This window comes from Saccostrea echinata, unplaced genomic scaffold, assembly GCF_033153115.1.
Source record: "Saccostrea echinata isolate AGI-Se365-2 ecotype Australia unplaced genomic scaffold, CSIRO_AGI_Sech_v1 ptg000029l, whole genome shotgun sequence".
NCBI classification, from domain to species: domain Eukaryota; kingdom Metazoa; phylum Mollusca; class Bivalvia; order Ostreida; family Ostreidae; genus Saccostrea; species Saccostrea echinata.
In genome coordinates, this window is record NW_026889778.1 from 19,310,666 (window position 1) to 19,454,844 (window position 144,179).

At 32.8% G+C, this 144,179-nt stretch overlaps 3 protein-coding genes across 8 annotated transcripts; 1 reads left to right on the top strand and 2 right to left on the bottom strand.

The window, feature by feature from the left end:
* Nucleotides 1-22,786: 22,786 nt before the first annotated feature.
* LOC133195691 (plasma membrane calcium-transporting ATPase 2-like) lies at nt 22,787-88,856 on the bottom strand. 6 transcript variants are annotated; one of them, XR_009722232.1, is made up of 26 exons: nt 77,757-77,889; nt 76,572-76,643; nt 71,125-71,146; nt 62,711-62,924; nt 60,048-60,227; nt 56,357-56,602; nt 53,621-53,746; nt 51,299-51,469; nt 46,151-46,186; nt 42,771-42,800; nt 42,049-42,240; nt 40,583-40,797; nt 39,942-40,077; nt 39,645-39,751; nt 39,119-39,354; nt 37,734-37,882; nt 37,129-37,253; nt 36,184-36,363; nt 35,798-35,992; nt 34,379-34,570; nt 33,977-34,190; nt 32,959-33,170; nt 32,555-32,662; nt 31,447-31,617; nt 27,981-28,795; nt 25,591-25,614 (listed from the first exon to the last, which is right to left on the bottom strand). XR_009722232.1 is itself a non-coding variant. In XM_061331609.1 (25 exons), exons 4-25 carry the CDS (start codon nt 62,892-62,894, stop codon nt 25,387-25,389), a joined length of 3,633 nt encoding a protein of 1,210 aa, XP_061187593.1. In that variant the 5' UTR covers nt 62,895-62,924; nt 71,125-71,146; nt 76,572-76,643; nt 88,719-88,856; the 3' UTR covers nt 22,787-25,386. The 6 variants fall into 6 exon arrangements, 5 of the variants coding, with proteins under 5 accessions (XP_061187593.1, XP_061187592.1, XP_061187594.1 ...); XM_061331609.1 differs by lacking the exons at nt 27,981-28,795; nt 77,757-77,889 and adding an exon at nt 88,719-88,856 and having other exon boundaries at nt 22,787-25,614; XM_061331608.1 differs by lacking the exon at nt 27,981-28,795 and having other exon boundaries at nt 22,787-25,614.
* Nucleotides 88,857-98,962: 10,106 nt separating this feature from the next.
* LOC133195693 (uncharacterized) lies at nt 98,963-123,824 on the top strand. The gene is made up of 16 exons (XM_061331613.1): nt 98,963-99,046; nt 100,806-100,983; nt 103,643-103,821; nt 111,295-111,401; nt 113,317-113,419; nt 114,481-114,651; nt 114,857-115,072; nt 115,156-115,305; nt 116,419-116,476; nt 116,695-116,833; nt 118,646-118,755; nt 119,029-119,210; nt 119,476-119,606; nt 121,210-121,354; nt 122,441-122,559; nt 123,110-123,824. The coding sequence occupies exons 1-16, from the start codon at nt 98,965-98,967 to the stop codon at nt 123,800-123,802; spliced, it is 2,763 nt and encodes a 920-aa protein (XP_061187597.1). The 5' UTR covers nt 98,963-98,964; the 3' UTR covers nt 123,803-123,824.
* A 5,528-nt stretch (nt 123,825-129,352) lies between these two features.
* Nucleotides 129,353-131,447, bottom strand: LOC133195065 (uncharacterized). The gene is made up of 5 exons (XM_061330945.1): nt 131,351-131,447; nt 130,615-130,745; nt 130,354-130,519; nt 129,618-129,748; nt 129,353-129,523 (listed from the first exon to the last, which is right to left on the bottom strand). The coding sequence occupies exons 1-5, from the start codon at nt 131,445-131,447 to the stop codon at nt 129,353-129,355; spliced, it is 696 nt and encodes a 231-aa protein (XP_061186929.1).
* Between the last annotated feature and the right edge of the window lie 12,732 nt (nt 131,448-144,179).

Consider the following 144,179-nt stretch of genomic DNA (forward strand, 5'->3'; position numbering starts at 1 on the left):
ATACTGATGTGATACAAACATAATCACTGTGGCAATGTCACGTTTCGTCGTTTTGATAATCTGTTCACAAAAGAGTGTTCATCCTACAGCAATTCAAGAATTTCACTCTGTAAGCAGGCGAGGGACCCATTGCACATATATGGTAGGAACCTGGTAAAGTTTAGCAGAAGTGGGCTATAATAATGGTACTCACAATATCCTACTACCGTTAGTCATTCTAGAAAACAATTTTTAGAGGGTTAAAGTTGATAGTATCTATCGATACTGTCAATAGCATTTTCTTCGTGTGTATATATCTATCAAGGAACTCAATGCAAAACTTCCTTAGGTTTTAAAAGTACCTTATAGCATTTATAGTGCTTATTATGATACAATGTATCTTTGTAATCATTTACTAACGATATATCAATATATATAAATTTATTCAAAAAACGTCTGAATGAGAAGAAGAAGAAAACTGTTGTTGTGGTCTTCAACTCAACAATCATATATATATATATATATATATATATATATATATATATATATATATATATATATATATATATATATATATATATATATATATATATATATATATATATATATATACGACGACGCGTTATCAATTAACACTTGTTACTTTCATTCATATGTCGACTCGATATATCCCAGTTAGGTTGAAATAAAAGGCACCACAGAGTCTGGCACATCAGTTTCATATTTAGATGTTTTACTCACTATGGACGATAAGAGTCAACTATCTACTAATTTGTATGACGAACGAGACGACTTCAACTTTTCCATCGTAAAATTTCCTTATATGTAGTAATATTTCGCTGTCATCTGCATACGGTGTTTACGTATCCCAACTTATTCGATACTCAAGCGAATGCTCTGAGTACGGTCAATTTTTATACCAAGGCAGGCTACTGACAGAGAAGTTAATGTTACAGGGATGTCAACAACTTCGATTTAAGTCAGCATTTCCAAAATTCGAAGATCGTTTACCTTGTTAACAAATATAAACTATCATTGGGTCGTATTTTGGCCTTTGTTTTATACTATATTTGTCTACGGAATATTCCGTTTACCTGATCAATACATAGGGCTCACGGCAGGTAAGACCGATCAATAGGGAAAATTTTCTCCTAAAAGGCACTTGATCCAATCTCTAGAATTTTAGGGATCCGTGTTTTATGTACTTTTCACAGATTTGTATCAGATGCCTAAAAAAACCTTCGGTCGTTGGTCGATTTTTGAAATGTGACTGGGGTTTTAGTAACGTAGTGGAGAGTGTTTATTGCTTCACTTTTGCAGACCTCAATTGTGGAAGCAGAGTAACGTGTTAAAAACATTAAAGCGCTCTTGAACCTATTTGTGTTGCAGTACTCGCAAAGTTATTCTTTACATGATACAAATAAGGATACGATAGGATAGGATAGGAATTTCGCAATAAAAGCAGAACCTGATGCACACAATACCTGATAAACGCAGAATACGATAAACGCATGACCTTATAGGATACACGACTGGTAATTTTAATGACAGACAATTATCTAAAAAAAAAAAAACGATATATTAGTAACATTAAGTTATTTTTTGATTCGTTATGAATATATCTTCTTTTTTTTTTTTTTTTTTTTTAAATGCAACTTATAGTAAGTGATTAATTAACTGAATGTATTTTGCAATTTAATAGTATAGAAACAGCTGATTATGGATTCTAACAATGCCATCAAATAATTTGTTTATAACAACAGCCTTTAATTTTTTCTGCAATATATTTCTCTAAACGTGCAGAACATTTTTATAGGCTATATAACTTCAAATAAAACGGCGGGGAGGGGAGGGAGACTTTTCCATGTCATAAGTTCTATTTTCTAAACAGTACTGCATTACCAATGCATGTGTACATATACGATTGCAACCATTCACAAGACATGAGAATCGAGCAATATGTATATTTTCTCAAAATAAAGGACATTGTTTGGATTGCATAATCTATTTCCCCTGGACTCTCGCTGTCTTGTGTGTATGATTAACCAGGGATAATAACTGCTGTAGTGCTGTCCTAAGTGGATCAAGTGCATTTCAATTTACATCTCGCTGTGTTATGTTTTTTTTTAATACCTAGACATAAATCTATTGATAGATTACGGGATGTCATTTAATTTGAAGTATGTTATCTCTTCCAATCTGCGCAATCTACAGAAGCAAGTGGTCTCAGAAATATTAAGAGAATAGTGTTAAAAAAAGTTTTAAAACAACATGAAGTTTTCATGATTCTTATAGAAATACTTTTATTCTTTTTTAAACATTATATCACTCGCTTGCTTGCACCCTCTAATGCCGAGGTTTTCCGATTGAAAAGAGTGAACGTGCGGGTACATTTATGCAAATGAAATTGTCTAGGATTCGAAATAATTGCGAGATGATTTAATTTTTATGCATATTCGAATTCGTAAAAAATTACAAGTAAAAAATCATATATATATATATATATATATATATATATATATATATATATATATATATATATATATATATATATATATATATATATACATGTATATAAGTGAAGGCATAAACAAAAGTGTATGAAAATATCATGCTTTTAGTGGAACTAGATTCATGAAATTCCTTTTCGGGGAAAAAATCCTTGCGTTTTCTGTGATGAAACCCCGAGTTTTGATTGTGCGCCGTAGCACCAGCATTTGAACATTTAATTACTAAATCCCTATTTTTTTATATAAAAGAAAAAAGAAATTAAATCTATGCTCAATCATGAAAACTTGCTTAAACCCTGAGCAAATTGTGCTCATTATTTTCACTAAAATGCCTTGTCAACGATTTTACCGTTCAGCCCTCTTGTATTCTTATTTACCACATTTAGATATGCACTAAATCAAACCTCGGCTAATATATCATACACGCTAAATATGATACATTTACAGTTAGTGACATACCTTTTGGAATAACTTCCTATGAGCATTCATTGTTTTATTTACCTCACACTTTAATGAAGTTCTTGCTTTATAGTACAATAATGTTTCAGATGAGTGAATAATTAAGGGCAAGGGCTGGCGTAACAAATATTTTACATATCTTTGAGCTTTGCTCGAAAACATTAAAGTCAAAATAATTGGATACGTCAATCTTATTTTTAAAGGCTGGTTATTATATTGAAATGAAATTCATGAGGAAATCAAATTTTTTTTAAAAATTAAAACATCTGTGTCCTTTATATGATACATTTTGTAATCCATGCTGAGACTCGTAAACATACGCTGTTCAGTTAGATTTTATACTAATAACTGTTGATATAATGCTAGCAAAAACGAACATTCATATGCAGTTTCAGTTTACATTTTTTTTATTATTAATTAAATAAATATGTTACACAAGGTTTAAACTTAACACATTTGCTAATATTGTGTTTTTCAGCTCATCAGGTCAATAGATAATTTCTTATCATATCATTTTATCATAGCAAAGGGAAAATTCATTCAAATTATAAAATCTAAATATATTTAAGACTTTTAGTATTGAAGAATTGATACAATTATTATTTGTCATACAAGAAAATTTAGTTTGAATTCAACATAGATTGAATGAACTGAAAGAAAAAAAGCACATCATTTCATTTCACTATAAATAAAGTCATTACATTATTTTGAATAAATAATTTTCCACTACGAATAATTTCTAAGACGAAGCGAGCTATTGATTGTCATCTCCCTCGGGAGATGACACATTAAGTTTGAATCACCGGAAGTAAAGTCCTAGTGTAAGCTGCCATTGATAAGCTGGTGGTCTGGCAAAGGAACTGACGATGACACGATTTCTAAATATAGAGATGTAAACAAAATTGACCAAAGTCTGTCTTATTATCTTAAAGTTAAAGTAAAACTACACCAGGGTTCATTAAGAGTAATAGACATAGAATCACTTGGGTGGTGGTGAGTCTTCATTAACGGCTTATATATTTACATAAACATTGTATTTAGGCTATTGCGTAAAACGATGGTCAGCGCGCGGGGATCAAAATACAGAAAACATGGCTTATTGAATGTATAAGCCAAGGCGTGGATCCAAGATTTACTGACGAAAGAAAACAGTGAAAACATTTAAATAACAACTCACATTAAATGTATATATACAATGGCAAAAACATTACTTTTATGTGCACTTTAGTCAATCGATAATTAATGCTGTATAGATGAAAAATAAAACAGAACTTATTCAAAAAAAAAAAAATAAATTTCGAAGAAAAGAAATTTTACCTAAAAGCACAATTTAGGCAGAAACATAAATGTCTCTAATTTGAGTAACTCAGTGCTGCAGGTATTGGAATAAAGATAATAAAGAATCATTATGAGTATTTTCTCGGATGTGTGCATGCACTATATATTCTTTTTTATTTAAATTTACCTCTGTAGAAAAGTTTTAGGAAAAGATACAGTTTTCTTTACCTGGCTCAGATTTTAAGAATTAATAAACAAAGCAACTGTTATCATTTTCTTTATGCAATTCTAATTTGCGTTTTTTGTCAATGAGAAAAGAAAAAAAAATCACTCTTCGTATTCTTGAAATAAAGCCAAAATTATAAAATGTGTGTCTCATGGAACAGCCTATAAAATCGATGTTAGTAGACTGGGGTTCTTTTCGATGTGTAAATACTTAATTTTAAATGGTAACGTTTCAATTTTATTACCTTTTTATACATGAATTTTTCCCCAGGAGCGTATACATGTACATGTACCTATTTTATACATAATATAGCGTTAGAATATGAATCTGCATGGGCAGCAGAAGGGCATGATGCAGGAGTGTCTCAATTTTTCCCTTGATATTCCCAGTGGCTCAATAATCAGTCAAATCCCAGTGGTTCAATGGCCAAGTCACTTCAGAGGATACGATTAAGGAATTAATTCAGGTTCAGATTAATTTAAGTTGGCGCTTTAAAACTTCTTTGCTGCCGTAGTAGGCGGCTAAGAACTAAAGTCAAAAGGAACGCTAAGTTTTTATCCATCTTCTTTCGGAATAATTGTTAAAGCTATATACCGTATGGCGTATCTGAGCTATAAAATAAAAATACGAGATTGGGTGTAGCTAAACATGATACATGTTATTTACGTTGAAATTAATTTTTCACCGATTTTGAACTTGAATAACCTCGTGTTCCCATAGTTCGACTTATTAAAAAAAAAATAAACTGTGTCTGTTAATTAAAATCTGAATCGGTAAATAAATCGGTTATTGTTTTAAATTTCTAATATCTTTGAAACGTGATTGATTTAAATTGTGTAATTTACAGGAAAGTCCTATTTTTATATAAAGTAATAAAACAAATAGAAAGATCTTTTTAATTTAGGTAGTCTGAACTTATAAAAAAAAATACGCAATATATGACTTTAAATAATTCTTACGAATAATTCTCAGTGGTTAGAATTTTTTTTACAGACATTATACAAAATATATTAAAACTGAATAAAGCATATATACAACAGGTTAAATAATACAGGCACATAGCACCAGGAGGGCCGTCCCCTTCCACTTTTCCCCCAAACATTGAAAGGCGCACCCTTGACCCCTCTTCCACCTTTTGTTTCAGTATGGTACGTCAAATCATCCCATGAGAATGTATCATAATATAAAATATGTTTGTCGGAAAAGTTGTAATCCCTCCTTCCAAGAAATGAAAATGTTGAGATTGGATAGCCCCTTTTTCCCCTTGTCAAAGATTGTTCAGATAAATCGTAGATTTTTTTTCTGTCCTCCACCCCCCATTTTTTTTCAAAAGCGATACTACTGTCTATAATAGCTGAGAAAATAATATAACATTCCACTGTTTATTCTGTGACATTAATGAAGTCAAAGAGATGACATTTCAGGCTTTCTGGAAAGCCAAACTTGTAAATAAATTAAGAATTAAGAATATCGACAGTCAACATTAAAGTCAACATTCCACGAATGTTATGTCGATATAATGACCTTATCGGCAAATAGAATTTATCATTTAGTCGAATGTTAACTGACGTTTTTCATACAATTGTTATACCATAATTTTCACAATGAATTGTCTACTGATTTTTCCGTTTCTCGGATCATGAGGAGGAGCACGAAGCGATTGTGTCCGGTAGACAGGGGATGCTTACTCCTCCATGGCACCTGATCCAACCTCTGATGTTTTAAAGGTCTTTTTTTTTTTTACTCTGATTCCAATTTATATTGTTTAAATGTACTTTTGACATTGCTTTCTGTTCGTTATCTTCATATTTCAATAAAAGGTTGTGAAATATCTAATAGGTTCGAAATTCATAACTATAAGATAAAAGATTATATGAATAATACAGTCAATCAGGATAAGTTCACTTCCCTTAAAATTGGAAATTTATTTTGTATGAAAGAATTTCATCAGGTCATTATACATATCGCCTCAACGGATAAAAACGCTTCATATCAGTTTCTGACATCAATGTTAGGTCATGTTAAAAAAAAGGGGGGGGGGAATTCACAAGCCAAGAAAATATTTACAACTCCAATTATATTTATCTATTACTTTTATTTTATATTTAATTCGAAGGTTGGTCGAAAAATTATGTGACAAATGCTATAAAATTTTAGATAATAAGAAGTCAACAGAAAAATTAGACAAATTAATTCTTCTATATATTTTTACTGTTTTTTTTTTTCTCTGTTTTCTAAAACTTGGATTGATATTGTCGGAATCAATGTCGATTTTGTAGTTTTGTATGAAGTTACATGTGCATTTAATTATATTTTATGAGTACTATCCTGTGTTGACCTCATTAGTATTATAGTGTTTATCCTGCTATACTTTTTAAAATAGTACGGATAGTAGCTACACGTGTTTAAAAACTAAGAATTTATAGTGAAGCGGATATCTTTGAACTTTTGACATTTCCGAGGAGCTAAACCTATCATTCTAGCATGTTACTGTACAACTGTGCCCACTACGGCTTTAAAGTCTATTTTTTTTTTTTTTTTATTATTTTCATTTTGTATATTGTTCACATTTCTTCAATATAAAAGTTTTAATTGAAAAAAATGTAGTTATCACTCATAAGCCAAAAGGGTATCGTGACAGATATATACATGTATACATTATAATATTATTTAAAATATTTAAAAAACACACACAGACACACAAACCTATCATGTCTATTACTGCATTACCAGTTTGCCCATGTCTAATTCGGTACGTTTCGGTTCATACACAAATCTTTTAATTTTTCTTCAAGGTTTTATCTAATTAACACTGCCAACTTTTGCTAGAATGTTTTTAATAATTTTTTGTAGTTGTTTTAATAAATCTATTTTAACTATTACACGTTTTATCTCCATACTCATGGTTATATACAAATAATTTAATTTTGTTTGTATTCTAGCCTCTGATTGGTTAATATCCAAAAAGGAACACAAATTATTTCTGTATAACCTGGTTTGGTATGGGGACACACCCCCTTGACAACCAGCTGAATCATCTGTATCCATACAATCCTCTCATTTCCAGTCCTCGGGACTCATGGAAAATTCCAGATTTAATAAATGTACCTTTAATTTCAAACGATAATTCGATCTTACCACATGTAACCAAACAACATGGCTGCTAGGCCTATGTATCAGTTTTTACCTCCCCTCGATTCCCATCACTTCCGTTACTTCCGTTACTACGGTTGTATTATTGAGCGGCAAATTTGAACTAATAAAAAGTAACGAAATTATACACCCATAGTAATTTAATGATTTTAAAATTAAATTATAAGGAATGACTCTAATTCTTGGCCAAATTATTCGAGTATAACCTGGTTTGGGTCAGTTTACGCTTTTATAATCCGCTTCCAGTTACAAAAGTGAAAAATGAAGGGGAAAAACAGTAAATTAAGCTCAAAAGTCCATTGAAACAATACAAAATGGGAGCAGAGCAATATGGATCTCTAAAAACATTAGTGGTGGGAACAGTTGCCATGGAGGAGTAAGCAATACCTGTCAACCGGTCACACCCACCGTGAAATCCCCGTGATGATCTGCCAAAGGGAAAAATCCATACAAAATTCAATGTGAAATCAATGGCGTAGCAAATTGAACCATTGTATCGACGATATTTGCAAAATGTTGACATTAAAAGAGACTGTTGATATCCTTGTATTATCAATTTATTTGTCTATTTATTTATAGCTTTCTCGATTTAGAAATGTTCGTACGTAGAGACTTTTCTTGCGTATCAAATCAAGAAAATTAATGTAAAATTAATTAAAGTAACTTTTGTTATCTCTATGACATTTATTTGTCCTTTATAAGTAGAAAAATGGCATAAAATAATACTTGATTAATCAGCTTTTTAAACATTCCAACAGGAAAAAAGAAGAACGTGGGTAGACGATCAGCCTAACATTAAGCCATTTAGCTTTGAATGCGACGATAAACGATCTGCGAGGTTTATACACAACGTAATTCATATATAAATAAACTTTGTACAATAATTTTGAACAAAGAACAAAAAGGGATGCTTTACCAAGATGGTAGAGAAAGTATTGAGTTGTGTACAATTAAAACGAGATGATATATTACATATGTATAAAAGTATATGAACCAAAAAATGTGTGCTGAAGAGTACTGTCATAAAGAGACCAATAACGTTGTTGCTATACGGTGATATACAAAGCCCTAATCTGTATTAATCGTTATATTTCAAAAGTATAATTGAATACGTGTATATTTGAATGCGTTTGTTTAGGAAACAGTCAAAAAGATCAAGGTTTTATTATATCGCGTTTTATCAATGACTTCCTATTATTGAGGATGTGTTTATGCTTTGAAAATGAATGCTGGAAGGTATTATGTCATGAAGGCGCCGCATAAAAAAATGGATGAACAATTTTATAGCACCAGTGGCATAACTTATGGATTGCCCCTCGTATAAACTTTAAAAAATAATAAAAATAACATTATATCTAATAATTACTAATGATTGTTTGTTTGTTTGTTTGTTTAACGTCCTTTCAAGAATTATATTTCACTCATATTGAGACACCACCATTTGCTGGTGGAGAGCTGTAAATTTAGACCTGTACTCGGCTTTTATATTCTTTGAGGAATGAGAGATGTTTTTTGTGCCAGCTACAGCGACACGGAACCTCGATTAATAAGTTCTCACCCAAAGAACAGGTCTCCATGTCCCGCAGTGGGATTCGAACCCACAACGCTAGGATCAGCTCCTTACTCAGTGACTCTAGAGCAAATGCTCTAAACACTGAATTATTAATGATATTTCCCTAAAGTGCGTGTTTTCATCAAGCATTACAAAAAAAAAGGAAAACATGTAATAAACAAGAGGTCCAAGGGCCTTAACGGTCACCTGAGTACAATGCAACAATTTAGAGGATCCATAAACTGAAAAATGAAGCTTTGTTGCCCAAAAGCAAGAAAAATAGTATGATTAGCATCAACAAAATAATTGGTCTAGTATCTATCTGCCTATCTGACTTTCCAAGTCATTAAATCTATGAAAGTACATTTTCATTATACAATAAATTATCTTGCATAATTCTCTTATTCTATTAAGCTTTCAAATACGTTATTTACATTGATTAATTATCAAAGGTGAATGGCAAAGGGGAATAACTTTGCTCAGTAGAATACAAGTTAATAGAGCCCTGGCCAGGACTAGAACACTTGACTAAATGGTCCAGGTGTTCAAAAATCTGGTAAAAATACCCTTGCATATTAAAACTTTTACTCTGTTTGCCTTGAACATCCCCAGAAGCATAGAAGATTTTCAAAGAAATGCATTTTCACCATAAAATTAAATAAATAAAGCCCCATCCTTACCCAGAACATCTGACCCATTGGCCACGAACTCACAATTCTGGAAGAAGCACCCTTTCTCATTATAACTATACACTTGTTTCTTTACTTTATAACCAGTAGTAGAAAAAATATTTTGAAAGAAATTATGCATTTTCACTATATATAATCAATAGAGCTCTTTCCCCCTCACCAGAACCCCTGACCCAAAGTCCATGAGGCATTCTTCCTTATCATAACCATGCACTTCCTTTGTTTGAAAAATACCCAGGCGCACACAAGATTTTGAAAGAATTCATGCCAATTCCCTATCTAATCAATATAGCCCCGCCCTAACACCAGAACCCCTTACCCAGAGGCCATTAAATTCATAATTTCTGAGGCAGCCATGCTCATCATAACTATGTACTTAGTTTATTTAATATCCAGGAGCAGAGAAGATTTTCAAAGAATTAATGCAATTTTACTATATACTGTGGAATCATTTGAATTCGTGGGGGTCAATGTTCGTGGGCAAGCAGAATTGCACTTATTCGTTGGGACGTAATTTCGTGGGTTACCCGTTTAGAAGGTCGATTCAATGAATCAATGTGTTTACAAAATAAACATTCGTGGGGATGTAAATTCGTGGGTAGGGATGACCCACGAAATCCACGAACATTGGTCCCCCACGAACAATGATGATTCCACAGTAATCAATGGAGCCCATCCCTAACACCAGAACCCCTGACCCAAGGGCCATGAAACAATTTCTGAAAAGGCAGTCATGCTCACCATAACTATGTTCTTAGTTAGTTTATTTAATACCCAGGAGCAGAGAAAAAGATTTTCAAAGAATTAATGCAATTCTACTATATAATCAATAGAGCCCTGCCCTAACACCAGAACCCCTGACCCAAGGGCCATGAAATTCAAAATTTTGGAAGAGGCACTCTTGCTCATCATAACTATGTACTAAGTTACTTTATTTAATGCCCAGGAGCAGAGAAGATTTTCAAAGAATTAATGCATTTTAACTATATAATCAATGGAGCCCCACCCTAACACCAGAACCTCTGACCCTGGGGCCATGAAATTCACAATTTTGAAAGAGGCACTCTTGTTCTTCATAACTATGTACTTAATACCCAGGAGCAGAGAAAATTATTGCAATTCTACTATATAATCAATAGAGCCCTGCCCTAACACCAGAACCCCTGATCCTGGAGCCATGAAATTCAAAATTTTGAAAGAGGCACTCTAGCTCATCATAACTATATACTAAGTTAGTTTATCTAATACCCAGGAGCAGAGAAGAAGATTTTCAAAGAATTAATGCCTTTTCACTATATAATCAATAGAGCCCCACCCTAACACCAGAATCCCTGACCCTGGGGCCATGAAATTCATAATTTCAGAAGAGGCACTCTTGCTCATCATAAATATGTACTAACTTAGTTCATTTAATATCCAGGAGCAGATAAGAAGATTTTCAAAGAATTAATGCATCTTCACTATATAATCAATAGAGCCCCGCCCTAACACCAGAATCCCTGACCCTGGGGCCATGAAATTCACAATTTTGGAAGAGGCACTCTTGCTCATCATAACTAAGTACTAAATTAGTTCATTTAATAACCAGGAGCAGATAAGAAGATTTTCAAAGAATTAATGCATTTTAACAATATAATCAATAGAGACCCGCCCTAACACCAGAACCCCTGACCCTGGGGCCATGAAATTCATAATTTTGGAAGAGGCACTCTTGCTCATCATAACTATGTACTAAATTAGTTCATTTAATACCCAGGAGCAGATAAGAAGATTTTCAAAGAATTAATGCATTTTAACTAATGTATATAATCAATAAAGCCCCGCCCTAACACCAGAACCCCTGACCCTGGGGCCATGAAATTCACAATTTTGGAAGAGGCACTCTTGCTCATCATAAATATGTACTAAGTTACTTTATTTAATACCCAGGAGCAGAGAAGAAGATTTTCAAAGAATTAATACATTTTCACTATATACTCAATAGAGCCCTGCCCTAACACCAGAACCCCTGACCCAGGGGCCATGAAATTCACAATTTTGAAAGAGGCACTCTTGCTCATCATAACTATATACTTAGTAAATTTATTTAATACCCAGGAGCAGAGAAGAAGATTTTCAAAGAATTAATGCATTTTCTCTATATAATCAATAGAGCCCCGCCCTAACACCAGAACCCCTGATCCTGGGGCCATGAATTTCACAATTTTGAAAGAGGCACTCTTGTTCTTCATAACTATGTACTTAGTTACTTTATTTAATACCCAGGAGCAGAGAAGAAGATTTTCAAAGAAATAATGCACTTTCCCTATATGATCTATATAGCCCCACCCTAGCACCAGAACCCCTGACCCTGGGGCCATGAATTTCACAATTTTGGTAGAGGACTCAATGCTTATTACAATGATGCCAACAGTTTGACTGCTTGATGTCCAGGAGTAAAGAAGAAGATTTTTAAAGATTGCATTATTTTTGGTGGTTTTAGCCCCACTCCTCAGGCCCCAGGGGGGCAGGGACCATGGAATTCACAATTTTTGTTCCCCTTCACCCATAGGTGCTATATGCCAAATTTGGTTGAAATTGGTCAAGCGGTTTCAGAGAAGAAGCTAAAAATGTTCAAATGTTAACACACGACGCACACCGCACGACGCACGACGCACGCCGACGGACGAGAACGGATAGCAATAGGTCACCTGAGTGACTCAGGTGACCTAAAAATATAATCTACACCTATGAATATAAGAATGAGATTCGAGTGAAATAAGAATGTGGACAATTGAAATGAATCTTCAACCATTGTGCAAGTTCTGGTCAAAAAGTTATGTCATAACAGCATTACAATCGTAAGTAACTGTAAGTTATGATATAATTTTATAGACGTAAACCTCCTTTATGATTTGCCAAAAACTTTTATTCAGGTAAAGATAACACTTTTTTTTAAATATCTAGATAGACATGACGCTATGTTTCCTTCAATCATCGAGCGACAAGATTTTTACAGGCGTCTTTTTATGTTACATTTCATCAATCATTTTTTCGTTCATTCATAACTCTGAAAATTTCTCACACACATGGTGTATTTAATGAGCACTGTCAACCTGTGCTAGAACTTTTGCTTTGGGTTGTTTTATTAAGATAATTTGAATTATTCCATAGTTATTTTTCATATTTCCGCTGTTCGAATTCTCTTTCATAAAGCGTCGGTTTCAAAGGTACACTACCTAAATGAATTTTTAAGCCGCATAAGAATATCAATTCTTTTAAATTTTAGTGAAATGCAAGATTTTTCAAACGACATTAAATTAAAAAAAAATATATCCTACATGTAATGTTACTCCAGTGATACAACTGTATGTAAACTAAAACATTGCGTTGCAGAGCAACATAGAAAAGAAAAGGTAAAAATATTTACAAAGATCGCAAAAAAATACGCTTTGAAAGGGTGCTAGAAGACCGAAAAAATTAGCCATACAGTCTTCCTTACTCCGAACAGAAAGCTTACAATTATGTGATAAATAAATAAGAAATGTTCAAATGAAAAATATCAAGTAGTGCAAGAACAAACCAAATGGGTTTGTGAAACACATATGCCCCCGTATGGCAGCTCACGGCCAAGGTTTAAGTTTCTCAAATGCAAGTCCAACTCCAAGGTCAAGAGATTATAAATGTGGGTACCCAAGGAAAGGTATTGTCACAGGAAAAAACATGTATGATTTGAAAGCCCTAGCTCCAACCGGTGAAAATTTATGGTCAGGGTTATTTTTTTAATTGGGTCAAACGTCAAGGTCAAGGTTAAAAGGTAAAAAATATTTTAACAAAGGAAAAGGTTAATCACACAAAATACACATGTAAAGTATGAAAGCTCTAACTTTAACCGTTCAGAAATTATGACCAAGGTTAAAGTTTGGTAAAATTTTTCAAAAAAATGTTTTCAAACTCCAAGGTCAAGGTCAAGAGGTCAAATACGTCGGTACCCAAAGAAAGGTCTTGTCACAAGACATACACTTGTGAAATCAAAGCCATCAAACGTTGTGGGCGAGGTAAAAGTTTTGAGGACAAACAGACAGACAAACATATAAGCAGACAGACGGACAGACAGAGCAAAAACTATATGCACCCGAATCTTCTATTAAAGGGGCATAAAAAGAAAAAGAAAAAAGGGGACACAAACCACTTATACTTTAATCCGATGATCCAAAGCATCTACGCAGAACCTATGGCAATTAAATGCAAACGAACCTTGGACAATTCAATAGTTTTAAATTTAAAAAGCTCAAATGGAGATACTTTCTAGCAAGATGGCATTGTAGATTATTTAAAAAGCTGAAAATTAAAATGAGTGCGAGAGATCGACACTCTAGTATAATAAATTTGTGTACCAACTGAAGATGAGTGCTGAAAGGTAACGTCATAAAACGTATGGTTCGGTCGTAGTATAGATTTTAATGAATGAAATGGATGACATATGACCCCCAAAAATGTTAATTAGATTTCGTATTTCAGCAAATAATACGAGGGTCGACCGAAAAGGAATGTCACAACAACTATAAAACCCTAGTTAGTACATATGTATTGGGAAATCAGCAGCAAAATATACAAATACCAATATTTAAAATCATTTAGATAGATACATTGTACTTTTAGAAATTAATGAACACAAAGACACCTTACGTATATAACCACATGATACAGTCCCTGAAACGTTCTACTTTCCCACTTGAACGGTGAGCGAACGCTGAACGAACGGTGAACGAACGCTGAACGAACGCAGAGCGAACGGTGAGTGAACGATGTGTGAACGCTGAACGCAACTTGGTGAACGATGTGTGAACGGTGAACGGTGAGCGAACGCAGAACGCGAACGGAGCGCAAACGCGAACGCAAAGTGAACGGTGAACGAACGGTGAACGCAAGATGAACGATATATTCGGAATGCCTCTGATCTTTTCCTTGCATTGAAACTATTTTATTGTATTATAATGTCAGGTGCCAAAAAAAATAATAAATAAGTAAACCAATAAATGAATGAATAAATAAGTAAATAAAATAAATTCTCCAAAATTGTCCTAAGAAAGACGATTCATGCACATTAAGTTTTTAATCACACGATTTTTAACGCAATAAAACATTGCAATTGTTGCCGAACGCTGAAGTATAAAAGATATTTTTTTAGTTGGAAAATAAAAATGTTTATTCTTATTTGATAACAAATCAGAGAAAACTTCTGACTTATAGAATGAATTAAAGCGATTGTAACATCCATTCATATATGTATCTCCGTGTCAAGGCGATTTCATGTAAAGTAATAGAAAAAAATTAATTACAAAGGTCAGTGGACGTTTTGCATTTATACGCTCGTATTTTAAATGTTTAATACAATAATATATTATGTGTCATTTCTATTTTTCATGATGATTTATTGAGCAGACTATTTATGTAATATGCTGTTATAATTTTTATCAGACAAATGAGAGAGAGAGAGAGAGAGAGAGAGAGAGAGAGAGAGATATTCCGTTTCAGCCCCCCCCCCTTCCTTTCAGGCTTCACTAAATGTTTGCACCTATATCAAACAATAACTCTGATATTTTTTTTCTAAATATATTAGACAGTGAAAGTAACTTTTTTTTTATCAACAAATCATATCCATCTGTTTGACAGTTTTACTCGTTTTTATTTTCCTGCTTCAAGTTCACACGAAGTCCACGTGCTTGTCCTGTCAATCAAACTTGAATCATTCGACACTGTGCAGGTGTGAAAGTTTCGTCACATCGAAGACGAAGTGCGAGTATTTCCAACAAGTTATAACATTTATTTTTATCATTTGTAGATTTGATACCAACATTTGAATAATTAGTGAATAAAATATATTTAAGAAATAAACAACAATGTTAAAAAGTTTTCTGGGAAATGAACTTGGTTGGTCACGTGATCAAATCCTGTGAAGCCCGAAGGGCTTCTCAGAAGATTTGATCACGTACCAACCAAGTTCATTTCCCAGTGAACTTTTTAACATTGTGGTTTATTACTTTTATTTACATTTGAGACGAATATTCTGAAAAGAACTGCATTTATTACGCGAACGGGCCGCCGTATTGCTATGTTGTGACGCGCAATGACCTAGAAGCTGTTTGGTCTTGAGAGTTCGCCTCGCTCCAACATTTGAATATTTACATTGATGTTCAGCAGTCCAGTTTAGGAAATATCTGTTCATAGTGAAAAACAATGATCGCTACTGGGAATAATCTTACTATTATTGTATGAGTTCTTTATATATGAAATCAAATGCGGTGCTATCGTCTTCAGTTTACATGTAACTTCAAAGGAATTTCGGGTTAAAAAGGTAAGCGTGATTTTAGGCTAATTAGAAACATTCTTCACACCGAAGAAAGATCTAATGATCATTTGTTGAACGAAAAAAAATATAGGTTTCAATAATTTTATCTTTTTCATCGCTTTAACGGCTTCGAAGTTCTGAAACCAGTGTCACTGTGACAGAAATATGTAGACAAGATATCGTCTCACTGTGTGATTCGGTCACGCCATGACCTCTGACCCCCAAATAAAGTTCATACAGAATTGAACATATTTTCTCTTCAATAGGTTCATCTAAGAAAAAATATTTGCAAATGTAAATAATGGGCATTAACACTTGAATTTGAAACATACTCTCTGCCAATTTCAAATACCACCGCCGACACGTGTACATTTTGAACTACTATTGTTTTGTGACTTTTTGTTTTGAGACTGAAATTTTTGTTCTAAAAAAGACCTTAACTTTTTTTTAACAGGTTAATTAAAACTTTCTGGAAATACAGTACTGACTAAGTAACCGATTTAGGGGAAAAGGGGGGGGGGTATTAATTATATCGAATAGCAAACATATAAAGTTACGGTGAAGAAAGATTTTTTCTCTATAACTATAGACTTTACATACATGTATTATAGTAGCGAATATTCTGTAGTGCATTACATTTTAAATAAATATTTCCTTTAAACACACTATCAATTTAATTCGCTCCAAAGATAATAAATTAACAGGATATCCGCAGTACTATGTATAACTCTCAGAACTAGTTCTATCATATTTTCTGTAGTAATTGAATAAAAAAAACGCGTTAGAAATAAATATTTTCGTAATTTTGCTGCGTAATTATTTGACTTGGATAATTATATCTCCATTAACGATTTGTCGTCTTTAACAAAACATCAAAATGTTGCAGTGCTTGAAGTATTTGCACATTGGCCTTAGTTAAATTTAATATTTCAGCATCGTTCTACATAGGTACAGGATGTGCTTATAACATTTTTTTTTCCAGAGTAATTTAATAAATAACCTAATAGCTAAGTTAGAATAATAAAAATATATATCTTAGATTTTTCCCCCATGAAATAATGATTCTTCAAACACGATATGTTAGTATTAAATTAAAAAATCTGTAACTCCTTACCTACAAAAAGATAAGTCCTTTCACTTGGGAGTTCCGAATGGCAATGACAACTGAACGATAGGTGAACGCTGAACGCAAGGTGAACGCAAAGTGAACGGAACGAAGAGCGAACGCTGAACACTTTGTGAACGGTGAACGCGAGCGCACGGTGAACGGTGAACGCAAAACTGTGAACGGAGAGCGAACGGTGAACGCACGGTGAACGAACGGTGAACGCACGCTGAACGAACGGTGAGCGAACGGAAAAATGGGAAAGTAGAACGTTTCAGGGACTGTAACATCGTAACTCAATACTACATTATGTTCCTTTTCGGTGTTCATTTTCAGTTCATACAAAAAACTTACATATTCTTCGTAAAGATTCTATTTTATTTACACTGCCAACTTCTGCTAGAGTGCCTTGCTTTAATGCTCCTTTTTTTCCATTTCGATGTACCGGTACGGTAGCCTAGTGGTAGGGCGTTTCGCTTCGTGATCGGGAGGATTCTCGTTCGCCGCGCCGCGTCAAACTTAAAAATTTTAAGGTCCTGTGTCAAGGCAGGCGTTGGCACGATAAAGATCCCTCACTACTCAATGGCCTTAAGTGGCGAATATAGGTCTAAATTCAAAGTCCTTCACCGGTATATGATTACGTCTTTAAATGAGTGAAACATTCTCGAATGGACGTTAAACAACATACAACGAATGAATCAATTGATCATTCCAATGTACGTAGATCTTGTGTATCGTCATTCAGGAGTAACTGAAGTTAAAGATTGCTGATTCTCCACGCACCTTTTTCTTTTTTAAATGTCTATCTTATGTCTTTCATTTACAAAATAAAATTAATGTATCTTTTTTTTTTATCCCTATAACATTTATTTTTCTCTTATTTGTATCGGACACGGTAGTCTAGTGGTAGGACACTCGCTTTGTGATTGGGAAATCTCGTATTCATATCTCATTCCAGGCGCTGCGTCAAACCTAAGATGTAATTAAACATCAGTAGTGACTGTTCCTTTGCAAACGCCCGGCAATAGATTAAAAGTCACTGGTCTTTTGGATAAGACCTTAAAAACTGAGGTCCCGTTTTACGGTAGGTGTTGGCTCGGTAGAGTAACTTGATTTAGGTCAGATCCAGGGTAGTGCCCATCCCTAGATGTATCATCCATACAAGTTTAGTCCAGGTAGATCTTATTGTTACTTGGGAAAGGACCTGCTCCAAAAAACTTTAACCTGGTCACTCATCTGGAAAATGCAGGTTAGATCCAGCAACCGAAGCAAGTGTGGTAGTGTCCATCCCTAGATGCATCATCCTTGCAAGTTTGGTCCAGGTAGGGCTTATAGTTACTTGGGACTTCGTCGAGGTGAGCTAAAAACCTGAACATTACGAACAGTGATTGATATCTAAATTTATCTACAAACAAAACAAATCTGTGAAACGAGGAGGAAAATCGAACACCTGGAAAGTAAGAGGTGGAATCAGGTGCCTAGGAGGGGGTAAGCATCCGCTGTTGACAGGTCACACCTGCCGTGAGCCTTATGTTTGTTTTGTTTTCTTTTTTGTTTAACATCCCTTCGAGAATTTTTCACTCATTTTGAGATGCCACCAGTTACCGGTGGAGTGTTACAAATTTAAACTTGTATTCAACAATTATGGCCTTTGAGCAGTGAGGGATCATTTTCCTGCCAGCAGCTACTGCGACAAGGGACCTCGGTTTAGACGTTCTCATCCAAAAGACCGATCTCCACGTCCCACAAAAGGGGATGTGAGCGTTATGTGAGCCCTATCAGATAGACGGAATATTCCGTAGTGTAAATGAACTAATATTCAATAGTTTTAACAAAACTCAAAAAACGAGATGCTTAATACCAAGATGGTGGTAAAGCTTATTAAAATTGAAGGCGATAGCTATGATATGTTTATGAAAAGTAGTCACGAAGACGCCGATAACGTTGTTTTGTTATACGCTAATTACATAACCCTAATTAGTATTAATCTTCAAATTTATGGAACGCCAAATTAACAGATATTCAAATATTTGAACCTATCTTCAAACAATTGTACTTATCTTCAAACAATTGAACCTATCTCCAAATGAATTGAAGATAGGTACAATTGAATTAAAGATGGTAGAATTGAAATAAAGATACGTCCACATGAATTAAGGATATGTGTATGTAAATAATTATACCTATCTAGCTCTAAATAATGAAACCTACATTTGTAGGTTCAAATAAATTACACCTTTCTTTAATGGAATTACACCCATCTTAATTCAATTGAAGATAAGTTCAATTGAATTATACCTATCTTTAATTCATTTGAAGATAGGTGCAGATGATTTAAAGATAAGTACAACTGATTTGAAGATAGGTACAATTGGATCATATCCACAAAGGATTTTTACCCATCTTCAAATAAACTGTACCTATCTTCAAATCGTTTGTACCTATCTTCAAATGAATTAAAGATAGGTATAATTGAATTAAACCTATCTTTAATTCATTTAGAGATAAGTATAATTGATTTGAAGATAGGTAACTGATTGAAGATAGGTACAATTAACTGAAGTTGGATATTTCAAAGTATTAAAGAAGTATATACATGTATCTGAATGATTTTGTTTAGGAAACGGTCAAAATAGATCAAGGTTTTGTTATACCACGTTTTGTTGATTACTTCCTATTATAAATTATTTATTATTTGAAAATGAATGCTGAAAGGTATTGGATCATGAAGGCGCCGCATAAAAAAAGGAAAATTTTATAGCACTAGTAACATTTCTTATGGATTGACCCTCGTAAATGCTTTTAAAAGCAATATAGATGACTTTTTGATCCAGTTCATTATTAAATTTTAGATTTTTTCACAGGGCGTACTTTTCCCAAGCATGCAGTATTTATCAAATTTAAAAAAAAATATTTATACAAATGAAAATTAATAATTATTGATAACTTTTTCTGCGAATTCGTTGTAAATGAGCCTGGTACGGAACACATAGTTACATATTCTCATTACTTTCTCATGGATAGAAATTTCAATTTCTGCACAGTGGGAGACGACTCTTTTTCTTATTTCTGTCAGGAAAGTTTCACTATTTCAAGGCGGGTTTGACTTAATATGCATTATTAAAGTAAGGATTAAGTTTACAAATGTGGACAATTTAAAGAGAACATCAAACATTGTACAAAGTCTGATACAAAAGTAATGTATCAACCGCGATAAATGAAAGTAAATAATTGGACGTAATCAACGTAATTTTATAGACGTAAACCTTTATTTATTTTAAGTGTTGCCGAAGAATTTCATTCATATATATACCTTTTAAAAAAATATTCTGATAACATATAACGAACATATATAACGACTAACATTTGCTTTGTTTAATCAAAATTATTTAATTTTTTCATATTCCTTCTGCTTTTCAAATTCCTTCTCATTTAGCGTCTTATGCTATACACGTACGATACGATTTCCAATAGCTAGGCAAGCAACAAATATTGAAACTCACATAAAAAAAATCTCATTAATCTAAGGGGGTCTCTTTTTTAAATAACTAGTCTTTTCCAGGGTTTTCCATCAGAGCAGTGAATGTCAAAGATAATTTCCCAGTCATTTTGGGGTTTTCGTCTGTTCGTTAATCATACGATTTTTAAACAAGAGGCCCATGGGCCACAACGCTCACCTGAGTCAATATGGCCCTGCTGTTCTTCGTCAGCAGATTTCTTCTCCTATATTTCTCCTATATATTCATATATAAAGCTTTAATCGCCTGTTCTAGGCATACCCTACCCCAAGGTGCCATGTTCTGAATGAAACTGAATATAAACCTTCTGAGGATGCTTCTATCTTCATATAACTAATCATGATTTTGCTATTCTTTAAAACAGAATTTTAGATATGTCTAACACCCTACCCTGCTTTGGGGGGGGGGGGGGGGGGGTTCATGATTGCATGATTTGAACAAACTTGAATGTACACTACCTGAGGATGCTTCCATATCAATATGACTGATCATGGCTTTGTTGTTCTTGAGAATGAAGAAGATTTTTAAAGATATTTCCTGTATATGATCTTTTGTTAAACTTTGATCCCCCATTATGGCCCCACCCTACTGCTGGAGGATGCCTTGAACAAGCTTGAATCTACAATATTTGGGGATGATTCCATATCAATATGACTAATTGTGGCTTTGTTGTTCTTGAGAAGAAGATTTTTAAAGAATTCCCCTATATGTTCCTATGTAAAAATTTGATCCCCCCATTGTAGCCCCACCCTACCCCCAGGGGTCATGATTTGAACAAACTTGAATCTACACAACCTGAGAATGATTCCATATCAATATGACTAATTGTGACTCTGTGGTTCTTGAGAAGAAGATTTTTTTTTCTATATATTCCTATATGAAACTCTGATCCCTCATTGTGGCCCCACCCTACCCCCAGGGGTCATGATTTGAACAAATTTGAATCTACACTACCTGAGGATGATTCCATATCAATATGACTAATTGTGGCTTTGTTGTTCTTGAGAAGAAGATTTTTAAAGAATTTTCCTATATATTCCTATGTAAAAGTTTGATCCCCCATTGTAGCCCCACCCTACCCCCGGGGGTCATGATTTGAACAAATTTGAATCTACACTACCTGAGGATGATTCCATATCAATATGACTAATTGTGGCTTTGATGTTCTTGAAAAGAAGATTTTTAAAGATTTTCTCTATATATTCCTATGTAAAACTTTGATCCCCCATTGTGGCCCCAACCTACCCCTGGGGGTCATGATCTGAACAAACTTGAATCTACACTACCTGAGGATGATTCCATATCAATATGACTAATTGTGGCTTTGTTGTTCTTGAGAAGAAGATTTTTAAAGATTTTCCCTATATATTCCTATGTAAAACTCTGATCCCCCATTGTAGCCCAACCCTACCCCGGGGGTCATGATTTGAACAAACTTGAATCTACACTATGTAATGAAGGTTTCACATAAGTATAAACTTTTCTGGCTTAATGGTTCTTGAGAAGAAGATTTTTAAAAGATGACACCAAATTTTCACCAATTCTTAATTATCTCCCCTTGGAAGAGGGCGTGGCCCTTCATTTGAACAAACTTGAACCCCCTTCACCCAAGGATGCTTTGTGGCAAGTTTGGTTGAAATTGGCCCAGTGGTTCTGGAGAAGAAGTCGAAAATGTGAAAAGTTTACAGACGGACGGACAGACGGACAGACAGACAGACAGACAGACGGACTACAGACAAAATGTGATCAGAAAAGCTCACTTGAGCTTTCAGCTCAGGTGAGCTAAAAAGAAATGTGTTACATGTTTCTGAGAGGAGTAATGTTTAGTCACTCGATTAACGCCTCACCTCCCCCCTTTTCCTTTTTTTCAAATCACTGCTTCGAACTTAGAGCAATGCAGCTACCATATCAGAAAACAAAATAGAAATGAAAATTATATTAAACTTTTTTTTAAACAAAACGGAAAAGCAAATTAACTAGAACAACTTATTTTAGTTTTGTATAAAGGTTATTTCTTTATTTCAACATGTTTCTAATACAACACACTTTTTGGATTAAAAACACAATAAATTATATAAACCATGTTTTCTTGCATCACAAAACCTTGTACAAAACTTTTATATATGTACTCTTCAAATCGCATTCCACTCTTACAAACATTTTAACAAGCATTATGGCGTCACCTGTTAACATAATATCGTCTTGTGAAGACGTGACGCAAAAAAAGCAGAGATAAATTTTAACAATTCTTTGGGGGGAAATCATCTATCTTCACTCTTGTTTAGAGAACTATAAAATTCTGTTGTCATCATAGGAATTTATTTTAGTTATTTAAGTGCAACCACTGTAATCCTGATTTACTGTAATGATCTATAAAACGTCATCAAAATAAAACGCATTACATGTGTTTGAATTTCAGTTAATTTGCATTTGTGGTAGACTGTGGTTTTTCGAAATGAATTTCACTTAACATGTAGGTGTCTAGGCGGATTGTTCAATAATCTAGGTAGGATCAAAAATTTTAATTGATCAGGTTAGGATTCTCTTGTAAAAGCAGCAGGACAGCAGCCTCGTTTTCAACATGAACCAGCGTCACACACGTTAGCAACATGCTTAATCTACACACAAAATCAAACTTAATGGAACAGGATATGATACACATGTACAAGACTGAAAACCTCAACAGACAGAAAAGGTGAAATTCCTAACATTCCATTTAGACAAGTATATATACATGTATATATATATATATACAATCTACTACCATACCATTCTATGAAATGGTATAACTTTGGACACATTTCCGGTATATAAGTACAGATGCAGTAACTTTGAGGCTATTTTTCTTCATGTGTGTATCACAGTGTGTTTGACTAGTTGTATTTTTTTTTTTTTCGTTTTTGGTATTTCTGGTGATTTCAGACAAAAATAATTTAAGTGCAGGGTTCAAACAACTCAGTTAACAAACGGAGAAGATTTTTTTTTTCATGGTAACATTTACAAATACAGAACAACAACGATAGAGTGTAGGAAGTTATCCTTCTAACTTGTGAAGAAATAGAGGTCACAACGTTTTTGCAATGAACATAAAAAAGCCTCCACTAAATTTGCACTTCAATAATTTTTTTTCTTTCTAGCAGTTTTAACACATTTTCGTGATCATGAAAATAGAACAGAATAAATAGCACATAAATTATACATCAAGACCTTTTCATTTCTTGACAACATGAACAGCATTTAGTATGCAATATGCATAACTTATAACAACGAAGATACGTGATATTTGTGTCAAAAAATAAAACAGATGCAACATAACCCAATAAATATGTGGTGTTCACAATGAGGACTATCTAAACAAATCACTGCAAGATTAAATTGACAATTTACATGCATGCCAGTGTCTGATATTGAATATATATATAAAATCAAACACATCAGCCAAATCCCATTACTTTTCGCCGGTAAGGAATAATGTTAGGTGATTGTAACATATACACCAATATACATAGGTTAGTGAAGAGAGCCTTCATGCCTTCAAGGTGACATGCCACACATGACACTATGCTACAAGTGGCTTATGGGATATATATCAATATGGCGCGCAAATTCTGTCCTTCTGTAAAAGTCGCCGAAATGCCAAATGTTAAACCCATGTAAAGCAGACATTTTAATAGTCTCGTTATGACGTACTTCCGCTTCCGGTTGATACTGGAACTTCTTTCCTGAAAGGTCTGGACTTTTTACGAAGTCTACAACAAACGTGAGATAATTCAAGATTACGGAAGATCATCAGAAGAAATTAGGTCGTCAATATCACTCTTGGTGTATTATAGTGTAGGAACTCAACAAGTACTCTTATCAGAAACATAACACTCTACATACCGTAGCTGCCTCACAAACTTATCCTTGTAAAATACTATATTATCCATATCATATTGTATTATAATATCTGTGTTATAGTCCTCTATTTTTTTAAATATAAAGTATCGAACAATTAAATTAAACATCATAAAATTAGGGGAAAGAATAAAATTTTAGAGTTGGCTTGACCCATTTATTGTTGCTGTTTCCTGAATATAAACCGACACAGGGAGATATACTGATTTCAGTATAAGCAACTTAATATATGTTCCATATGTTATAGCATGCTATTATATCGCAATGTCATTATGCATACACGTTCAAATGAGATGAATATGTCTCAGAGCATCCAATTCTCATGCAAAACATCTCACTGCTTTTTTTTTCTTTACATGTAAATGAGCAATCATCTTAATAAATTGTTAACAATTGGAACAAATGTTGTTGTTTTTTTATCATTTTAGCTTTTACTCCTGCAAGTCCGTGACAAAATATATTCCGTTTAGCATAACTTTTTAAAGAAATATAATTATAATTGAGAAAAACATCAGAAGAGTAATATACATGTGTATGTGAGAGCAAGTTGCGAATGTTGGTCTGCATGAACAAATGGGTTATATAAAATATAGAAACGTGTGATTTTTTTTTAAGAATGACTCGAGTCTATGGAATATTCCAAAAGAGTAAATTACATAAAACCTAAATTCATAGTATTTTCTATGAGCTTATTCATCAGCATAGGGGATACTGTCTTGTCTTCCAAATAGAGGGGATCGATTGTTTCCCTCGTCTATTTCCGGCGAACTTGCCAGATTGGGTTTTTTAGAGATGGCCGACCTGTGTTGTGCTGATTGTAATGATTGAAGACTAATTACTGAAGGTCGACTCCTCTTATCGTAGCTGTCTAGTTGGGAAGTGTCAAAGTCCATTTGGAAAGCATTTACAACACGGATCTGAAAGAGAAAGTAGAAAAAAGGCCTTACATCAATGCATGGGTATATTCATTCACTGAATTTGTGAAATATGAATTTCCATTACTTTATTAGAAAAATAAAATTGCTTACGATATTTTTTACGTCTTGCACGATTTAATTTAAAAAAAAAATGTATAATTTTCAAATGGTAAAATCAGGCTTCATATTAGGCAACTGTAAACGAAAGTAGGATAGACATGCACCTTAAATAACATGCAAACTGAAAGTACACATGCTACAAGTTGAAAAACTGCAGTGTGGTCATGCTCATGTTGACAAACATTCAAATACATTCTGCAAGACAACTACGTCACTTCCGGTCAATGGTTTGAAGCTTTTTTCATTCATAATTACAAACTCTCAGAAAATACAACACATTGCATTTTCTTTAAGTTTCAATCAAACTGTGTGCCCATCAACATCAATTTCAAACTAATTACATTATGTAAGTGTAAAGTGACCAGCTTTGTTCTAAAAATTCATAAAATGCATCTATATGAAAACGTGCAATTGTGATAAGGGATGAAATATTATTATACAGTGACAAAAGTACTTACAGATTCTTAGGGCAATATTTCATGTAGAATTAAGGATATTATCTATTTGTTCAAAAAGGTGGGGTAACTCTCACAATTCAACATAAAAGAAAATACAGACAAATTATCAGACATTTAAATTTTTATTTCTCTATTGTAATAAAACCCATAAACAAATATTTTAAATTATCTATGTTAAGGAATGTATACACAGCTATTTAAACACAGCAAGGAGTACAAAGAAATATACATTATACATGTGGTTGTTTTATAAACAAACACAATATTAACTTTTACATACGAATAGCATAGGTCTATGGACATATGCAATTCAAGTTAGGAAATTAACAATATTCTGATACATCCAAAAAATGGCCTTATACAGTACAGAGCCAACATCTGCAAATCTCACACTCTCTCTCTTACACATGTATGAAAATATCAAATGGTGCACCCTTCTAAATAAATTCCTGTGTTGTTTGTGTGGACATTTAACTAGAACTTTTCATCATGAATGTAATAATTGAAACAAGAGAAAAAAAAATTAAAACTTTTATTTGTAAAGCAAAAGAAATTTCTTATATGCATGATAATATTAATATAAAAATAATATTATATATTTATAGATATGTCAATTTATTTAATTACTGTCAAGTGAATACATTCAATTTCTAAGAAAAAAATCACTCATTCGTTACTTTTTTCACTGTCTTTTTAATTTTTCCCTAGATATTTGTTACTTTAATATCATTCTATATTATATTTTATATTTTAATATGTAAAAGAATTAAATGTACCAGAACCAAATTTTGTAAGACATCAAATGAGGAAAAACTTCAAATGGAAAGTAAATGAATATAAAAATTGGAATGTGAAATGTGTTTTTTCAACAAATTCCTCTCTCCAGAAAACATTTAAACAAAAATTAGAGAAACTATAGGTAAGCTGTAAACATTGTTAATTCCTAAGCTACATCAGCAAAAATACACATTCATGATATGGATAAATGACAATCAAATCATATAACTAGAACATACAATTTAAAACAATGGATAAATCATCCCACACAAATTGCTGTCCTGCACATGTCTGTACAATCATAAATAAACAGAAACTGATTTTTCTCATCACAGTCTTATGACTACAAGTTCACAAATCTATTTCCATGCAAACTTTTTTTCACACAGTTTGCAATGGAGTGATTCAATACAAATGAAAGATGGACTGGTCCCTTATATCTGTTTGATCAACATTTAAGGACAATGTTAGTCTACTGCAATATCACCGAATATGTCAAGATGCAATCCGAAAAACAGATAAAATTTACATTTTTTTTTAAAAAATCCCTCAATAAAATGGTAAAACCTGTGGTATAGCGAAGAATGTCTCTCTTTATTCAAAACATGAAGTCTTAGAAATTATCATTTGATCTAAATATATATGAAACTTGATACATATGCTATATTTAAGTGGGAATGCTATCTGGAGTATCCGCTAGTAATTCCAAAGACAATGGTGTTCATGGGACATTAAGTATCCTATTCAATAACTGTTACGCACTTAGATGAATAAACCAGGGAATATGCAACATTATAAACCCTCTACATAAGGTATTGATCATCTTTGTTGATGTCAATATTGAAGACAGTTCTGTCTACAATTATCTTTTCTTCTAAAATGAGGTATTTATATACATGTTGGGATGGAAGGAGGATGGGTTATTATGGAAGGTGGTGTTTGGGGGTCCTGTGATCTGGATGTTGAACAATCAAAAAGGTTTTGACAGGAACCAAAGAAAAATAAAATCACCTGACAATAATGGAAAAGGAGGATTGGTCAATTTCCAGCTATGTCTTCAGCTATCTATACATATCAAACATATAAATCATAAGTAGTAAAATGAATGAAAGGAAATGACTACAAGTCACAAGAACTAAAGCATGATCAAGTCATAACATTCAGATCAATGAATCAAAAGCTGATCTAGTCATAACATTCAAACTGACCAATCAAAGCTGATCTAGTCAGTACATTCAAACCGACCAATCAAAGCTGATTTAGTCATAACATTCAAACTGACCAATCAAAGCTTGGGGGGAAATACATGCAATACTATAAAGTGATCACTGCACAGAGACCCAGGTAATAAAAAATATGATGGATTCCCACTTTTCACTCTCCCTTCACACAGAAACAATGGAATATTTGCTGCTTTACATTATGATACAATAACTTGTTCAATTTACATAAGAGCGCTTCATACACTGAACAGTACTTAAAGCTAAAAATATCTTTTCCAAGTTCAAAATAATGGGAAAAATATATCTTTTTTTAGCTTCATAGTTTTAGCATACACCAAAAATATAGAGAATGTTCCCGTGAGTTTAATGTAAATTGTCTTAATTCGGCACTGAAACCATTTGCCCCTTGAGTAACAGCATTGCTTAGAACGGTGTTTCAGCCGCCCCTCCCTCATCACCTGACGTCGCTAGCGGACTTGATGCGGTGGTCACAGGTTTTCTAAGCTTTTGATTTTGTAGAGAATGGTAACTGTGCATTGATGTGATACTAGAACTGTCAAATCGTGCATCTACGCCCATACGGAATGCATTAATTACACGAATCTGAAAAAAGAAATTGAACACAACAAATCAGGTTGGGTTTAAAAGAAGTTGGGATAAACTACAATCTGTGCAGTATGTCTCAACAACATCAACTCATGGTTAGTTCAGTCCATTACATATAAAGATTTATATGAATATTTTGACTTTTTCTTATTTCTATATGTCAGTGTAAACCTTCTATCAATGAGTCTTATTGTTGAAGCATACTGCTGTGTTTTGTAAAAGAACTTAAAATTTCTAGCACAAACTGATGTGTATGGACTAAAAGCTACAGCGCAAGACATTATACAACACAACAGTGTTCGTATATACCTGATTCTGGGGCAACAATACAAGGCCAGGACTCTTGGACAATTGCACACAATATTTGCAATATGCGACATCAAATTATACTATATACTTTGTGACTTTTCAAAAACATGTCACAAAGACTAAGTGAGGACAAGGGTTTTTTTTTCTTGGAACTGGAGTTATTAGTATGTTTGGTTTTAAGAATCAGAGTCCAGTTCCCAAATTCCTAGAATTCTAAGTAAAATAGAAATTTTCTTCATCCTCGAGGTAAAAAAAACCTGTGATATGTATTTATTTCTACTCACTTACACCTCACTTGCAAAACCTTAGTGGAGGTTTTTTTTCATGAAAAAAGAAATCCTTTGCCACATATAGTCATTCCTCTTATAAATACCCTTAAACACACATAACTTGGTTAAAAAGGGACTTCCTGCAACAGGCAAGTTTCAGACAATGTACTAACTACTACAAATTCTAGGAAGCATATTTCAATATGTCTCTTCTGAATATATATTTTTACAATTATAAAAACTGTCTCTTTCCATGAAAGCACATCTCAACTACTATCATTAAAAAACATACACAATCAGTATCAAAAAATCACTGATTTATAAGCAAAACATCACAGCATACCCAGAAACAAGCAGACTGGAGACCATCAGTTGTCTAAAATGTCTAAGGAACAGTTTATTTCCTTCAGATCGTAAAGGAAACTTTCCTCATATAGAAGTTTCCGTAATACTATTAACGTCAGCATAACTCAAAGTCTTAGGGGAAGATTCCCGGTGGTTAGGGTTTATTGGGGCCATCAGAGGAGATGGCTGTTTAGAGACAAGGGGAACATTTTCATATGACTGGCTCTTAAGTCTAAATCCAGGCTCGGGTGGGGAGACGGGCATTTTGGGAAATGGTTTTTCAAACGCCGTAGTTAATCGGCGGCAAATTCGTTCATGGTGGTTTGCAATGGTCACCGACTCGCTCATGGGTCGGGGCCCCTGGTGAGAGCGAGAACTTCGCAAGCTATGAAAACTGTGATAACTGTTGACACTACGTTTTTCCTCCAAGTCCTCCAGTGTGCTTTTAAACGCTCGGACTACCCGTAACTGCCAATGAAAAGAGATTCACATTTAATCTGCAAAACAGTTTTGTCATGGTCTTTCCAAATTTAATAAATTGCTACTGAATGGAAAGCCACAACAATGAAAGGGACCACATTCACTATACACCTTGCTAAAACTACAAGAAACCAAATTTGGTTCTGCTGCTTTAGGCTTCTTAGTTGATACAAGGTCAACATGGTGGAATGGGATTTGTTGCACAATGAATAAATAAGAAACCTGAATGCTCCTCACGGCGGGAGGATAGTAACAGAGACTGATGAGCATGCTCGAGCTGTTGAAAATGAAGACCAAACAAAAGAAAAAACCAGGGTCGGGCCATGACTATGATACAGGATATAACAAAAACTGGAAAAACACTGAGGACTGTACAACACCAAAAACAATGTTCTCTTTCTCACTGGGTAACTTTCTCCCAAAAACAGGAAAAAAAAAACACCCTAACCACTATCCAAACAAAAATGATTGGGACTAACGCAAATGAATGAAGAGGTGACACTAATCATGTTCTCAAGATGTCTGTAAATGCATGGATAAACTAAAAACATCTCTAGCATATATTCACAAAATGTCTAAAATCATGATCATACTAATTTAGCTCCAGGCAACAAGTCTAAATTGTGATGACAGATATCCTAATAACATAAATTCAAAAAACCTTTTGGAAGTTTAATATAGATGTTCATGGAGAGAAACTAATAATCTGGATTTCCATTTTAAAAGAAATGGTAATGTGTATAAGAAATTACATGTACCTATAAGATAAACTTGTTGCCATGTGCTACTAACAATCGGCTTTTTATTTAAGCATTAAAATCTGCCTAGGTTAATTAAAAACTGAATACTGTGGTGATATAATCTATCTATATATCTATCAAAAATGCTTTCAATGCACTTGCAAAATTGATTTCTTCCAATTGCTACTTCAATATATGCTGCAGCTACTTTAAAGAAGAATAATCAAATTGACATAATTAAACAGTAGGACAGTGGAAGAAATTCAATTTTCAGCTTGATCGATGCTCAAGATTTAATCATAACCAAAAAACTTAAGAAAACTGAAAAAAAAAATATCAACTGCAACCCTGTAAAAATCTCAATCATATTAAACAAAATTCCTGAAATTCTACAGTTAGTAACCTGCATGGAAATAGTCAGTTTCTCTCTAGGTAATAGTTGCACAACAATGGAATATATGTTTAGTCGACAACAGCATACACTCACACAGCAGCATGCCCTTACCTGAGTCTGCAGACGAGCCAGGCCTCGGATCCACAAGATCTGTCCGCGGCGTCCCGGCATTCCGTCCACCTCTTCTACCTCCTCCTCTTCTTCATCTTCCACCTCCAGGGATTTCTTACCCTTCTTGCAGATGTTCTTTGGTATGACAGATGTTGGAATAGTTGTAATTATCTGTCAAAACAACACAAAGCACATTAAAGCTTCATTGTTCTAAGAAACAAGAAGCAATAAGTATGTGAAAAAGGACAAATCAGAATAAAATTAACCCTCCTAGATTATAACATTTTTGAAATTGCTTACTAGCCTGGCAAAAGTGAAAGTACACTGGGTGAGCATAATGGCCTTTAATGCAATGAAAAGTGTTTTGTTTTTCTACATAATAATATAACTCCACTTAAATTATTGGTATTTTGGAAGAAAATATACCAGGCAATTTCTTGCCTAGATTATACAACTTCCTGTCACTCATACAATTGGAGAAGAAAAAAAATCAAACTTATTGCAGGATTTTTGGTGCAATCTGAGATTGTTAAATTGAGCTGTATGGAGTAAAATGAATTTCTAGTCTTCTGATAAAAAAAAATTTTCTCAAATCTACACCAAGAAAATCCTCTTCAAATTTACTTTAAGAAGTTTTGTTTCTCTACAAGGATTGATTGTATGTTGTCTTACATCTCATTCAAAGAATTTTTTACTCATGTAGAGATTTCACCTGCTTGAGATGAAGTGCCATAAAGTTTTAACCTATGCATGGCCCTTAGGACTGTATTTTATCAGAGCCAAGATAATGGAAATTAACATGGATTGCTGCCTGTACTTCAGTTCTATTAGACAGTATTTTGATTTATACTGTACATTTTAATTTCATACTTAAATGTTAATATTAGGGATCGCTATCTAGTTTGTTGGGTATGTCAGGGCAATAACAAGTTGGAAACATATGGGATAATTTATATGTAACAAGCCCATCTCCGACTGTTGTTAATGCCCTCACATACCCAACAAACTTGATAGTGATCCCTTTCATATCATAACCAAACATTGCTGAAACATTACTTAGTACAAGAGGAAAATACAGATATAAGAATATTTTGCATAACAGACTTACCTGTCCCCATAATAATGTGCTTACTCCTAAAAACACACACCAGAACCACTGGTCTAATGTTAGTGCCTTTGTAGAAAATACAGTGCCACCAAACTGTACTAAGATTATCTGTAAATTTAAGTCACATTACATTATTCTCCAGATTTCATATAACATGTTAAAAATACACACAAGTGACATTTTCTTTCATTTAAAAAGAGAACTTTTTTCCCCATTTTGTTGTTGTTTCCCGTTTTTCTTTTTCAACATATCTTTATACGTCATATTTTCAAATATTTTTGTTATTTGCCATCAAGGTCTTTGATTAAATCACAGTTTTTCTTTAAACTGATACCAAATTTTGAAGAAGTGATAATTGCTAGCTAGAGAATCAGATATACATGTATATGGTTTAGAATCCTCACCTGTGCTACAAATGTACCAATCCATATTCCTATAAATACAGGATTTCTTCTTAATCCTTCAAAAATATTACGCTGCCCATGAATTTTTCGAGCATTAATTTCATTAAATAATGTCATCATAACAAATGTATTAAATATAATAGTGAAGTGCTGTGATGGAGGGGCATGGATTTTCGCATATTTTCCATCATCAATTTCAAACAAATTATTTCCTGTAAAAGAAAAAAAAAAATTTTAATGCCTGCAACAATAATTGTTTAATCTTTTTTCACCTATTCTACAGATAATTGTTTTTTATATAGCATTCATTGTGACATAATATTATACTATTATCCATCCTAAATATTTGTGAGGAAAAAATTTGCATTATAGTCATTTTTTTAAACTACTAAAAATTGTCTGTAAAACTTATTGAAGGGGTACATAAATATTAGACCCATCATCTATAAAGTAAAAAAATTTTTTTTTTGTAAAATGGTCAACCACCCTCCCTACAGAAAAATAAAATCTACAATTGTCTTCGAATGTCAGTGAATAAAATAACTTATTCCTTCAAATGTATGTTTTTGTTAGTTATCATTTTTCAGGTCCCATAAAACAATATGTCCTTTTCAACTATTGTATGGCCAAATATTTCAACAGTTTTTTTGTGTTTCACTATATATGTGTGAACATTTTAGCCTAACATAAAAACGATTTACTAATCTACATCAAAATTTGATAAACATCTTGATGCAATGCCTATGACATAGCAAGTACCTTTATACAAACATTAAGATTACAAAAAATTTAAATGTTTTCTAAATGGAAAGTTTAAAATACTTATTAGAGTATTCTTTCTCATCTCTTGATTCTAAAGCTAAATTAATGGTAGTGAATTTTTATGTGCTACCCCTAAGATAAGTTTTACTGGAATAGCCCTTAACAATATAAAATGCAAAATAATGGTCATAAAAATGTGCTTTTTGAAAAGGAACAACTATCATATCAAATAACAAACATAGTGAGCGATACTGACCTGCAAATAACAGAACAAATACAACAATAAGCTGATAAATAGAATGTCCCAAAATATTTTTTGTCATGGTTCGGGAGATAAGAGCTTTGGTTCTGCCGTAAGGTTTTCTCTTTAGAAGTTCTGGGCTGGGCAGCTCAGTGGCCAAAGCTAGAGATGCTAGGGTGTCCATAATCAGATTAACCCATAACATCTGGATAGCTTTCAATGGACTGTCCTGTAAATGGACCAAAAAAAAAAAAATTTCACTGATAGCAAATGAATTTTTTGTGTCAAGAAAATCAATATGACAAAAACAAGAAATCTGGATGTCCAAACTTTTTAATTTCCGATAGCTGAAGTTAAATTTCAAGATAGCACTGATATGTAGACCTGTCAACATCATGAAATGTACCCCTAACTTACATTGATAATACATGCTCCAAAGAAAGCCACCATCACAGCAACACAATTGACAGTGAGCTGGAATTGTAAAAATTTAGCGATGCTGTCGTAGACATTTCTGCCCCACATTACAGCTTTGACAATGCTGGTAAAATTGTCATCTGTCAGAATAATATCCGACGCCTCCTTTGCTACATCTGTTCCTGAGATACCCTGAAAAATAAGAACCACAATTTACTTTTTGCCTGAAGAGGTTGTCAGTTTGGCTATATGCTATAAATTATCCAAACTTGTCGTTTTAACAAACATAAGATTTTTTCTACACACGTTTATTTTTCCTGCATATTTTGTAAAGGATCTCTCAAACAATTTTTCTTATTCCGTTTTATTATTTATCAAAATATTTTGATGAAAACGTTAAACAAGAGGCCCAAGTGCCTAGAATCACTCTTCTGATGAATTGTATTACCCTGTCACTTCTAAACTAAAAGCTCTTAGTATCCAATTACTTAGATAAAGCCTTGAAATTCCAAAAGTAGGTCAGTGTGACTTACTTTTTGGTTTAATCACTCTGAAAACTCAAGATGTTTAAACTGACAAAGTTTGATGATTCTTAGCCTCTTCTTATCGGAAATATTCAGATATAGCCTTGAAACTCTAAAAGTAGGTCATGCTGATCTACTTTTTGGGTGACACAATGCAAGGACCCAAGCGAGTCAAGTAACAAAGTTTGATGATTCTAAGCCTCTTAGTATCCTAAATATTACAACTATGAAATTCCAAAATACTGTAGGTCACACAACTTTTGGATTGAAACACTCTGAGGTCCTCACAGACTTTGATGATTCAAAATCTCTTGTTATTGGAAATATTTAGATAAAACCAAGAAATTCCAAAAGTAGGACACCAAGAACCACTTTTTGGTTATCACACTCAGAGAACCCAAGATGTATCAATTGAAAAAGTTTGACGATTCAATGTCTCTTATTATCCCAAATATTTATATATAATGGTGTAAAATTCCAAAAGGTCATCACAGTGACACTTCTTTGACAAAATCCAAGAACCTAAACAAGTCAACTAACAAAGTTTGATGGTTCTAGACCCTTTATTATCCTAAATATCAAGAAGCAACTATGAAATTCCAAAAATAGTGACCTACTTTTTGGTTGAAACACGCAAGAGGACCTATCAACAAAGTTTGATGATTCTAAGCCTCTTATTATCCTAAAATATCAGATACAGCCATGATTTTTTAAAAGTAGGTCACAGTGACCCACTTTTTGGTTAACATACTCCCAGAACTCAACATGCATCAACTGACAAGGTTTGATGATCATAGGCTTCAAAGTGTCTAAGATATGCATCATTATCAATTTGAGAACCAAATTTTTTACACCCCCTTTCCCTCCCACTTTTATCACATACATAAAACCCTACCATAGCAAATCCAACATCAGCTTTCTTGAGGGCTGGGCCATCATTGGTTCCATCCCCAGTAACTGCCACCACTTCTCGGCTGCTTGATCTCTTGCTGTCTATAATGCCTTTTACTAAAGTGTACTTGTCTTGGGGCGATGACCTGGCCAAAACTCTCAGGTCTGGCCAAACTTTATCTAGAAGTTCCTGGCTAACCTAAAAAAGTGTTATTGAAATGATGTATGATAAATACATTCAACATTAAACATTATCTAAAAGCTTCTATCCTAAAATATATGGAAAAATTCACTTCGATTTATCAATATATCATACTGTCAAATGATTTCATGTTACCAATTTTGATTTTTGTGAGGAAAGCATGGAATTTTAATGACAAGACAATTTACCTCTCCATTAGCATCTCTGATACGTTTGTTGAACTCCTTTCCATCTAGAACAAGAAAATGGTCATGTGGAGTCAGAATACCACACTTGGTGGCAATGGATCGTGCTGTGTTAACGTTGTCTCCTGTGACCATCCTTACTGTTATTCCAGCACTCTGACATTGTTTTATGCTTGCAGGGACCTGAAAATTAAAATAAAAGCCATATATTAATTCCATCATGAATCTTAAAAATAGACAAATTATAGTCTCCAACATAATCTAAATTTTCCATGATCATAAACCAGTTCACCAGTGCCAACAACATGTCTCTGTGCATAGTAACAACAATTCTTCTTTCTATGTCAAAGTCAGTGTTTTTCACTCATTCTAAAAATAGCCCTATTCATCCATTCTGGGAAGAAATTTACATTAAAATCAAAGATACTAGCTTTGTATTGTAATTTTTTTAATTTAGATGAGCATTGTTGCAACAATTCTCAAATCAATAGTTTTGATCCAATATCAATGAAACTTTACACAAACATTAAGATATATAATATTTTCTCTACTGGTTCTAAATTGATGAGCAATGTTCCCTTGATTATCAGTAAAAGATTAATGTGTGGACAATTCTTCGAAATGCTATGTCTCCTACAGCTTTTGTTTGTTTTCATTAAAGTTGGTAAAAATTTAAAAGGGATTAGGGACCTCACTTGACTGGACAAAAAAAGCAGTGTCTCCCTAGCTCTATCTAACTGACAAATTTTTAACTGTTTTTCTAATTTTATTGCCATCCAACAAATCAATATTGGAAAATATAAACAATTTGGGGAATTTCTAGGGAAAACTACATGTGCCTCTATTCTGCTGTGATTTTTGGTCATGAGAAAACACCCATGACAATATACCAAAAAGTCTCCAATTTGACCAAAGTACTAATGATCACTGAATGTAGGAGACACCTACCTCATCTCGGACGGGGTCCTGGATACCGACAACCAGAATACAGGTCAGATTTCGTACGACGGAATCCTCATCTTCCCAATCATGGTCTGGCTTCAAAATCACCTCATTTTCCTCAGTTTTGGTACCTGATTGTAACAGTGAACTCTCTAATACAATGAACTATTTAATACACAGAATACGGTGGTAAAATGTACCTCTTTATTGTTCATGAAAATTATTTTATATGCATATATACAAGATCAAATTAAGGTTCAGTGTCCCTCTGTTCACTCGTGTAATATTCTGCTTTAACAATAATGATCTCCACAAGAAATCTAACTTATAATTAAAATGCAAACATTTTCAGCATAGCTTGACATTTTGGCAAAAATAGCACGTAAATTTGATATATATATATTATATAAAAGGAAATAGTTGACATTTCAGGGAGAGCATCTCTCTTATCAAAGGGTTGATGAACTTAAAATATCTAGATTTTAAGCAGAATCCTAAAGGTTTTTCTAATGACTGCTATAGAGAATTACAACTCTCTTTGTCAGTTGCTCTGATAACTTAATTTAGGCATAGTTTCTATGCATCACAAATTTTCATTGTGAGACACTAACTTGAATCAGTGTGGTAATCTTTGTAGGCGACACAGATTGTCCTGAGTCCGTCTCCAGCCATGGGTTCAATCACATTCTTTACAATCTTCTCCTGGTCTTCCATTGTGAAGGGCTTTGGCTTACCATCGCAATCCAAAATGTAATTACATCTTTAAAAAAATATCAATTATCATGAAAACAGACTAACTACTTCCTTAAAGGACTTATCGCATGATCTTTCAAAAATCGTAATTTTATGAAAAATATTATCTATAACCTTATTTATCAAAATGCTGAATACAATAATCGTTGTTGAAAGCATACTTTAAGAGATATTAAGAGTTGAAATTCAAATACGGCAATATGCATATTTCAGTCGGATTTCCGCGAAATACTGCTCTGACGTCATAGGCGACAATTCGGTGATAGAGAGATGAGAATATGCACACTATTAACGGGGTTATCAATGACAAATGCAGCTAAATTACGAAAAATGTTGAAAAAAATTAATTCCTTATATGATTTTCAATTATTATAGAAACATAAATTAGTTCTAAGGTATAAGGCTTTTAAGATATTTTCGTTTTTTATTCAAAACATTTAGAACCTGTAGCTCTAATTACGGCAATGTTTCGTGATCAGGAAATTATTTTTCAAGATCGCTATCCTTTAAAAAACATATGAAGACTTGCATAAATTAATATTATATACAAAACGAAGAATAACAAAGTTTTATAATGTTTAATTTGTGAATCAAATAAGTTAATACATGTGATAAGATGACAAATCAAATTGCATTGTTATGGCGAGTTTCTTCGTCTTCGCTGCGTCTCCCTCGCTATCGTCGCTGCTATTTTTACAATGTTAACAGATTTTTCAGATTTTTTCTTGCTTACAATTCTAACATATAAGGTTGAATATTCAATTTTATATCGACAAAATAAGTGATTTGGTCGTCCACAACGCAGAAAATTCAGGTTGTATCGCGTATATTTTAGTAAGATTAATGAAGAGCTGATCAGCCATTGTCGCCTTTGACGTCACGGGGTCACGTGATCGCTATCTAATTAACTTAGATTTTTAATTCAGGGGTTTTCATTTGAGTCAATAATTTGCTAATTACCGCGATTCATGCACAGTAAAAACACAGAATTTATAAATTGTGGTCATAAGGAACGTAATACGCTTTTAATTTCAAATAATTTAGAAACATGCGATAAGTCCTTTAAGCATGTGTAAGTAAACATCTTATGAATATATGAAACAAGATATTTGTTTTCACAAAAGCTCTTTCATAAAATTTACAATTAAATTATCTTGTGCCCTTGAGTTATCATATACATGAAATATCAGATTTACAACTTTGCTTTCAATACATCATGATCAGTTTCCTCCATTCTTCTTACTTTTTCAAGACAATTTCAGATGCCCCTTTGGTGAACAGCCTGTACCCAAACTTCATGTTGATGACTGTGCTCATGGACTTGCGGACAGAGTTGAATGTGTAGACTTTAAAGAGGGCTTCTTCTGGAACCTCATCTCTGATTGGATAGTATTGCTGACCAAGGTCAAGGATAAATCCCAGCAGGGCACACTCTGTCTTGTTACCAAGCTGTTGTGGGAGTCCTCCATCTTTGTCAGGCTAGAACAAAGTATTAGAACTCAACATATAATCCTTCACAATATTACTTCATTAGAAACTGCATATTTCAATTAAAACATGTTCACATATAAAGAAAACATAGATTCTTTTCTTTTTTTAAACTTTCTTTAAATTGCAGAATAAGGTTCACCAATACAAATTAAAGATCTTTACTTATAATCACAGGTTGCACAAAACCTTGAATCAAGAACATTGAAATTTGAATCCTGCAAAACTATACATCCTTCAAAATAAAAGGAATTTCAATATTTAATCAAGTTTGTACTTACAATGACCCTTGAGGTGTAACCACTGTTAATAGCTATACTCCTAACAATAAGATCCTGTAGAGTTGGGGCCAGGGCACTGAAGTTGGGGGTACTCTTATAGTGGGCTCCTACAATGGCATTTGAAACATTAATAACAATACTCCTCTAAAGACACACACATATATAATCACTCCAATAACTGTGATCAAAATAATTCTACTTTAGACTTTCTCATGAGTTTAAATTTCACTTTACTTTCATCTCATCAGAAAAATCTTGAATCAACACGAGATGAAACATGCATTAATTTTTCTTTACCTCCAATGTAAGACTGGACAACAGTCATTCTGTTTGTGGTCAGAGTTCCTGTCTTGTCCGAGCAGATGGCAGTGGCATTACCCATTGTCTCACAAGCGTCTAAATGTCGCACCAAGTTGTTGTCGTCCATCATTTTCTGCGATCGAAAAAATACATTTCATCAAATTTCATGAAACCCATCTCCTCCACCCCAACCATGGTTTTTTTTTTTTTTGGACTGAAAGATGAGTTTTCTATTTTAAAAAAAAGTGTCTCTAGCACAGTCAAATTTTGATATCTGAACATGATGGGATCATCAAAAAACCTTTCAGATACTGTAAATGTATTTTTTTTTTTTTAGCAGGGTTATAATTCTGTGGGATCCCAATTTCTCTTCAATCCACCATTAAAAATAATGCTGATTTCTTTAATTGCCATTTTATGTCTTAAATGCACTTTTAAGTATGCTGTGAAAAATTTCCAAAGAAAATTTATGACTGTGTACATAGCGTAAATTAATCCCATGCGGAAAAAAACTACATCTACAGTATCTGATGCTTTAGGGTAATAGAAAGATAAAAATTCTTTCCCGACCTCATACTCACATACACAAACCTCTTGCATTGAACGTATCAATGTCTGAGACACATAACTTGACTTACCCTGACAGAGTAGGCGAGAGCCAAGGTGACGGCCAGCGGCAGGCCCTCTGGGACAGCTACCACTAGCACAGTCACTCCTATGATGAAGTAGAAGACGAATGTCTCTATATAGATAGCGGTATCATCAGCCCCCCAACTCTTGCCTTCAATTCCAAACTCTATCACACAGAACTTCACAATCAGAATCAGCACCACCAATACAGCTACTGCCGTTCCTAAAATCCACAGAAACAAAACTTTTAACATTGCTTTAAAGTATTAAAATACCAAAAAAGAGAGGACTTTTAAGTGATAATTCAATTTGTTTGACATCTTAACCCTAGTAGTGCTGAACCCGGAATATTCCGGTAAACAAAGCCATGTGCTGTGAGCTGACCCCGGAATATTCCGGGTGACAGCAACGATATTTTTAAACCGCTATTTTAGGCGGCCAATGGAAATTTTGTCTAATAAAAGCACTTTCCTTATTTGGTAATAGGTTTGAATGAATAAAAAAATCCATTACTTAGATGAAATGTGATTGGTTGTGTAAATTTAGACAGGTGAAAAGGTCATGTTTATTCCGCGTGATTCAAAATGGCGGCGTATTCAAGAAAACATTTTTCAATGTGCTAGTAAACTTGTTTAGAGACTAAAATCGCGGTTAAAAACTTGATAGATATTTACTACAAGATGTTTTCGACATTTTCTAAGAGGAAGATTATGCTAAACATGTTTTAAATGTGAAATTTGCTAGACGGCGATCGGCCCATGCCAAGGTTGGATTCACGGGTTTAGACTTCGATATGTCCGAGTTAAAAAACGATCCTAAGTATTTTATTTCATATAAACTCAACAGAAATAAAGACAATCATATCATGACTAATGAAAACAATAGTTTAAAGAAGCCAGATTAAGAGAGAAATACAGCAAATGTTGAGATTCCACATCAAGGTAAAATCAACAATGGCGGACTCCAACTTTTGACGAAGGTATTTCTTACGATGTGACTACACAAACATTGAAAAGTTGTACCAAACTATGTCCCTGTATTAAAAATTATCTGTATTACCGTCAGTAAGCATCTTAGTGAATAAATATGAATAAAAGTTTAGTTGCATGAAGAAAAAGTTGTGTTATTTATAATATATTCGCTTTACCTGTAAATTACCTATTTATTTATCCAAAGAATGAAAACTGGCTATCAAAATATTGAAGTCCTATCTCTGCTGAAGATTTTGATGTATAATATGTCTATGTTTTTTCAATAAAATCTGAATTAAATTGCTTAAACAAATGCACCCCAACGCAGGCAAAAATATTCAGCTCAGAGCACTAACACTGTGTATTTTATATAGCGCTACTAGGGTTAAACCCTTAAAAAAAATTTAAACCAATTAATTCAAATGAATATTTTAATTATTTTCTACATACATGTAGGAAAAAACTGAATTTTCAAAATCATGTTGCATTGAAATCGTGTGTACCTCCATATCCAATCTGAATGGCGAGCTTGGTCAATTTCCCCTGTAAGACGGACTTTTCTTTGCGGGCGGTCTCGATTTTGGCTTTCTGGTCTTTCCCCTCCTCATCTCCCTGATTGCCTGTCTTACTGTTTGCATTTGTTGCATTATTGTGGGAGTTGTTACCCGTAATAACAGGATTAATCGAATCAATATCTACAAATAATACACAGCTTTCACAAAATATGATCTGTGAAACATAATTTTTCTTTTCCTTTTTGATAATTTTCAAATGATTTTTCTTATGATGTGATGATTTGAAGATACAATGTTTATATAATTGACATTAAGCAAGCAATAGTTTAACACTGTGTCCATGATTGCAAAGTGGTGTATTTTCTTTCAAATTAGTAATTACCTGCACTGCTCAGGCTAAATCATAATTACCGGTATGTCAAAACTCATAAATCCTAAAGTCTCCCTTTTACCCTCACAAACTCTCTTTTCAATTTCTTTGTTCTCCAATATTTTTTTTTTCAAATTGGGAATGAAAAGAAATTTATTTAGTCACTTAAATTCTAAAAATTTTCAAGCTACATGCATCTCATTTCCAACTGACTTTTTTTCTTAAATTAAACTCACATTGATGTCAACTCCAGACAATTATTTTTTTTTTTTGACCACCGACCTCTGCCTCATAGACAAGTATTAAAGAAAAACCAAGAAAAAAAGTAACATTCACATACCCACTTTCGTTTCAGCATCACTAGAAAGCACTAAGTAAAGAAAAAGAAGAATAACAGAAATGAATATGTTATCAAATCAATGACATACATATATATAAATACATAAATATATATAATTTTACAAGATATAAAATATGGCAAGGCTTTTTTCTCAAAGAATTGTACCTCCACTTGGCAATATCTCAATAAAAGATACTGTTAAATAAAATGTATATATAATCATGTTACAGTAAGTTTTAAGCGAAATGTTAACAAGACAAGAAAATTTGAACACATTTATAACTTAACCTGCAGGTGCTAGATAAATTACAACTATTTTCACTCTTTAGTGCAGTGTATTGTGCTTATTAGATACACAAACTGTTAAAGACCTACCACCCAATATAAATACCCTAGGAAGTTGGGCAGGAGCTATGTTTATAGCCCACATATTACCTGAAGCAGTGCATTTTATGAAAATCATAAATCACTTGATAAAAAAAAAATGTTGTTGACAATTCTTTGAAAATAATTCCTTAGGAGGGAATTAAACCAACAAAAAAATTGCTATCTTCATGCCAATGAAGCAAATATTTCCTGATTTACACAAATTTAGAAAAATCTTTTTTGAAACATATTTCTTTTCTCTAAATTTTCATGAACATAATTACTGACATGCAGTCTAATTTCAACGCAAAGTTTTCATGGCGATGCAGATGCATCAACATGCACCATCAATGCGCAATTTGCACCAAATTAGCACAACATTCCTGCCTCTCCAGAAACATGCTGCGTGTATATATGCTTAATATGAACATCTTTCAGGCTACAATGGAATGTATATTTCCATGCAGTATATTCAATGATGTGATTATATACATATACGTTACTCTTTATACCTTTCAGGTCAGTATTGAGTGAGGACTTAATACTAAATAACAATATGGATGAACTTATAAAACAACCCTAAAGCACCTGCAACTGATACTTTTGATAAATACAGTCTTGAGTAAAGTACTGAATGTTGTCTTTATATGAAAGCAATATCTGTAAAAACCATATAAATTATTGTTCAATAAATGTTCTTCCAGACAGAAAGCTTGTTGAGAAGATAGATGAAGCTTTCTTGAATTCATTTTTATGGACTTTTCACAGAATTTAAGTCCTAGCTGTATATTATCTGCAAAGACTGTTTGGAAGAACACAGTACTTTAAGCTTACTTAGTAATTAATTATGTTAATTAATTAAATATAATTGTTAAATATTAAAAGTATCTTTTCCACTTCATCTTACAACTGAAGTTTTTTTTATATAGCAACAAGTCCATGCCCAATCAGAAAGAAAATATTTAAATCTAAATTAAGAGACATTTCAAGGAGGCTTCAAGGTCTTTAGTTCAAATGTTAAGTTTTTTTATCCTTACTTATTAAATTATGAAAGGTAATTGATCTTTTCTGTGCTATTGATTTTTTTAAAATTCTTTTGCGCATTATATAAAAGAATAAATTTGGATATAAGTATCAAATTCCCTCTTCTTTCCAAATTACGTCATTCATTTGCTTATGAATAACCAAGCTGTCAAACAAATGCAGAAGTTACCTTAGGCGGTAATCTAATCCCTCTTCCTTTCTAAATATACTCTTTGTTATTCTTGGTCCTCAACATATTGCAAACACTTTATTTCAAATAAAATAATTCCTACATTACAGACACCTGTCTCTGTTATAGTGAAACAAGAATTCAAAGATCTTTACAGCTGGTTTGTTTGCTAAACAAATTCCAGTGAATTGATCTTATCCTATATATACTTAGTGTATTATGCTGCAGAGACAATGCTCAAGTTGCTTTCTGAAGTTAACATGAGTTTCTGAAAATTATTATATTAGCTAGTGCTCATATGTACTTATCTGAACTCTTACAAAACCAGTATGTCTAAACTCTGCCGAATATGCATGTGTATGCTTTAAATGCTGTCTATGCTGCCAGTCCCAACTTTGCTTGCTAAAAGACTAATTATGCTTGCTAATTATATGCTTACTCCTTTAGTGCTGCAGACACTAGTGTCTTTTTAAATACTGCCCTTTTTTCAACATATCAGAAAAAAGCTCTCCTCACATTGTAGGATTAAATAAAATAACTTTCTGGTGTGACTCTTCTTCAAGTGAAAGCTTGAAAGTTTTCTGTAATGCAAAACGCAGTGCTGACCTGCAAGCCTCCTCACAGTGATGGCTTAAAAGACTTCTAAACTTTCTCAAAACAGAAAAGCTTAGGCACAGATTAAGCCATGCCTGCATGTGTTTTTTTTCCTGTTAGTGATTGGGCAGGACTCAGACTTAAACATTAATCTTTGTTCATTTTTTTTTATTATTATAAGCCTGTTAGTGGTTGAGACTTGCCATTTTCATAATTTCTGTATGCTACAAGATTCACACAATTATATAATAAAATCAATGCTGTTATAGATAAAAATATATGAAATCAAATAAGCTTTGATTAAAATAAGTTTTATTTAACTTTAATTAAAATGTTTAGATATTTTAATTAGGCAAAAAATTAAAATTTAACACACATAATTTTTTTTAATAGTAGGCAAATTATATACCGGTAGATTATTAAAATTTAACACAGTTAAAGATATACACACACACACAATCCAAACACTGAAAATTTAAGCTTTTTTTTTTTTTTAATTTAAAGCAAATTAACTGGACTAAATACCAAATACATACAAGCCAAAATGCTTAAAATTATGTGCGATTTAGTGGTAAATATAAATACATGAAAAGCACTGATCCTTTGGATACATGAATTTCCTGTATGATAATGGCTACTTGACAAATTCGATTGAAATAAAATCATTCTTTGAAATTAACCTATTCAACCCTGGCCTGTGTTTCCTAGGCATTTAAGCACAAGTTTACTGAGCATGTGAAGACAAAGTCATAAAACATTTTGTGACTCTTCTTGATAGTGGTTTTGAGGTGTCGTCTGATACTTACACTTTACAACAGTGAAAGGTGAAATTTCCATATAAAACAGTTTTTGCATGGATTTAACCTATTAAGTTTCTTTTCTTTTTAACTTCCTAACTTAGATTTCAAATTTCCACCTCTTCCCCCCAATTTAAAATTTTATATGAAATTTGTTCTTTGACCCCATTTACTTTCAAAAATGATTTATAGATTATCAGCAATATAAAAAGCTTACTTAAGTTTAAATACTCACAACATATACCCTATCATCTTGACATTTATAGTGCATAAAATCACCATGACAAAAAACAAGTTAAAAAAAAACCCATAGAAACTCAAACCCAAAACTGAACTGCAGCAATCCAATAATAAATATTGCAATGTAATGTATGAGGAATGAAGCGTAATGATAAATGATGTAGACTTACATGGAGTGTTCTGGCCGGCCGTATTCGTACGTGTGCCTGCAAGCCAAGGCAGGAAGCATTGAATTATTTAACATTTCATAACCAAAATGGGCACAGACAGTGCTCCCTCCAAAATCCCTTCAACCCTCCTTCCAAATGGCTAAAATACCATCTGTTAAAGGGGACATAAAGATTTACCCCCCCCCCCCAATATATCCATATATCTATTCCAACTTATTTTTTTACTATGAAAACTCATAAAGGGAGTAATAAATATAACATGGGTAAGATTGGGAAAAGCACAAATTATAAATGGAAGATGTGGATTTTGAAAATATTTGTGCAGCATTCATCAATCAGAATATGACACTCACATTGAGAGGTATATGCCAAAACGTGAAACCTACTGAAAAATTGTACAGAATGAGAATGGTGTTTTTCTTGTCAAAGACTTCGTATATGATGAAACTAGATCATTATGAAATAAAGGACAATGATTCATTCAAATTGAAGGAAAAAGCTTTAATCCTAACTTAGATGGGAAACAACTTGTGAACAAGAGGCCCATGGGCCAAATCGCTCACCTGAGCACATTGGCTAGGCAAAAGCACAAATCAGTTCAGTATTGAAAAGAAGAAGAAGATATTTCCCTATATATTTCTACTTAAGACTTTGATCCTCCATTGTGGCCCCATCCTACCCAAGGGGGTCATGACTTGAACAAAATAGAATCTACACTACCTGAGGATGCTTCCATATAAATATGATCAATCAGGGCTTTGCTATTCCTGAGAAGAAGATTTTTAAAATTTTTCCTATACATTTCTATGTAAAACTTTGATCCTCCATTGTGGCCCCGCCCTACCCCCGCGGGTCATGATTTGAATAAATTTGAATCTACACTACCTGTGGATGTTTCCATATAAATATGAACAATCTGGGCTTTGCTGTTCCTGAGAAGAAGATTTTTCCTATATATTTCTATGTACAACTTTGATAGTCCATTGCAGCCCTGCCCTACCCCCGGTTATCATGATTTGAACAAACTTGAATCTACACTACCTGAGGACACTTCCTTATAAATATGACTCATCATGGCTTTGCTGTTCTTGAGAAGAAGATTTTTAAAGATTTTTCCTATATATTATTTCTATATAAAACTTTGATCCTCCATTGTGGCCCCGCCCTACCCCCTGGGGTCATGATTTTAACAAACTTGAATCTACACTACCCGAAGATGCTTCCATATAAATATGACTCATCATGACTTTGCTGTTCTTGAAAAGAAGATTTTTAAAGATTTTTCCTATATATTTCTATGTAAAACTTTGATCCTCCATTGTGGCCCCGCCCTACCCCCGGGGGTCATGGTTTGAACAAACTTGAATCTACACTACCTGAGGATGCTCCCATATAAATATGACTCATCATGACTTTGCTGTTCTTAAGAAGAAGATTTTTAAAGATTTTTCCTATATATTTCTATGTAAAACTTTGATCCTACATTGTGGCCCCGCCCTACCCCCGGGGGTCATGGTTTGAACAAACTTGAATCTACACTACCTGAGGATGCTTCCATATAAATATGACTCATCATGGCTTTGCTGTTCTTGAGAAGAAGATTTTTTAAAGCAATATGAGCTGCAACTTTGATGTCAGAAATTTTTGTTGCAAAATTGTAATTAACTGTTTCAATGACACAAAAAAGAACGTATATAAACTTCTGTTGTTCATATTGGCGATAGAAGAACTATTTATAAGCTTTGATTGAAGCAAAATTACATTATTGTCGTCCTGTACAATATTAATTTCTTATAAAATACTATATATTTGATTGTACAGAATCCTTTATTCTGAAACAATTTGATACTTTATTTTTGTTTAATTGATCAAAAAAGTTTAAATTACATACAAATTTATCACAATAACACATTTTAACAGCAAAATAAAATTCTCAAAAATGCAGCTCATATTGCTTTAAAGATTTTTCCTATATATTTCTATGTAAAACTTTGATCCTCCATTGTGGCCCCGCCCTACCCCCGGGGGTCATGATTTGAACAAACTTGAATGTACACTACTTAAGGATGCTTCCACATGAGTTTCATCTTTCCTGGACCTATGGTTCTTGAGAAGAAGATTTTTAAATGTTGCCATTATTTTTTCACTAATTCCTAATTATCTCCCCTTGAAAGAGGGCGTGGCCCTTCATTTGAAAACTTGAATCCCCTTTACCCAAGGATACTTTGTGGCAAATTTGGTTGAAATTGGCCCAGTGGTTCTTGAGAAGAAGTCGAAAATGTGAAAAGTTTACAGACAGACAGACAGACAGACGGACGGACAGACAGACAGACGGACAGACAGACGGACGCCGGACAAAATGTGATCAGAAAAGCTCACTTGAGCTTTCAGCTCAGGTGAGCTAAAAACACTGCAACAAAGTCAGCCATGGATTGAATACGAAAAAAAAAAATTGCAACGGTAGTGGGTAGAGTGGGTTGGGGTGGGTTAAGCTCTCAGATAATATTATACCCTTGTCCCAGCTAAATGTTACAACAATCAATAGTTGGTCTGGGATTAGTTTGCTTTCAATGGAAAGGACACTTGGAAGGACCATGTCTGTACCACATACTAGTATTAAATATACATGGGTGGTCATTAAAGGAGTTAAAAAGTACAAAAACTTTGGAACAATCAAATCACATGGTAAGACTTAACTGTCTAGAATATTGCAAAAATGCTAGAAATAAAGCAGGGATGATTTGAATACATTTTTGCCTAGTCTAACCATGTGACTGCATGTATTTCTCTTTTCCATGTCATTTCAACAAAGGAAAAATTATTCAGTTTGCAAGATTCATTGTTAAAACTAAAAACAGAATGCTGTTTTCCTTTTCAACCAAAAGCACTACAGATACATGACCTTAACCATTTTTTGTTAAAAGCTCTTAAAAGAAACTGCTCCCTTTTTTTTCAATTTAAAAATACTTTTTTAATGAATAAGGTCATGTGACATTGTTACTATGGTTACTAAACAACACAACACCTGAAGAGCAGCAGACAATGTGCAGGCTGTAGAGAGAGAAAGAGAGACCAAAAATCAAGAAAAATTTGGGAGGGTGCTTGGTTGGAGCTACTTTACCTCTATAAGATACAGCTGCCACTGCTTTTAGAATAAAACAAATAATTCACAGTAAAACAGGACTTTGGCTCACCTCCATTTATAGCCTAAATGGCTTCCTCATCTAATCCCAATTTGATTCATCCAACTGAAGCCATATAGTTTAAATTCTGTTTGTTTCCAATTGCTACTCACCATTTTGATATAGATGGCTATTCAGGCATGATAATTTTTTTTTATTTCTACATCCAAGTAATTTTCAAACAAAAGTTGTATTTCTTCCTTTACTTGCAGACATAAAAAAAATTCTCTGGGTAGCAAGAATAAAATTTCTTTGCAAATGAAAACAAACAAAATTCTAATTTGACTATTTCACATAAATCAATGTAAAGTTTTGATTTCCAGGGTAAGAAGTTATTCATAATAATTGTATCAGCTTTAAACATGTTTTACAGTTGTGATCCTCAATGAACAATGAATTTAGAAATCTTTTCCAAAAAGATATAAATGCACCCACTTCATGTTTAGAAACTCTCAAGATACAATATACTTTAAAACTAAGACTCTAATTATAAAGAGAAATAAAAAATTTGAAGAAAACAAAAATGTGTTTCAAACATTTCTGCTGCTTTTTCATTACTTTCACAATTGGGCAGCAAGTTGAAACTATTTGTGTGATAAAAATGGTGAGTGCCTAGAGCCTAAGGGGGTATCTACTTTGAAAAGTTTTTTTTTTTTTAAACATTTGATAAAACCTACATGTATTTCCTGTCTAAAACTAGTTTACAATATGACGCACACACTAAATATATTTTCAATCTACATAGCGATATGTTATTTTTTCAATCCAGCAAAAATGTTAGAATTCTAAAATGCAAATCATGCACAATGTAAGTAAAACTACTGTACTTTCTATATGACATCTACCAACATCCTGCACATCAAACTTGAGAAATATCATCTCTCATGCCAGATGCATCAAGTTGTGTTTGACCAAGCACATTAAAAAACAATACACGAGGCACAAAATACACATGGTTCATGCTTGAATATATAAAAACACGGTGCAAAAGAGTTGCAATCTTTCTCTTTCTGTATTTGTTTCATTCCCTATAAACTTCTAATCACATATTTCCTAGAATTTAAGGTGACATGACATCATTTTGACATAACATTAGGTTTCTGAGCAGTTCATGTTTGTTGTTCTGCTGAAACACTCATTCATTTTTATCTAAACTGACAAGCATGTACCAACAGTAGTATCTACACTTCCCTGTGTTCCAATTTGTTTTTTCTTATTATATTTATTAACTTGAAAGAAAAAAAATTGCAATGTCATTTCACTCAATCTACAAAATCATTTGATAAGAAATTCAATTTCTGCATAAAAATAATTCTATCATACTGTCTTAATATGAGGGATTGTACATGTCTTCCTCCAACTTTTAAGATTTTGTCAATAATGAAATGAAAATAACCAAGAATAACAAGACGTATATATGATTTATATTGGTGTTGCCAAAGAAAATGTGACAAATTACAAAATATACACATTCCTACTACCTAATATATGTTAATAATTTTATAAAAACACATGAGGTCAGCCACCTTAAATGCTAGTTGAACACCCTTAAAGCAAACTTGGAAATGCACATGTATACAAACAAATTAGACACTAACATTGACAGTTACTTTCAGACAAACACAAGAAATCACATACACACAAAAACTACTGGAGGTTCATAATGCTACCACTATAAATATAGGTGAATAGCATGGAAGGAAATCTTGCAAAATAAATGAATACTGTATACAGGGAAATTTTCGCACCCGTTTTATTTTTGCCCCCTTCACCCTCGTCACAATAGGGTGAATTTAAAATCTGGGCAAATTCAAAACGGGGCAAAAGTGTTTGCAGGTGTGAAAGGGCAAAAATAAGATGGGGCGAAAATAACCCTGTATACAGTATAAATGATTCCACACGGAACAATATTCATTATAAAATGCAAACCCATGTGTTTCAAAAAATGCATTGATGAGGTACATACCTCCGTTTCCTTCCTCGCCTTTTAACCTGTTTTTGTCTTTTTTCTCCTTCTTTTTGTCCTTCTCTCCTTCTTCACTTGAGGCACCAAGAAGGGCAAAAATGATTCCTGTCTGTGAGTTGACGCCAACCGCTGTCACCAACATCTTTCCACTTCCTTCCATCACATGAGTACCTTTAACATTGAGGACAATGTGCATAAACATGTCTCCAACAATGTTTCAATTAAAACTTCCAGAGAGCATTAATATCTTTGTTTTCCTATACAGTTAAACTTTGGTATCTCAAACACCAATATCTCAATGTCCCAGCATCTTTTTCATCAAGTATTTTAACTACTTAATAGTGGTTAACCTTAATCATATTAATACATTTAACACTTGGATATTGTTTTTTTTCCCTTCATCCCATCTAGTTCAAGAAGGTTTAACTGTATGAATATATTTTTGTGACAAAGTTTGCCATAGAGGTTTTTAATCTCAACAGTTTAATGATCTTACTCTTTCAGTGTCACAAAGAACCACTTTAAGGTCATACTATACACACTGTTGCTACTTACATACATGTATTTGAAAAACTAATCATTATAATTTATGGCTTTTTAGTCAAATTAAGGCAAAAACACACATATATACAAGAATTTATATATGTTTATAGGTGTTATATATGTACATGTATATTACTGTTGTATATTGTGTATATTACAAGTAAATTAAATACAAGAAAAAACAAATCTGGAGGGGGGGGGGGGGTATGTGAAATACACAAAATTTAAACTGGAACATGTGATAACTTCAACATCAGAGGCTTTAATGTAGTTTTTGGTTTTTACTTTCTTATTCAATATATAAAGAACCTCCTGTGCCAAAAATAGAAAATAGAATTTTCACATATGTATGTGATGTATATTGCAATATTTTTTTGTCGCTGCTAACATCAATGACATAAAAATCTTTTCTTGACTTGAACATTTTGAACAATGGATTTATATACTGTGGACATACTTTTTTTTCCAGGGGTCATAGTTCCGCAGAATCACTATTTCTGTTCAATCCACTGATAGAAAATTACAAGAATTTCTTGGACTGCCTTTATATGTCATAAATGTACTTTTAAGTACACTTTAACAAATTTGCGCAGAAAATTTGTGACCATGTACATAGCGTAAATTACTCCCAGGACCCACACAGGAAAAGTATGTCTACAGAATATATATATTGCCAATTTTTATTCTGAGATTACTATTATTATACAAATATAGCCCTTTTATGAGGTCGGTCCATCTACAGGTATATCGACTTCACAGATAAGCATATCGATGAGCACGAAGTGCGAAGTCAATATGCTTTTCTGTGAAGTCGATATACCTATGGATTGACCGAATCAAAGGGAAACATTTGTTATATTATTTTCTTTTGAAAAGAAAGAGACAAACAAATTCATTACGTAGGAATTTGTAAGTTTTAAAGGACTTTTCACCATTATAAAACATTCTTGGATTTTCCCTAAGTTATTTTTAGTAACTCAAGTCAATATTGTAAAATATAATTTTGCACGTGATAGCAAGCAAACCATCAAATTTATTGAATTACACAGTAAAAATAATATTCAATATTTTATTGATTTAATGAATAGTTCAGAAACATTCCTCAGTTTTATTTCCCCTAGATCCTGTTTATGTCTGTGTGTGTTGTGTGTGAAGTTCGTATATATACATATGCAGATTTTTATTTGATCATTTTTCTTGTGGAGTAATTTAAATTAACCAGCCATATGTAATACATGTTATACATAGCCATATGAACAATACAATTGACAAGAGGCCCATGGGTCACAATGCTCACCTGAGTCCCCTTGGTCCTTAGGGGACATGTTTTGAATCTACACTATGTCACTAAGCTTTCACTTTCTGGCTTGATAGTTCTTTGAGAATAAGATTTTTAAAGACATGCACCCTATTTTAGCACTTTCTTGATTATCTCCCCTTTCAACAGGGCACTGCACTTCATTTGAACAAACTTGAATCTCCTTTACTTAAGGATGCTTTGTGCTAATTTGGTTAAAATTGGTCTAGTGGCTCTGGAGAAAAAGTCAAAAATGTAAAAAGTTAACATAAGGACAGACGACAAACTTTGATCAGAAAAGCTTGAGCGTTTGTCTTAATAATGAGAGCTAGAAAAAATGTTCCACAGAATCGATGAACTTCTAACAGATACTGATATTTTCAACCTATAAATTTTTAGTTAATGACTCTGTTTTTCAACAGATATAACATTTAACATTTCATCTTTGATGTTATTCACAATTCTCTTTTGATTAAATTCACCTGAGAACATCATGGGGTCCGTTTTAACCCCTTTCTTTACATGGTCGGACTCTCCCGTTAATGAACTCTCATCGACCTTCAAATCGTTACTCTGAATTAATAATCCATCAGCTGGTAACAAATCACCTGAAGAGACAGAAACAAAAAAAAAATAACATAACAGTAGTAATGAAAAAATATCAAATGAGATTGTAACACAACAATGGTATTAACAATAAAGACTACAATGAACATTCAAAAAAGGCCGATGTCTGCCCACGTTCAGAATTAAAACCCGTCATTTTGCAACTTTTGTAATAAAATAAGGCAATTTCTAGACACATCACATGGGACTTGGAAGGGCTTCGCTTACTGACAAATAAATGGCATTACAAATATGGATTTTCTCACACAACATAATGCATCCATTTTCCAAGCATCTTGTCAGTTTCTAGGATGCATTTTGGTGTAAAATAAATTTCAGGTTTTCATAATATGTCACCTCTGGAAAACCATTCATTTCTGTTTAGAATGGATAAAAGAAGGAATTTCATTTTGACAATGAAAATCACTGCTGGGAAATCTTTTAATTACTCAGCATCATTTCTAAACTCCATGAAAGGGGGTTAAATGTTTTGCAAATTTTAAGGCTTATCTTTCATATATATATATATATATATGTTGTAAAATGTGCTTTATAAATAAAAATTAATTTCATTACAACGTGTATTGGTAACGATCCTCTAATAAAACTAATGTCCAAATAACTGTATCTCACTTCCATTCTCAATGACCAAGTAGTGTAGAGCAGCGCCGCGAGAATTCCATCGGCATCGAAAGCAAGTTTTTTGACTTGCCTAGATAGCCGAGCGGTCTAGCGCGCTGTTCCTGTACTGCTAGGAGACAGATTCCGTATGTCGAGAGTTCAACCCCAGGCTGGGGCGGAAGTGCGTATCCTTATAAAAGTGAATTTCTTTGTGCTTTCTATATATATATATATATATATATATATATATATATTTCCATTGCATACATATACAATGCATTATAAAAAATGACAACATGGGGTCTTTTTCTTAGTGGCCATGTATCTAGTAATAAGGTCCAGACTTTATACTATAATCTGTCTTTAAAAACATATTTTTTTTCTGATTGTCCTTATCTTTTGCTATTGTGTGATCATCAGCATTTAATCCGAGTGTTCAGTAAAACATGTAATACCTACAAGTCAGAAATACAACATTCTCAGATTCGAATCTTATCAAATAAGCTGCCTTAATATCGATATATACTGCTACACATCCCCACACAGAGATCTGCAATGACAATAAAAAGAGGCTTTCTTTAAGAATCACTCGACTCATATAATAAGTATGTAAAACAAGGCAGATTCATTAAAATCAATTCTCAGCCTTCTTCTTTGGTAGATAAACCCTACATAAAAGTGACAGAAGCCATCTTTTCTATTTATTAGTCTGTTGAAGTTTTCAAGAGTTAATCCCATGGGACGGAAAATCAAATCCTGATTGAGCGGGATTTCGATAAATTCCAATTCAGCCTGTTAGTAATGCCCCATGTTATACCTAGAACGAACTTCCGACTAATGCCTTTGTTTATATTGGCAGTCAATGATTTAAATGCGTTCCATTACTTCAGAATGAAGAGCACTGCCTTGGAAAGCTTGCAGAGCTTTCTTGATATGACAGCAACACTCTGAATATTACCAATTTTGATAAAATCATAATTCCATCTCATTATCCTCTGAAATTAGGACACAAGCATGTCCTGAATATGTCTGCATAACAGAACTTCCATTAAAGCCAATGAATAAGTATGAGCCAATGTGATTCTGCATATATATGCATAAATTCAAAAATCTTGTTTCATAAATTGCACTTCTATAGTTCAAGATTATGTTTGACTATGATTATTTTTAAACCATTTTGAATTGATCAGTTTTTCTGCAACTTTAAACAAATAAAAAAAAAATACTCGAGTTAAAAACATTTCTTCATCTCTTAACTCCTTTTCGTAAAAAATTGCCCGCATCTCAAAACTAAGTCTGGTTTAACACCTTCCTCTTCATTTCATCTAATTCTGACACAACAATTCTTCACTGCATTGAGTGCAGCAATAATTAGTCTCAGCTCATTCCTTTGGTTAACCTGTGCAGTTCTAAACCTATTGGTATTGACATCCATATTTTATTTATTTATTTTTTTTTTTTTTTGAAAATTCAGGTTCATGGAAAATCCACTAGACTAAGTATGCACCATAAAGAAGTGTTTCTTCAAATTGATTCAAATTTAATCTTCAGACAAAATATGAGGGCACATGAGATGAAATATTATGATCCCAGTCCATTAACTTCAACAAAACAAATTATCATTTAATGATGCGCCACCCAAAAACTTGTTTCTGAGAGTTAAGAATCTCCAACAACTCCACAAAAAATCCTGAAAGATTTCTTAATCTTAATTTCTTTCATTTTTTTCCCACTCCTCTTGAGTTAGGAGGTCAAAAATGCCAATCTATGAATAGGACAAACAACTTTATATTTCAATCTGTACATTAACTAAACCTGATGTTTTCTGTATAAGCACTACAATAATCAACATGGAATTAGTTGCCCTAAAATAATATGTCTACGTCGGAACATAAAATCTTCTGAATGCAATACAAAACATTGCCTACTTTCTTTAAAATCATGTATAAAAAGTACTTGGAAGAAATCCATCCATTCCCATGATAACTTACCATATTTAACTTGAGCTATATCTCCCACAACTATTTCTCCTACTGGAATATTTTTGTCCTGTCCCCCTCGGATGACAGAAAATTGATGTTCGTGCTCTATTTTACTCTGTAGTCCACGGAATTGTTTTTCTTTTTGATAATCGTTAAAAGCTGTCACTAAGACCACCACTACAACAGCTCCTAGAATGGCCACACCCTCGATCCAACCGGCCTCTGATTCCGAGGAATCACCACCTTCCTGCTCCGCTAAAAAATAGGGATTAAAATAAGATTTACGTATGGAGCTTTGCTCATATGTCATTTGATTAAGTCCTCAGAATACCTAAGAACTGAACTTCAATTAATAAATAAACACACATATATATGGATGTTTTCAAGATTTACTAGCAAATAACAAATATTTCTAATGCATTGTAGTCTTTTTTTTTTGGCAAACCAGTTACCTAGAACAAGATTCAAGCCAATTCTGAATCTCTTAATGGTAGGAGATTTGAAATTAAATCATCTAATCTTTCTAAATATGTACTGTCAAACATGCATTAATTGACCTATTATGGAAAATTCAGAGTATACTACTTTACAGTAAGATCTGCGACAATCCTAATACAATTTAGTATCAATACAGAAATATGAGTCGCAGTAAATATGGGGCTGAATAATCACATTTCCAAGTAAAGTAACAAAAAACAACATTTTATGACTATATATCACAGAGAAGTGCATTGTTAGGGTTATATGATATGCCCATCTGGAATTACGTACAAGATGCATATCTATTCATGTACACTCATAGTCACAAGCTGTGATCCTGTCATCTGCAACTACGTTGGAATAAAGTTACAGCCTAACAAAGTAACAGATGAATGGATAGGAAGGCCCATACCATATGGACAGGAAAAAAAAGTTGAGGAATTTAATCTCTCTATGTCTATGTTATATATTTAGATTTTATGCCATCAAGGAAATTAAGTGACAAGATCTCCTATCAGACATGTGGGTGCTTAATACAGGTATATATATCTGTATGGGAAATCAGGAAGTTTTTGTTTTAGATAAGATATATCACACCTTAAAATATATATTTCTTAGAGAGCAATAAATAATACGAGATTTGAGAATTCTAACAGCAATATATCCTACATGAGTAACTGTCGATAAATCAATTTCAGTAAATCGTAAAGTATAGGAATCTTATTGGACTTGGAGTTCAGTGTTTTCTGTGTTGCGTGTTAATAGAAAAAACTTCCTCTGCTCCCTGACTTAATAAAGTCCTAGTTGCTGTAGTATCCGCAGGTTCAGTTTATTTGACGAGATTGTTATGTAGAATCAATAAACAGAAAAAACAAATGCTATACATCTTCAATGCTATAATGTTGTCTGTTTAGTAATATATTAGTTTAGTTATTCAATTCTCTTTCCCTACTTAAGTACAAGAGAAGAAGCAGTAATTGGACTTAATATGGAATATATAACTTCGTTTCTCATACTTCAGTAACTAGTTTTAGACTATGATTAGTGATGAGGGATTTCAGTTTTCCAGTAGCTTTTCATGGACTAAAACTGTACCTTAAATCTATAACTGGTTACATATAAAAATAATCATACAGATATTTATCAACACAAAACTGTTGACTTTAAAGTCAAGACCAATAAATAACACACTGACATATTGAAAAGATAAGTAGGTGTAGTAGCTATTATGAATTTGTCTACTTTATAGCCTATAATCCAAGATAAGGCCAAATAAAAAAAATATGTGTGGTTCCGGTTACCAGACCGTCCCTATTTTATACCCCCGACCCTAAACTTTTTTCCGTCAATTTTCATATTTTTTCCGGAATTTTCCCAGATTTCTATCAATGGCTCCAGTTTAAGTTTTAGTTTCAGCAATGACGGCCTCCTTGCAAAACATAGTGCAAGTGTTTAATAGTGTTAAATCCAAAGCAAGCTAGCATGTAGGTGTCACCTACCAATATTGACTAGTATATTATCACACCACATCTAAATGCCACTTGCAAAGGAGTGATAGGTATTATTTAGAACAAGATGTGTTTGTGAAACATTGATGCCCCCGTATGGCAGCTTATGGCGAAAGTTAAAGTTTCTCAAATGCAAGTCAAAATCCAGGCCAAAAGATAAAAAATGTTAAATTTGAAAGCCCTAGGTGCAACTGTTCAAAAGTTATGGCGAAGGTTAAAGTTTTTTAAAAGTAAGTAAAAAGTAAAAAAGTAAAAAATTTAAAGCTAAATTCTGATTGGTCAATCAAACTGTAGAAAATTAAAATCAAAAGTAAAACATCGTCCAAAGAAAATTTATCGACTTCTAAAACCAGTAGGAGATGGCTCAATTGACAAATTTTCCATATTGCATTTTTGTATTTGAAGAATTATTTTTCACATATATGAAGTCCAATCAAAATTAAGCTTTAAATTCGCCTATGATTGTAACCAGAAGTAGAGCAGTCTAGCAAAATTCTTAGGCACTTGGAGGTGTAAAAACGTTTATTTCTTCAAGTAAAATGCATTGGAGCAGAACGAAGCAAGATATATATTGTAAGTAAAGTATATAGAGAGGATTTATCGCGTCAGGCTGTTTAAAAAACTATCCAAATACCCCAAACCCGAATTTGCCTCAAAAAGAGTGTCCTACCCTTCCTTTTTTTATACATGCACATACTCAATATTTACATTAACTTCCAGTGCCCGTGTAACCGTTCAAAAGTTATAGCCAAGGTTAAAGTTTTTAAAAAGTAGGTCAAACTCCTAGGTCAAGGTCAAAAGGTCAAAGTGGTTGGTATCCAAAGGAAGGTCTTGTCACAAGGATTACATATGTGAAGTATGAAAGCCCTAGCTCTAACCGTTCAAAAGTTATGGCCAAGGTTAAAGTTTTTCAAAAGTAGGTCAAACTCCAAGGTCAAAAGGTTAAAGTTGTTGGTATCCAAAGGAAGGCCTTGTCACAAAGAATACACATGTGAAGTTTGAAACCCCAAGCACCACCTGTTCAGAAGTTATGGCCAAGGTTAAAGTCTCATAAAATTTTGCAAAAGTGGGTCAAACTCCAAGGTCAAGGTCAAAAGGTCAAATATGATGGTACCCAAAGAAAGGTCTTGTCACAGGGAATACACATGTGAAATATGAAAGTCATAGCTCCAACCAATCAAAAGTTATGGGCAAGGTTAAAGTTGACGACAGACAAACAGACAAACAGATAAACAGACAAACAGACAGACAGGACAAAAACAATATACCCCCGGGATCTTTCGATCTGGGGGCATAAAAATTAAGAAAATCATTTTGCTAAAAAAAAAAAAGACCTACCTACTCTAATTTTTTGGGAGGTGTAACTGGAACCACACATATTTTTTTTTGTTTGGCCTAATTGAAAACATAACTTTTTGTAGAAGGCTAGCAAAGAGAAGGTCGGACCAACAGATTTCTTTGGGACTAGTTTCAAGTTATGAAATTATATCTGAACCCTGAGATAAATCAAACTTGTTGAAAGAAAAAAGAAAAAGAAAATTTTTAAAAATTCACTTCTTGCTGGACCAAACCTTTCATTTTTTTAGTGATTATGGCTGAAATACCTCTGAACTGGCTAAAACTCCAGACAATCAATCAATCAAAGATTCAATCAATTAATCAATCAATCAATAAATCAATCAATCAATCACAGAGTTTGATTATGCACTCACATCTGGGGTAAAATGATAATCCTAGAGAGATAAGAGCAGCTACTATAAGAACTATAAGGGTGACATCTTGAATGGCTTCCCACACCAGTTGGAGGAAGGTTTTGGGGGGTTTGGGAGGAATCACATTGGACCCAAAAGTCTTCCGCCGATCCTCAAGGTCTACTGGTGATCCAGAAATACCTACAAGCAAAAACAAACAAATTACATATTTAAATTTCAAAATTTAGCCCCCCAAAAAATCATTTTGGAAAAAAACTTTTTTAAACTTTTCCTTTTCTTGCAACATTCAGTTGCTTTCTAATAAGACCACTGATTTTAAACTAACTCATTTGTTAAATACAAATTTGACAACATTTATTCAACAAACTGCTTTGAGTTTATAAATTCATGCTCTTTTAAATATAAAATGTACAAAATCAAACTGAAAAAACAGGAACAATATATTATATAGATACAAAAGTTTTTATCTTTTGCTTCTCAAAGACATTGTCTCAAATCATAAAATGCTGTTCTAAGCATGTTGTAATCAATCTGTTATACATATTAGAATTTCACCACTTTTTCTCTAGTAAGCTTAACAAGTTCTCTGGTTGTGACCAGCATACTAATTCTCACTGGTAAGAACTTTAATTATAGGCCTGACAGATTGACAGATTCTTCCACATACAGAAGATGCAATCAAATTTGAAAGCACTGGACTTTTGTATGCCTTTTCCTGACTGCTGAATTAGGGAAGTAAATGAGCGGACATTCTTTTCAACCTGTATGGATCTCCCGCTGCTCCTGATTTTAATTGCCCTTCTACATAACCTTTCCCCATCTCACCTTCCAATAAATGAACTAGGGGTGTATATTAAAAGTATATTAAGTAATGATAAAAAAAAAGAACCCATTGATCCAAACCAAAAAATTTTCATTAAAAATAATCAATGTGTGCTTAGCTTGTAGGGAAGTTTCATTAATGCACCGACTGTGACAAGCTTTAGCAGGAACAATTGGGTTTGCAAGGAGTCGATGGCTAATAACGAACCTTGAGCAATCATTAGGACAATAGCCCCAAACATTTCCTGGCCAGATCACCACTCATATCCCCAGAAAAACTCCTCAACTCACTATACATCACAAGCCACTGGGGCTTTATATTTTGATGGAGAGCATTTCTCCTTTTTTCTCGGTGTGAACATCGAATCATTAGAGTGACAAATTGATAGTTAGGTTTTTTTGCCTGGTTGCATCATTTTAATAGCTAGATTCTTTACGACTAAACTCCCATAAAAGAAATTGGATAATGAAAAAGAAGATCAATATTTTATATCGGAAGATATTTCTTCGTATGTCAAATATTTAATGAAATGTTTAACTCGTGCATCTTTTTTTTCTGAAAGAAAGCAATCAATTTCAATTGCACCAAATCGAAAGCCAAATTTCATATTACATGCTTTACTCATTTTTAATTGATTTTTACCACAGAACTTTTACAATTTACACATACAATGAAGATCATAACAAATGGAAACAAAAGAATGAAAAACTCACTTGAGCCAGTTTAAGGCTATTGTTTAAAAATTGATGTGGTGTTAAACTACAAAATATTTTGTAAAATTGATTTACTAAAGCTATTACAATGGTGCCTTAAATGTTTTCTTTTTCTTTTCCAATCCTCTCTCTCTCTCTCATGGGTTTATTTTTAGCTCAAGAATTTGTAGATGGAAAAAAATTGTGATATGAATAGCCTATGGCAATAGATACCCCTTTTCTGTATATTAATTTTGCTGAAGACAATGCAAAAAATTGAAAAACATCCTGCTTCCAGAATTCCAATCCATCATGTTTCTGACAGCAAGTTTATCATTCAATAGGTGCCTGAGCAATTTTGTTTTACTTAGTGTTTGGTGAGAAAATATTCATATATTTTATTTCTCCATCCTTGATATATACTAAACCCCTCCGAGCAGTGCCAGATAAGTGCATAGTTTTGAACACTTTTCATTCAAAATGCCATATGTCTTAACATGCTGAAGGTCAATCAATGTCATCAAAGCATGGAAAAGACTTCAGGGATCCAATCAATTTAACCACCATTTCAATTTACATATATTTTTTCAAACAACTTTCTGTCCTAAGGTGAGCTTCCAAATATCATAGCACTTTTGAGAAAATTCCGATTTTGAGCTTCTGTCCTGTATTTTTTCCACAACAAGTATCAAAGTCACCAACACACTAAGGAAAGTTCACCACTGGTTGCTGAAACACCTCCACAGAACTTATTTGTCCATCCTGGCAGGTAGATAAATATCTTATATTCTTAGAACATTTCTACCAATAGTTTGTACTATCAGCTGTTCCTAACAAAGAATGAGATGACATAAGCTTAACCCTTTGATCTAAGAAAACAACATTTACACCAACTAAACTCGGTGATACCTCTGCTTGTTCCGGTTTGAAATATATATAGTCTGGGCACCACTGAACAGTTTGATGTGACGTAAATATAAGCATGTCACTGCCTAATGAAAGTTCAAACTATGGATAGATTTGGTAATAGGTGTAGGTTATTCTCCCTACACTGTGATTTTTGGGTCTTCTGATTTGCTTAGTGTTCTACTTCATCAAGTGAGACTCGTGGTAATTGTGTAATGATAGACATTCATTAATTTTTTTACCTTCATTGGGTGAGGTGTATAGTTGTTTACATAGCTCCAACACTCCGCCATATTTCTCCTGCACATACTCGTAGCCTTCGTGCTTGTGGTGCTCCATGATCTTGCGGAGATCCATCACGTCCAGCCCATAGTTGGCGTCCCTGGGCCGGGACATCCCCAGTCCATCTACCTGGTCCTCCGCCATGATTGTCAATTATCCCACTGTGCCCAGGTCCTGAAAAACAAATGGATACATTGTTAAATCTATTAGTTTTCAGACATATATGCTTTTCCTTAATTGAACAATACACTCAATCAATGCTCTTGTTACATCATAAGCTGTATATTTCCTATCCATATTTAATAACCTTAAAGTAATAATGCATTGTAAAAATATCACTCACAACAGAAAAAGCAATTAATCTACCACTGGTGTCAGGTACTGAACTAAATGAAATGGAACAAATGCAAGAGCAACCATTAGAGTACAATGTACATAATCTTTCTTTTTGTAAATCTCTAAGTTCCTGAGTACTGAATAGAATCAGTAATTCTTACAAACTTCCATCCATTTATAGATACAGAGATTCAATCTTGGATGTATGTGACCCCCCCCCCCCCCCCCCCCGAAAAAAAAAAACACACACACACACATTTGTGTAAATAAAATATAAAAGTTTCCATCAAAAACTGAAAATACCTTCCCCTGCACTATAGCTATTCAATGAAACAGAAGTTTTAGTTCATTAATTCATTTCCACCCACAGTTTAGACCACAAACAACTAAATGACGCCAGCCAAAAAGAAAAAAAAAAATGCACTGAATATACCAATTAAACTTTTGACATTAAACACTTTTCCCGTGTTACATCTTGCTCTTATGCATTCATCACTGTTATACAGTTGATGCGGAGCAAGTATCAGCATGCCACAGCCTTTTAAGACTCTACACTTTACTGATGAATTTGTAACGATTTATATCCATTTCAACTTGACTAATCAGGGCACTCACACCACTTTTTGGGACAGGGGCCGTTCAAATTGGGAAGTTACCATCATTTTGGGAAAATTGGGAAATCAAACATTCATAAAAAAACACTCAAATTTTGCTTTTCTAGCACTTTGTCATTTGAAGATCGAAACTGTTAAACAGAACAAATATGGATCCGATATATTTATGGAAGTACATTGGCTTTGCTCATTACTAACTTTGAGTGTTGAAATTGTGAATATTTGTCTTTCTGAGAGACAGTCGCTAGTCACATCCTCTCGAATTTCCTCGATCTCATGGTCATTGTGGTTTTCAGATTAAGCCTGAAACTGACTGGTGCACATGGTGCTAGGCACAGCCTACTGTTGTTTAAATAAAATTTCTATTTTATGGCACCTAGATGATGTTTTCTTGTCAATTTTATTGAGTCAGTCATAATACTTCACATTATAGCTCACTGTTACCTAAGTCTATAATAACAATAACCTGGTTCCCCGAACCAGCTAGTTTACGAATATATGTGATGTGAACTAATTAATACAGTCGTACATAGAACCTATTTGCTTCACTTTCACTTGTAAGTGTTTGGGTTTTTTTTTTTTTTGGTGATTAATTTTCATTGAATTTGATTCTTTTTAAAAATATTTTGCTACAGAAAATTGGGAATTTTACACCTTTCTTTGGGGAAAAAGGATACCTTTTTTTGCATTGGAAACGGGGCCGTTCAACAGCCCCAATTATAGAAAATCAAGAGCCCTGCTAATAACACATTAGCTGACAGAGGTTCTGTTGTCAGCTATAACTTGGTCATTTGAAGTCACTCTCAACTTATGCACTTAGTATTGTGGCTGATTAAAGCCCCCCCCCCCTTTTTAAATACCCAAATTTTTGATAAATCATAGTTCACCCTTTGAAAAGAAATGATTCCTCAGACAAAGAAGTCTAAATAAAGAGATTCATTTCTGATTTATATATTCTTGCAAGGCAGGAGTTCCTGGGAGGAGGGGGGTTCAATTTACTGTGTAAGTTTCAATTGCAAAGACTTTTAAAAATTTGTAGTTTCATTCATTCTCCTCAGTAAAAATGAAAACAGCAGATCATAAAATTGCCTTCTTTGAATACTTCAAGTCTGCCCTACAAAATCTCTTGAGCCTAATCAGTTGATGCCCCTCCAATAGGAGTGAAACGGTTCATCGCGGTATCGATTTTTTCTCGGTTCGGTACACGGTACAAAATCTCTATTTTCGGTTCGGTTCGTTTTTCGGTCGGGATCGTCATTCAGTCGGGTTTGGCATAAGGTATAAACATGCTTCTCAGTATAATTAGTTAAAAAACGTAAATTTTTGTGAACTTACAGTTTGTAAAATAATTTTTAACAGTCAAATCAATTAAATTGATTTCTTCTATCCATTTTGCACATAAATTATTTGACTAGATCAAGTAAAAGGAAGCATAAAACATGTAAAACAACAGTTGAATTTGTTTCCTTCTATCAAAATGTATTGTATCGAAAATAACCGAACGGAGACCAAATTTTACGATACGTATCGAACCGTGAAGAAGGCATATCATTTCACCCCTACCCTCCAACTTCAAATCCTGGATCTACCCCTGCACTATGTCTGGCTACAGAAACAAAAGCCTGCATGGCAGAAAGACATGCAGTGAATAACCTTCAGTATCTTGCAGAAAAGCACACAGTCATGTATTATACATCTGCTTAGAAGGAGGAAATCTCGAAGGGGGGGGGGGCTATTTGGATCAGAATTCAAGACAAGAACCTTTTTTTTTACTGGCCATTAATGTCAAGGCTGAAATGGTCCAAACCTGTAGTAACAATCCTGTTATCTCAGAAACCACAGGAATCCATACAAATACATAGACATAATGAGAAAGTATGAAGATGTAACCAAAAAAACAGAGGAATTCTCTCAGTACAAAAAAGTCAACCACTAGGTCAACAGCCCCTCAAGTGGAAACATACAATGCTGAAAAACCCCACCTTATATAACAATTTTATGTCTTCGTGTGTTTGTTGTCAAATACTCTACGACATAACTGTATTATGTTTATATAAATAGGTACCTTTTGTCACAAAGTGAAAAAGAATGCCAATATGCAATGAGATTGAACCTGACACTTAAATACTGCACAAACATATGCTTCTTATTCTAGCTTCCAAATTTCATATTTAGCACAAAATGCATCATCTCTCTAAAGAAGCTGTTTTGAAGTTTTTGGCTCCAATACATGCTGCTATTTATATAGGTACATTATGAAATCACAATATTTTCACTTAGATTCTTTTGCCTATCTGATACAACCTGTTCTTGACTTGCAGCAGATTAATCATAGGTTTCCTGATCTCCTGTACAAATTACACACAGCTGCTGCAGACAAAATATAACTAAACCACACACAGGTTTAAAAACTTAGGTGTAATTACTAATTAGGGCAATTTATCAAGGTCCACAGGAAATATGTACCTATAAAAGAAACTTTTTTTTTCTTGTCTGCTCAAAATGAAAGCAAGTTATATTCCACACACATACTAAATGCACTTTTTTGGCTTGCCTACTTCACGTCACAGTAATAGAAGATGGGGGAAAAAAAGTAAAACATTACATCACACGTCATAATGATGCAGAAAGAAAATTAATGCAAGTAAATCCAGAGAGAATGTTCCCGAAAATAAATTCAACACAAGAATACAGGTGCATTATATACGCATATCACATCAACTTATCATGACCTGCCACTAAAAAACTGAGATCCACCTGTAGTTAACTTCTCGCTTAGCTTAAAGCCATAGAAACACCCATTTCCAAAAGTTGTCAGGATTTTTTCCCCACCTGCAAAGAACTAAATCAGAGTTTTCTTTGTTGTTTTTTAATATTCTGAAGTGATTGATCTTGGAAAATTCATTCAATTTGCAAAAACAACTTATAAGTACGTTCACGCATTCTCGAGACAGTCATGATATTCTTGTCAAAAATACAACTTTGTTTTTACCTCAATCTTTGTTAATTCTGTTCAGTTAACATCATCAACAGGTGTATGTATACAATTAACTCCTGACCTTTAGACCTACAGCTAAGATACATCCTTATCATCCTGTAGACTCTTCCCACTCAGGAAATGTGTAAAAACATGTTCTAGTACAGACTTCTGTGTCGGAAATCACTGTGTGTATATGTATACATACATACAGGGTATACATATTTTTATATATTATAGTTTTCATTTTGTTGTTAGTCATTTTGTGTATTGCATAAGTCCTAATATAAGAAAAGCAAAAAATGTCACAATAAAAATAATGTATATTATATATAGTTATATCAATAAATATCAAAAAATATGTATATAACAAGTAGATTTTATTCTCTCTCTCTGCATATCTGCATATACAGCTATATATATATATATATATATATATATATATATATATATATATATATATATATATATATATATATATATATATATATTTATATATAATAATCAATTGACTGCAGCAACAAGCTTACCATTCAACAAGAACACGTGAGTTATGATGGGGGAAAAAACAGCAGATATATATTGTTAATCAATGAAAGATGTCACAAGATCCTAAATAAAGCCCTAATCAAATGCAAGGTTCTGAAGATTCAAGGAATGCAAATTTTACTTGACATGACTACATTATTAAATATTTTTATCACAACCTTGTGAAAAAAAATAACTTACAATCTATCCTCAATAACGAGTTAATCCATCACTATACATCCCCCAGTGAAATCACTAAGTATGTATAGACAGCTTTCATACAAACACATTACATGTAGCCCGATTGATCTCACGGCCCTCATGTATTACATACCTCGATCTCTCTCTATGTGATAAATCTATACACAGATATGATCCTTTAGAAATATGACAATTCTTGGGTCTTACTGTTTGAATCCAAGTCACAATCACCAAGCAATAAAAAAGCACAATTAAATAAATCAATACACAATCCTATATTTTATCTCGAGAGAAGCCATATATATAAAAAAAACACTGGACATCTAACACTCAGCCTGCTTCATACATACAAACATATTAAAATCCCTGATCTTGTTCTCATGTGACAGAGTTCATTCGATTATGGTTATTCAGCATCCAAACGAGTTCAAAACCCTTGTAGCAAAATATACATCTTGATGGGTCAATAATACATATATATCTACTGACCATCCAATTACCCCAGCTGGGTTTTTTTTTTTCCATGTGTGTTTTGATGTGCAAGTCTTCGCTAATTTCAAGTCTTGATTTTGACAGCATTAATTTCTGTGTGAAATCATAAACGCTAATACTTTTAAACTCTTACGATTTCATCTGATTGATCTTTTAATCACACTAAAGAGAATATATGGGTATAATTTCTATCATTTCACAAGTACCCTAAAATCATCCCCCATTTTATTATACAAAGTATGCAAACAACATTCCCTTATCAAATATTAAAAAAATCTGAACTCATCAGGATGTAGATGTCAATTTTTACTTGCTTCTTTCAACCCCCTCCCTCCTTGCCAATGCCACCCCCCCCCCCCCCAGCCCTTTCTAAACCTAAGTATATATATATCTATCTATCCTTTTTTGCTAATCCAACTTTTGCTTTCAAAAATGATGGATATATTCCATGAAAATATGATTGCTTAACTGTAGAAATCAATATGAGAAAGAGACCTAGCAAATTAAGCCTAAGATCCCAGAGTCCAAATATAGAAGGATAATGAATGCCAGAAAATGCTCTAACGACCAAATACTAAGTAAATGTCAAATACTTTATTCTTTATGCAATAAAAAATCCCTTGAAATCAATGCGTGAGTTATTCTGGAGAAATATATTGAATTGGCACTGTGAGGTCACCAATCAAAGAGGTTTTGTAATATGGCATTTCTGTCTGACCTCTCTGTACTTAGTCAGAGATCGTCACATTTAGATTCTTCTATCAGAATTTTGCAACAAAGGGGGAAAAATCCAATTATATACACATTCTTGTGCAATATCATTTCTTTCTTTCAACAAGAACCCTAAATTAACTGATAGATAACAAAAGCTCCCTCCCTTTGATCATCAGATCATTAGATATTGTCCTGATTATTCAGGAGCAACAGGTAAACATTTATCCTTCAAGAATCTTCTGCATTATAATCAGACGTTCATCAACGAATTTAACATTAGTCACAGCAGCTTCAGCAATTCTGCATCAGATCATCAAACCTCCTACACAAAAATTCACTGAAACAATAAGCAGATCTCAATCTGTTTTCTATGTATACCCCTCCCCTCCATGTACTTTTAACATCGATTTTTATCATCCATTAAATTCCATTTAGAAGTTGACGCAGCAACAAAAACCAAGTTAGAAATGAAGGTCTCAATAATAAAACCTAGTGCATTTCCCTTCAGAGGGCACATATAATTTCTTACACCTTGAACTTACTCAAACATGTCTATAACCAAAGTAATGTGTAATCAGAAAATATCCTTATCTATAGATGAGTTAATTAAATATATTCAAGTACAATGAACTCAAATTTACTCCCCCTCCATAATGTACAATCCACTTGATCTCAACACAGTACGTTAAAGTGAAAAAGCCTTAAGAATCCAAATAGCCCTTGAATGCTTGATGGTTCCATTTCAAGACTTTTATTTTCCAACACCTGAACATGGAGTCTATTTAGTACACACATAAAAATGTAATATTTATAAGGCATACTTTTTGTGAATATGTCATACAAATGCAGAGAGGTTGACAAACAACACACAACTCTTTCCCATGTTTACAATCACTTCAGCAGAATCTGTGACCTTGACACCTCCCTCCATGAAAAAAAAAAACATTTCTTCCTATTGAACATGGGTTTAAATTACAAGATTATTGTTGTCAAAAGAAAAAGCCATAAGTCTGGCATTATCTGGAGTAGCTGCCAGCATGCGTAAATCAAGAAATTCATCAGTTTTTTTTTTCTTTTCTCCATCCTACTCAGATGCATGCAAGCTAGTGCAACAGATCTGCTTAATGTATTTCCCAATATAAATTCATTGGAGTCTTCAGAGTTATCAAACATCATGTCATGTACAAATTACATACAAGTAAAATTTAAGTTTCAGTTAGAATTTAATGACAGTTTGAATGTTCTGTAATGATGATATATGGAACTATACGTCTATCACAATTAGGGGTGCAACGATACACTAACCTCACGATACGATACGTATCACGGTATTCAGTTCACGATACGATACGTATCACGATACATAAAAGGTTAAAAAGTCTTACAAGTTCGTCATCATATTTGTTTTTTAACTTGACAGGGTTATATAAAATGATCATATTTTTAATAATAATTTAAATAACATTTTGTTAACTTGAATTGGATTGTTAGGTAGATCTTTGAGTTTTGAGAATATTCTAAACCAATGATGAACATTTACAGGGATTCAGGGAACTATGGGGACCTTTCCTAATAATCTTCCTTTTAAATTGGAATGAAAAAGAAAGACATTCATTCTTTTATTCCTTTTATTTACGTAGAAAACCAGTTGTCATATTTCCCGTGTTAACATGTTTTAGTCAACTAGACAGTGAATTTTCATTGAAATACACACGTGATGAAATATCGTGTATTACCAAAGAATACGTTTAGATCTAAAGGGTTTATCATTTGTCTTAACATCTATAACTTATAATCACATTCAGTCCTTCTCCATGTTAAATCTGAGGTCTGTAAGATGCTGGAGATGAGTTTAACTTCCCTTAATGCGTTATCGGCGACCTCACGTTTTGCACGGAAGCCATTTTGAAATTGTAAAAAAAGGAAACAAAACGGACGATTCGGATAATTCTGGACGGATTGAACCGAACCGAGATATCAGTTTTAGCGTATCATGAATTGAACCGTGGAAAAATATACCGCGATATACCGTCAAACGGTATATCGTTGCACCCTTAATCACAATGGTGCATTTCTACAGTCTATGAGAAAACTTGAAATACTTTGCACTGAGACTTTTATATGGGCAGCAAAATTCCACTTCACTTTCAGCAGCAATACAGATCATCAGTAGAAATCATTTTTCAAAATTTATTCATTACTTGCCAATACCTTAACATCTCATTTTACTTGAAAAAAAAAAACCAAAGAAGGAGCACAGCTCACAAACAGATGAAGAGACAGACAATGGACACTCCAACCAATGCATAAGCTCCTTTAATGCTTGTCCACAAGTTACACACACAGCAATAATTTTATTCTCCTTTTTTTCATAAATGAGATTCCTTAAATGAGTAATCGTTTCCTTCAATAAATTTCATGTTGCTTTGCCTTAAGACTGACGGTGGCTAGTTTAAAGAGCATAAAAACATCAATAAAAGTTCTTGGCATTCCTCAACAAAAGATAGCATACCTGTGATCTATCCATCAATTACCTGTAAAAGAAGAAAAGAGAAACACATTAATACTTCAGAACAATTTGTTTCTAATAAAATATTCTTCCAGAGATCAAAGAACTTTCATTAAGTCTTATCTATAATAATTTTTACATGTTGCTGAACTCAGGGGCCCCTTCACTGGATCCCCTGCAGAACTACACCACCAGAACATTCATAAACAAGTGTTTCATATTTCCCCAGCTTTTTTGTTAATTAGTCACACCAATTTATCATGGACGGTGTGTGAGATATTTTTTTCAGCCAAAGAACTTACACAGAAGTGTTAATGCCTAAAACTTCTCGGCTAAACTTAATTTTTGACAGTTTCTGGCAATTAAATTTTGTTGGAAAATAAATAACACAAGCATGAATATTGTTTGCAACTTTGAGTTTTCACTTCATGGGTTACTGGTATAAAGACATATACAGTGTAACTTGGTTGTAAAGAACTCAGTTAACAGGAAATCTTCCTTATAAATATTAGAAGGATTTCTTATGAATCCCCTTGGTAACCTTTTTACTCTATTCCTTATACTGATTAAGAATATTGTAATAATGAATTAAAATTTGAGGTCCCAGAGACTTCCTTATAAGCTAGTTTTACTGTATACATATAAGTATTTCACAGAATCTTCATGCTCTGTGTATCATAATTCGAAAGTAATATCAAGGTTCAAAGTTCCTCTGTTCACTCGTGTAAAATTTTCCTCGAAGGCTTATGGTTTTCCAAATCTATATTATAATCAAGATGCAAATAATTTTAGCTTACCTTCAGGGTAAAATCTGACAGACAAAGTCTTTAATTTGACAGTTTTAGTTATTTATCGCTGTTAGAGTTATCTCTCTTAGCAGAGGGCCTATGAACCTTAAAGCAATGAGTCTTCGTCTTACTCTACCTTTTACACTTTTTACAGTAATTGATAATTATGAAAAAGAATGAAATATCAACATGGTCAGGACAACAATGACTGTCGCCTTAATACCATATAACAAACTGACAGTACTAAAGAACAATAAATATGCATCAACCCCTTTTGGCATAACTTCTTCTCCTCACAGGTTGGAGCCCAATGACTACATTTTTTTAAAAAACTAAATCCACTTCAAAATGTAGCAAAATTTAAGGACTCCAAATAATGGAATGATTCTTACTGGTCAAGATCCAATTATAACACGTACCAAAACTTAAGAAAATCTCCATTGCAAATACCATCAATTGATGATTTTCATTTTATGATTGAATTGAACATATTTTACTGTAGTAAATATATATACAATGGGGTTGGGCACAAGTTCTTAAAACTTACTTTGCCCTCTCCCTAAAAAGTATTTTTTAATAATCAAGCCTTGAACAATATTAAACTTTCTATGCAACACTCAAAGAAGGTTAATGGAGTACTGCAAGTCGTTTTTTTTTTCCACAGTGTAAAAATTTCATGATTTCACAAAAAGTACCAATCGCGATGGTTTAAATTTCACGCTGCAAGAAATTAATTTAAATTTCGTATAAGCATTTAAACATTTTTAAAAACTAATGTAGCATTCACGATGGGTTTAATTTCGCAGAAAAATAATGAATCGCGAATATAGTGAAATTAAAACCATCGTGATTATTTGCCAATCTACAGTATTTACAGTCCAATGCTGAACATGGCTAGAAATCAACAAAAAAATTCAACTCTGATCCCCCTTTCCAACCCACCCCAAGAACTTGAACAAAGAATTAGCAATAACTTTTCCTCACACATGTGACTATTGTGACACTTCATTACAAATTTCTCTTCAGCAACCAATTATTTATCAAACCTGACAAGGTAACTCTTTTCTAGGCCTTTTTGTGTTGTGCCACAATAAGAGGATTCAAACCCTTCCCTTTGCCAAATCTTTCTTCAGAAGTTGGTGAAGCTTCTAGTGAGGCAAAGGGAAAGAGTGACTTAATGATAGCAGATGAGAGCCTCCAGTTCACTCAAGCATTCTAAACACTTGGCAGCCTACAGGACATGAGATGCAACAAGTACATTACATACTGATGGCTTCTGCTAGCAGGAGGAATTCACAGAGACAACACAACACTGCTTAAACCTTGTCTTAGTTCATTAACAATACCAGTGTAAAACATGGATACAACTCTTCTTCTAACTGTGGCAAGAATATTCCAGAATGTCAAGAACATAATCCTATCTTGCATTTAATTCTTATTTTCTTTACAGTTATTTGCACACCTTGACATTTTGCAAGCTGCATGTGGTCCCAAAGTAGTAAGATTGTGCAATCATGGCTTACAAGATGTATCTGAAATAAAACAGCATGCATGAGGTCTGAATTGAAATGAGGACCAAATTTAAAGCCAAAGATTTGTCATGTACTAATTTAAGCATCCAATCCGAATCCTGACATTCTTCAATATTAAATCTCTCTCCTTACTGACTGTCTCCCCAGTACAATTTGGGTACTAATAATGGTAAAAGTTTTCATGGAAAGAAATCCATTAATATCGATAAGACCTAATTTAGTCTGAACCATGGAATTTAAACAAACCCACAACTGTATTCTACCAATACCCATGGTTCTGTACTTTAAAATAACCCAAACATTACATCTCTTTGATGGACTTTAAACAACTCAATTCTTCATGTCTAACATCGGCTATATTTGCTAAAACTGTGCACGACTCTTCAGAAATGTATCAAACAGCAACCCTCTTATCCACTGCATTTGCTATACTTTTTTCAAATTTTTTGCCTCATTTGGACTGAACTTATTGCTTTTTCTTTTTGGTATTTCCTTCTTAAAACTCCACACCATAAACACAATGTACAATTGCATTCATGTGCACATGTCCTCAACAGTGAATATCAACCCCAGGGTTAACCAGCATTGTGTGTTATCTTTCAGTATTAGTTGTATTCCTGGCAATGAGGTCATTTCCATTGGTGCAGCAGTGCAATAGTAGATTTGGCACCAAGCCCACTCTGAACCCCATTAGCTTTGACAGAATCTTAACTACTGTGAGCTTCTGTAATACTTGCTTCCCTGTAGTAACTATAGCAAGCACCTAAAGTTGTTTTTCATGCCCCTTTCTCTTGGTGTTTGTAGCATTGTTGTAAGTTGCGACTTATATGCTGTTATGGCCTCTCAAAGCTGTAAGGAACGGTTTTTGGGATCTCATTATAAACTTAATTGAAAGGTGAGAGTCCTTTTGATGGGCTGCTAAACACAGCTGTAACTTTCTCTCCCTATAATTGAATTTTATGGAGACTATATTTAGAAGACTGGTCATAGACAATTGGAAAGGGAGACACAGGGATATTTTTTCCCCCCTTAAAGTACACAAAAGTTTAATGTGTGTATACATACAAAATATCACCAAACTGTTAAAATCTGTTAACAAAATCTAAGTCTGTCCATAACCTGAAAATTTTTTTCAGCATGACTAACAAAGCCTCATTCAGCATATTTGGACTTCAGGTCAAGAAACCTTTTTTTTTTTTTCAAATCAGATTTGGAAACTGGTATTTCACCCATTAATGTACAATTTGCAACCAACCATTCATGACAAGGTGAAATTTCTGGGGGAGATAGTGTCAAAGAAGTCTTTCTTCATTTACAACTTAAAATAAAATATAATAATAACCATAGTTATCATGACAAAATAAGTCATTTGTTATTCATAAAAAACATGACTTTAATCAACCACTGTTAACCTACTGTTTAAATGCATCAGTCCACAATTGATTATCAATATTGGTGGAATAATGAATCACCAAACTGTTAAGATTGTACTAATGTAAGTCTTAATGTATCACCAATGTTGACATGTTTGCCTACGGCATAGGTAAACAATTCCAAATAAATTAGTTTTTGATAATAATTCCATGCTGGATATTCTCAGTAAGCAGCCCAACTTGCACAAAAAAAGCAAAAAGGAGGGTATACCTCTCATGAAGGTCATTTGCCAGACTTTAGTTTCACATTAGTTTGGAGTACATTTTAATACACACACAGTAATTTCAAAAAGACTTACATTTTAGCACCTTAGTGCCTTGTCAATCAAAGAAGATCAATGATAACAGGGGTGGGTGCTTCTAGGGTCATCAGCACTTCCTTGGGGCAAACAGGGCACTTGCTAATTTAATATTTGCCATACATGTGTGTTTATGTGGTGTTTATCATCAATTTAGCACAATTCCTATCATTAGATTCTAACAGGTGTAAAGAAATCCAGCTCCTTTCTGCCTCCAGCTGATGTTTTCATGTCCTTAGGAAATCTTGAACTTAAGAGCTTTTTAATACTGGAATGTTTAGAAAAGGGCCTTGTTTATTTGGTTTCCCTCTGTGTGTACAAGACTTCCGGGGTGCCATGCTTGCTTCAGTGTTCTTGTCAAAACCAATTCGCCAGAACTGAGAATTTTAGTGGGAGTAAACATTACACAACAAATTTCTTACAGGGGCCTCTGTTTCCTCTCAGGTTTTCTGCATCTAAAGAGGTAGTTTAGAGTCTTTAGTGAATAAGCCATGTTAATTTTGCTGCTAGTTGTCAGCTTTATTGGGAACACAAGACATTGATGGGCAGAAAGCTGCGCTCTGTTACACGAGGCCTCCCTGAACTCCCTTACAAAATACCAGCACAAATTGAGATTTATTGAAATCAATAAATTGCCATACTCCTTGCAGCTAAACTATCCAATTTTATCCAATATGCTGATGAAAACATAAATAACCAGAAGTTTTGTCAAATCAATTTTCCAACTCCCAACTGTTTTCCAATATGTGAACTGAATTAATGTGTCATCAGTCCAAATTTCAATTAGATATGGAAAATATTTACCAAACAGTTATAATGGTTATTGACTTCATCACATGTCATAAACTTTGACTCCAGGGAAAAAGACTATAAACACAGGAACTGCGCTAAAAAATAATCTGTTTTACTTAATGCAAGCAAATTTTTTTTTAAGGACGTCAAGTAAACACATATATATATGTATAACACTGGGGATTATAGCTTCTACATCATTAACTTAACATTTTGGATTAACTGAACAAGAAATGAACTGGCACCAGCTTCAAATACACTTAAAACCTGCGGGTTCTGCTCAGAACATATTTTTGCAACATTGCATAGGATAAGTCAATAATAAAATCCCTTCACTACAGAACAATATCATAACAATCATGCTCTCAAACAGAAAACAGGGGTGTTTTTATCAAACAATCTGACATTTTCAGCATCCAAGCAGCATCAAAGGTAAACCCCTACCACTGCCTGAAATAACATTATTAAGCCTCTGCTTCACACAGCGTTTCTATTTCCTGACCAAATAATTTTTTTCCCTTCTAAAAATCAGAAGGAAAATGATTCAGTATGGGATGTTATACTTATCATCTGAAAATCAATGGGGATAAAATAAAAGCAACTCACCTAAATAAATATATCTGTTGTGATTTCTTTATCGCTCAGCATTCACTATCCATCACATGGGGCAACCATTATCTATAAATAGAAGCACAGATTGGTCAGGAGAAATGCCTGCACATTGTAACCTTGAAGTAGTGTCCTTCTCTTTCCTCCCTCCCCACAATCAATACGCACACTTTAGCTTTCGCCACTAGGGCCCACTGTACACTTCTTTTTTTTTTCCCTTAGCGTAAAACTGTGTATTCCACAGTAATATGGAAGCCTGATCAATACACTAGTGTCAATTTTAATCAATCTGTAACCATGTATTGGCGGTCCTCCGACATGCCCAGAAGATGCACGGCTGCCACTGATTTTTTTTTTTTTTTGGCAAGATAACCAGGTCCTGACACAAATTCCACAAGTAGCCAGACACGTGTCAGAAATTCCCAGAAATCAAAGAATGATCAGCATATCGTAAAACGTAATCACCAGACACAATATGGATCTGTGCAAAATCACACACACACTGAGTTAAACTGCCTCTATATATATAACCTCCCCATGATCATTCAATAGAACTCGATCAACTGTGAAACAATCCCAATGATGAATGCTGATGGATGCAAAAATTGTCTATTGGTGAATTTCTTACAAAGGACTTGACACAGACAATCAGATATTCTGTGAGGTATGCGATTTTTACCTGAGTTAATCCAAACAGAGGCTCAGGGGGCCAGCCAGGAATAAGCATCAATTATGCAACATAATCAATGAAGGAAATCTCTTATTACCACACACTGCATCCTCTACCAGTGCTCTGCAGTCTGCATCTCAGTTTAACTTTTGGAGAGCAAAGATATAGGGGTGGATCCAAATGACAGATGAGGAGTGGACATTTTAAAGATTCACATAGCAGGCTCAATTAAAATTAATCAATGCAATTTACTTTTTGACAATGTGTGTATTGCTCAAAAATACATATATAAACTTCCTCTTTAATATATAAATAATCTGGGAGTATTTTAAGTAATTAAAAGGACATCTTGAGGATAAAAATTGACATACTTTCCTCAAAATATAAAACAATAAAACAATTTGAAAGGTAAATTTGGTTTATAAAACTGTACAAATTTACACAGGTTTTTCACACAAACTGTTGGTGTACAACACTAAAACAGCTATTTATCAAAAATACTGTTTCCCTACCTTTAATAATCTATTGTCTAATAATCCATTCTAACTTCCTGACACATTAGTCACAAATCTTATACAGCATTTAAATTCCTTGTGGGAACAAAAAAACATCCCTCTGCCTGCTGAACAAGCATAAAAATAAAGAAGAAAAGAAAAACCCTAAATGATGGCATATGTACATATGAGAATTCTGGCACTACAAAAGAAATGTGTGTGTGTGTGTAATGCGACTTCCAGAACAACCACGCATGCTAATTCCTACGCCAATCTGGCAGCAAACCCCCATTTTATATAAACCAACAGGATCCCTCATTAATATCATAATGGTGAAAAGGTATGAAAGTTATTCTCCATCACCATGACAACAGAATATGCTTTTTTCATGTGTGTATACTTTTTTTTTTGCCAGATCTTGTCTTTTTGTCCATATATCAAATATATATTAATAATACGTATATATATATTGTCCAGCACACAGCTGTGGAAAGAGGAAGAGAGTATCTGATCCAGTGTATATCAAGCTTTGATATTGGCATTTATAAGACTGACATATCTTGGAATATAAATATCTATATAGGCTTCAATTTTTACATCAGAAAGCTTGTTACAATGTAATCCTGCAAGACCCGATGATCTCAATAGCTATAAACTTCATACAAGTTTTCAAAACTAAATGACATTGAGCAAAAAGATGGATATGGTCATTTTTTTAAAATCACTTTTCATACATTTTATAGAACAACTTCACGTTATACATTGAATGTTATACAGTGTAATTTAATTATGTCACCATCCCCACAACTATACATCTTGAATAATCACAGACATAACTTACTATTATACCATTCAGTTTTTAAGCTTGCATGAGCAAAATGCTATCTGCGAATCATTTAATTTGAGCATATGGTTACATTTTTCCCCGATTTCTTTCATCCAGCTATTTTAAAGATCTGCGTCAAAACTCACAAGATTTTAAAAGTCAATAGAAATTAACGTGCTTAATCCCGTAGTTCTGACTAAAGCAATACAATCAAAAAAACCTCAAGGGAGACTATATATAAATGAAGAAATTTGACAGTTTTTAAAATGTTTTACGTCACAGCAAATCAAATAGTGAGTCACTGAAGCAAGCCCAGGTCTATCAATTTTTTTCTCTGTAAAATGTCTCAATCAAACATGACTAATTTGTAGCTATACTGCCTCCTCTCCCCTTTACATTGATTTCTGGACTCCGAATTGATACAAATAATGGCTCCATTGGAAGGCGGAATGAAAATAACCCACAGCCAAATAATCAATGCTTTTAATATATCTCCAAATCAATTGGCCAGATAAACTTCACTTTATAAACAATATCTGAATTCTCACATTGTATATACAGATTTATTTCATGTGTATAAGGAATGACAAGAAAACCAATTTTACTTAAATGATACCAAAATAATGTATGTAAAAAAAATGCATGTATGTACATAAATATAATACATGGTCACTATTTCAGGATATAAGCTTTCATCATATTCATGATTTACATATTTGCGTTTCACAGAAACTTTCTTTATTAACATGATTAATTTACACTAAACTTCTGTCTCATTATAAACTCTTGTTGTCACTGGTTATATCTGGTTTTGAATTTGAACAAATGTTGTTTTGTCAGGTATAGATCTTTAATTAGCAAATCAGGCAGCCAAGATAAGATTTGTCATTGAAAAAGCATTTTATGTGTGTGTGGTGGGGGTTGGGGGGGGGGGGGGGGGGGGGTTGGGGGGGGGGGGAGAGGGGTGGTTGGAAGGACACTGTAAATCGTGTTTAAGACATGCATACCCTATGAACCTTTTATCCATTCATAGTGCTGTGAAATGGAAAAATAATAATCATTGAAAATTTTTTACAAAAGAATTGGGATGATACATTGCACATTTATGTGCCAATCTTCATTAGCAAAGCATGCCCTTGACCTCTGATCTTAATACTGGAAAATGAAGCATAAAGATAACCTAGGACATAATTTTGACTTTCAGGTGTCAATGACGAATGGTAATATGATGTAATCCTGATATTGATTACAGAAAATGTCATGTATGCATTGACTAGGGTGACTAATCTTGTCTAAATTTACAACTTTTCCCATGCTAACACTTGCTCTAATGCGTCATACATCATACGTCACTGTTGAACTGTTCAATGAGATGCAGATTTTTAATGTCATGGCGTACTTAAAGTCCACATGGTAGGTGAACATGTAATTATTTAATTATCACTTTCCAAGTTCCTATTAAAGTAATTCAGAAAGAGATATATTAAGATACATACAAGTCATGTATATATTCAAACAAACCTCATTATCTGGAACTCAATGGGACGTCCCAAATTTTCAGATTTACAATGACAGAGGTTTTAAAGAAATAAGGGTTGAGACAACCAACTCACACTACATACTCACAGTATCTGAGATAGCAATGTTCCAAATATCAAAAGTCAAGTGTACCATAATTACTACCATCAGACTTGACCTTTGACTTTGTAATTGGTAAATCATTAAAAAATACTTATTTCTAGCTGGTGTATGATCATTTCTGATTACCCTCTTTGAATTTTAAATGTATAGTTCAATCAGTATAAGCGGCTACTAAAACTGCAGTCGAATTTGATACAAGTGTAAAATTACCTCTGTTGTAGGAGAGACCCATCACACCTAAAAGTGTATCCTCATCAAATTTCAAAAGATAAATAATTGAAGATGCAAATATTTCAAATTCCAAGTTGTACACATTAATTTTGATAAAAAAATTACTGGCTAATGGAAAAGGATGGGGGTGCTTTTATCCCTTTCATTTGTATTAAAGTGTACAAAATGCATGATCACAACAATTTTTTTTTCCTTCAAAAAAATTGTGATTTCACACTTTGTGATTTGGACATAGTACCATCTGTATAGTGATTTCTTATCTTAAATGATGCAAATAAATCCTCATGTAACTTACAACCATACACTGTGTACAGGTACATTAATTCATGACAACCACAGCAAAATACATATATGTAATAAAAACACAAATTAAATTTCTGCAACAAGTGCATGATATGTAAGAATGGGGTTAACCAGAATCTAATCAATATATACATTGCCAGAGCTTTTTTTAAATAACAAACTAATCCAACTATTTTAACCACTTATTTCACAAAACATCAACTCATGTTACATTCTACTCACACAAATTTATTTTCAATCAATGTCAACACCAGTTGTCATTGATATCAACTGTTACATGAAAATGACCAAGAATAAAAAAAATGTGACAGACTTTTCTATCACGTTTGTAGATATCCACGTATCACAAAGCATCATCATCTTAAAAGCTACTGATCTGATATCCAAACACAACAACATGAATAATTAAATCTTGTAAAAATTTGTGCATGTTATCACGATCAATTTGAAAACAAATTGATGTTGCAATTAGTGCAGCAAACAACTGAAATTAATCGGACAAGTTTCTATGATTTTCGAACAAATTAAAACAAAAAAAATACAATATTACGTTCCAGAAATTAATTTCTTCTGCAATTTTATATTTTTTTTTTGTGCAACTGACTATTCAATAATGCATGTTAATCCCCTCTATTTAAGAAAATGGTAAAATAATGATTCAAATCCCTTAGCCATATTCTCCGCCTCCAACCATCAGCCTGAGCCTAGAGCAGCAATTCCCCAGTCAGAAACGCAAACTGTGTATTAAAACTATAGAGATCTAGTGAACTTAATTGAGAAATCCATTTGTAGCCACATTAAATCACAATTCTAGCAACCTCTTCCAATTTAAGACCCCTTCTTCCTATTCATAAGTTATTAATCTGTGGCACTAAAAAACAGTCAACCAAATCAAAAGAACTATCAACCCAAGTGAATTTTACCATTCATCATTTAATAGCCGAGTTCCATTATGGAGAAGATACACAGTGCGGTGTGATGTCGTAACACTAAAGATGGAGTAAAAAACTTTGATTGTGACAATTAATCGTCCTGATCATGACAGAGAATGCAACAAATTCCGCATCCATTGTGGCATTAATAAAGTTTTATAACTTTAAATTGTTAAGTTACTCGAACGTTCTGTTGCTTACGCAAATTGTTTGACCTAAAGAACCAAAAGAAATAAGAATTAAACAAAATTAGGTAATAAAATAAACTAAGAATACTCAGTCAATTAAGTTCTCTGAACTCAACTTCACCCTCAGCAGATGGCCATATAGTTATCTTCAGTAAGTAAAAATGACCACTTGCCATATCCTACATATATATATGGACAATGAAACATTAAATATGGTTTATTCAACACTGATCATAGCCTAGCTGCTAGGCTAGATATCTAGGTCCATTTTAATGCAAGCTTGTTTTGACTATAAGCTACTATACTGTTCAAGTTGGAAGAGCATACAATCTTGAATGTTTTTTCTGTTTAAGCAATACAGTCATTTCCACTCTTTTAGGAAGCAGAAATTCATTTTTTATACCTGCAGTAATTCAGTAGAGTAAAACAACCTTCTCACTTGTTAAAAACACAAATTACCTACCCTGACTTCAAAAACCTTTCCTATCTGAAAATTCTTTCATATCAAGAATTAAATAAAATACGTATGACAAAGAACCTATCTGAAAATTCCTCATAAGTAAAATTTATGATGTTTAAATTGACACTGTATGGTAAAAGGACATCAAAAGGCATTGCCTTCATATCTAATAAATATCATGAATATGTCATTCATAGAAAACTCTTTCTGCTATTTATTCTGGCTGTTCTCTGACAAGGGTTTGGAAGACCCACAAGGGAAGGAGAGAGAGAAGGTCATTTGGAAATTTATCAGAGCTATCTCTAATAACTCACGTTAAATTGATTTCTTCCCCAAAGCCTCTCTCTTCCCCTTTTCTCTCCCCAGTATATATTGCAAAACACCAATCAATTTGGTCACAATCAAGAAGTAAATCACTGGGGTTGCATATCACCATCTTTACATAAATTCATCTGTCATACCAGAAACAAGAGAACCAGAGAAACTCAAGAGAAAAATCTATACTGCACAGTCTTAACGTTTCACGACATAATGATTCTAGACAGATCCTAGAACACTTTCTTTCTTTTTCTCATTCTAACGAGACATGGTCACAAAAAAAAAAACGAGACTTGAATTAAGATTTGCGACCACCACTGGTTATTACGACAAAAGCCAGCCTATTGATTGGGCGGTACGTAAATATCAGGACCGACAAAATAGTCCCTACTCCACCTCTGACATTTCCCTGGCTCAGTCAGACATGACTGTTCTCGCCAGCCACTGTCGAGATGGCAAATCAATAACTAATAGTTTACACAGCAATGTGTCCATTCTAATTTGTACTCACTACTGAAACTGAAACCCTCTGGCACGACTGCCCAATCAGAAATAGCTATGGAGATGGAGCGCATCTCTAATTTTTTGGAAAGCCTGAGCCACCCTGCAGCTACGACATTATTTGACGTATATATCCATTATTAGTACGGAAAAACCATGATGATGCTACCTCCATCTAAACAAATTATCTGGAAATCTTCTACAGTCGTCTTTAAAGGTGTTGAAAATTGAAAAAAAAAGAAAAAAAAAAGAACAATATATAAGGAACATGCAGATTGACATTTATGAATGCATCCAAAAGATTGTCTTGGATTCCACTAACAGGCAAAACGTAACAGTCAGATATGGAACATCATGGTGTTTATGCATATATTTTCATAATAGCAATTGCAACACCATACTGTCCAAATAACAACCCCAATACTGTCAAGACTTTAGAAAACTTTCAGTCCGCACAGATTCGACTTTCGGTAATGTGTTAAATTGGTCTGTTTGAACTAGCTAACAGGAATTCATTCTACAGACTGTTTGAATTTTCAAAATGTCAGACACTTGAAAATGGCATTCCAGGAACTCTGTCATAAAACTTAAATATTGATTAATATGCTGTATTTTCCAGGTATTTATACATATGCCTTTGTGAATTTTCATAACCAGAAAATGTTTAATGAAGGACAGGAACATGCAATAAATAAAACATTAAAGACAACGTAACAGGAAGGGGCTGACAATTGATTACATTAAGAATAAATCAGCTTGGTAAAGAAACAAAATTAAAAAAAAAAAATTCTGCCATCTGAACAGGTGGGGGGGGGGGGGGGGGGGGTCCTTAGACATAGATAATGTTCACATGAGTTACTTCAGCCCTGCTTTTCTTCAAATTTTATCATGTTTATTAATTTAAATAAAAGATTTTCATATTCCCATGAAAAATTATAACCCCATCTTATGGCCCCACTTTAAGTTCTAAGGGGTCTCTGAATCATTGTGATGGTTCAATATCAATATGACTAACATGGCCTTTCTGTTATGGAGAAGAAAATTCTTCTCCTTTATGCATGCATTATGTAAAATTTGCTCCTGCATGATTTTAGCCAACCCTAAGCTTGGGTCAATAATTTGAAGAAAAAAAATTAAATCCACACAACATGGGAATGTTTGCATATTAATAGTTCTATTGTCTTTCTTAAGATTTTGAAAACTCACATAGTTCCATGTGAAATTCAAATTCCCTATTGTGGCCCCACCCTACCCCCTTGGGCCAGGAGTTGAATAGTTTAGAATCTACTTTAATGTCTGGGAACTTTCACATAAGTTTCATCTTTTCTGATTGAGTGGCTCTTGAGAGGAAGATTTTAAAGGATTTTTCCTACATACTTCAATGTAAAACTTTGATCCCTTATTGTGGCCCACCCTTTCCCGGAGTCCATGATTTGATTTATTTAGAATCTACTTTATGTTTGGAAGCTACTTTTCACATTAAGTTTCATCTTTTCTGGTCCATTGATTCTTGAGTGATTCCTTACCATTTTTTTCTGTATGAAAAAGGACTTGATCCACCTTCCAACATGAAAAAAAAACAATCAATTTACCTTGCTGTATACTTTTCATATTTGGATTGCACAAAAAACACCTTTAAATATGCCATCCAAGACCATCTCTGTTCCAAGTGAGCCAATAAGATTTCCTAGTTGTAGACAATGTTCAGCCATATATTTATATTACATGAGAGACAACATTCCATACACAATCGTATTCTCTAAACTATCTTATTAAGACACCTTGGGTTGCAAGGTGTGCAAGATAATTGCAGAAGCACAGATATGCTCTAATGTTACAGAAATTAATCAGTACAAAACAAGCAAAAGATCTACATAAATAAACAGATTTAGATGTGGTTAAGTCATAAAATGAAAACACAATTCTGTTTAACCTTGCTTACGTCAGCGATGAAGCTCATCTTTTTTCTATTTATTCAGCACAGACCTTTGAAGTTTTGCAAATAATTATACAGAAGCTTGACAAATGAATTGTACAATACCGTTTAGATTTATGAAGTACACAAGGGACCATACATGTTTTTAGATTTGTATACACACTGAGTATGAATAATTAGGCCTAACTAAATACCTTGTCAAGGGTCTATTGATTTTTATTAACTGCCACTAAAGGTTGAGGTGAAATAATTTCTTTTTGAATTGTAAAGAATTTTGCTGTATTAATATGACTATATGATCAATAAGGGGTAATTTAACACTGGTCTTCACTGAGAATTGTCCCCATGCAAAACAATGTTAGTTCAGTGTTTATCTTCAGTTGTCATGAAAAACTTGAAACATTCATATATTTCTGAAATAAGTCACTGGCATTCTTAAATTTAAATATGCCCATATTTGTTTTCTTTTAGTGTGAGATGTAAGATGAGGTAACCAAGCAATGTATGCTAAACCTTGGAAACTGCTTAAGCAAAGTCATGAACACTGTCTAAATATTAATTCGTTCTCAAATAAAAGTACTTAATTGATCCAGGCTATTCAAGTGCATGTGTTCTTAAATATATATATACAGTGTCATCCAATTCCTGATCAATTCCCTCAACTGAAAATTAAAGAAGCACTAAAACCAAAAATGAAAAAATAAAAAAAATACAAATAACTTTCACATAAAATGACTTACTCTATGTGCTGTCTCAGAGGACTATCTCCCTATTCAGTAAAAAATATCCACCATCATTAATCCTTAATGATCTTATACAAAGATATCAAAAGATAATTAAAACAATATAACTCCAGCCAAATCTCTGAGAATGGCACAGTCCCTAGTTGAGAGGTGGGAGTTTCAGGCAGTTTAACTCAGACTTTCTTTCTGTTATTACTACTTCAGACCTTTTTTGCAGTCAAAAGTAAAATGGGTGAATTCAAAAAAAATGACCACCAAACTGAATTTTTTTGGCAAAATTCAACTACTTATAACATATTTTTCACTTATATCATCATATTGCAAATGCATTCTAGTTTGAAATCCTGAAGTGGCAATGAAATAGACAATTGGATTAAAAAGTTTCAGAATTTTTATTAGTAAAATTTCTTTTGAAAAAAGAAAATATCATTACACCTTGAAAGACTTTCTAAAATACATAATCACAAGAAATTATAGTTTTTTATGCTTCAAAATGGTAAAAGGGGTATAAATGATTAAATCTATACCTTGAATGAGTATCTTCTCTTGTACATGTGACAAAAAATTGGCTTTTTGATTGTTATTTTACATTATTTTTTCAATTCTGGTTTGAAAAGTTTTAATATGAAAAAAATATGAAGCAATAAAATTCCCCAAAGTTCACTTTTTTGTCTGTTCAAGTCAATTCTTGAAATCTAGGCCAAAAAAGAATTGTTATATACGAGTTCTCTTACAAAAAATACTAGATTTTGATGTGACCCTATGTTACATTATTGTGTTGCACTCCTGACATCTGATATGTATTTTATTTAACATTGTTTTAAAAATTATAACACACAATAACCCATTCTTACTTTGTAAATCAATTTGTCGTGTTGATATTTTTCATCGTTTACAGGAGGTTTTTCATATTTTGAAGACCTTAAAACATGATTATTTGCAAAGTGTAATATATATAAATTATATTTAAAATATATGTGAAATGATGAAAAATATTCCCTGAATTGACTGTAAATTTTCTGTAATTTGTTGATAGACATAGTGTTTTGAACATCAAATAGTATCAAGCATTTTTTTTCAACTTATTTTTTAGTAAAGATAGTTAAAAAGCATCGGTAATTATGAACCAGTTTTGTTGCACTCCTGACAGCAGTAAAGTTTAAAATTAAAACCATAGAACACAAAAATTCATAAAGTGTTGGCAACATCAAGTGGTAATGCAATTGTGCAATACTTATAGTCCAATACTTCATAATTAAACAGATGAAAGTATTTAAAATTCACATTTTATCTGGAATTATACCCTATTTTATGCCAAAAAACTAGCTTAAATGTATATTTAGAAGATAAAATATATTTTAAAGCATATTTTCCTTTAGAAGACAAACACAGTAACCCACCAGAAAAATTCTACTCATCATTTTTTCTTTATTTTTATTCTTATTGGATGATTTATAATTCTAACATATTTGTTGCACTCCTGACCAAAAGCATTGGTGCCTTTAAAGTACAATTGTGAAGTGAAAATTACATAAGAACTTGTTCTGTTGTTTCAGTGAAGTTGAGGAGGAATTACTTGAATTTCATGACAATGTTTTAGTGTGTTTATTTTTAACGTTCATTAAAAAAATCGCAAAAAAGATAAAAACACATCTGAATTGATAAAATTGAAAAAGGAAGGATTTTAATAATAAAACTGTCAATAATTTAGCATTAAATTATACAAAAAGATCATTATTAATTAATGAATACTTCTAAGCATGAATAGAAGTCTTTTCTTCACACAACTTGAATCTTTAAAAAAATGTGTTGCACTCCTGACCATAGAAATGAGGATCTGAAGCACAGACAGATCCTGTAATTGATAAATCTATTTGGTAAAAATGTTCTTAGTGTCTTTATTTTCCAATATAAAAATCAGAAAATCATATAATGATAATAGTTTTTTCATGCTTGGGAGCAAAACATCAAATGTTGCACTCCTGACATTTTTGGGTATGCACATATACTTGACTCTCATTAATGCTGCTTGTGATTTATATAACATTTTTAAGTTTTAAAATGTATATCAGTTATTATTTTACACTTCCAAAATTCTTTTTTGTCTTAATTTTCTATGAGAATTTTACAATTGATGTTTTTTTGGCAACACTACATTTTTTCTGTTGCACTCCTGACATGGTATAACATTTTTTTAAACATCAGTCACGACCACAACTTGAGAAAACAAAAGTTATGACAGTCCACATTTAAAGCTCAATACTTTGAATATTATCAGGAAAGTCTTTATTTTCAACATGAAGCATTATTTTTTATTTCACAGATCTCCAAAAAATATTGAAATTTCAAAATGTCACAAAAAGGTGTTGCACTCCTGACAATTTTAGCATCATTTTTGGGCATAACTTTTTTATTAATTGAGATATCAACGAGATATTTGGCAGGTATTTAGACACTATCTAAAGACATATGCTGAGACATAGAAATCTATTTTCATTGCATGTATTTTTAGTGTGGGTTGATAAATATGCGTTTGGTCATTTTTTTTGAATTCACCCAAATCCTTATGGGGAACATACTGACAAGCTACAACTTTTTGTGGATGAATTCACTTTCTCAGACGTATATAGCTTGTCAGAGCTATTAGTGCAATGGTTAACCAGACCTATCTAGACACAGTAAACCTCAAACTATCATATATATATATACTTCCTGACTTAATTCATTCATGTCCTTAACACACACTAGATGTAGGTATAAAAATAAAAAGGACAGTCATTGCCAATCATTTGTAACATCATACAGCAACCATTCATCCATCCAAGCAAACTCATAACTTCTCCATGTATCATTTTTCCTTCACTTAAACTTACTTTTTACATGAAGACATTGTGTACTTACCCCATTCAATATAAATCAGATGCTTTTGGTTGTAACAGTGCTGAATATATATTTTTGACACAATCTAAACAAGTTTCTTATTTTATGACTTTGTCTTTTCAATCAAAGTTGTCAACAGAGCTGATCTGCTATAGAAATCTGAAAAAGACAACCAAAAAAATTAACTTTATTGACAACTTTTTACAGTAAATGTATGAGGAGGTCTACCATTGCATTTTTTACATGCATTGTCATATGTACGTCACACTTTTCAAGTAGATAATGATTACCTTCAATGATTCACTTAATGTCATAACTTACAAACTTACACATGACAAACATTATAATGATCAGTAGGTGGAAACTAAAAGTCTTTATGAAAATAATGCAGCAAATAATGATTACATAAGGGGATTTATGGTGATGCAATGGTGCATGAACTCTACATAGAATCCATATGTTGATTTTTACTGGAATTTGTTTGGCTGTAAATCCTATTTTTTTTTTTAACAGTAAACACATATGGCTCAAATAAACTTAAAACATATGGTAAATCACATAAAAAAAACATAATGAAAATATATATAGAAACATTTTTGATCACATACTGAAAGATTATAATATACATTTAACTATACAGTTGAACTTCAAATGGTATCTCACACCACACATATTCAATCAACATCTGGAATACCACAGATATTCAATCAACATCTAGAATACCACACATATTCAATGCGAGTTGGAAGTCCCTACTTCTTTCTTTACAAATGTGTTTTAACTTTAGTTAACATCTCGAATTCTCTAATATCTGCTTTTTTCTAGGCCCTAATGAGTTTGAGATAACAAGGTTTGACTGTACATGATTTCATGTAAACTGAATATTATTAAGGATATATATATATATTAACTGCATTCCATCCAAACCCAGATTTATTCCCTTTTCCCATTTATTAGGCCATCTGCAGTGATTTATGAATTTTCACTGAACTTGATATTACTAGAATTTTTACTACAGCTGTCCACTTCAGATTCTGATAGAAGGAGAAGGTTATAAACAAAACATGATCCTTTCCAACTTAACTACCTAGCCAATTCCATGACATTTAACGTACACAATAGGAAAGTGGCCATTGGATCAAATTAGTTGATAAGCAAGACTATGCTGAGAAGCTATTTCTAACAAAGATTAATAGAGAACACATATTTATATTAGTGTATACTCTGATCTATCCCAGGCATCAGGACTGATTATTTAGTACTCGGACCAATTAAAATTCAATATTGGACCAATCAGAATGAGAGATGTCGACCTCAAAATAATTATCTAAATTTTAAATCACTTCCCTCCCCCAAAAATTGCATACATATATATATGTATATATACAAGCATAGCAAACATCATAAAGACAGAATCTAGTCATAGACATGGCCCAATCTCTTAGCTCTTCCCTTGTCTGGTTAACTTTTTCAGTGTGGGCAAAGTCCAATAATGGGGTTATTGGACTCATTTCCATTCTATTGATTAGATTTTAAGTAAATTAATGATACTCCATCAGGACTAGATTGCATCACAGTTTTTCATAATGTCAGATAGGCCATTGTCTCCTCGGAATCTTCTATGGAGTTCATGCATGGAATCACCAGAGAATTACTGCAGGCTATCCCAGCAGTCCCTCTAGACTTTTTTAAGTCAAATACACTTTTATTTTGCGATTTCCTCACTTCTCTTTTGCATTTTTTTGTGATAGGCAATTTGATTGGGACATTAGAGAATTGGGATTGAGCTCCATTAGTTAGTGGGTTTTTTCTTAATATTCCCATTCTGCTTGATTTGGCTATCTACTGGTGTGAAACTTGTTTTCCATTGCCTGATATCCTGGAGAAATGCATTTTGGAAGAATTCATAGATCTATATATAAAGTGGAGGGATAAATATATGGAGATATTAGGTCACTAGAATTGAAATAATCATTACACACACATGGTGAGAGGAAGAACTTGTTATACATGCTAGCTAAATACCATCTTTGGTTACTGCAAATAAACTTAACTTTCTCTATTCTTCATACCACATACATAGCATGTAGATCAGATAAGAGATATAAATGATGACTTAAATTATCACACAATATATTATATACAAGACTTCACATTCAATGACAAAAATTGTAAGTCAAGATAACACGGGCAATTTTCTTTTATAATGATTGTCTATATATGTATACATTCGTGATCTGTTCCATCATCTTTGAGATAATTTAATAATACTGATGCTATCCTAACTCATCTTTCTGCCCACATAAAAAAAAATCAATCTCTAAGAAAAAAACATAAACTTTTATACACCCACACTATACTGAAGTCTCTAGTCCATTCAAGGATTAAAATTCTATCTCCTAAATCTTTTAGGAAATAATCCCCCCCCCCTCTCCCCTTGATTCTGAACTCTACTGAATACAGCAATACATTTACAAATGCACAGTTCACACAGAGCTTACAGAGTAAATGTTCTCTTCATGGGATCCTGAAGCATTGGACATTTACGACTCACTACAACATTTACCTGGTAGCAACAAGAACTATACAAGAATCGAAACCATGGTTTTTAGCCTCAAACTGTGCTGTACGTTGCATACATCATTGTACTTGTTTCTAAATGAAGACCATACCTGGGCTATGAACCTCACAAACTGTGAATAAAATTATTTTATTTGCCATGATTTGGACTGAAGCTCATGATATTATCTTCCATTCTATTTACTACATTCAAAATGAAAAGATGTCCCCATGCACCCCCTAATTTTTCAGCTTGCAAGAAAGTATATGATTTTTTTATTGTAATATAGAAGGGAAAATACCTATTCAACATAATCATATTCATCAATGGTTTGTATTAATTTAGTAAACCAATGCTTTATAACATCATATAAATATAAACTAATAAAAACATCAGCGTTTCTGATTAACTTTGAAATCTAATTAAGGGTCATGACCCCTTGATGTGAACTTTTGGGAGTCAGTGAATTTTAGAGGGTCAAAATGCATTCTGGTTTGCTTCCAGTTGTAAGTTATACTAGCTTTATTTCCTTACATCATAATTTAATGTTTTAACAAATGAAAGTTAAAATATAATTGTATTTTTTGTTCTTTTATTTACATATTTTACTGACTCCATCGTTTGGGTTTCTTAGAGGATATGTCACTCAAGAGGCAATACAAGCACCAAAGTTCAAATGTTTTGCAAAATTATTCATTTATTTAATCATTTGAGCTTTGCTAACCTTTTTATTACCATCTTCAGCCTTTTTGACAAAGCCAAACTGAATTAAATATATATGGATGTGATTTTTTTTTAATTTAGACTTCCTATTTTGTTAAGAATTGGACAGATTGCTTGGAAATTTTAGTAGATTGTCGACATTGATATGTTGGTCTCTGTCCTTAATTCCAATCAATGCCACTAGGAAATTAAATCATCAATTTATTCTTAGAGACTTTGAATGTAGGTTGATGAACTGGTTCCATCCAGGCAACAACAATGAACCCATTTTTAAATTTTGTTTTTGTATTTTTTTTCTGCACAATGATGACCCTTTGGGTGATGTTTTACATGTTTTTGGGGGTAATAAGTATTTTTTACGGGTAAATTACACAGAGAATTGTGTTAGGCTCTATGAAAACACATAAGCTTTCCCCCTTCCTTTTTCAATTTTAAGAGCTCGAGGGCTTTTAAGGGCAACCGTTGCACATGATGATGGTGAATTTATTCATACCATCATCAAACAAATCTCAAACAAACAAGTACTCGTGCAAATACATTCAACCCCTCAATCAAACCCATCACCATACCTGGCTGGCATTTCTATTTTCTTGGAGAAGAGAAATTGGATATTCTCATTTAATTTACTATGGCAACTGTACATCAAAATCAGAAAAAAAAGCAATAATGAAATCAACTGATGAGAAATCAATAGGCATGTTGAAACAAACCAAAGAGCCTGTAATTCTGTACTTCAAACGACAACACAACACAAACTTGTTGCTGTGGCCTGCAGTACATACAAAAGATAATATATCTCATTATGAGGTTCTTCTGACGTTTTGCTCAGTTGCACAACAAACCTTGGTGATTAGAGGTTGGAAATCTGAATAGATGTTCCTCTATATCCAGAGTAGTAGTCACGAATCAAAAAGAGTCATATTTACATAAATTACCTCTTTTGAATTTTTTAAAATATTTTCATTATGTATACTGACAGATGTGGCACATGTGGGGTGAGCAATGTGGTCTTAGATAAACGTTGATCGAAGAAACATGGCGACCCTCTAAGTCTGAAAAACTGAACAACTTAGCTTACCCCAAAAACTGTAAACGTCATTAACAGGTGGTGTTAACATAAGTTCTAAACGATTCACACTTAATTTTTTACTTCAAACTTCACTAACATCCCTGCCCTGTCCCTGTAAATGTCCAACTATCTCATTGCGCAAGAGTACACAGTCTTCTTGGATAATTTCCTTGTTTAGTCATAAAACATTTTGCAATGGAAACAACAATGTTCAAATATAGCTGACACAGCAAGTGTTATTCAAGATATACAACCATATGTATTGATCACTATTTTTTTTTTCTCTCGATTAGGCCCAAGTATGCCACACGTTCACCACACTGAGAATATTGCCCATGGATGCCAACAATAGCTATACTGGTTTCCACGATATTATTCACTAGCAAGGTTTCATTAGTGCTTGATTACAAATAGTGAGAGACAGGGTGCTAAAAAGAAAACTGGCCGCAATGAATAGTATCGTCAAATAATCAATGAACCTTATAGAACAGGGGCCAAAATATTTAATTTCCTGTCATTGGAATTTTCCAGTCATTCATTTAATACTAAAAATAGATTGATAAGGGTACACGCATCTATTTATTGCTCATGTTTGATTTTTTGGGGGATAGTTTATAAAAAAGGTCACTAACACATAGTAAAAAAAATTCCTTAAATACCTTTTAAGAATATTTTTCAATGTTTCAAAAGAGAATTTTTCTTTTTTTAATGTTTGCATTAAAAAAAGGATTTATAAATTACATCTAGTTCTAGCTTCTCAGTTTTCACATTAGGTCTAGAAAATAAAAAAAAAATAAATAAAACATGCAACCAGATATTAAAATTCGCCTTCATAAATATCCTGCTTCAGGTGAAGCTCCACCCCTTTACGAGATATTCAGGACACGTATTGTGCAAACACAATCTACATTCCAGTCCAAGGTCTGGTGAGGGAGGCACACGGTTCACTGAATTTAAATACTCCACTACTTACATACTTTATTGATTGCTATTTTTGAATGAATGGTGTGCTATTAATATCGAGCAAGATCATATGACTCAACATGTGTAAACTAAATTGTTTGATTGGACGATATTACAGTAATGGGGCTCAAATTAATGCATGTGCAAACTTTCAAATTAGTGGATTTTGTTAAAAATTTGAATATAAAATCATCAGATTTCCTGTCCCAAAATCAATAGATCAAATAAAAAAAAAATGATGAAATCATATTAAATAGAAATTCCATGTAAAAATGTTTACTAATATGCTGAATACATATATGCAATTGGCTACTGCATAATTGAAACTCATACTATTTACATACCTTGCTACAAAGGGGTCCAAGGAAACTTTAAAACCTGAAAATATGAATAGATTAAAGATCATTAATCTTTATTCCACTTTCATCTGTATTCATCACATACAAAGTTTAAAACATGTACAATAGCATTTACATGCAAGTACTTGCTAGTATAGTTTATAAAGTAGCAAATTACATGTACATCAAAATTTTATCCAGGTCAGCAAGATAGTTCCTGTATAAATGCGTACGTACATCAGGTACATGCATAATTGCAAATGCAGAATGTGTATAATTATAGAATACTCCCAAATGTATACCACATAGCTGTACAGATTAACACTTCATATAAAGAAAATTTTTGTCTGTCCAATTTACAAAAAATATGCATTACTAATGTAAACTCAGACCTCAAACAAACTGAATCTTGATCTGTCATTATAATATATATCAACAAAGCTAAGAGTTCTAGAAGACCATATTACTAAATATGTAGATTTATTTTTATCAAATAAAAGAAGAAAAAACAGACACCAATAGAGCCAAACTTAATATGTTTAGTCAAAAAGGTCATTGAAGAGCATACACATGGACTATAAGTATCATCTAAAATAATATTGAAGATTGATGGTTGCTAATCATGCTGATACTGTCTGCCCACATAATCTATCAATTAACTTCAATATCTTCTCATCTATAAAATACTAATTCTTACCATATGCTGTCTTTTCTTATGCAATTAATACCTTCTTTCAGGACTGTTCCTGTCCATTCACATATATGCTAAATATAACAGACCCAATGACCAATGAATAAATAGACTTGTACTTTCTTCACCCACATGACCAATATTTTATTAACTGATTAATGAAGACCTCAATGACTTCTCTGTGACATCAGACAAGCTCAGTCTCTCTTTCTAACCACATTAACTAGACCAATCAGTGTTTTCCTTATTCCCTACAGCAATGAAACAGACAGCTAAAGACTTCATTACATACGAAAAAAAAAGTGTAAGAAAGATCACCTCTTGGCTGGCACATAAATAATGTACATGACAAATTAGGCATAAAAAAAAACTTGGCATGTTAAATGAGGTGTTTCTTTGCAATCAATTGCACTGTTACATAATGCAAGATTACAATAGCTCCTGCATATTAAGATTTAAAAGATAAGTTTATACTTTGTGTGTGCAAGAGCAGATATATGACATATTGGAATGTTCAGGTTATGAACTCATGGAAGTTCAAATTCCTAATTATATATATACATATTTTTTTAAAAATAAATTATTCCTAGTTGTTGTCTCATCTTTTTTGTTCTGAAAATCTATTCTTTCATTTTTTTTCTTTCTGTTAAATTTGGTACTCATGACATGTATATATATATATATTTATAAATACATTGATATAAATAAACTGTACTCGAAACACAACAGCATGCATATGTTAATATTTTTTGCATTCATTTCAATCATGCAATGAAATATAAAATCTCTTTAACTAAACTAAGTGAAATAAGCCACTGTTCATCAAATACCTATCCAAACACCTGATGCATCAGCAACATAAAACATTAGATTTTTTCCGATACCGAGAATATTCGATCTCCGTCTTTTGGTCAACTGTCGTTACAAATAAAATGTATAAATAATATGTCACACCCTTAAATCTTAAGACAACAAAGAATAAATAGGTTGTCGGTATATTGTTTACAATATTTGACGTCCGGATAGTCATAAATCTGCGGATAGGAGCGACAAACCGGTAACAACTAGAGCTATTATTACCCGTGTCCACCCGACATCGACCTAATTAGCTAATTTCTAATCAAATATTCATTTATTCTCTTTGTTCTTAAATTACACGAAATTTAAAAACGCAAAAGCCCACTCTAGCAAATGCTCTACGCATATCATTTACAAATCCCATAAGCGGAGTGTCAGCCATCGCCATTTTGAACGAATTCCCGGCTCAGAATTTTCATTCATGCACAACATGGCAGGATAGATGCAACACTTATAGCCAATGAAGAATTTAAGGGCACAGTCCTTTGTAACATACCATAAAATATTGCAATTATCCCCAATTTTACAGGTGATAACACTTACACTGGAACGAAATATACGGTGTATCCTCCTCTAGTCCCATAAACACGTTTGTAAACAGATATTTCATTGGTTGAAATCACTTGGTCGTAATCTCCGTAGATACTTTGACGTCAATTATTTCCCGCCAATTTTAGAATTGAACCCGACCCTATCAAACATTTATTTGATAGAAATAATTTGTTGCTAGAATAATTATTTAAAATATTTTTTTAATTCTGTTCTTGATTATTGGACTATAGCTGCATATCTCAGCCCCATAAACACAGGCTATTTTGTTACAGATTTCATTTTCCACTTTTCCTTTAAGTTTCTTTTCTACTTTTATTTCAATTCCAAATCTTAATGAGGCACAGAATATTTACATTTCCAATTATTTTTCGGTAATATTCTTTAAAAAGAAGAAAGTGGAATCGGGTTCATTTAATTTCTCATGAACTCGTAAGGATGGGCATTAATCACTGTTAAGGACATACGCAACGTACCTTACCTACTGATAATTTTTCAAGATATTCTTCATTTAAGATTTTAGTGCCATCAGATGTTCATAGACAAAAACTCAGCATGTATTACCAGGGGTTTTGAAAAGATATCAATTGATGAAAGTTTTTGTATAATTCAAAGAAAATTATACAAAAAATACTAAACATATATTCTAGATGTTTTCTTTATCCAAACTTGCTTTAGAAGAAGTGTACAACAGCATATATAGACATTAAAATGTAGCACACAACTCCTTCAAGTATTGGAACTCTTCAACTCAAGGGAAAAAGACAATAAAGTTCAAACTACGTTGCGTATGTCCTTAATATCTCCATCGTGGTGTCAAAAATATGGAGCAAACCGTTTTGGTTTAAAAAAAAAATGATGTTAACAGTTGAATGACATGATATGTGGCAAGTCATCAGATAAATGATGTAAATATAAGATATGAATTTAAATTTTTGAAAATTCACGAGGCATGTGAGATACTACGCTTCGCGGCTGCACAGTTAACGCGCTTAACGAAAAATATGCCGGAGTGAAACGGTGTAGTTCATGTCTTTATGAAATCAGAATTATCAAAAATTAAACTTTTTTTTAAATTGTAATGCGAAAATTTACTATAGTACCGTATGTAACAGTATAGAAAGGCTCATGATGAACCTTATATTAAAAGAAAAATGGATTTTTTTATTTAACGAAAACAATCTGTATTTTGACAGGTTAAAACAATATAAGGGTGGGTGTAAAACCGTGGTAGTCCACATAATAAGCAATATTTTCCTTGGAATTATTGTAATTACATTTTATGTAATTGAAAAGTTTAAAAAAAAAAAAAGGAGAAGAAGAAGAAGAAATACATCCACGTCTGAACAAAAGTTTTGAAAGCACTCTTTTTTCCGTACTTAATTTTAAATAACTGAGGTCAGTTTTATTTGTTTAAATGAAGGCATTATGGATTAATTTTGACCCAGGTCATTGGAACAGGAGGAGGGGAAATGGTGATAGTTTTGCAAGTGCACAATTATATATAATATACTCACAGGCAATTGTTTCGGTAATATATTTTTAACCCATAATATAATAATAACACAAGGTATCCAACTCCGAATTACATGGAGTACCCCCCCCCCCCCTCCCCCAGAATCGCACTCATTTACACTTTCAGAGGAAATGCACTGGCAAACGTACTGTTTATACCTATGTCTTCTACGATAATTTATCTACACAACCATATATGGCATGCTTGTCTTTATTTTCTTTTATCTCCGTAAACAGCGTCAAAGCTCTGCTCGCCGAGTGGAAAAGTCGAATTCAATGTGTAATCCCGGGCAGAGATTTTGATTGGCTAAAAATATGTTTCTAAAATTACATCGGATAAAATAAACATCATAATGTTTTCAGGGAAAATCAGACGTAAACAAATTCTATTTATTCACTGCAATATTTAAACGCTGGAATTGAATTTTTAAATCCACTCATTTTTTAATTTTGTTCTCTGCCCGGGATTAGCATATACCATTTCATGGTTGAATTCCACTTTCCCACTCGGCGAGCAGAGTTTTGACGCTGTTTACGGAGATAAAAGAAAATAAAAGACAAGCATGCCATATATGGTTGTGTAGATAAATTATCGTAGAAGACATAGGTATAAACAGTTTGTCATTGCGTTTCCTCTGAAAGTGTAAATGAGTGCGATTTTGGGGGAGGGGGTACTTCATGTAATTCGGAGTTGGATACCTTGTGTTATTGTTGTACTATGGGTTAAAAATTATTACCGAAACAAGTGCCTGTGAATATACTATATAGAAAACTAATGCTTATTTAGAGTTGTGACCCATTAAAATGTCTAATGATTTTTTTCTGTCTGTTAAGGATTTTCAGTTGTTTCCCTTTCCCCCAAACCAAATGAGCTTCATACCGTACGGACCTGTCACCCGTTCAAAGAATGTGAGTATTTGTGTCAAAGTTCAGTCACTGTACTCTTGTTGAGTGTTTCCGCTGGCTGACTTATTATCACTTTTACATATAGGAACAACTTTATGTTCAGAAATATGTTCTCACATATATGGACCCTTTTGATACTTGTTACCTCAAAAACGGGTGATTCTACGACGGTTAAAGGTACTGTAAACACTTACAAAACACACTTAATTTGGAAAGAGAAGACTTAGTAAAGAGCACAGCGCTATTTAAAGGTCTAAGGTACGGAAGTGGGAAATGACAGGACTTTGAATCTATATGGATTAATATTAGAAATTGTGTAGTTTAAAAAAAATGACAGGGTCCGCGTCATAGTTTGGTTATATATATATATATAGATTTATATCAGAAATTTACTTAGATCTATTCGACATTGCAATTGCATGGAATTGAATTAATTTTCGAAATTCACAGGAATTAAAGCTTTGCATATCTGACGAATTTCAATATAGTGTCAAAAATAAGTACTAGTAGTAAATTGGAGGTGCAGCAACACTATAGTTAAATGTCTTCTTAGGGGAAGAAAAAAAAGTTGAGTGCGTATGATGGCTGTAATGTGAAGTGTCCTTTTGAGTCACAACACTTCGATGGAATTTGAAAAAAATGTCACGTGGCAGTTTTTATACATGCATGTACTATACATGTGTTCTTAAGCTACCTTTACTAGGAAGAAAAAAGTCGCCCACGTGGCGCAGGGGTAGAGCATCTGCTCTAGAGTCGCGTAGTAAGGAGTTAATCCTTACGTCACGGGTTCGAATCCCACTGTGGGACGTGGAGACCAGCCCTTCGGATGAGACCGTATAAACCGAGGTCCCGTGTAGCAGTAGATGCTGGCACGAAAAAGATCCCTCACTGCTCAATCGCCCTAAATGCCGAGTATAGGTCAAAATTTGCAGCTCTCCACCGGCAAGTGGTGGCTTCTCCATATGAGTGAAAAATTCTCGAGAAGGACGTTAAACAACAAAGAAACAAACAAAAAAACTAAGAAAAAACCCACGATATATAAAGCCGCTTTAGCTAACCCAGTAGTCTCTACATAAAATTTGATTTCTCTATATGATTCCTTCGAATGATATATTTAAGTCCACATCTTCATGAACGTCAGCCAGTGAGGAGTAATATTAAAGTTAGATGGTAACATGGATAAGTAATTCTGCTTTGTTCAATGACAAATGAAGAAAATAGAAACGAAAGAAATAGATAAAAAAAATAAATAAATAAAAAATAAAAATAAACTCTGGTATAGAATTATTCCTACCGAGGACAAATGTACATATGTAACCATCATATCACATAAGCAGAGTACACGTGTATAATGACGTGACTTTAACGAATGTTAAAATATTATACCCGAGACACTTTATCTGCATTAGTTTTTTTCAATTAAGGTTCCAGAGTACATAATTAATATTGTTGGGGGAACAAAGGATTATTTCGATGAAAATATAAGTTGCAATATGGCGCTATTAATTGTTCATGAAAAGTTATTTTCCTTAATATTGTAAAAAAGATTAGAACACGCCAACTGTTTTCATTCTACATATTGAAACGTTAGAAATGTAGAAATAAATCAATTAGAGTTTGTAGTGCGGTCTTGAAAATGGACAACCTTTGGAGGCTAGGTTGAACAAAGCCAGCGTCACCCCCAGAAAGCAGCAGTGTGCTTAAGATTCAAAATTCCTCTCTTCCCTCATATAAAATGTTGTTTCAACGCGTATGATTTTCCAAAAGAAACGTTTTTTTTTTTTTTTACTTGTAAAATGTAAACAAGTTTAACTTACAGGTCAAAATTGGACAAAACAGAAATTTCAACTTGACAAATTTATAAAGAAATAATAGACATTTACCCAAGTAAGAGTTATCTCTCTTATCGGAGTTTCAATGAACCTTAAATTTTCAGATGAATTTTGTGGAGGCATTTTTGAGGAGGAAAGGACAGGAATTATCAGGGTGCCATCGCAGAGCGGGACTCAGTACGCGCCATTTCTAAATTGTCGCTGGGAAATTACGGCCAAAGTTGACGAGAGGATAACACTGGTGTCCAATGAATGGGCAGTCGAAGAGTCACCTGGATGCACGTGAGTTGCACGTAAATACATGTATTATTGAGAACAAACTACTGATTGAGATTTAAAATTGGAGACATAACAAATCCCCCACAAGTTTATGACTACGTTGTAAGCCGTTAAAGAATTTCATTTTCAATCCATGCGACCTTGACCTTTTTCATATGACCTTGCTTCAAAGTCCTGGTACACCTTAAAGTCAAATTAGTAGTATTTGATCATGTATGAACTCTCAAAGATTTTTTTTCAAAAGATATATAAATTGCAACTCATCATAGTAAGTTTTGGCCCTGTTGCTTTTCTGCTTTCTATGTCGGTAAACTTTTGTTTGTAAACTCTCATCTCTTTGTATGTTTCTTTGTTCGTAACGTTCGAAGGAAATATTACAGAGGTTTCATACAAAGTACTAGTCAGATGGTAAGTTATATTTAGAGGGTGTGTAAAGTAGGTTTTGTCGCCTTGTACATATTGTCGCCGGCGACAATATGTATTTATCCTTACTTTACATATTGTTGCCATCGGTACAAAATGATAACGGCGAAAATACCTTTTTTCTCCCTGCAGAATGAGTACCAAAATATACCTTACATGTTGGCAAATATTGTAGTCGGCGACGATCTATGTTGCGAACATTTGCGTATTTTGTCGCAAAAGGTATTGTTAGAAGAATGTTGTACTGGGGTTACAGAGAAAGACAGAGACATCCTTGGTATTCTTTTATGAATTTATATTAACCACTTTATCTTAATTAGTCCTTTCACGATGATGTGGTGCTACTTTTTTGCAAGGCAAATTAATAACGTTTTAGCGAAGCTTTTATTGAAAGATAAATAAATGACGTACATGTATATTAAACAATTGTTTTCACGTCATATTTCACCAAAGTATATCATTTTGCCCTGCAAAAGAACAGTACCGCAGTTATCGTGAAACAGTCTATTGCGACATTTTTTCTCTTCACAGTGCAACTTGTTTTAAAAATACGGCACGTTATTGCAGTTGCTTCTTTAAAGTTAAAAACGACAAATTAAAAACATTGATTTTTAGTTTAACAATCTCTTGAAAACTGAAGCCTTGATTTTCGATTTTGAGTTCCATTTTTGTGTAAAATCAAGCATATCAATATACACCGAGGAACGCAAACTATTGCGCTAGATCGCGCTTCATAAAATATGCCTACTGTGGAATCATCATTGTTCGTGGGGGAACAATGTTCGTGGATTTCGTGGGTCACCCTTATCCACGAATTTACAACCCCCACGAACGTTTATTTTGTAAACATATTGATTCATTGAATTTACCGTAATAACGGTAACGTAATCCACGAAATTACGTCCCCACGAACAAGTAAAATTTTGCTTGACCATGAACATTGACCCCCATGCACGAATTAAAATGATTCCACAAGTATGTGACAAACACACCGATAACATTCACAAAGCTACAAATCCTTAAGCAACCCTTACTGTAGGGCAACAATATTTTAATTGAGGGTACGTAGACACATATTGTCGCCAGCGACAATATATACGTTATTTTTCATCCGGCGACAATATGTATTGATGGACGACATTATGTGCAGTGACGATAGTTGCATATCGTCGCAGACGATAACATGTACTAAAACGACAGTATACATGTATCTTCACAGTGTTAAATCAAGGTCAAAGTCATACGAAGGAAGTCAGCATAAAGGTGATTTAAAGTGTAAATTTTCTTGTCTTATCCATAACTTTGTTATGAAAAAGTATTTTGACACTCAAACTTGGCACAGAAGTAAATGTAGCGTTTGACTAGAGGCAAAGACATTTTTCTAGACCTTGAACCCAATTAAATTAAAAAAAAAATCATCAGTCCATAAATTTGTGATATGGGAACTTGAAAACACAGGCTTGGTACATAGGTAGGTGATGATAAGAGGGTATGTCATTTAGTGACACCGAGACCAATTTATTTGCTGGAGTTAAAAATGTAAAAATCAATTAAGGAACATGTCCACGTTAAGAGCTGGCGACACTTGGAGGGTATTTATATTTCAAAAGAATATGCACTGAACATCTTAGTTTTGATTCTGACATTTTTAATTTGCTTTTTGTTTGATTTTTGATTTATTGTTTTTTCCTTTGCCTTTCATCATGTTTTATGTACTAATCTTCTCAAGATCTAGAATAGATAGTACTGGCAAAAATATAACACTGACCTAAATCAGCAATGGAATATACACATTATTACAATGTATATGTAATGATCAAATATAGCAATCTTGATTTATTTTATTTAAAATCATCGACAAATTTATAACATTCTGTACAAAATTTGGAAGACTTAATTCGATAGATCGTCCAAGTATATCAAAGAAGGAAATTATAATCTATTATTGTGTCAAAAGCTATATGTCATCTGACGTTTTAAATTCTCTTAACAATCGCCTTTCACATTCTCTCTTTGGGAATCCCTTGCGATTCAGACTAGACAATCATACTGGTCTGTCCATGACACATTAGCCTCGTTTTCTGCCTCATCTACTAAAAGGAAGGGACAGGAACAAGGCTAATAATACATATAGGTCAACTTAATTTTTTTTTTTTTTTGGTTTTTCTTTTTCTTCCTGAAAAGGCATTGAAACATAACAATCATCAGTTATTTGCACCAGACTGTGTCTATTTTTCAGCTGGGATTACTTGGAAATTCGGGATGGGTCTGAGAACATCAGCGCTTCCATTGGCAAGTTCTGCGGTTATCATCCTTTGAGGCTGATAACGGAATCTAATAGGGTTTTCCTGTACTTTGTCTCCGATGGATCGTTTCAGGACTGGGGGTTTCAGCTGTCATTCAAAACTGTCCCAAAAGGTATTAATCATAATGCAGCAAATTGGATAAATTCCATAAATTGAAATTATAGTTGTTAAGACAAATATTTGATACATAATTAATATTCATGTTTAAAATGGATCACAAGTTTAATTGATTGTAATTTGTTTGACGTCCCATTCGAGAATTTTTCACTCATATAGAGACGTCACCATATACAGGTGAAGGGCTTCAAATTTAGACCTATACTCAGCACTCAGGACCATTGAGCAGTGAGGATTCTTTATCGTGCCAACGCCTACCGTGACACGGGACCTCGGTTTTTAAGGTCTCATCCGAAAGATCAGTGACTTTCACTTGTAGCGCCGGGCGCTTGGCAAAGGAACAGTCACTATCTATGTTTACTTCTTAGGTTTGACGCGATGCGGCGAACGAGAATCGAACCCGGGCCTCATGATCACGAAACGAACGCCCTACCACTAGGCTACTGTGATCGGTTTACATGGACCGAAACTCTAATTTTGTCTGTCAACCATCATTATAGAACCATGCAACAAAATTCCGTTCAGCATCCAAGGACTTATCTCTTCTTAAAACAAGCTTTCTTGAAATAAAATATGGCGCTTCTATAACATGTTTACAGTGGGGCATGGCAAATAAAACCCGGATTTAATATTTATTAATCAAATATCAACAAGCAAATTCCAAGAATTATGGTCCCCCGCTTTTGGGGTCTTAGTGGTTGGGATGCAGTTATTTATGGCATACTAGTATTGTAACTGTCTTGTGTGTATGTCCTGTCTTGTCTGTCCATCATAAAAAAAGATATAAATTCTTGAATTGATAAATGTTATGGCAAAGATTAAAGCTTCTCAAAGCAGTAACTGCATCATACTCTAAGATCAAGGCCATGAGGTTAAATATAATAATACAATACGAAATTAATGTACGCGTGAAAAGAGAAATGAAATCCCTTTCTCTTCTGGAGCATAAGTTATGGACAGAGTTAAAATTCTTGAAAAGTATGTCAAACTTCTAGGTCAAGGTCATGAGTCAAAAATGATATATCTTTCTGACAGATGTTGTCTAATGTATTGTATATGTTAGATATGAAAGGCCCATCTTCTCTCATTCAAAGGTTATTGCCAATATGAAAAAATGAAGACTGTTGGTTAAACTTTAAGGTCAAGGTCACAACGTTAAAAACCAGAATACATTCGGAAAGGCCTTAAAACTGGTAGTGCACATGTCAAATATGAACGTCCTATCTTCTCTCATTCAAAAGTTATCACCAATGTCATTTTTTTTGAAAATTAGGTCAAAAGCGTCTTGTCACCTGTTATGTACATATCAAATATCTCTCATTCAAAAGCTTAAGAAACAACAATGTTAAAATCTTTGAATAGTGGGTCAAACTTCAAGGTCAAGATCTCGAGATCAAAAATCAAAGAATATTTGGAAAGCCCTTGTCACAGGTTAAACATGTGAAAAGTGAAAATTCTATCTTTTTTCATTCATAAGTTATGACCAAGATGAAAGTGATATTAAAATTTTTGAAAAAAGGTCAAACTTCAAGGTCAAAGCCACGGGGTCTAGAATCATAGAATATATGGAAAGGTCTTGTCAAAGGTATGAAAGTCCTATCTTTTCTCATTCAAAAGTTTTGAACAATGTTACAGTTTTTATGATAGACAGACTGACAGATGAATGCGATTTAATGTCCCCTCCCTTTGCAAAAGAGAGGGACAAGAAAAACACAGAACAACTCGATATTAACAAACAAGACACAGAAAAAAAACCCAGTGCTACAAAAGTTCGCAGTGATGGAATGACTGAAGGGAAAAATGGGTTCTATTTCTGTTACTACCAGTATATGGACAATCATACAAATATCATTTATTAATAAATTACTACATTTGTAATATTTCATCATTCTGCAAGTATTGCATAAGCACTAGTCCCCTACCTAAGAACGCGTGGCGCAGTGGTAGAGCGTTTGTTCTAGAGTCGCCGAGTAAGGACATGATGCTTACGTCGTAGGTTCCAATCCCACTGTGGGACGTGGAGACCATATAAACCGAGGTCCCGTGTAGCAGTAGGTGCTGGCACGAAAAAGATCCCTCACTGTTCAATGGCCCTGAGTGCCGAGTATAGATCTATATTTGCAGCCATCCACCGGTAAGTGGTGGCGTCTCAAGATGCGTGAAAAGCTAGGGACGTTAAACTAAACAAAACCTAAATATGCTAAGGGTAACCTGGCTCCCCTTAAAAAGACCATAATTCGTCAAAAATCATTGAAGTAGAACAAAATGTAAACTTGAAATATAATTCATCAAGGTAGACTCGCATATCAAAAAGCAGCTAAATATCTGCAAGTGCTTAGAGAAAAAAGTGCGGAAAACAAGTGGGAAATCTGGTCCCCTCTTAGAAATTAAAAAGGCCATAATTCGATTAAAAATCATCGCAATCAAAGCGGAAAGAAATGCAAAATTGATCTGTAACTCATCAAGATTCCCTCATACCCAAAATCAGTTCAATTTTCGCAAGCTTTTAGAAAAAGGTGAGGAAACTAAGTGGGACAGACTGACAGACAGACAAACAGACGAGGAGGAATCCTATAGTCCCCTCCAGTTTCACCAGTAGGGAACTTATAATTGAGGTATGATTTTTTGATCATTCAAAAGATTAATTTCTTTTCATGTGAAAACTATATGTAATCATGCATCCATTTATTTAATCCAGATAAAGTTATTTCTTTCTTGAAAAAAAAAAATCATCCCGTTCTCAGAAAATGGAGTTTCTGTACGACGGTTAGTTTGGATAAAGTCCCATGCACATTTTCCTAACTTTTCGTGATTTATATCTTCATTTCTTTACAAAACAATTCTATATTTGTATCATAGTATAAAATTCACTGTTTCTTTTCTTTTTTTCTTCTTCTTTTTTTGGACTGAACTTACTTTTCAATTTATTGTGTTATATATTTCTCAAAATATCATGTTTTCTCAAGAACTCTTTATCTTCATTTAGTGTAATTATGTTTTTCATGTCCAAGGCATAATATTGTATTTTAAATTACCCAATACTCGAATTTTTTTACTCAGTTTATATAATGTCAAACGCATGTAATTTTTAAATCATGATGTTGATTCTTTTTAAATAGTATGATGATTTCAAATCACAGAGGCCCGTCTCGGCCTCGACAGATTAACCAGGATCCCTGCAGTAGTTGTTACTAACAGCCAGAGTACTCACGTACAGTATATCTGATTGTTGATTCCAACCCCACATCAATATTTCCATCCCCACCCTCACCCACCGTCCAAAACTATTCGAATTCTTATCCAATTTGTGACCACTGTCTTAATTTTGGACTGAGAATTCGTCTGGTACTGCATTGCTTGTTTGCAGAACGAACGAAAGGCAAGGATAATATTGACGTATAGGTGGGGGTGCTGGTGTGGGTTGTAAGGTAAAAAGGAAAAGATAGGTGTGCCATATTCCCGAAGGTCAACTAACTTATGATTTCTAGAGATAAAACAAATGATGAAGGACTCTGTACTTATTAGACGAATCTTAACGACGGCATCAACAATTAGGCCCAAAGAGCATAAACTGAGAACAGACTTGAGTCAAAATTTCAAATCGATATCGATATAACTTTTGAAATAATACTGATAATACAATAAAATTTTCAGCATATGTTTGAATTGAATTTAGGTTAAAACGTTATATGAAACTTAAGATATTAAAAATCAAAATTTTGACTTAAGTCTGTTTGTGGTCTTGGGGCCAGACATGATGTATTTGAGTCGGTTCCGGTACCTTAGTAGCCTCTAGATTCTGCAGGATCCTGTTCAGTCAGACTTGACCGAGAATGGCCTCCGTGTCCCAAACTGTAGATAAATAAAATGGAAGGTGTTGACATCAATTAAGTAAACTGAAAAAGATGGGTTGTCTTGAAATATATATGATTTTCTTTTTTTAGAAATAGAATATCTGATTTTTTTAATACTGAAGTTACAATTTTACGATCGTTGGCAGCCAATTTGATCTGAAATAATCAACGGTTAAAAAAATGAAAAAAAAATAATTAAAAATTTTGAATTTAGGTTCCAGCATGCGTCTTCATTGTAAGCTTTTAAAATGATTGAAATATAATTATTCCCCGCTCATGTAACTATAATTTGATTAATACACATTTTCTCTCGCAGTTCAATGCCTTTTACAAATTCTTCTTCCCTTTTTACTCCCAAGACTATATAAAATCCTCCGAAAGCATTTCACGCTTTGTGCAGAGCTTTATTGTTCCTTGGACTTGCGTCATTCTATTTTTCTTTAAATTGTGGGCATGAATTTAATAAAAGAAAGCAATAAAATTTGAATTTATCTCAGGGGATAACAAAAGATTAAGATACGTGTATAATAAAAAGCTATGAAATTAAAATATCGTATTATAATATAGTACGAGTACAATGCTATTTTTCCTTGATTATTTTGAATTGATAAAAAGGGAATTTTATGACGGTTATTTCAAGGAAGGATTCTAGTCTGGTTTCGAACTAAATGAAATTTTGAAAGTTTATAAAAATTTGCTTTAATGTCTTTTATATTTATATGTTAGGGATTTAAAAGATATTTATATTTTCATTTCCTTCTTACTGTGAATAGAAAAAAGAAAATTGAAGACAAAATTTAACAGGGACTATATTTTTGGCTCAACGGCGGCGTATGAAGATATTTTCATGTAATAAAGAGAATCAGATAATATAGAGATATTTCTTTTATGCTTCTCAAATTTATTACAATCATGAATTTAACATTTTTTTAAACCATCAAAGGCTGAAAGGATTTTTCTGAAGTAAATGAAATTAATAACTAGGGACTTGATTTTAGAATATATCAAAAGCATATAATTTTCCAAACTTCACTCTTGTTAGCTTTTGAAAGCTTCCAATGTTCAATGTCCAGGATTAAGCGAAAATGAACAGGAATGAGAGAAAATGAACAGAATTGAGCGAAAATGAACAGAACTGAGCGAAAATGAACAGGAATGAGCGAAAATGAACAGAACTGAGCAAAAAAATCAGTAAAAGGTGTTTTTCTTTCTTATCAAAGAGGGCTCATCTTTGTTTTTGTGTCATTGTGTTTCTTTATATGACTACTTCACCATATGTGAAAATAAAAAAAAAGATAAATATACGAAAGATATTAAAAAAATAATAGTATTCCCTGAAAATTTATGAAAATCTAGGAAATCTAGGTCAGCAGATATCTGTTTTAGATAAAGTATTTATCTCAGTTGGTATTATCGTCTGAAAAACCATATGAGGTATTATCTTTTTATGCAAAAAGAAAAATATTTAATCTTTTGAAAAAGAAGTAGGCATCAATTGATTGGTAACAGCATTTTCTTTTTATTTTAATGTCAAGAAAAAAGATAATGCCCTTGACGTGGCCTTAATCCAAAAATAATTAAAAGATGGGAATTAGATTTTTTTTATGTACTAGTATATAAAGCGAACGTTTCCCGTAATGTTAGTGAAATAAACCCTAAAGAAACTAAATCAATGGTGAGTGTGATATTGTAAAACATAGTTTACTATCAAAATTTCACAATTTCCCGATCTCACATTTTTGGTTTCAAAGACACATTTTTTTTTGGTATATTCAAATATTATTTTCAAATTAAACATACTTAATGTGGAACTTTGGAAATAGCTATTGGCTATATTTTTTTTCTTCTAATTTTCAGAGTAAATCGTAAAAAGTGTAATAAATAAAAGTATTGGAATATTATATCACATCAAGAGACCCCAAAGTTAAGTTAAAGATAATTTACTATTTTTTGGGTTAGAGAATTGACAAATAAAGTTATTGATTTTTTTTTAAATAATATATTTGACACCGAAAAGAATTTAAATTTACCATAGAAAATTCTAGCTAGCATGTTTTGCCAAGCATATTGAGAAGAATATGTATCCCTTTAAAAGATTAATAGAATTTTATAATGATCACAGTTGCTCTCAGAAGATATGTTGCAAATCAAAATGTCAATTACAGGTATTGTATTTAGTTTTACTTCTTTTATGATGATGAATGAATTTTCGTAAATAAATTACGTAAATAAAGTATCAGCGTTTTTTTTTTCTATATATAGCAAGTCGGATGATATTCTTATAATGTCAATCTACACTTATAATATGTTGATGACGTAAGTTGATTACTTTTACTTTAATGAAAAAAAAAATATTTACCCTACACAATATTTTTGAACTTCATAAAGAGGAACTCATTCTCAATTATAAGTTAAAAAAAAAAAAAATAAAAAAAAAAAAAATTTCAAATGAATTAATAAGTAAATAAATAAATAAGAATCTTCAAGCATTATAAAAAAAATATACATACATGTATGTGTACCATTCGCAAATTTCCAAATCAGCTGAAATATGGAACTGCTAAATTAAGACTCGAATAGTCTTATTTAATCTGTTTTAAGTTATTAACAATGATATATAATTACAAAAAGACTTTGGAAGTAGAATTACTTTGATAATATATAATGAAAACATCAAGATACAAGATCTGTTCCATTTTTTTGTGAAACAAAATTCTCCTCGCGATCTTCCAGTTATGAAAAAAGATAGCTTTTGTTTAGTATTGAATTATGTACGTTGGTTCATTGCTGTAATTTTGTTTTTGGTTGAGAATTTCGATATAGGAAATCATTTACACATATATAATTTGTAGGACCTCTTGTCATTCAACTGCATCCAAACCAATTCACCCCTCTTGGAATTTCCATAGAATCCCGTCAGTGGTACATGTAGCAATAAACCAAAGTATTTTTTTTGTCTTGAGATTATTTGACTGACAAATAAGAAATCCGACCTCGACTTAATATAGCAGAAGCCTTAGCGTACATCAGGGGAAAACTTATTACTTCTGTACATAGAAAGAGAATGACATCTATAATCACGCGGAATTTACTACTGGGATTTCAGAGTCCATTCAGGATTTGTCTAGGAAACTTGTATTTGGATAAAACCTAAAATATATTTGAATGAAATTGAAGGCTAACTTTAATAAGTTTTGAAAATCAAAAGTTTGGACTTTGAAAAAAAAAAATTGGACAGTATTCAAAATTATACTTATTAAGTATATGTCTTGTTTGTAATTTTATTATGATCACAAAAACCAATTAGATAATAATACTTAACTGAAAAAATATGGATCGAGTGAAAAATCTGAAAAGAAAAAAAAATCTCCATTCAAAACCGATTCTTCCTCCTTGGGATTTTTATTTTGATGTGTAAGTTCCAAGTTTAAGCCGGAACACATGTATTAATTATTATGTATTAATTATCATTATTATTAATTTATCATCAAAGACAAAGATTATATTCTTCCTGTATGTACATTGCATATATTTTCATAGCATTCCTTAACGTAAAGTGTCTTATTTTTTAAATACATTATCTGATATATTTTATCAAATATCATGTCTTTTAGGTAGCCCAACCCAATGCAATTCGATCATTACACGTGATGGATACATCACTTCTCCAGGATATCCTTCCACGTACCCACCCAATCAAATATGTCTCTACTGGGTCAAGGTTAGTCATATGCAATTATGTGTGTGCTACTTAATGTATAGTAATCTTGTATCAGATTTAAAATTGATACTTAAAGGAACATTTAACAGGATATTGTTCCTTCCAGAATCAAGAAGTAAAAAAAAGCGATGAACATAACATATTAGAAACTTGCAGGTTGTCTCGTCATATCAGAGAGAGAGAGAGAGAGAGAGAGAGAGAGAGAGAGAGAGAGGGAGAGCACTCGAATTCTGTCAAGAATAAGTCTTATGTCTTAAAAATCAAAAAAAAAAAAAAAAAAAAAAAAGAAAAATTCCTAACAATATTTGCTTTGTTATCAGAAGTTTGCATTACAGCAAGACTTATGTCAATCTAAGAGATAGGGTTAACACGGTAATCTTATTTCAACACATATAGGTGTAAACTTTTGCAACTGTGTAAATATAAAGAAACGTATCCTAATTTTTTTCCCAGAAAGGCATGACCACGACAAAAAATTATTTTCCAACACAGCTACAAATAACAGAAGTTCATTAATTTTTTTAGGGTGCTCTCTCATCTTTTTTTTCTGTTTTGAGAGAGAGAGAGAGAGAAAGAGAGAAAGAGAGAGAGAGAGAGAGAGAGAACTACACTCACGCATTACTTAATCATGTGATAAAGAATAGTACATTTAGAGTGAACAAAAATAGAGAGAAAAACAATATATAAGTATAATTGCAGGATTTTTCTTTTATTTAATCTTAAAAAGTTAGTCTCAATAGAATTAATTCTTAGCGGGACTGATTGAAAACCCTTTATCATATAAAGTGTGCCTTGCATTGTTCTTGTAAATTCGAGTCCACAAGCAATATAGGGACACTGATTTCAGTTATTCACTAAATAAACATTTTTGGAGCACTTCGTCAATTCAGTGATAAAATATCAAAGGGGGTTCAAATTTTCTTGTCATAGGTGGATAAATTATGTTCTATATATTTACCCAGTTGGAAAATTAATACCTTTATTTGTTGAAATAAGATTATCGTGTAAACCCTATCATTTTGATTGACATAAGTCTTGTCGTAATGCAAATTTCTGATAACAAAGCAAACATCGTTATGTCTATATTTGATTCATGTAAAATAATTCTAAGTATTTGATTACGTCTTGATATTTAAAAAAAAAAAGAAAAAAAATTAAAAGAATAAAAATAAATAAATAAAATAAAAACGGAGACTACCATAGTTTAAGCGTCATTATTTGTTTCACTTCCGTATACATCTACCGCTGTTAAGTTGAATAAAGATCTTTTTATAACACGACACCAAAGGTTGGGTTTTTTTTAAAGACACATGATATTTACGGAGATATTTGCCATTAAGATTTCTTAATTTAAATAGATTGTATATATAAGGTTTGTCAATTTTTTTTAACTATTCAAATTTCATGATATATATGAATCAATGGGAAACTATGATAGGAACCAGTGAACAAAAACAGGAAGAAAATGAGAATAATGTTGATAATAGATCATATAAATAACAATAAATACGATATCTTTACAAAGCCTTGTATTTACATTGATTTAAATTACCATAATTATAATTTGAGAAGGATATTTTTAACATCCTTATTGGTGGTTAATTGTCATAAGCATTCGATAGAAAGTAGGTCAAAATCATCAGATGAAAGGATAATTTTGAATTAATTTCCGCGTTCAAATGAACTTTATACCATGGAAGCGGAGTGTTTTAGAGCACCTACTTTAAAATAACCCAAAAAGGACCAAAAACTTACTTTTATAGCGAACATGTAAATGATATTATAAATAAATTAATAATAAAATATTATAAAGATTCAGCACAAATAATATTCTGTAGCATATACTTACTTCTAAATATATCGATAAGCGAATGAAGATAACATGATACTAATAATAATTTCTATTTTTCTTTAGTTCCCGGATGACAAACAGTGTGACATAGAGTTGGTTTTTCTTGACGTGACGGATGAAACATGTCTGTTTGACCGACTTGATGTTTACGAAGGAAGAACATCACGCAAGTTGTGTTTTTTTCAATATGAAAAAGCTACCGAAACAGCTATAAATGTTTTTTTTCTTCAGATATCTAAATTTTCAAAGAGGCTCAAATGATTAAAATGATTGTTAGATTTATTACATGTATTACCGATAATATGTAATAGAATTGAAAAAGATATTCAATTACTAGCAATGTAGAACTTTTTCTAAGTACCCAAGTAACTTGTTTACAATATACATGTACACATTTAAAACGTTATAAAGTGGTCATAGTTTTCCACACATGTTTCATGTTTGAATGTTTTACTAGCTATAGACGATAAGGGCTATATCATGTTGTAAATTTTACTAGGGGGAGGTAAATGCAAAATTTACAACATGGTTATCATGTTGTAAATTTTGCATTTACCTCCCCCTAGTATATTCAAAATTTACAACATGATAGCTAACTAACACCTAAACTATATGACAAACGAGATGACATCAGCTTTTCCATCGTTGACTTTCCTTGTTTATATAGTAATGTACCACTCTCAACTGCATATGGTGTTTACATCTCCAAACTTATTCGATACTCAATAGCATGCCCTAAACATGATCAAATTTTAAATCGAGGCAAGCTACTGACAAAGTTGATGTTACATGGATTTCTACAACCTCGTTTAAAATCAACATTTTGTAAATACTCTGGTCGTCATGACTTTTTAAGCAAATACAATGTATCATTGGGTCGTATTATACTGACATAATCAGTTGTTAGGCCTTACTTCGTCTATCTGACCAATACATAAGGCTTACGGCGGGTAAGACCAGTCGACAAGAGATGCTTACTCCTCCTAGGCACCTGACCTACACCTGGAATTTCCAGGGATCCTTGGTTTATGCTCAGTTCATGGATTTGTATTGTTTATTTTTTTTTTAAAATAGAAAGATCACTTTTTGATCACTTTGTTATATTCACCTATTTCATTTGATCTCCAAATTATTTCTGGTGTTAATGCAAGTATCTTTTCATCACAACTTCCGACAACATTTCTGTTTTAAAAATTATAAAAAAAAAAATATTTTTGCGTTTACCAGATGGCAAACCATTGAAAACCTTTTGTGGAAAACAGAAGAACACATCCCTCTCTAGTGAGTCCAACTGGATGCTGCTGGTCTTTGCGTCAGACTATTATCAGGAGGGGCGGGGCTTCAAGCTCTATACCAAATCACGTGATAAGAATCTTCCATTTCTGCCAATTTTGAATGGTAATTAACTCATAACATTTTTTTTTACCATCAAGTCTGATTTTTCATTTTATTCTACTTTTGCAGAAATTTAATGTAAAGGCGAAATGGTAGTTTAATTAAAAGAAAAATATAGGTAGTCGGTAAATCAACTGTAAAAGAAACATACAAAAAGTCAATTATCTTTTGAAAGAATCTTCTTTTTTAATATTTTCCCTCTTCATAGACAACAGTTGCGACAAAACCATAGAAACGGAGATAAATGGAACCCTTTCAAGTCCTGGGTACCCGGAAGATTATCCAAACAATGCTCACTGTGTAACTGTCATCCGGGCTCCTATTGTTAACCATGTGATTAGAGTATCAGTAAATTTTCTTGAGATGGAAGCATCTAAAAACTGTTCCTTTGATTCGCTAACAATATATGCGACTGAACATGCAGGTAACTGGTCTAATCCCTTCAGAACTGTATTTCAATTAAGGGTCAAAAATCACATTAATGTGTTTTCCTTTCAAATATTTTAGATTCGACAATAATTGGAAAACTTTGTGGAGTTTCTGAACAGAAACATGTGTTCGAATCAGCATCGGGAAGTATTCGAATAGAGTTCCGGTCTGATTCTGTTATTCACTGGAGAGGATACGAGGCGACCTTTGACCTACTTCCAAAACGAGGTATGATTAAAAAGTGAACGTTTTTCTACGCTTTCATAAAATGTAAAATGTACAATATTTGTGACTGCATTAACTAACATAGTTTTGCCAATATGTATTACAAAAGAATATTTTTTCACAACTGTATTCCATATGTTTTCATACATACAAAGTATATGTTTCACCTTACTTTAAAATCACCCAATTTGGTCTTTAACTTCATAGAATGTTTTCTTGAATATTAAATAAATCATTTTAATTATCGATTCCTTCTATAAATGTGTTAATCGTACACCATATTAACACTTCTGAGTGTGTTTAGTAAATTTATAATACTTACAATACGAATATACAAAGTTAAGAAAAAAACCTCATCCATTGCAAAAGATAAGTAAATTAAGCTTGGAGAGTATATTCATCATATGATTTTGTAGTTGATGGTCTTCAAATGATTTTGTTACCATACAATTAATACAACTTGTCAACTATTCTAGGCAATATTGTACGTAATTTTAGCCCACATATGCCTTGTTATTATGGGACCACTAGTCACTAATGGTCGCTATTCAGGCTTTGTAATACGATATATGCATCATAGAACAATTTTGGATAATGGAAATTTGACATTTATATGGTAAAATGGATGAAGCTTTTCCTAATGCACTTATTTATACGTGATAGGTATATAATTTGTTGCGTTCATTTTTTCATTATAAAGCTAAAATTATTTGCCATATGAATATGAGTAAATGGATGTTTCAAATTGATCTGTAAAGACAGAAAATTTCAACACCGTAAACTTTTGTTCCCGGCTTTCAATGAAAGTAGGGTATATTGATTTTGGTCTATATGTCTGTCCATCCGTCCGTCTAGCTGTCTGTCTGTCTGTATTTCTGTCTGTGTGTAACACTTTAGTTTCCGGACGATGTGTCAAGAAGCCTTTGAGCTTTGCAATGAAATTTTATACCACAACTTCCTATGGTCTACAGAAGACCCCTATTGATTTTTAGTACAAAATGTTAAAGAATGAATTTCTTGAGTTCCTCTAGAATTAAACTTCAAGATCATAAAATCAGTCATTTCGAAGTGCTTGAATTAAAGCTCCCTAAAACGGCGGCTCTTGTTTACTTGTAGTGTGCTATCCTCCTTGTCCATCCGGGACTGTTTGTGTCAACAAGGCTGGAACACAAATGTAAATCATGCTGGTATCTCCATTGCTCTGCTATTTTCATTTTTGGCTTAACGTAAATAGTGTGCTTTTAAAGATAAGCTAAAGCTTTAAAGAAAAGTATAATATTATGCAAAAGTTGAAATAGGCAAAAAATGCATTATTTTAGTACCCAAGGATGTGAAATGAAATTAAATGTGATTTGTATAGATAGATCGCTAATCAGGATTCTTCTTTACTAGATGCACTGTGGGATTGAAATGCTCCATTGATATTTGTTACCATGGAGACTGTGTACAGAACAACCAGGAAGCATTCAAATGTTTCTGTCACCAAGGTTACGGTGGAGCGTTTTGTAGGACCAAAGTTGACATAAACAAGGTAAGAATTTTGATGTATACCTAATGGCGACCTACATTTACTAAGGTCAAAGTAAATCATATATTATTTAAAATATTCTAATCATTTATCGTTCAAATTGAAGACACCTAGTGTTTGCTAATCTAGATATTTGAATTTTAAGATGAATTTATCTTATTTGGCAGGAGAAAATCTAAAAATAAGTCACTCATCACAGAAAACATTGAATAAGCAATGAGTCATCGTTTATGCAGAAACGTCGGTTTCTGTAGCCGAAGAATGACACCACAACCATGTCCATATTTACAATAGTGTTCATTTAAGGAATAACTGTCTAATTTTTTGGATTCATGATGTGATCAATCGAGTGGCTTGCGTGATAATTTGCATAAACGCCGAAGGCGTTTATGCATAAAATTATCACGCAAGCCAATCGATTGATCATCGTCATGAATCCAAAAAATCTGACAGTTATTCCTTATATTTACATGCTCATGATTCTGCAAATCCCCGTGTTAATAGCCCCGCTTCTGTCTCTATTTGTCCCGCCCCGCACCGCACGTGATATTTTTTTAACCGCGCCTATCGATGAACCAGTAGATTTATGTAGAAATAAAGTATTTTTACAATTTGTAATTTGATCTCGGACAAAGACATTGGAAATGTAAATATTTGGTGATAAATTACATCTTTCCTTAACCACTGGTTCAGAAGTGAAGGAGAATATATCCTCTAAATACATTTGGTGTATTCATGACATTTCAGAATCCAACTCTTACTCTAACTGTATTATAGTCTACTTTCATTCAAATTTCATTTGTGGACACCAAATGTCTATAAAGAAAATCAAAGATATTAATTTAATCACTCATTTTAAAGTATGTCATTCGTCAGCATTTAAGAAAAGTTCGGTCAGAATCTCTAACTTCAAAACTGTTCATTACATTTCAATTTCTATAGCATATTTGAATTAGACAATGCAATTTACAAACTGCTCACAAAGCCATAGAGAAACAAGATTTATGAGTGACTATTTCTTGTGGTGGAAGGATATTTAGAAGAAAATTCTTCAAATCTACATATTTGTGAAATTTAATATCTAGGAACTTTGGCCCTAGATACTTTGTACTCAGAGAATTTTCCCGTTATAATATGCTAGGAATATTAAGGATAGGATTTAATTAATATTTTTAGTACAATTTTACACATTCACTCAACAGACTTTGCCAAGAAATGAAGATTTATTGAAGAAATCAAGATAAAATTGTCACTGTTTTCTGCCTGAAAATTGCATATTTGACCAATATCTCAAAATTTACATTACTGGTCCCAATTTTTTTTCTTTTATTGTTTTAAACTTCAGGATACTTCCAGCCGATCAGCACTAAAGTCATGAAAAGTTTGTTACAAATTATTTTTTATTACCTATTTAGATTTTTAATACTCCAAATACATGAAATATGATACTTTTTTTTAGTGCAAAACGGTCACACAATAATTTATGCGCATTATTTTACAGGATTTGTTCAAAGATAAATACTAATCAAAGTATTTTACGTAAATAAGATTATATTTATTGCCATGATAACATCTGGTAAAATATGCTAAAGATTAAAGTGATTAACCTAAGAGTTACAGTTTAAGTGCAAAAAGATCAAATTAATTGTACCGTTGCTCAGTAAGATACACACTGACTCCCAATTTTCTTTGCGATTTTTTGAGTCATGCTTTATAAGTACTTATCTAAAATATAATCCTCAAAAAATTCGTGATATAACTAAAGTCTCGAGTGACATACCTTTATATAAAAAAACACATAATTATTTTTTTCAGAATTCTACCGGCATGACTATGCTTAAATCTCCGAAAGATCACGAGGTGTTCCGAGGCAATCGTGAAATACTTGAATGTAAATCAAACGATCCCAGCGCACAGTATATATGGTATAATTAAATCATTTTACCATCTCTTTCAATTTTCCCTTTATTTTTCAAAAGTCGTCAGAGGCATGTTTACATTTTTTTTTCTTCTATCATATATTTAAAATATGATAAGGCATTGTTAATCATTACTTATGAGTGCTTTGCTGTGCTGTAAAATCAGAATATGCCATTAAAACCATGTCAATTCAACTATAAAATCTTTAAGAAATAAAATTTAGAGAAGGGTCTAATCATTAAGAATAGGAATAATTTCTTCCATGATTTGGTTTTTAGGCTGTATGAGGGTCTCCTTCTACAGTCAGATAATGAACACATCACTGTGCTACCGGGAGGAATTCTGGACATTCAGGACTTCAGTGAAGAATTGGAAGGGGCATACAAGTGCATTGCTAACACTGCCACCGACTTTGTAGAAGTAGAATTTCGCTTGACTCTCAAAGAATCATGTTATCTTGGTAACGATTTTCTTTGTATTCATGCTGTCATATTTATTGTGGCTCCCGAAGGACTTTTTGACAATTTGATTTCACCTTAATATTGAGGATCAGCAATGTTTTTTTTTTTCTGAAGTTGCTTACAAAATTTCTTGAAATAAGAGGTTTAGAGGAAATTCGTGCATATTATAATTTTTGTAATATCAATTTTTTTTTTAAGTTTTACTTTTTATTTTCAAGATCTTTAATTATTTTTAAAATCAAACCTTTAAAAAAATGTTACTAGCTGTGGAGGCAGGTCCAATGGACACTGTTGTTGAAATTGGAAGTACGGCATTGCTCTCATGTTTTGTTCCTGCTGCAAAGCGAATAACATGGTATAAAGACAACACACAGCTTACCTCCTCACATTACTTGGTAAATATTGAACATATTACTGTAAGTAACTTTATTCACAAGAATTTTTTTTTCATGCAAGACCCTCTCTTGTGAATATTTCATTCCCGGTTAGATTGTAATTACTAAGGATTATGTACAGGAATAACGGAAATTCAGGAAAAAAAAATCCCCCCCCCATTATTAGTATCAAATGATATTTTAGCGAAAAAAGTTTCGTGAAAATTTGGTGATTTACAGTAAATAATATCAAATATGAAAAAGCTAACTTAGTAATGTTTTACTGTTCTTTTATTTATGGATATAATAATCCTATTTTAGCCATATTTTGTCGATTTTTTAAAGAAAAAAAAAAGAATAGAAAAGAATCTGGGGGGATAAGACGAGCCATGTGCCCATGCCCATTTTTCGGCTATGCAAGAACATTCATTGCAAAAATCTCTCAATTGTTCGAATTTACTTAAGCATTTTAATGTTTACCGTAGTTTTCAAAATGATATTTATATTCTAAACAAGCTAAACAGTTGACTTTCATTTACTGTCACAAATGTCTAACATGGGTAAGGACTTCTATTAATTAATCTGCATATTGAGTGTTTACACTTATTGTGGAGATATTATAAAAATGTTAATATCGTATATAATGATAATGGTGATCTAGAAGCGCTTTTATTTAAAATAAATAAAAACGGGAGTAAAAGTATTCAAATATATATTATAATTTTTATCCGGCATTTTAAATGATTTACTGTAAATAAGTTCATTACTACATGTATATATTTTATTTCCAGTGAAAAATATGTTATTCTTATAGACATTTTTTATAAAGTAAAACAAAATTAAAACCAAAAAAAAAAAAAAAAAATCAAAAAATAAAGAGCATGACTCGAACACTTTCCTCAATAAACGTCCCTTTAAAGAGCTCCTCGCCAACCACTAGACCACGGACTCACACATACATGACTATTTAAATAGCATACAGTTCTCTATATTTAGCAAACGTTTTTGGACTTAGAATTTTTTAAGACCACGGTGAAAATTTAAGTAAGTTAACTTAATTTTTTATGTAGAGTGGGTCTTCATACCAAATTTTTGCAAGTATAAAAAGCAGCATCTTTCCGTTGCCTTTCATTAATCGTTCTCAAAAAAATGGTACGATGACCCACTCTATTTAAAAAATGTAGTTATATCATCCAATTTATGTCAGTTTCTGTGAAAATTGAGCGTGATGCCATTTTGTTGTGTTAATCAGAATCGTTTTCGCTGTTACAGTATTCAGGTTTTGTCAAATTTGTATGCAAATGGTAATAAGCATTACATTAATTCAACAAAAAGTGAAAATTTTGTAAAATGAATTAATTGATTTTTTATCGATCGTTATGTAGGCATATGGCTCGGCTTATCCCCCCAGTTTCTTTACTTTAAAACCGAAAGTAAACTGTTTTACCCAAAGTAAATTTCATCAAAATATGAATTATATATAAGGAGTTTTAAATACGTGTACGTGTATTTGAAAATTGAATAAACATTAAATGGATGTAAAAGAAAAAATAATATCTAATGGAAATTCTTAATCCGGATTAGGAAGAAACAGTACAGCACAATATAATGTTTATTTGCAAAGATATTGGCAGGTGGATTTTACCTGAAAATTGACGCAGTAAGACCAGAAGATACAGGAAATTATTGTTGTTTGGCGGAAGGAGAAACCGGTTGTACGGCTCAGCGATATGCAAAAATAATGGTGGACACAGAATATAAGCATGAAGGTAGATTTCCATTGCAAAGTTATGAGAAGATTTTTTATAATTGCAATAAATAACAATATTCTTTATATAAAAGGAGGATATTAAGGTAATTTTCAATGCTACATCAAATACAGTATTATTTACAGCATTATTTCAATTACTTCTGGTGAAAATGCACGTTTCCTTGACAAATGATTATCAATAGCTTAAAATCAAGGGCTAAGATGATTTGCAAGAATTCTGTTCGTGCAACAACAATTAATGAGTAATGTGGTTTCAATGACCATGATTAATGTAGTTGCAATAAGAATAAGAGTCAGAGCTCGTGCTGATTTCATGCCATTCAAAGACTCCTCTTCATCTTTCCATCACGTGATACTAATGGTCTTATCATGTAAATCGGCTTCAGTTTTGCTTTACGTGCCCATTACGTGTCAAATAGTCAGTGTTTTCATTCATGTCAGTCACATATAATTGGTAATTTGATGTACTTTAATTCCTAATGAACCATGTTTATTGATCAATAGTAGTGATGTTACGTGTCTTTGGTTCCTGTGCATTGTGTATATATAAATATGTTTGTCATATAATCGTACTTTCTCAGAAATAAGGTTTCATTTCTGATGAAAGATTGTCTATTTAGGAAGAGATATTAGTATTTCAAAAGAGAAATAATCCTACTATAGTATACAAAAGAAACAATTCTGGAAAGCTAGTCGAACTATTCGTAGTAAATAAGATATACTTTGCAAATGAATTCATATTTAAAATCTACACTCAAAATTTGTCTGTAAAACAATTTACTAAAATGTATTACATATAGAAATGAACTTTAAAAGAAACTTCAGCATTACTTGAGGAAATTTAAAGTTGGTAGACTTATTCGTAAATACATACCTGGAAATTCAAAGGTAATACAAATGTGTTTGAATCAATGGAATTTCGTTTCATATCAATGAGAGTAGGAATCCGTCAAGAGAATAATTCATAAATATCAACAATCATATCTATTTATATTCTGTTTAAAAATGTACAAACACGCAAGTATTTTTGTTGCACGTAGGCAGTTAACAGACCAGTAAATAAACATACACTATGGCTTTTTAGAGTGTGGAGCACCTGCAGCGTCCTTTGCAGTACCACAGATGTCTGCTAGAATTAGTAGCGGGAGTGCGGTCACCACAGAAACAACAGCATGGCATGTCATTTTGAGGGAAAATATTGAGGTGCTTGAGAAAAATTAGCTCTATGTACAGTTATATGTAGTTTAAAAAGATTTAAAGTTTGCAGTAAGATTTACATGAATTATGAATCGAATGAGTATCAGTAAAATGACACAACACCATAGATTCAGAAATCGTTGCAAAGTTAATGGTGAGGAAGATAAAAAGAACCATGGTTGACTCCAAAGATGTATGTTGACATTCATTTTTTTAAAAACAAATATGACTACTTATTAGCTAGCTATAAATCGATACCTTGGTGTTTTCTGATTGTAATTATTGGATATGAAAATCTTATGACTCTATCTCAGGCATTATAGTTCTTATATTAAACTCCCATTGACATTCAAGTTTTCTTTCTCCGATAGGTAAAAGTGAAAAACAAAATTTAATCAAATGTTTTTATGTGACAGAAGTTGATACAATCTTTGTTGAAGATTAATATGCTTCCTGCCTTTCTTAGAAGGAAATCGTATTTTCTTAATTCAAACTTTGAATAAAAAGGCACAGACTTAATTGCAAGTTTTCCATAGACCTTCATTTATATTTTCAGGATAAAACCTTTTGTGGAGGAACACTCATTTCAAATAAGTGGTTAATTACCGCTGCACACTGTTTTGCACATTACTCCAATGAATTCAAACGTCCTCTAAAAAGGACTAATATAGATCTCATATTGGGAACCAACAAATGTAACGGCGAAGGCGGAATAAAGAGGAGGATCAAACAATTCATAACTTATCCTGATTTTGCCAAGAAAGCAATTTATGATAACGATATTGCATTGGTTGAAATGGATGATCCAGTCAATTTTACTGATAAAATACAAGCACTTTGTCTCAAGCCTAAAGATATGATTGAGGATATTTTTCTAACTCAGCGTGTTGGAAGAAGGGTAGGCCGGGTCATTGGGTGTGGTCAGATCTATGAAAACATAAAGGAAACCCCAGAACAAATCCATGATGTGTATGTTCCCACGATTAATCGTAAAAAGTGCGAGGACGCAAACATTGGTAACGGGAACTTTACCGACTCCATGTTTTGTGCAGGATACGAGCGCGCGCTCTTTGGCGATGCTTGCTACGGAGATAGTGGTGGGTCTTTAAGTATGCGGTTATCTGACAGTCATCCTTGGGTTCTTGTAGGCGTGGTCTCATGGGGTGTTGGCTGTGACAGACCGAAGCATTACGGATATTATACAAATGTTGGAAAATTTTATGACTGGATCCAGGGGTTGATCATTTAGATTAAGAAATATGTTTGCATTGTCTATGTTGCCTTTTTTGTTCTGATGATTGTAAGGTCATTATAAAGTTATTTACTCAAATATATTGATATATATGTGTAACTTCCCTAAGAATCGATAAAAACTTATTCATGTGACTGAGATATGCATGTATTTATAAAAAGAATTATAAACGAATTGAAGCTTATTTGACAAGAATGAACAGTACGCAAAGGTATTGCTAGCTAAAAACTACCAGTATGGTCAAGAAATTACGAGTTTTGGTATGTGGAATTTTGGCGTTAAATCCAAAGTTTGTGGGACATGCGGAATAACTGTGGTAAAGTATTATCATTCATTGTAATCGATGAATCCTTGCCATTATAGCTGTTTAAACTGATACCTATTTAGTATCGGTGAATCAGACTAAATTGCAGGTGTAAAGTAATTAACAGAATTTATTGAAACGTGGTCATACTCTAGATCTGCCATTTGATCTTTCCAGTGAGGCTAACCTAGTGTAAGCCCACCACCATCTGAGAAATGCAAACAGAATTAAACAAAAAATCTTTTCCAAGATCAAAGATAACTTAATGATTACTATTTTATCAATAATAGACAATCCAACCCCTCCAAAAACCCTTTTCCTAAGTCCCTTTACATGTACTAGACAAATCTCACAAAGACGCTCTATTTATTTTTGTCTACGTCTCTTCGTATCTATTCCTGTCAAGGCATCCTGGCCAGTGGTAGGGCGTTTGCTTCGTGATCGGGAGACCAGGGTCTGATTCTCTTTTGCTGCGCTGCGTCAAACCTAAGACGTAAACAAAGGTAGTGACTGTTCCTTCGCCAAGCGCCCGGCACTAGGAGTAAAATGTATGGGTCTTTTGGATGAGACCTTAAAATCCGAGGCTTCCTGTCACGGTAGGCGTTGGCATGTTTAAGACCCTCGCTGCTCAATGGTCCTGAGTAAATGTTTAAATCTGAAGCCCTTCACCGGCATAGTGTCGTCTCTGTACGAGTGAAACATTCCCGAACGAGACGTTAAACAACGTACAATCAATCAATCAATCCTCCTAGCTTTTTTTTCTCCTTTTTTTTAGTATATCTACTGAATATTAATACTGCCATGTTTGCGAACATATCAAATACCTAATGAAATTCTTGCATGAATAAAGACGCTGTCTATTGTTTGACATCGTACTGTTTTGTTTGCTAAACGTTGCTTAATTTTAGCGCAGATCTCCTTTCAATATACAAATACGAACTGCCTTTGTTTAATTTTTTCTCATAATGTTACGCAGTAGCTTTGGGTAGAACGCTCGCTTTATGATCGGGAGGTCCTGGATTCGATTCTCATTACCAGCGTCGTGTCGAAAATAAAACGAAAACATAGGTAGAGACTTTCCTTGGCCACGTGCCCGGCACTGGAAGTGGAAGACACCGGCGTTCCAGTGGAAGATGTTACAAACAATCAAGCGACAATATATACACTGTCATACTTCCAAATAAACGCTTTATACTGAATTTTTGCTGCATTACTGTCAGAAATATTTTAAAAATTTTATTTTAGCAAAATACCTTGCTCAGTATGTTCTTTTGATATGTATTTTGAGAATGATGTTTACTTTAATACTCTTCTTTAATATCCAGAAAAAACCAATATAGCTTTGTCTTATTAACATATGTTACCATTCTCATACTGTCTGTATTCGTGAATAACATGGAAGTAGATATTGATATTTCTCAGCTTCTCATATTATTTTCAAAATGTTCATATGAAAAGAACTGATAGATGAAGTAAATGACTTATAGAAGGTCATGAACGTTATGGTTCAATGTTTAGTATATATTTTGTTGATACAGAGAAAAGAACTTTTCAATAAGATAAATATAACTAATTACATTACTGAAAAAAAAAAAACATCGAAGGGTGAAGTGTTTGATGTTTATAACATTCAATCAAATGTAATACATTTCTACGTCGTTTCTAAGAAAATGTATATTTTTTCAAATACACACTTTACATTTATAATCCTTTGGCAACAAAAGAAGATATTTTATTTAAACTTTCCCTCTCATTTCTTGTGGTATATATACTCTTTCTTGTTTTACGATTCACAAAATATATTTCAATTTCTTATAATGCTGGAGAGAATTTAGCAAAAACAAAAAGGAGGTAAGGGTAATTGGAATAGAATATAACAGAAATCACTTGTGTATAGCGATTAAAACAAGATGAGCAAATATACTTTGTAAATACGTGTATGACCACTTTGTCAAATGAAAAGGATAACAAACAGTGATTTCGATCGATCTCAAAAATCCATAAACAATACAATTCTGTGAAGTGGCCATAAACACAGACCCCTGGAAATTCCAGAGGTGGGATCAGGTGCCTAGGAGAAGTAAGCATCTCCTATTAAAATACTAAGATTTACGTCAAATAAAAAAATTAAAGCATTATGCAACTACAGAGGACCGTGCAATAGCTGTTTCAGATTTTATATGGTGGGTGGACATGTTTTTATCTGTGAAAGAGTATATAGACAATGCATCTATTTCTGTAAGTTTGTCATACAGATTGATCATCCCATTATTCAGATAGTGGGTATCCTGCTCATTAGACGTAGTATTCTACTACATATAAGACTGTTTTAATATTACATCTGGTAGTCCCTTGTTATGTTTGTATGCTCTGTAGTGTTTCTGTTTATATTTTTTTTAGAAGCTAGAAGTCTTTTCATCACACAGCCATAACATTAAAAGTGAATATTATACTATTTTTTCCTTAAAAACGTGAAAGAGAGGTATTATTTCATTGATACCTTTAATTTGCAACAAATCACTTCCATAAACAATGTCACTGAAAGGAGATGACTGAAATGATTCGCAAACTTATCCCAACTTCTTTTCGGAACCTTCAAGTAGAAAAACAAGCTTAAAATAATGTGTTTTCTGAAACTAGTTGCCGAGTTATTTTTAAGGCTTACTCCAATATTTAAAGTATCGTGAAATAATTAATTTTCGTGAGGGTTTGATTTTCGTTGTTTTCAAGGTATAAATACACCCACGTATCCATGTCCACCACGAAAGGTAAAATTTCATATCTACATCTACTCAACCCGTCTTCAACCCCGAAATCCGATCCCCATGTACCAACATTTATTCCTCAAACCACGAAAAATTAACCCCACGAAAATATGTGATTTTACAGTAATCTTGTCCGAACTTTATCTTATTTACTTTATGTTATGAATTTATGATAATTGCCACTGCGATCCCAGACAAGCATATTTGTTCTAACAACTAAAAGAAAAGACATTTGATATTAAGATGAAGTTTTTCAAAACATATTGCTAATAACATTAAATGCCTCATAAATCTTTCGTTAACTCAATAAACAAATAAATAAAATAAAAAAAATATCAAACTGAACTCTGGGGTACACGTAGTGTTATTTCTTTCATATACTCATTGAGGTATACTTCCATTATTAACAGTCACTTAACCACGTCGAATCACAAACGTTTGAAATATGTTGCACTTGCTTTCGATAAAGTGCTCATTCAATAAATGTAATCTATCTGTGAATTTGAGTTGCCTAGTCATATACGTTTAATGTTTTGTACTGTTTTAATGTAAAGAATACACGAAGAATTGCAGTGTGACACGGACATGAAACTATAATTGAAAGGCTAAAGCTATCTATAAACTGTATTATAATGAAAGTGTGAAAATAAAAATATTTTTCTAAAGTTTATTTATCTCCCATATAGAAATATTATTCAAATAAATATCTAAAGAGAATCAAAATCTTTACTAGATCTGAATTGTAAAACGGCTAGAAGATATAGGTAAATTTATATTTCAATATTTTAAAGAATTTTGGGTTTAAATATATCTAACTGTTTCAAAATGCAATCAAAGCCTAAATTTCAATCGTAAATAATAGAAAATGAGTCATTGCCGAAACTAGCAAATAAATATTTTTATTCTGCAACTGCCCCTTGCATTGACCTAATAAAGGTAACCTAATAAACCAAAGCTTTATTCGGTCAATGCCAATAAAAAGTTTCGAACATGTATTCCGACGTTCTAAAAGCATTGTGACGTCATACACATTGCAATGTTTACGCCGTGGAGTCTTGGTTTCAACTGCAGAGATGTACCTAAATTGGTTGAAAATAGCTCGTCTTGGAGGTCTGATGTAAAAATATATTGCATGATAAACAAAATACATGGATACTGTCTTGAAATATAAGCGATATTTGGGCTCGACAAGCCTCGCCCTCTATCAAGTTTTCTTACCCTCGCCCGAATATCGCTTATGTTTCAAGCCAGAAGCCTTGTATTTTATATAACTAGATCCCTGGACTAAAGATTAAATAAAAAAAACATATTAATCGGCAAATCAAGCATGTGTCCAAGTATATGTTGGTAAACTTTGCCCGAGCATCATGAGATTTGGTGCCGAGCGAAGCGAGGGACCAAATCGAATGGCGAGGGAAAAGTTTAACAACATACTTAGTACATGTTTCACATGAGAAATTAAACCCTTTGTGTCTCTATCTATTTCATTACAAATCTTTATGTGCTTTTTGTTATTTAATCAAGATAACGATGATTTGATCCTGACTGTTGCCATTTTATACAGGCCCAGATGTGATAATTATACCCTCAGGGGGTATATCTACCTGTCTGCAACAGGTCAGGTCACGGTCTACAGTGAGTAGTTTTCAAACACATTAAAATTCATTTCTATAGATTCAAAATCTCTGTATGAAGATATTCATGTCATTTTTAATGGAGTCTTGTGGGCATTAGTAAAGATTTGTTTTTAGAGGTAAAATGGATAAATTGTTCTTGAAAAGCACAGATTTCCACAGAAAACGAAAACAGAAAAAAGGAAAAAATCTGTATACGGTTGGATTGTCTCGGCTTACAACAATTACAGAGAAAGTTTACACACTATTTGAGCAATATAAGACTGTCCCTGTGTGTTTGAACATTGTAAAAAATCCGATTTTGACTTCTTGCTGTGTCCTCTTAATCTGTTAATTATTATCGAAGACAAGATGGTGAGTAAACTTTTTGGGGGGCACTTTTTGATGAGATGTAATTCTGGGTATATCCTACATATTCAAACAATTACTAAACCTTTCTTAAAATTCAGTCTTAATTTTGATTTTGATTTTTTAAAATTTAAATATTTAATGTTTTAATTTTACCTAAAGTTGGTCAATACAGAAAGAAAGACAAGGGAAGGAAAGAGATTTTTTCCTTTATTGAATCTAGGTTTTATTGACTGTTGAGCACATCAGGTCCAACTTTCATTGTTTAGTGACCTTGCCCTGTGTCTATGATTGTAACCTATCATTGATAATGATAAGTTTAATAATTATGTACACAATGGCATAGTCATCCAACCATGAAGCTTGGGCTTGGCGTGTACCAAGTGATTTGGTAGCAGCAAAAACCCTTTGTTCAAGGTCTGAAACATGTACTAAGGAAAGTTAGACACGTGTTATTCTCATGAAACATGAATTGCAATAATGTACATTACCTTCATCATTGTTCTTGTTCTTGATCTTTTTTGTAGTTTGGATTCCTATAGATGTTCATTCTATAAATTCCACCACAAATTTGTTGCTTATTTCCACTACATTTCATGTTGCATTCCTTCTCTGATCTGGGAATATTTGTTGTAAGAGAATCTCCACAGAAACATTGATGGGAATACTTCAAAGAAATAAGATAAAAATAAGAGGTCATATTCTATGATTTTCTTAAAAAATCAGTACAGAAGCTATCTCTCTGTAATAGATTGCTGAACCTGGACACCGTAGAACTGGTTGTTTTCCTTCGTACAAATATTCTTGCAGGTTTCAATGGTCATGGATGTCGTCATTGTAAACTTTCCGGCTAAGGTTCGTTTGGGCTGGTCTTGAAAGCACCCCAAATATACTGAAAGGGAAAAGAGAGTAATTCCTTTAGAATTGTATAAAATTAACATCCAGTTTTAGTTCAGTTTTAAAGTGATGTTTTCAAAAGACGATAGTAAAGATTTGAAGTCAAAGACATCGAAATAAAGCATATAATCAAATTTCTAATTATATTTAAAGTTGATCCTTTTTGGGGCAATAGAATATAACTGGCATCAAGACTTAATAAGCAAAACTACTTCCCGACATCTAAGAAAACTGTGAAAATTGTTTCGATTGTTACAACAGTGTTTTTCTTCTGACTTAAGCAACTGTAATCTTGTATGATTTGATTTAAGTATTGAAATATATCTGCACCGACTTTATTCGTTCTTTGCTGTTCTTTAATAAGAAAATCTAATGAATGGTAAGAAATTAGATGTTGCCATTGCAAGAAAGGAGTTTTCCATTTTCAATATGTAGTCAAATGAATGTTTCAGCTCAACAAAGGAGACCGTTTGTCCAGGGAAAATAAAAGAAAAAAAGATTGGTTTCTCGAATAATTTTCTGTTTTCCAACCAAACCAAGCATAAATCATTGGATACTAGGACATGTAGACTTGTCTGAAACCTGAATAAGATTACATACATGGTTGTTCTTGATCTTTTTTGTAGTTTGGATTCCTATAGATGTTCATTCTATAAATTCCACCACACATTTGTTGCTTATTTCCACTACATTTCATGTTGCATTCCTTCTCTGATCTGGGAATAGTTGTTGTAAGAGAATCTCCACAGAAACATTGATGGGAATACTTCAAAGAAATAAGATAAAAATGTAGAGGTCATATTCTATGATTTTCTTAAAAAATCAGTACAGAAGCTATCTCTCTGTAATAGATTGCTGAACCTGGACACCGTAGAACTGGTTGTTTTCCTTTGTACAAATATTCTTGCAGGTTTCAATGGTCATGGATGTCGTCATTGTAAACTTTCCGGCTAAGGTTCGTTTGGGCTGGTCTTGAAAGCACCCCAAATATACTGAAAGGGAAAAGAGAGTAATTCCTTTAGAATTGTATAAAATTAACATCCAGTTTTAGTTCAGTTTTAAAGTGATGTTTTCAAAAGAAAATAGTAAAGATTTGAAGTCAAAGACATCGAAATAAAGCATATAATCAAATTTCTAATTATATCAAAAGTTGATCCTCTTTGGGGCAATAGAATATAACTGGCATCAAGACTTAATAAGCAAAACTACTTCCCGACATCTAAGAAAACTGTGAAAATTGTTTCGATTGTTACAACAGTGTTTTTCTTCTGACTTAAGCAACTGTAATCTTGTATGATTCGATATAAGTATTGAAATATATCTGCACCGACTTTATTCGTTCTTTGCTGTTCTTTAATAAGAAAATCTAATGAATGGTAAGAAATTAGATGTTGCCATTGCAAGAAAGGAGTTTTCCATTTTCAATATGTAGTCAAATGAATGTTTCAGCTCAACGAAGGAGACCGTTTGTCCAGGGTAAATAAAAGAAAAAAAGATTGGTTTCTCGAATAATTTTCTGTTTTCCAACCAAACCAAGCATAAATCATTGGATACTAGGACATGTAGACTTGTCTGAAACCTGAATAAGATTACATACATGGTTGTTCTTGATCTTTTTTGTAGTTTGGATTCCTATAGATGTTCATTCTATAAATTCCACCACACATTTGTTGCTTATTTCCACTGCACTTCATGTTGCAATCCTTCTCTGATCTGGGAATATTTGTTGTAAGTGAATCTCCACAGAAACACTGATGGGAATACTTCAAAGAAATAAGAAAAAAAATGTAGAGGTCATATTCATTGCTTGTCTTATGAAATCAGTACAGAAACTATCTCTCTGTAATAGATTGCTGAACCTGGACACCGTAGAACTGGTTGTTTTCCTTCGTACAAATATTCTTGCAGGTTTCAATGGTCATGGATGTCGTCATTGTAAACTTTCCGGCTAAGGTTCGTTTAGGCTGTTCTTGAAAGCACCCCAAATATACTGAAAGGGAAAAGAGAGTAATTCCTTTAGAATTGTATAAAATTAACATCTAGTTTTGGTTCAGTTTTAAAGTGATGCTTTCAAAAGACGATAGTAAAGTTTTGAAGTGAATGACATCGAAATATAGCATATAATCAAATTTCTAATTATGTTAAAAGTTGATCCTCTTTGGGGCAATGGAAGATAACTGGCATCGAAACTTAATAAGCAAAACTACTTCCCGACATCCAAGAAAACTGTGAAACTTGTTTCGATTGTTACAACAGTGTTCTTCTGATGACTTAAGGATATCCGATCCTCAGCTACGAACGATAACTCTAAAATCTAATATCTAATTTAAATAGTCTCCAATTAAGCTTGAAATTGAAATATTTTCTTGCAACAATTTTCATTTTATGCATCACAATATGATTCAAGGTTCTTTGAAGTCTTAGAAACGGTATTGTAAAAAGTTGATATGTTTTTTGTTTGTATATTGTTTAACGTCCCTCTCGAGAATTTTTCACTCATATGGAGACGTCACCACTTGCCGGTGAAGAGCTGCAAATTTTGTTCTATACTCGGCACTTACGGCCATTGAGCATTGAGGAATCTTTTTCGTGCCAGCACCTACTGCGACACGGGACCTCGGTTTATACGGTCTCATCCGAAGGACCGGTCTCCACGTCCCACAGTGGGATTCGAACCCGCGACGTAAGGATCAACTCCTTACTCCGCGACTCTAGAGCAGACGCTCTAACCACTGCGCCACGCGGGCGACAAAAATTGATATGTGTATCCCACAAAAGTACAAAAATAAATTCATTTTTTGAGAAATCGAATTTCCTTTAATCAGGCATTGTATACCAATGCTTATTAGCATGATATGGAATAACAAGTGATTACGATGTCTTGCAATGATAGCATAAGCTTTTTACATTATTTGGTATATAACAACTGAAGTAAATAGAAGAACTAAAATACTGTATAAGTGTGCAACATATGCAATTTATTTTCTCAAAATGCCTGTATACCTATAGTTCTGAATCTTAAAATATATTTTTTGATCAATTTTGAATAGGAATATCCATAGCTGGTGCTTTAATCTCATTTACTGAAAATACATTTGAGATTTGATAATTTTCCCTATATAATATTATTAACTTTACTGATTAACATTGAAGATATACCATGGATAAATACACGTTACTCTGTGAAATCTAGAACATTTTTGTGAGCATTTCAATCACTGACAAGCTGATTTTCAGAACCTGAGGATCGGACTACCTTAAGCAACTGTAATCTTGTATGATTTGATATAAGTATTGAAGTTTTTGTGCACTGACTTTATTCGTTCTTTGCTGTTCTTTAATAAGAAAATCTAATGAATGGTAAGAAATAAGATGTTGCCAATGCAAGAAAGTAGTTATCCATTTTCAATATGTAGTCAAATGAATGTTCCAGCTCAACAAAGGAGACCGTTTGTCCAGAGTAAATAAAAGAAAAAAAAGATTGGTTTCTCGAATAATTGTTTGCTTTCAGCCAAATTAATCACATATCTTTGGATACTAGGACATGTAGACTTGTCTGAAACCTGAATAAGATTACATACATGGTTGTTCTTGATCTTTTTTGTAGTTTGGATTCCTATAGATGTTCATTCTATAAATTCCACCACACATTTGTTGCTTATTTCCACTGCATGCCATGTTACATTCCTTCTCTGATCTGGGAATATTTGTTGTAAGAGAATCTCCACAGAAACACTGATGGGAATACTTTAAAGAAATAAGATAAAAATGTAGAGGTTATATTCTATGATTTTCGTAAGAAATCAGTACAGAAACTATCTCTCTGTAATAGATTGCTGAACCTGGACACCGTAGAACTGGTTGTTTTCCTTTGTACAAATATTCTTGCAGGTTTCAATGGTCATGGATGTCGTCATTGTAAACTTTCCGGCTAAGGTTCGTTGGGCTGGTCTTGAAAGCACCCCAAATATACTGAAAGGGAAAAAGAGAGTAATTCCTTTAGAATTGTATAAAATTAACATCCAGTTTTAGTTCAGTTTTAAAGTGATGCTTTCAAAAGACGATAGTAAAGTTTTGAAGTCAATGACATCAAATTAAAGCATATAATCAAATTTCTAATTATGTTAAAAGTTGATCCTCTTTGGGGCAATAGAAGATAACTGGCATCGAGACTTAATAAGCAAAACTACTTCCCGACATCTAAGAAAACTGTGAAACTTGTTGTGATTGTTACAACAGTGTTCTTCTACTGACTTAAGCAACTGTAATCTTGTATGATTTGATATAAGGATTGAAATATATCTGCACTGACTTTATTCGTTCTTTGCTGCTCTTTAATAAGAAAATCTAATGAATGGTAAGAAATTAGATGTTGCCATTGCAAGAAAGGAGTTTTCCAATTTCAATATGTAGTCAAATGAATGTTTCAGCTCAACAAAGGAGACAGTTTGTCCAGAGTAAATAAAGGAAAAAAAGATTGGTTTCTCGAATAATTTTCTGTTTTTCAGCCCAATCAAGCATATATCATTGGATACTAGGACATGCAGACTTGTCTGAAACCTGAATAAGATTACATACACGGTTTTTCTTGATCTTTTTTGTAGTTTGGATTCCTATAGATGTTCATTCTATAAATTCCACCACACATTTGTTGCTTATTTCCACTGCATGCCATGTTGCATTCCTTCTCTGACCTGGGAATATTTGTTGTAAGAGAATCTCCACAGAAACACTGATGGGAATACTTCAAAGAAATAAGAAAAAAAAATGTTGAGGTCATATTCATTGCTTTTCTTAAGAAATCAGTTCAGAAACTATCTCTCTGTAATAGATTGCTGAACCTGTACACCGTAGAACTGGTTGTTTTCCTTCGTACAAATATTCTTGCAGGTTTCAATGGTCATGGATGTCGTCGTTGTAAACTTTCCGGCTAAGGTTCGTTTGGGCTGGTCTTGAAAGCATCCCAAATATTCTAAGAGAAAATAGAAAATAATTTCCTGGGTTTATTTTTTATTTTAATTAAGTCTTTTCCAGTTTCATTAAAAAAGGTTTTGATATTTTTTTGATTATTATTAAGACCGTGCGCTACAGCTTTCTTGAGCCATTGTAATAATGTTGAACACAATAAAAAAAAAATCAGTTTTTGAATACATTTATAGAAGAAAGAACGTTATCTTGACAAAGATATTTCTGATTCGTTGTCAAATAAGTTTTTCCTTACTGACTAGCACCACTTTTTTTTAAATTGATTTAGATAGAATTTAAAATTATCAATCTTATGTCTCTTTGATTTCCTATGTTCACATCCCTTACAAAAAAAAAACTATAGTAAATTATAGTTTACTATAGTTATCGATTTTTTTTTTACAATAGTAGCAAAGTTTTTCTATAGTTAAGCAATTTTTTACTACAGTAAATCAAAGTATTTTTACTATGGATTTCAGATTGTTCTATTTTATATTTTCAAAATCATACGTCCACATTTTTTGTATATTAAATGGAAGTATTACTTGTATATTCAAATATTATTTCCAAATGTTACGAAATCTCAACAAAATAATTCCATGAGTAAAGTTTAAGAGTAAATCAAAGTATAAAAGTTTTTACTATAGTTAATTATAGACCTAGTAAATTTTTGTTAGGGATGCTCCTCTTGAGAAGGAAAATCTAATGAATGGTAAAAAAAATTGATATGTCTCATTTTCAAGAGGAAAAGGTTTGTGCTTTAAAAACATGTTACATGAATGTATTTCAAATCAAAAACATCTATGGCTCAAAAGTTTGTTTTCAGCCAAATCAAGGACGTGTCTCTTGATAAAAGGATAAGTGGACTTTTTCGGGAACTTGAATTATATTACAGAAATGTCTCCTATTTATTTATTTTAAAAATAAACTAAGCTCTTGACTTAAAATGTTTTTCCCCTCTCAAAAAGTTAAAGAAATACCCCCCTTATGTTTCAAAAAATTAATAGAATGAGCTTTTCACAACAAAAAATTTGTAATCAAAGTCATGTCTTTTGACAAGCAATTAATTTTTGGTTTTCTTTTTTTATATTGCCAATACAAATTACAATGATGTTCTTGTTTAAGAGCTTGCAGACATCTAAAAATAATTGATTGTTTTTTGGGGGGGTTATATTGAATATTGAATAATAATAATAATATTTAAATAATATAATAAAAACATAAAAGTAATATAGATGTAAGTAATAGAAAACGATCAAAATGGTCTCAAGATTGGGCATTATTTTAGTAAATATTTGAAAAATGATTTCATACCTGATATACTTAACGAACCTCCGATATATGCTGAAATTAAATTGAAAGTAAGGTTAAAATACCATTGAAATATATTAAATATTTTATATACTTAAAATTGAATTTCTGGTCTGGTATATATATATATATATATATATATATATATATATATATATATATATATATATATATATATATATATATATATATATATATATATATATATATATATATATTAGCTCAGTCGGTAGAGCGCTCGAACCGTGAGCGGAAGGTTTTGTGAATCATGGCTGCGACTGGCTAAAGTCGATAAAAAGAAGGTAGTAACCGTTCCTTCGAACAAGCGCTCGGCACTTTGAAGAGAAAGGTACGGGTCCTTCGGATAAAACCTTAAAAACCGAGGCTTGGTAGGCGTTGGCCACAATAAAGAACCCTCACTGCTCAATGGGCCTGATTGTTGAGTAAAGGTCTAAACTTGAAGCCCTTCACTGGTATATGGTGACGTCTCTATATGAGTAAAATATTCTCGAACGGGACTTAAAACAACATACAATCAATTACTCGGCAACGATCCTCTATTAAAACTAATGTCCGAATAACTATATCTCACTTATATTCTCAATGACCGTGTAGTGCGCTTTTCCTGACTGCCACGAGACAGATTCCGTAGGTTGAGAGTTCAAACCCTGGCTTGGGACGGAAGTGAGTATCCTTATAAAAGTAAATTTCTTTGTGCTTTCTATATTAATATTTCTTCACTTATGGCAGTTATGTTAGTTTAAGAGTTGTAGTAAAATTCGTTTTATAAATAAAATTAATTTCATTGCAATGTGTATCGGTAAGGATCCTCTATTAAAACTTATGTCCAAATAGCTGCGTCTCACTTCTATACTCGCGCCGCGAGAATTCCATCGGCATCGAAAGCAAGTTATATATATATATATAGTTATATATATATATATATATATATATATATATATATATATATATATATATATATATATATATATATATATATATATATATATATATATATATATATATATATATATATATATATATATATATATATATACATACAAAAATACATACATATTAGATTGGGATCGATTCTATTATAAAAAATTGGAGTTTTCTATAACAAATACAGGATCATTTAACATATGCATTAACAAAAGGTAGGATATGGTTCTTTAAGACTTAATAAAAAAAAAAACAGATAAAAAGGACTTAATTTGGGGTCTCCAGTATTTTTAGAAAGCAGAGTTTTATATTAGATTACATCTTCTTTTATGTACTTAAAATGATCATATTTATTATTATTCAAACAAACTTGCCCTAAAAAATGTAAACACTTCAGGTAATCTAAAAAAAAATCTTTGTTGGGGTTCATAATCAAAAGAAAAAATAACAAACTTACAAATCTTCAAAAAGAACACCATTTGTATTATCAGGAAAGTCATTCGACCTCTCATCTTCATTTCAGGTGCACAATGCTATTTTTTTTTGTGTGTGCTAAATGGTTTTATAATATCAATATTATAATAAAATGCCGGAAGCCGAAAACAGCATTTTGCATGACATAATGTTTGGTACGAATCACGACCAGAGTAACATATGTGTTAAAATACAACAATTCAATCATCCAAGTACAAACATAATCAATATGTCTACACTGTTTTTAAAACCTTAGCACTCACATCTAAATTCGTCATCTCTATCCTCAATTGAAGGCTGAAAAGTATTTTAACAAACAAATGTTGTTTATTCCTTCTGTACATAAAAAATATTATTAATAGGCTTCATAAATATTTTAAACTATAAAAGAAATTTTAAAAATATTGCTAGAAACTGCTCATTCCTAGGAATTTCAAGAACATTTTATTGCTAACGGATGAATTCTGAAAACAAAAGGAAAAACTTAATGGAGAAAACATTTGTCAAGTAAAGATAGAATTTCAATGAAAAATTAGAACCAGACCAAAGGCCTACCTCTAAAAACATCAGATGTCATGGAGGAGTAAACATCCCCTATCGACTGGTCACAACCGCCTTGTGCTCCAACTCATTATCAGCTTAACGGAAAAATCTGTGGACAATTCAGTGTGAAAATAATTGCCTAACAATCTATATGAAAAACGTCAGTCAAAATGCGACTTATTGTATTGTATTTGCTAATAGGGTCATTGTATCGACAATAGAATTTGGTGATTTTAAACGAGACTGTTGATAGCCTTGTACCATAAAATTATTTGACAATAGCTTACCCCGCTATAGAAATTGCTCGGAAATATATGTTCTTTCGTATCGATTTAACTCGGGGACATGAACTCCATACATAGGTTATAAAAGTAAATTAATACATAAATAATGGAAGTTCACGATATACTTAAAGTCATCACATTTATCAAAAAGTTAAATTGATTGTTTGCAATTGAGTTTTTTTTCAAGTTCAAAAGGATATGTCGAATTAACGTATGCATGAAAATGAATATTGCTTATTGATAAAAGTTGTCGATAAATCTAAATGTCGAATTGAAGGCGAGAGCAAGTAACTTCTTCTTTTCGTGCAGAAAATGGTTATTTTCTGTCGTATTTATGCCTGTTTTTCTAAGTTTTCATTTTGATCTTAAATTGATTGTTGGTCATTTTAACATTAACCTAGTTCAAAGTTGACTTCATGATCTTTTTCAAGTTTAAGCACGGATGTTTTGCATTGATTTGGGTTCAAAGGGGAGGAGACCTACTCAAAATTATGATATTTTGATAGGTTGTTATTTGAGAAATAATTCAAATTCAGATTTTAAGAGGCACTTATGTCCTATGATTGTAAAAAATACAAAAAAGAAGAAAAGCTGTTTTTAACAACCTGGTTCATATTTATATTCTGCTTTCCCAGAGTATAGCTCAGAAAGGTGACTTTCATTGTCAGTGTTACTTTTTAGATTATATCAAGCAAGAAACGTTTCGAATTCAACTTGTGCCACATTTCCACTCTTCAAATTCTTGCCTTTTAAAAGACTATTTTAATTTTTTTTATAGTGGAATGAAATTTATGGAGACAACGAACAGTTGTTTGTGTATTTTCTTTTAAATATCTATAAAAATAAGAAATATTTATTTTAGATTATATGCCGCCATCAATTTCCTCTAGATTTATTGACGATGGTCTATCAATGAACAATAGTTGTTTTTCAATCACATGTCCACTTAATATATCCTATGGAATTCGAAGTAAAAGACATAAAAGAGTTTGCCACACCTGTTTCATATTTATAGTTTCTACTGAATATAGACATTGATGGCAAATTAAGAACTACTGTATACCTTATGAAAAACGTGATGTATATATATGGTGTTTATATCTCCAAATTAGTTTGATACATAATTAGCACTATCTTAATGCTATCTATCCTTTTAAAAAAATGGATGTTAAATTGCTTTCAACAATTTTGTTTGAAATATGCATTTCGCAAATTCTATGGCCAATGTAATGGCATTCTTTGCAATTTCAATCCATCATTGGATCGTTTATTAACTTAAATTTTATACTACGATTTTGAGGCCATTGTAGTAAACTTATTTTGACGACGAATTACTGGCTTTACCGGATGAATATAGAGTGCACACAGCGGGTTTGACAAGTCGACAATGAATGCTTACTTTCGTAGGTACCTGTACCCACTTCTCCTCGTTTCGTTCCAAGACTCCTCCTTCTTGTTCAGATTACGATTCCTGTTTGCAAGATGTAGGAGATTCGATCAATTTTCATTAAAAAGATTCCGGAAAAGTCACTGATTCAATTAAATATTCTAAGTATATTTGCATAAATATCCTTCATTTTGAAATGTCGGAAATAAACAAAAAAAAAAGTTTTTTATTTCCTTTACAACTTGGCATAGAAATGGTAAACAGTGATAAAAATATAGAATTGACTATTTTTTTGGCGGAGCAAGTAGCGTATTCAAATATCACATTTAGCAGTTCAAATTTATTACAGAATAAAAAATTTAATTATCTTTTTTAAACATAATTAGAGTCTGAAATAACTTTCTGAACAAAATAAAATTGATATTTAGGATATAAGTATAGATTTATATAGTCTGAAGCATATACTATTTTAGCATTTTGTTTTCACATAATCGGCAACAGTATTTTTTTTATCCCTATGTAAAGATAAGAAAAAAGTTACCCTAACCTGACCCTGATAATAATGTATGATAATCAAACTTAATCTAATTCAGAACATCACCTAGAAATATTGCCTTCTTAAATCATCATGCTAATAAACATTGGTATCTAAGGCTAGGTTAAAGGAAATTCGATTTCTATGAAAATGCATTTATTTTGGTACTTCATTGTGTACAAATGTCAATTTTTTTTCAAGTCTGTTTCTAAGACTTCAAAGAATCTTGAATTATATTGAGATACATGAAATGAAAGTTGTTGCACGAAAAGATTTCAATTTCAAGCTTAATTTTGAGACTTTTTAAAAATTAAATACTAATTTTATGAGTTACCATCCCTGCCTGAGGAGCGGATATCCTTAATTCACCTTTTTCATTATTACGCATTAGGGTTAAAGCTAGGTATAGGCGTTTCTATGCAAATGACTTTATTAAAACTCAAAAGAGGTAAATTTAGTATTCAGAGAAAGTTTTGATTTATTTTCTTATACATACTTAGTACCCACGATATGTTATAGCCAGTACACATTATGACGTCATTGTTTTTATCTACAGGAGGTAATAAAGCACATCAACAAAACAGCTGCGACGCAAGGGATTATCCTAGTTAATCTTACATAAAAATTGTATAATGCTATTAAGAATATTCTATAGATTAATAAAACTGCTGCACAAATCCTAGGCATTTTCTCATTTGATCGGAAATTGAGGAAACTTATACCGGACTGTACATTTTTACCCTGATTCAACTTAAAATTTTACAAAGAGTAATTAAACAATTGAGTTGTTGATATTTGTGCAGCAATACTAGCAATCTTTGGAATATTTTGCTTCTAAATATACCTTTTTTCAGTTAAATAAAATAGAGCATGCCCTTGCACCGAAATATTTTTGTTGATGTCCTTAATCTATATAGTAAAGAATAATGACATCATTATATGTACTGGCTATGTCATGTCATGGGTACCAAATATGTACTAGACAATCAGATTTAACTTTCAATGTATAATAGGCAAAGTCCTTAGGCATTTTAATCAGTTTATTTTCATAGAAATGCCTATACATTATGTACTTAGCCTTAACTCATTTGCAAAATCTTTGTTAATGCATACACCGTTACTTGTGTGCATTGCAGCTTTAATATATTTGTGCATTTTTGTCTCAGAGTTAACCTTCAGACTGTCAGAAGTAAAAAAAATGCAAAAATATGTGGCAGGCCTAAGATCCTAAAATTTTCCTGTTTTTAAAGAAATATTATTTATTTTTCCATTATTTTTATACACAAACTTTTCTTATTTTTAAAATAAAATAAAGATGGCATATGCAAAAGAAAAAAAAACAGAATAATTTGAAGCATTTACCATCAGATAAATATAAGATATCCGATGGCCTCTGGATAGACATCGATTCTAATCTAACGAGTGGTCAGGTTCGGAGAAAGGATAGATACGACGAGTTGGATAAGGAGCATATCTAACCGCAAATCATTAGATTTTCTTTTTATCACACGTATTTCACACTGCTTTCACGTTTTACCATATTTTAATGTGTGAGAAACCACTTAGTTTGTTTTCATCACTTCCACCCAAAGACTATTGTGGCTATCGATAAAAAAACGATCTCATATGGTCAGTACTCAGTGCATAAAGGAATGGAGATCCAATATTGTAAAACTCGTAAAAAAATATGTTCACCTGCAGATCTTCCATGGCAACTTAGACTGAATATATTTTCCTATATTAGATTTAAAATAGGTCGAAAAAATCCAAAATAATATATCTAGTTTTGCAGATGAACAATCACCTGGACTCAACCTTCCAAGTGAGCATATATATATATATATATATATATATATATATATATATATATATATATATATATATATATAAGAAATGAATTTAATTGAATTCATGAAATATGCCGGCGTGAAGCGTCGTAGTTCATGTCCTCATGAATCTTCAAAAATTAAATTCATTTCTTATATTTACATTATTTTTCTGATGAGTTACCACAAATTTTACCATTCAACTGTCATTTATAAAGCAAAACAGTTTGCACTATAGTTTTGACGTCAAGTACGGTATTATGACGTAACAATGGAGATATTCATGCTCATCCATGGTAGTTCATGAGAAAATGAACAGCATTCTAATTTGCAAAGAATCTTAAGAAAAAATATTTGGAAATGTATATATATATATATATATATATATATATATATATATATATATATATATATATATATATATATATATATATATATATATATATATATATATATATATATATATATATATATATATATATATATTGGACCAACAATAGATCAGCACTTCTAAATTTATAAAATTGGTTACGAAGTGTTATTTACTTGAACACGATCCTCAAGGTGATCAGAACATTTTATTGCTTTCTTTATTGCTAGTAGAGCAAGAAATTCAAAATTTGAAAAACTGCTGCTTTTGTTTATAAAATTTTGAATTCTGCTTATCCTATTATGTTTGATTAGGAATTTTAATATTTATTGTAAACAATGAATAAAAATATGGCAAGGTTTGCCAAATGAATTTTTTGTTCATCATAGAATCAGTCGCCCGCGTGGCGCAGTGGTTAGAGCGTCTGCTCTAGAGTCGGGGTGTAAGAAGTTGGTCCTTACGTCGCGGGTTCGAATTCCACTGTGGGACGTGGAGACCAGTCTTTCGGATGAGACCGTATAAACCGAGGTCCCGTGTCGCAGTAGGTGCTGGCACGAAAAAGATCCCTCACTGCTCAATGGCCCTGAATGCGAGTACAGGATAAAATTTGCAGCTCTACACTGGCAAGTGGTGGCGTCTCCATATGAATGAAAAATTCTCGAGAGGGACGTTAAACAACATACAAACAAACAAACATCATTGAATCATATAACAATACAATTGTTTGTATTTTTCAATCAATCCGATGATTAAACTACCCCTTCTGGCTCTGAAACTTGTGCATCCTCAGGTAGTTAAGTCATCTTATTGACTTCAAAAACAACAATAGTTGTATGATGTTTCTTAAAAGTTAACTTATTTAAAATTCGATACCACAATCTGCCCTGCTATTTACTTCGAAAAATTGTCTATGGAGAGTGTCAAATATTATTATAAAAAGAAATCATTGTTAAAATTTTGCTGCATACAAAATATTTTGTATTTTTCCAGAATTCATGCAAGTTTACAATAATAATGTATCTATGCTTATGTACAGACTCAAATTATCTGATGATTGATACTATATTATTTAAAGGCATGAAAATCTACAACAAAGTCTGAACATTGATCTGGTCATCCTGCAGACATGTTTATGCGTGATATTCCAATTATGTCTCAAGGGCTAATCATGCTATCGTATGACACTTCATCTTTTCAAACATAATCATCCATTTATTTTGGCAAATCTAGTTATAGTAAACGTTTGATTAGTCGTGAAAATTATGATTTAACTATTTGACGAAATTAATTTGCAATATGGAAAAAAAAGAACTGTATTCAAGCTCAAAGTCCATTAAAGCAATACAAATCGGGAGCAGAGCAAAGACCTATAAAACATCAAAGGTGGTATCAGATGCAATGGAGGAGTGAGCATCCCCTGCCGACGGGTCACATCCGCCCTGTGCTCCTTGTCATCATCGGGAAAGACTGAAAAATCGGTAGACAGTTCAGTGTGTAAAATGGCTTAATAATTAATATGAAAAACATCAGCCAGCATTTTACTTAATAACAGGATGTATATGCTGACAAGATCATGGTGTCGACCATAAATCTTACAAAATGAAGACTGTTGATATCACGATTATTTTAAGGCTGTGTTATTAGATTACCATTGAAGCCCTTTTCTAGTAAAATATCCAAATATGAAACAGATGTATCATACACTTTGTATCTTTTATTTCAAGCTTACTGGGATATATCGAGTCGACATATAATTGGAAATAACTACTGCTAACTGATAATACGT

Coding starts and splice junctions, on each gene's coding strand:
- LOC133195691 (XM_061331609.1), bottom strand. CDS start 62,894: ATGGCGGAGGACCAGGTAGATGGACTGGGGATGTCCCGGCCCAGGGAC. Junction 36,364..37,128: donor AGGACCCCGTCCGAGATGAG/GTAGGTGTCTCC, acceptor TTTAATTTTCAG/GTCCCTGCAAGCATAAAACA. Junction 25,615..31,446: donor TGGCTCGTCTGCAGACTCAG/GTAAGGGCATGC, acceptor TTTCTCTTTCAG/ATCCGTGTTGTAAATGCTTT.
- LOC133195693 (XM_061331613.1), top strand. CDS start 98,965: ATGTTCAGAAATATGTTCTCACATATATGGACCCTTTTGATACTTGTT. Junction 111,402..113,316: donor TATGTCTCTACTGGGTCAAG/GTTAGTCATATG, acceptor ATTTTTCTTTAG/TTCCCGGATGACAAACAGTG. Junction 114,652..114,856: donor ATTTCTGCCAATTTTGAATG/GTAATTAACTCA, acceptor CCCTCTTCATAG/ACAACAGTTGCGACAAAACC.
- LOC133195065 (XM_061330945.1), bottom strand. CDS start 131,447: ATGAAGTGCAGTGGAAATAAGCAACAAATGTGTGGTGGAATTTATAGA. Junction 130,520..130,614: donor ACCAGTTCTACGGTGTCCAG/GTTCAGCAATCT, acceptor ATTTCTTTGAAG/TATTCCCATCAATGTTTCTG. Junction 129,524..129,617: donor ACCAGTTCTACGGTGTCCAG/GTTCAGCAATCT, acceptor ATTTCTTTGAAG/TATTCCCATCAATGTTTCTG.